General features: G+C 40.3%; 2 protein-coding genes across 3 annotated transcripts in view; both read left to right on the top strand.

The window, feature by feature from the left end:
* Positions 1-27,152: 27,152 nt before the first annotated feature.
* Positions 27,153-115,467, top strand: DAPK1 (death associated protein kinase 1). 2 transcript variants are annotated; one of them, XM_039566852.1, is made up of 25 exons: positions 27,153-27,311; positions 69,379-69,600; positions 80,102-80,240; positions 82,075-82,204; positions 82,490-82,538; positions 82,683-82,709; positions 83,133-83,285; positions 83,426-83,471; positions 86,456-86,545; positions 86,953-87,045; positions 88,616-88,735; positions 89,650-89,748; positions 90,551-90,649; positions 91,813-91,911; positions 93,284-93,481; positions 94,467-94,664; positions 97,990-98,088; positions 100,831-100,908; positions 102,933-103,155; positions 105,522-105,710; positions 107,509-107,706; positions 109,836-109,974; positions 110,873-110,993; positions 112,292-112,480; positions 113,080-115,467. In XM_039566852.1, exons 1-25 carry the CDS (start codon positions 27,250-27,252, stop codon positions 114,310-114,312), a joined length of 4,293 nt encoding a protein of 1,430 aa, XP_039422786.1. In that variant the 5' UTR covers positions 27,153-27,249; the 3' UTR covers positions 114,313-115,467. The 2 variants fall into 2 exon arrangements, with proteins under 2 accessions (XP_039422786.1, XP_039422787.1); XM_039566853.1 differs by lacking the exon at positions 82,683-82,709.
* Positions 115,468-141,938: 26,471 nt separating this feature from the next.
* Positions 141,939-144,179, top strand: part of CTSL (cathepsin L) — a 5,049-nt gene continuing 2,808 nt past the window's right edge. The window contains exons 1-5 of the mRNA XM_039567523.1: positions 141,939-142,043; positions 142,357-142,492; positions 142,845-142,967; positions 143,048-143,203; positions 143,378-143,602. Coding sequence (XP_039423457.1) covers positions 142,367-142,492; positions 142,845-142,967; positions 143,048-143,203; positions 143,378-143,602 — 630 coding nt within the window. The 5' untranslated portion in view covers positions 141,939-142,043; positions 142,357-142,366. The remainder of the gene's footprint in view (positions 142,044-142,356; positions 142,493-142,844; positions 142,968-143,047; positions 143,204-143,377; positions 143,603-144,179) is intronic.

Here is a 144,179-nt window from a genome sequence, read left to right as displayed (position 1 = left end):
GCTTCAAAGTATAAATAGAAGCTTTTTTTATGTTACTCTGACCAACACACTAGAAACTTCTGGCAATATACATTTCAATAACATACCATAGCATCTGGTATATTCCTTTATATTTAAAGGAGCCATCATTCTCCACATGAAGCAGTCATATGAAAATTTGTGTCAGAAAATAAATTCAAGGCATTTTTCAATGCTTTTGGGATCTGCTCCAGAGCCCTGTTGCAAGGATTATGCTAAATAGGCCCAATAAAATGCTGAGAAAGAGAATCCAAGATCTAGAAGTATTGATACAGAGTGTAATAGCAGCCCTGTATCAGTGATAAAAGAAACTATGCATGCAGTTGAAACAAGACATTCCTTAACATTGTTCTGTTGCTGATGTGTTTTCCACCTTTGCTAGGCCTTGTCTAACAAAAAATGGTGAATGCTTGAAATACTGCTCTTTTACTAAGCTCTCCCCAGCTTTCTCTTTTTAACCTAGGTTCTTCTGATATCTAGATCCTCTCTCATGAGATACACCACATGCCTGGAGAGGAAAAGCTACATAACAGCTCTGGCCCAGCACTTTCTAGTGGAGTCCGTGTGACACAGACTTTTCATGGCTGCAAGGCAGTGTGTTGCAGTTCTCTGTTGCTCTGGGTAGCCAAGCTGCCATATCGATATCTACTGCATTTGGCATTATCCACAGTACGGAAAAGAGGATGCGACCCTGCAAGTACCAGGATGACTCTGATAAAGGCCACCAATATTTCTATCTATCTGCAGCTTTCAAGAAATTAGATTGTATTCATGTGGGGTACAAGGAACCTTGTCAATCAAAAAGGCGAGGTTCTGAAGTGAGGTCAGAATGTATGATGGACGATGGCTCTATATTCAGAAGTACAGGAGATTGAACAGGAAATACAGAAAATTGAGAAACATGCTATATTGGAGTACTTGTTTAGAGCAAGACAAAGGACTGTGGGTAAAGGGTATGGGGTCTGAGAGTAAAGTCTTATTTTGGGAAGATGCTGCATACATAGCTAGGGCTGATAAGGTAGTGTTTGCTTTTTTTCACAAGTATTTGTGCAAGTTACATGGCTTAGCAGTGAGGTTTGCTTGTCAGCAAGGAGGTAGCTCTTGAAAGGATTTTTCTTCTGTGAGGTTTTGTCTAACCTTCTTCCTATTGTTGTAATGCAAATCAGGAGGAGAGATGATGAGCCCTGCAGCCTGAAGCCCTGTAAAATCACAGCTGCTTTGTGAGAAAGTTATTTATGAAAAAGTTGTTTATGAAATGCAAAAATGGAACAGGGACAGTACAAATAGAAAGTAATGCTGTGTCCTTTAATTTCTATGAATATGCCTTCATGCTCAAGCTACATTTTCAACAGAAAGAGCAATTTGTACCATGTAGAGCAGAAGCACTTGTAATGAAAGCAAATTATTTGTATGGCTTTCATGTCTCTACAACATTAGACCTTTCTTCAACTTACATAACCTTACTCTTCCGAATTGCTTTCTGTCCAGGAGGGTTTTTCTGTAGCAGATCTGCCATGATAACAGTTTCTATTTATGTGTACAAATAATTTAGTTTTTGTGATAATATCTCTTGAAGGCAAAGCACACACAGTGCTGGGGTATTTTTTTTCCATTTGCCTGTGTTTTTTAGCAATTAATAAGGTGCAGAGGGAAGTATGAGACTGGTAAGTCTTTAAGGAAGAAATCCCTCACCCAGTGAACATCTTAGTCTTTGCATATGTCTAGTAAATAACTAATTACAATATGAGTGGTAAGTTATGGTTGCAATTATATGTAGAAGAAAACTCCTTGTAGAATATTACAGAGAAACATCCAGGTAAAACAGGAACCTGTAACTCCATAAATAATTTTTTTTAAGCAATCAAGCCAAAATACCTAGCTAAGAGATGAGCAAATACGTGCCCGTGCCATGTGGTCACTCTAGACTTGGAAAAGTTAAAATTGGGCAAGAATACAAAGTTAAATGTTAATAAGGCACAACCGTAGTTACTGTTGCCGTGGTTTCTGCTCAAGTCTCACGGCAAAGGCTTACAAGGCTTTCTCACCTCAAGGCATGCTGTGTCAGGATGGTCAGAGAACTGCTACTCTGGGATGCTGCCAGCCAGAAGCCTCTGCCACTTTGGTCTGTGTCACCCATCTTGTGAAATGACGCATTTCCATAAGGCCTGCTACTGGTGTTGATATTGTTAGGGCAAAAAACCCACTATCTTCAGAAGTTCCGCGTGATGGTTGACAATGTGATTCACCTTCTGTCATTGTTTTTTGTGCATCTTCTGTGCTTTACAAAACCAAATGTTTTCAACAGCAGTTTGCCATTTACCCATGCCAGTGTACAATAGCCTCTAAAGTAAGGACAGGATTAAAAAACAAGAGCAGACCTCATCTAGTCTTTCAGGATGAAAAGACACAGATCAGGCAGTAATTACCAAGGTAATTACTTAACCCCTGCTTTGTGAGCTGGGTGAATGGGGACAGAGCCTAGTGTGCTAGCAGAGATCCATGCAAGGACACCCACCTAGCCAAGAACTTTTAACTGGCTTGAGAAGCACATTGCAGAAGCTGTTATGTCTGCCAATGTTTCCAGCATGACACACTGAAAGCTGGACGTCCAGCCTAGTTTGTAGACAGTCTGCTCAGATCTCTGCACTGCCCTTCCCATGGCTTCTCATGGGGAGATGGAGGCAGGTTGTGGCTTCTCTGTGGTACTCCCCCACAACCTGATACATGCACAAACTTTTTCTTACTGGGCTGTATTCTAACTTTGTGTCTTTGTAATTTTGGCTTTCTGGCCTTCCAGAAAAAAAAAAAGGCTGGAAGGTCTAAGGTGTTACAAAGTTATTTAATCCATTTGTGTTTTTAAAAGAGTTTTCTTACCTGCTAGTAGTTTTGTTGGGGTCTTCTTTGTGGAGTCAGTACTCTCTGTCAATATTAGTAAAGTGAATATGCTCCTCCTCCCTCATGTTACCAAGGTCTGACTTTGAAATACAACCTTGCTATAGGCAGGTGCACATTAATCAATCAGGCCAGTTTTTAGAACCAGTACTTCCAGACTTTGATTTGTGTGGGACTGCTTCCTGGCTACTCTGGAGACTGGGCACTACGTAACAGAACTAATTTGTAGCACAGCACCTTTTATTTAATGTTACACCTCAACGAAAATGTTCATGAGCAAGCCACATATAAGTGTTTATTTGGATGCAAGTGAAAAGCTGAGAATTTTATGAGGAGAATTCAGGTGTGTAGGATGATGGAGTTTCCCTATTTAGATCATGGAATCATAGAATACCAGGTTTGGAAGGGACCTCAAGGTCCAACTTTTGGCAAATGCACAGTCTAGACAAGAGAGCCCAGCCACTTGCCCAGCTGAACACTGTTCAGTGTTGGGGAATCCAACGCTTCCCTGGGAAGATTTTGTCAATGGCTGACCATTGTCATTGTGAAATTTTTTCCTCTTGTGTCATGTGTTGAAATCTCCCCCGGAGTAACTTGTACCTATTACGCCTTGCCTGTTCTGTGTGACTCCTTGTAAAAAGGAAGTCTCCATTTTCTTTGTAGCCAGTCCTTGAAATATTGGAACATTCCCTAATGCTGATGCATCTCTGGGAACAGATAGAACTGCAGCGCCTCTCTCACGACTAATTATAAAGCATGTCAGGAAACAAGGGATCTTCTTCTCTTGCGATATTAGCATGTGAGATTAAATAGGCACATTGCAAGGCAACTTTGGTTTTTGTAATCACATCACACTTTCTTACAATTTTCCAGAGGTTTTTTTATTTTTTTTTTACTCAGCATCCTGGGTGTAAAATAAATATACCCAGCATCTTGTGTGACAAAACAGATACTCCATTATAAGTTGAGATATGGAAAGGAAGTGTTCCTCTACGTTCTTGTTGCCACAAATACTGTTCTCAGTATGGTGGTTACTATGGTCACCATCTTCTCTCTTAAAGAAAAGGAAAGTTAGTTAAAGAATACATTACTCAATATCCTCTGATAACTCTGCAGGCTGCAGGACAATGGCTGAGGAAGCAAGACATGGGACAGTGACAAATACAGCAAGAATTCTTAGAAGAGAAGGATTGCAAAGGCAGGAGTTCTGGTTCTGTCCTATGCAATAACATGCTACATTTGTCAGCACTCATGCTGAACCACTGCTGTCTGCATAGCTGCTGACATACTTCTTGTCATGAGCTTGCATAGAGAGCAAACTTGCCTCTTGAACTTCTCTGGGAGTAAGAAAATTGTCTCTGCATTAACTGTGTATCTCAAAACAAGCTGATAAGCCCTTTGATGATGGTACAGGATATTGTTTCCAGGAGGAAGAAAATACAGTGTCTTGCCTACTTAAAAACTGAAGATCTGTGGTAATAAGGAAATACAAATAACTCTAAATCAGCCCTAATGTACTATCACTTTTCTGAAAAAACAATATTATAGGAAATTCACCATCATTCTAATTGAGGGAGACTGTTTTTCCTGAGAGCAGCTGCACTATGTGCACTTACAGACCAAAAGTACCCATATTCTATAGTTAAAAGATGCTACCAGCTTCATTCTTCATGAAAAGTGAACTTAACTGAACAGAAAAAAAAAGTATCTTTTCTCTCAAATATTTCCCTTTTTGCTATCAAAGAGTGCTGAAAAATCTCAGTGAACAATACTTGAACCTATGTAAAATGCCCCTACTAACAAATTTTTTAAAACTGTAGCTTGTGTTTTCCTGTATTTATGTGTGTAGTGGTTTGGCCCAAAATACTCCTTACGTTTATCTTCTGTGAGATAAGAATTAGGAGAAACGCAAAGCAGGCACCAAACTTGAAAGAATATGAAGAAGTTTATTAACAGACATAAAAGAAAGAAAAGGGAAAAAAAAATTATACCACCTTCAGAACTCTCCTCCTCCCCCCACCTTCCTCCCTTCTCCCACTGACAATGTGAAAAGACAACCCTTCAGATGTTCAGTCTGTTTACCACTTCCATAATAACCTTGTTCAGTCCGTTTAGAAAGAGAAGTCTCTTCTTGCTCATGCTATGAAAACATTATCACAACGAGCCAGCCGCCCACTTCCAAATATTGTTCAGTCCATTCAGGAAGAGGAGTCTCTCTGCTCGCGTGTGAGTCCTTTCCCCCAACTTGCAGCTTTTCCCTTAACTGCTTTCGAGGGTCCACTCTTGAAATTTTTTGGGGTACAATTTTAAGGTTGAGCCGTTCAGAAACAAGAACAGAGGCCTTTCTCCTTCCCTGGGAGCAAAGGGTCTTCCTCATCTTCATCTTTAGGACTATCTCTGGGAGCATCTCTAGGAACTGAGGTTTTCTCCTTTCCCATTTGGAGCAAAAGCCCTCATCTGGTCCATCTCTCCCTGTCCAAACTTCTCATGAAATTACAGCTGCGTCAGCATCTGCCTATCTCAGCGCAGGTGCTTTTGCTCACGGGTTGAACACTCCACCCCCCATATCTTCATGAAATTACAGCGGGATACTCTGATATATCATAGCTTCACAACGGACTTTCAGCTTTGCGCATCTCCTCTTTCTCTTCCCTCAGGATTTCAGCTCTTCACAGCACTAAAAGGGTTAATCTCACCTCGGCCTTGCAGCTGGAATGTCGCTTATCGCAGTGGAGAGGGGGGAGAGCCGAGCCGCTCCGGCTGCCCACGGCAAGGCAGTGGGGGGGGGGTTCCACGGCTGGAACAGGGCCCATCAGCTCCAGGATGGCCGTGGCCCGGCCCGGCCTGGCCCAAGCAGGGCCTGGCTGGGCCCGCTGGCCCCACACGGGCCCCGCAGCCACCTGTGCCAGCGCCGGAAACGAGAGAGAGCTGGGGGGGAGTTTGTCTATTCTTAAGTGTGGATCACAGAGGCGGCCACAACTTTAAGTGGCTCAAAGAATTGTCCATATTCAAACTGGCCAGCTGATAGGTCCTGTCAGGTCATAGAGGAAGCTGTAAGAAGAACATCACTTCCGAGACTCTGCTTGCTAACCTATGACACTTGTGAACAATTTTCCTGAGACCACCAGTGTTTTACCTTGATTCCTTATAACTTGAGCAAACTGCAGGATTAGGAGTTGTCTGTCCATCTGAAAGCTATATCTACATCAAAGCAGATGTGCACTGCTTCAGAAGTGACTGTAGCATACTGAAAAAAACAAACAAACAAACAAAAAAACCCAAAGGGTAAAAGCTGCTAGACTCTGCATTCTACAGTTTATTTGGGTTTTGGTTTCATGTTTTGGAAAGATCTAAACTTAGGAATATACATATAACTGTGTGGCCCAATACTCAGATCTTTTCAGACTTCCATTCCCAACTATTAGAGTTATACACCTGAAATGCATTGGAATGGGAATCTCGAACCCATAAGAGTAGAATAGGTCTAAAGAGAAGTAAATGGTATTTGGTAAGAAGTAAATGCTACTCCATGGGAAGTTTGGAGGGAAGTAAGAATAAGCAATTTTTTGCCATTTGCCTACCACCAAAACGTTCTCTCTCAGAATCTTACACTTGTCATTGGAGAACAGGATGAGCTCAATTGACATGGCTCTTCTCCTTATTTCTTACCCACTAAGGCAGAAAATGTGTTTCATTCTTTTATAGCATTAAGTTTCCTTGCAAGTAATCTCCACGAGGATGGTATACAATGGTGAAGGAGAGTAAAATGGATCCTTTGATTCAGAAAGCAAAATCTCTTAATAAGACAGCCTGAGCAAGTTTCAAGGCCAGGTTGTGCCTTTCCCACTGCTAGCAATTGTCTCTCTTTTTATAAAAAATGCAGAACAACTGCAGGATTCCATCTCGTGTCAATAGGTAATGGTGAAGACAGAATATGATAAATATTTTCTTTAACAAGCTGTTGTCCTGGACCACATAAATGACTCTGATACTGTAATGCTAGGACTGCCTCAAAAGCAAGAAATGCGAGCAGGATGAGAGTTTCTGGAGAAGCAACCATCCTCCTTATATTGCACAATCTCAGCAAGCTGTATCTGGGGTATAGTTTCTTGGAAGTCAAACCGACTCATGCTAGTCCCATGACAGGATGGGGGTCAAGTGCCCCAAGCCAGCACTGGTAAACCTTTGTTAGCCTGGATGCCAGTTAATAAACACATTAATTGGAGATCTCTCCTTTCTCTGCTCTTAGGTCTTCAAACTGCATTGCCACTTTGCTGCATTTAACCTGGAAAAACATAAATAACACTTTGAAACACAGTAGCATCTAGCAGTACCCAAACCCCTGGAAGTGTTCAAGGCCAGGTTGGACGCAGCTTTGAGCAACCTGGTCTAGTGGGAGGTGTCCCTGCCCATGTCAGGGGTTGAAAATAGATGATCTTTAAGGTCCCTTTCAACCCAAACCATTCATGATTCTACTATATGAAGAGACATGCAGCTCCTGGAGAGAATCCAGTGGAAGAACACAAAGATAATTGTGGGGCTGGAACATCTCTATTCAGAGGGAAGGCTGAGGGAGCTGAGCCTGTTCAGCCTCGAGAAGAGATGACTGAGAGGGGACCTTACTAATTCCTATCAGTATCTGAAGGGGGGGTGTCAAGAGGATGGATCCAGGCTCTCCTTGGCGGTGCCGAGCAATAGGACAAGAGGCAACAGGCACAAACTGATGCACAGGAAGTTCCAACTGGACATGAGGAAGGATTTCTTTACTGTGCAGGTGACCAAGCACTGGAGCAGATTGTCCAGAGAGGTTGTGGAATTTCCCCCACTGGAGATATTCAAGAACTGTCTGAATACAATCCTGTGCCATGTGCTCTGGAATGAGCCTGCTTGAGCAGGGAGGTTGGACCAGATGGTCCATTGTGGTCCACTCCAAACTTGCCCATTCTGTGATTCTGGGGCACACAGAGGGTTAACAAACCTGTAAATTAGGTTGATAGATTGCACTATCACTACAGCCTGGACAGCTGATTGTTTTCTGGTTCTCAGTCTTTTCCACTACACACATTTAAATAGGTGTTACACTTCCCTGTAACAGAGGTGGAGGCACTTTTTGATCACTGATAATTTCCCCAGGAGGAAGCAGAACATTTTTGGCATACAGAGTTATCTGTTTTTACACAGTTATGCAATTTAATTATTGACCATGACAGCATTTCTTTCAAGACCTTACCTTTCTTAGGTGGATTCACCTTCTCCAGCAGGATGATGTTTTGCTGTTTATTAAGAGGTGTTCTGCTAATCTGGGACAGAGGACTTCTTGAGTTTGGGCAGTGAGAGGCTAATGAGTGGCCCATTGTTTCTTATGGCTTCGGCTTCCTTTTCACCTCCTAAGAAACAAATGTATGTTTCAAAACATCTCCATGGACAAGTGTTCTATTGCCCTTTACCACTTTTCTGCTTCCTGTGTCACACAGTTTTTTCTTGAGCTCTTTTCAGTGCAGAAGGGTATGGTGACATCCCTTGTGATTCTCTTAAGTTCAGATCTATCACAAGATGATGGAGTGTAGAAATTTTGCTGTAAATAGAAAGGCACTGAGTTCACTGCTGGTGAATAACTTCGCAGTTGTTATCCCAAAACAACAACTAAGATTAGCTTTCACAGGAGGAAAGAACAGGCAGACTCACCACTAAAAAGCAAAGCTACTAATCAAAGGCAACTTTAGCAGCTTCCTCAGTGAGAAATGTTCTCTCCTGCTGGGACAGAATTACAGAACCTAACATAACCTACCTCATGTGGAAGTGAGCTCAATCTTACAGTCTGAACTGCACAGAAAGTAGAAGAAAATGTAGTGTAGAAAGTGTAGTCTAACTGAAGAGAGAAGGAAGCAGGAGTTCTGTGTTGGACTAAAGGATCTAAACTGTATAACTGAGCTACCTGTGGTGGTGGTTCCCCATAACTTCTAAGTACCCAGAATCAAATGATGAAAAGATTCAAGCCTAACTACAAGGAGAGGTGCTGTCTTAATAAAGCTCTGTTCTTGGGAGGAAAGGGTTAAAAGGGGAAGAATGGTGATGAGAATGGTGGATTCATTCAAGTGACCTCCAGCTGGGAATGCCATGAGAATAACTGTGGGAAACCATATGTTTAACCTACTGCTGTTTATCCTCTATCTGGATGATAGATAGTTTGAAGAAGTAGAATTTCTGTGTAGAGATAACATAGGTGTTTACAGAGACCTGTAGGCCCTATCCCAGACATGCTTGAGCTCCCTGTTGGGAGAGAGATCAAAGCAGAGACCATAAAAAGCACAGGGAGATCACAGCATGGTGCTGAACTCCGCATGCGCAGGCCCTGGATAAACGGACACAGCAGCAGCCCTGCCGCCCTCTAGGATTGGACTGAGCCTGACAGTGCCGGTGCCCTCATTCTGTGTGTCTCTGCTGCCCAGCCTTGTTTCAGGATCCTCCAGTCAGCGAGGTAATGGAGTAAATCTATTCTTTGCATTTCAGCTGTGGTGGTTTTGGTTGCCCTGTCACTCGTGTGTGTTGATTCACACACCTGCGAACAGGTGTCAGGGGTCTGTTATCAGCAAATTTTCTCTAACAGACAGGACTCATGAACTCCCAGGTCTGGAAACAGGCAACAAACATAGTCTCGTTCTGGACAAGAAAGACTTTTCCAGCTCCATCCTTTCCACTCCTTCTCCCTACCTAACGAATGAAAGTAAGACAGCTGTTTTGATGCGGCAAGGCTTTTTAGCTCTTTTCATAAGTTTTGAAATAAGAGTATTTCTGTTATTGCAGGCATTAGCTACACTATATCCACTAACAGCCACTCACAACAATCAAGAATAGGAAAGAACTGGAAATGGACATTACTGTCCCTCTTTCCTTATACAAGGTCCACTGGGGCCTTTTAAAACCAGTGGAGGAGTCTTTGTTGAGGATCTCAATGGCTAAAGTAGTCGAGAGGTAAATCCCGGCAACTATAGGTATGACTTCTGTTATCTTGTTCTTTTATCCAGGAACTATATGGGAAGGCCTTCTCTCTCTTATGGCCTGCAAACTGGGAACATACAGGAGAAACACCAGAAGTAATCTCTTATGTAGAGATCATGGTGTTAGCCATTGATCTTTTCTCTTCTGTTGGAGGTGCCAACTTCATCGGTATATGAACAATTACATGAAAACCTGATGCTCCAATGTTTTTACTAATCTTCAAACGCTTAACTGAGGTTGCTCTTTGTGTCCTTTACAACTATATCTGAGGCAAGAGATTCCCCAAAAACTCTTTTGCTGTCAAAACATATATAACCACTGTGGAAGTCTGCTTCATTTGATGGATATGTTTTTGTTACCAACTTCCTGGGTACTATCTACTTTATTCAAGAGGCAACACTTTTTTTCCATGGTCCCATCACCATTACAAGCACCTGTTGGTCTCATTTCCATTTATCTGTCAGCTCCTGGGTTTCCTGTTAGAGTCATAAAGAGACAGGTTCTACAGTGTTCCCTCATTTTGTGATCAAGGACAGCAGCTTCATATAAGGCAAATAGGTTTTCACGACGTGTAAACAGATTACAACCTCAGAGTAACTGATAAATGTCAGGAAGAAACAAGGTCAGGTGTCTGATACTGCCAAGCACTGCAGGGTCACACTAATGAGTCCAGTTAACAGAGGAAATCAGAGGCCAGGAATTCATCATTGTCTTCTAGAAATAATGACTGGAAAGTAGAATTAAAATAGGAAAGGTCTCAACATCCTTTTTACTAGGATTTTCACAGAAAATGCAGACAGGTGCTTGTCAGTGTTCTTTCTAATTCCTAGAATCACTGAAAAGAGGGAGAGGATCGCAGGCCAAGACTCAAAGTTCCTTGGTCCCAGATTTGATAGACCAAGAACAGTTCATAACTGATGGTCTAAGGCTAGAGGAAGGAAGCACAGGGCTGTACTAGGCTGCAGCTTTGGACCTGATCTGTGGGATCAGGCAGTGCACTGAGTCTCAGCTGCCTGAGACAGGGCCCAGGGGCTGGGAAGTGTTCAAGGCAGAAAGAGACTCTAACAACCAAAAATAGCAACCAAAGTAAAGGACAGGAAACCAAGCCAGATGAATAGATACAAGGGAAATAAACTGGGTGAGATGGAGATAAGAACAAATGTACTATAGAAATAAGAGAATAAATTTCAAAATAAAGGAGGGTTACACAGTGTTAGGCTCCTCTAGATAGTCCACCAATAATTCCAGAGAGAAGTCCCAGGAGAGTCAGCAAGGGCACCCTGTTCCTCCCTGGAAGACTTCTATCGTCTCTACCATTTCCTCACAATGCCCCTACCTTGTTGAGAAACAATACTGATAGTTCAGACTGTAAGGAACTGCAGCTTACCTGCCACAGCTCTCTACAATATTTAATAAATATAACTGATGCAGCAGATATAATAGGCACCTCCCACTCCATGTAGGTAAAATCACATGAAAAAAATTTTCTTTTACCAGTTTCACATCAGGGTGAAGGAGAAAGAACTGCTAAAAAGTCTAGAGCTTTGACCATACCAGAGTGCTCAGCAGTAAAGTATGTTAGCATTTCCATGGAAGAAAAATAGTTGGTTCAGGCACAAGCACAGCATCACTCACATCTTTTACCTCTCTGTTAACTACACAAATGAAAGTGTGAGTACTGTAGAATGACAGGACTAATTTTTAACTACCCATAGCCCAACTCCTGAAATTCTGGAATTGAGGTTAATGTGTGCACATGCGGAGCCACCACCTATCTCTGCACAAGAATGCATGGACATTCTTTCTTGTAGCACTTACAAGAAGTTACATTTCTTCCCAGGTTCTGTAGTTATGATCTGAAATATTTTTTTCCCCTGGAATGATATTTTATGTCTGATCTTCATCTTTACTGTTAATTTCTGTTCCCCTGTAGTTTAGCTCTACTGTCTGTAGTATCAAAATTAGTTTATTGTCAAAGGCCATATTTTGAATTAGGATCAAAAATGTTCTGGTTCCCAGTAAAAGCAATTTTCATCTGGAGGATGAAGAACCCTGAGACTTTTTTGTGTCTACAGCACTCTTTGTCTGCAAAGTTATGAGCTTTTAAGTTAGCACTAGCTTTGTCTTTGCTGTAATATCTATGTTGCCATATGCCAGAATCAGTAATTTAAATTTTAAAAGTCTCTTCCATCTTATGAAAATATATAAGGTATTTAATGTAATATTCTCTCTGTTTTATTTCACAAAGTCAGTATGTTTTTGTTGCCCTACAGATAACCTGAAGATTTTAGTATGTGTTCTTCCTTCTCAGGCCAATACCATCTAAATGCAGTGGCTTTAAGAACTGGTGTTCTGGCTCCCGTCCAGAGCAGTGACAGCAGGTGTGACCAAGATGTCATACTATTAGATACCATCTTACATCATTGCTGGGGCAGAAGGAAAGGCACTCTCGCTCCTCTGAGAGAAACGGTGGCCCTTTCTGATCAGGAGAGCAAGCATGGCCATGGTTGTGGCAAGGGTCCTTCCATCATTGTTTTTCATTTTCCTGGGCTTGGTGAGCACTTTCCATTTATATCAGCCTTTCTTTGTACACTTTTGCTATTAATATTGTTGCTGTAACTGTTCATTTTCTTATCCCATTGCTGTTTCCAGTATATTGTTCCTATCTCAACCTGTGATTTTCACATTTTTGTGCCTCCAGTTCTCAATTCTGTACCCCAGAGGGAGAGGGGGAAGGGGAAGTGTGGGGAGCAAATGAATAGCGTCTCGTTTTGGGAGAATCTCGGTGGGGGATGCTGAATTGAGGAGTTCTATTCGTAAACCATGACAACTGGTTATTTTACACTTTGAACAAATGTATGAACTAATACCAATGACAGAAGAGAAAATGAAATAAACAGAAATTTTTGGTTACCCTGTCTTGTCCTGCTTGGTCTCTCTGTGCATAGTTGGCATTGTGGTAGATTATAATTTCATAGGAAAACCGTTAATGAAAGCATTTTCTCTTGCACAGAAGTTTCAGGGCCAAATGGAAATGGTATCTTGACCAAAAGTTTTAAGACCTAGGAGTCATGCTGCCATTATTCTCCTACATAGACAGCATTGTCTTCCTGTGTTGCTATGTAAAAGCAAATTTCAACACCACCTTCTATGTGTTTACCTGCCAAAGCAGAGGGTAGAAAAAGCCTCACTGCATCAATTTCACCCCTTTGCTTGCTTGGTAGGCCCGATTTAAAGCAAAATCTCTGTTCCCTAATCCTACTGCACTTGTGAGGGAGGAAGTAGAGATTGGTGAGGGGTGTGTAGACCTGAGGTTCCCTTCTCCAACCTGAGAAGCTCATAAGCAAAGCAAATCGCTTACTGTCAAGTGCTACAGGAATTTTCCTTCTCTTGACTTATGTTCTCCAGAGCAGTACTCACACTCCTGACCTGGTGAGCACAAAGAAGAAGGCTAGCCATATGGCTTTACACCGTGCAGGCACAATAACTCCTTAAATTCCTTCTTATTCTTAGGAAAGCACATTTGGAAAGCATTGTTAGAAGTGTTATATCTTTATTTTCTGTGCCATTGCAAAACCAAGCCTTTTCATTATTAAAGCTCAGTGTGCGCTAATGTCTGTACAGGCACTGCGCACAAAGTGGTTCCCACCACAGCGGACTCCCCGTGACTCACACTGAAGCTGGTAGGACCACTTTGCAGTCCTTCTTTTCACTGCAGTGAGGAGTAGAAGGGCAGGACTCACATTGACAGTGGTTTTTATATAAACAAGTCTCAGAAACAAAGATCATCACTCATGGATGTTGCTATGATACCAGAATCATGTAGGCTCAGTGTCATTCAAGGGAGGGCAATCCCTGAATGTACTCTAGGGTTTCCTGCAGACAAAATTCCAGCGTTCATGCCGCAGTATTTATTAAAACCTACCAATCTAACAACATGTTCATTTACTGAACGCTAAACAATACTCAATGCTGAAATAGAGTAGCTGCACTATATAATGTGGGTTATACCATTGTTTTGGAGTTAAAGACAAGAACGAGCATCCTATTTATCTTCTTTCTACCATGTTAAAGCTGTGATGACACCCCACTCATTCCACCTTTTTTCCCCTGTTATAGTGGTGCTGTTGGGTAAGTGCACCACTATAATGGGATTTAAGTTTTGGATTGTCTTGTGGTCCTAGAAGAATTACACCTTTGTAAGGCAGACTAAATAATAGCTTTTAGTAGTCCAATAAAATGATGGTGCTTGCTAATCCTTAGCATCTACTCCCAATCCCAATAGCTCAAAAACCAGCATTTAGGGGCAATTCCTATGGTGTTTAATAGGGAATGACAAGCTTTTGATGGAATGCTTAGAACAATCCAGAGAACACTATAACAGGGTAATGTAATTCTCCATTCACAGCTATTAGCGGCACTAAATTTCTGTGGAATCGTACTGGTTTCTTCCTTATTCAGTAAGACTTTTCCATGGAAAAAACCTGCACTTACTGCAGCCTACACAGATACAAGGCAGAGTATATCGGTATTGTTTAATAGGAGGTAAAATTGCTACTGTTCTGTTACATACAAGGTGGGAGGTCTCTGCTGCATAAATTCTGAGCTTTTGATATTCAACAAAAATCAGTTCATACTAAACACAATTTGTTTCAAAAAAAATTATAAGTTAGGCTTAACTAACAGCAACATAAAACTACTCCACAGTATTCACAGAGGTCTCTAATGATTATCAGCCTTAGAAGCACACAAAGAGTGGATTTATGCCTGCCATATATTATTGCTTAGGGCATAATAATAGCACAGGTGAATTTAGGTGCTTGTGGTTAGTACTTAAAAAAAAAAAGACAAGTACAACTCTGAAAAAAACAGCGTGAAGTTCTGTACAAACACATAGGAAAGCCATGCTCATTTTAAGCTCCATTAGCAACACAAAGGGATAGAGGAAGCTGATACTCCACTTGACAGTAGCAGCAGTGCCAAGGCTCGCTCACATCAGAGGGTCTGGGGTTCCTGCCAGAGGGCTTGCCAGCAGGAAAACTGGTAGTGGTGTTGTGAGAACAAGAAGAGCAAATAAATATTAAAAGCAGATACCAGGCCAAAAAAGCACATGAGGTTGTCCCTGTTCTTTATGCAATAAGAACTCTGAGACCAATTTTTCCTTCTTCAGTGTCATGGACGTATAATTCAGTGCCTTTCCATCCAGATAAGAGTGTTCCAGTTTCTGTGAGCAGTAATTATGTGGCAGAATCTTTGTCTGCTGGACAGAATCCTTTGATTGCAAATTCATAATTTTTAGGCGAGACACTTGAGGAGAGAGTAAAAATTGGTCTCAGAAAATTTCTCAGCAGCACTGGTCCTTGAAGATGTTTTTTCTGGACAAAGGTTGACAGATAGCAATTTGCCCTAAAAGGACTTCCCTCTTTGCTCTATATTTTCATCTCAGGACACCTAACACATGCTAAGGTTTGTTTGCGGCCTTGTTTGCCAACAAAGATGAGGAAGTGGATGTTCCAGAGCTGTCTGAGTAAGGTCAATGCCAACCACAGGTTTCTGTATTCAACAACCACAGATCCCTTTATGCAACTCAGGTCCCCAACAGCTTTCTGAAATGGTCCAAAGGTGAGCAGTGCCTACCAATCTAATCTGCTATAGATGTATGCTAAATATAGTGAAAATGTGGTACCTCGGTATTTCCACACCTCCCAGCCTCATAGGTGCTTCTAAACCAAGTTTTTAACAGAACAGCATCTTTGTCTCATCCTATTGGCACATTGGAGGGGAAAACCCCTTAGGGTCCTATCTCTGTGTTTAGCTTTGTATTCTGTCAAATTGAGTCCCTGATTCTTATTTGCTCTTCTCTGTTCTTGTTTTAATTTTGGATTTGATTTGTTTGTGTTTTGTACAAACTAGTCATACAGAGAGAAATTGCTTTGTTTGAATCAGTGTCTCTTGCTGTAGGTGTGCTTCTTTTCTTCACTAAATTTGTATTTTAACTATCAGTATTATTGTAGCTTGCAGAGGTTTTTGTTCACGGAGCTCAGAGTATCTCACAGCAGCAGCTACCTCTTTTGGAAGATCTGTGTCAGAAAAAAGGTGTGGAAAAAGATTGTTTTAATATTCTACAAAAAGCTTGCTGGTATTTCAAAATACGTGATCAATCTAATGAAAAAAAATTACACCTGATGTAGAGCGAAAATAGCGTCAAAATGAGTGTGCAATTGAAATTAACATAGTATCTGAGCAAAGAAACAGCAAATGTGATTTCCGTAGTGCAGGCATTAGGAAAATAGAGTGAGATGAGGCCTAAAGTCATGAAATGAAGACGTCTCAAAGGGAAAACAGTGGAGCAGATCTCCAGTACAGGCTAATCCTTAGCTCATCTAGCTAGGAGATCACAATGCTCATTTAAACCCTGAAGAGGGAAAGAAACCCAGAACTAGCCACTCGTCCCTGTATCATCAGCTTGTCTCCAGCAGGCAGAGTGGTGAACCCAGGGCTTTGGCAGACACTGAGACACTGCTGGCACAAAGCCATGCAGTATTAATCTGGCCTTCTGACAAAAGGCTTTACTTCTTCTTTTAGAGGGGTGATTAGCACTGTTCCTTTATTTAATGTTACTGCAAAGCTTTGACCTTTCTCACACAGAAAATGTAGAAAATTGTCTCCCCAAGCTCCTATTCACCATCTCAAGGTGCTGCAGTTCCTGAAGTGAAATGCTGCTGCCAGGGTGTCTTGTAATGGCTGTCAAAACCTACTTCAGTAGCTTTAACCAAAAGTAATTATTTTCATTAATTTTTTATCTGTATAGAATAGAAAATGGTGCCAGCCAAATCCTGACCTCAGTTACATCTTGTTATATCTGGAGGAACGCTTCAATTGCTGTAAGAGGAATGTATACTCTAAGTGGTCTATAGCCTGAACATCGAGAACATAAACAGGAATTTTGCTGTCACTTCACACCAAGTCAATAAAGCTAACACAACCATACTTTATTTCTTTTAAGAGAAATGTTAGTGGCCACAAACATTCATTTTTCATACTTACAAATATTCCTGTAACAATACAAATGAACAAAATACAAGCAAAGAGGGGAAAAGGGTTGTCAGAAATGTGATGTCTGCTTTTTTGATACTTTTGTATTGAATCCTATTTAAAAAAAAGAAAAAAGAAAAAAGAAAAAAAAATCTGTTCTTTGTTGCCATAGCAATAGATTCCCAGGGTGAAATTATATCATACTGCCTTTCTTGTAGGTTTCTGCTATGTGTTATCACCACCCACTCTCCTTCATTACAGTCAATAATCAGCAAAACCTCCCCACCCCCAGCCTTTATTCATCTGCATGTTTTGGGGTGGAGGATGTACTAGTTATTGTTTTGGCAGGTGTAGAGAAGCCAAGTGAATTCTCAGTGTGCTGAGGAAGCACAGGATGTGCTGTCTGAAATGTTTCCAGTCCAGTCCCCTTTGACAACGCCTGTGAGCAGCCGTCCATCCGCAGTCTCATATCTCTTCTGCACATGCACTAACTGCCAGTGTCAGCTCTACAGCACTGTACTGTGTCTCTTGGGAGGGATGGGAACAAGCACCTACGCTAGCCTGGCACTGCCAAAACAATGTCAAATGTGAAGTAGAGCCCCAATTTTCTTAGGTAAAGTGCTGTTGCATTAACTCAGTGTGTCACCTTTCCCTTGCACCACAGCAACTTCAAAATTAACACCTCCATAGCAGACCAACCGGCCAAGAGGAGCTTGCAGAACACACTCCAAAGTCTGAACACTGGAACACAATGTAATCTAATTTTAACAGGCTTGTACTGGGAAAGAAAAAAAAAAGCATCCTGGCTTCCATGTACTTATTCTGAAACAATGTACAATTTCCACTCTCACGCTCAGTATCTAGCCCTGCATTTAACTGTATGGATATTTCTCCAAGACTGGATTCACACACGCCTTTTCTTTAGCACTAAATCCCCCCAAGTCAAAGTAAGTGGTTAAGTTAAACAGTTGATTCATGTTACATACTGACCTTGTTTAAATTTTCCTGGTTCCATTACTTTAGAGGACCAAACCAATTTATCATACTAATTAACAGCAGATGAAGACCTAGCCCTGCATGACTTTCTGACATTTAATATTACAGAATAATTTTCACTTCATTTGAAATAGAGGTTACTGTTCTCTGGTGTTTCTTCATGTTCTCACTACTCGCAAAAGGCAATGCAGCTGCAGATTTACTAAGGCCATTGAAGAGACACAAGCTTCCTCCTTCCTCCTCCTCTGGTCCCAATCCTTTTCCATTACCGCTCCTTTTGCTCCAGAGTCAGAGGTCCTGGTTGTACAGCTGAGTCACCAACCCACCCACGTCCCTCACTTGGATTCAATGCGGTCTCTCCCCTTGAGCAATATTCATCATGTTTTAAATAGTAATTTCTAGTATTTAATCTGAATTTCTTCATATGTCTTTGTTGTTCTTTCATGTACCCTCACTAGATTTTTCTCTCATTCACAGACTGTACAATACCTTTGTTTTTTAAATACTGGTATGTAATGTTAAAAAAAAAAAGAGAAAGAGAAAGAAAAAGAGAAAGAAAGAAAAAGAGAAAGAGAAAGAGAAAGAAAAAGAGAAAGAGAAAGAAAAAGAGAAAGAAAAAGAAATAGAAAAAGAAAAAGAAAAAGAAAAAGAAAAGAAAAAGAAAAAGAAAAAGAAAAAAAGAAAAAGAAAAAGAAAAAGGTGCTTTGAAAGTGCTTTGCACAGTATTATGCATTAGGCCTTTGCAACGGCCTGATAGCTGAAGGTCATGTCTGCATGACAGAACTATTTCTCCTTGCCTGTCAGTTAAATTAGTTGCTAAATATGGTTTCAGGTACAGGACACATCATTGTTAATGCATGTCTCTGTTAATTCAAGAATAAGATGTTTTGAATGCTTACTTCCCATTTAGTAATTCTTTGTGGATACAATGGTATCTATTTGACCATATGAATAGTGTATAATTTTTGTAATGTGATTAGGAATTAATCGTGACGCTACTTTTCTTCTGAGAATACTAGAATGACATTCTGTATTTTAATGGTGGACCCAATCTACTCCCTATGTCTTGAAGTTGGGGTGAGATTGTGGATTTGAAAAGCAGTCCCTTTATTTAAGCATGTAAGTTTGACTTTCACCCTTCATTCTACAGGATGCTGCACACTCAGGCGCTCTCCCAGCAGAATAATAAGAAACTCTCCAACCTGTACCTATGTAAGCGGTGTTTTACTCCACCAGATTAAGAGTTCTTGTTGTTATGTCTAGCATCTAGACCTCCAGACCTGCTTTGGTGAATCTGAGCTTCAGATTCCTGCAAGAAGTTTCCATGTTAATGGGGGACTCTGACAATCACTAATAAATAATAAAAAATATATTGGTTTTTGCAATACAGCAGTACCCCCACTTGTCAGACCTGTTCTGTTTGTAGTGGACAAGCCTCTAGGGTACATGGAGAAGGAAAATCCTGGACTCAGGATATAAAATCCTACTGGCACTGTTGAATACGTAGGTGTATGGCTGCTGCTTTTCCTTTGAAAATTGTACAGAAAGAAAATAATCACTAAAATATAGAACAATATATTGAACCCATCCATCCTAGTACTGGAACTCATTAAGTCACTTGTTCAGCTTTATTTGTGATACAATAATAAATCAATTTAAGGGATAAAATACTAAATTAATTGAAGTCATACTGGAAAGGATTAATTCAGCTGAGTAAAATGGTTTTGACCCTCCTTTTAACACATTCTGAACTACACAACATGTGAAGTGCTCATTACTGGCCCTCAACATCACACATACAGACTGTCTTAATTTGGAAATTATTGTTTTGTCTCAGAGTCCTTCCTCCACCATTTTTACTCCCATCTTACCACCAGCAAAGAGGTGCTATGAGGTAAACTGCCAGACTCCCTGATCCTCAGCTGGCTATTGTAACCATCCATAGCAAGGTAGGACATACTTACGTTGTGTTACTTTGAACTAACAATGCAACGAGGGGAAATAAAGTGGAGGGGGAGGGTCTGGGGAAACAAAATTCTGCAGGCAATGGCTGAGCATCACAGCCAGTACCACTTATACCAGGTAAACTTCAAAATCAACCTCAGAAACCAGAATTTCATCAGGACAGACTTTTTCCTATACCACAGGAAACTTCAACTGACTTGATTAGAGTATTTGAACAACATACAGCATCTCTTCATCAGCTCTCCAAGGTTATGTGTCGTTTACATAACGGAAGCCTCTTGCAGTTTTTTTCCATATCCTTTGGTTTGATGAGTCTGCCAATTTGCAGAAGTTTAGTTGTGCTTCTGCCTAGCTCTCTGCATGGCATACACACACAGACAAAAGCACTTGGCACAATCAGAGTGTGTTGTGGGCAGTACCTGGGCAAAGGAATCACACACAGCGGAAACTGAGCACAAACTTCCAATTTCTCTCTTCAGAAATTAAGCACAATTGTTTTGTTGTCTGCTGTACACGTAAGCAAGATAGGCAGATGGAATGTATGAGCATGAAACATGCCAAACATGATTACTTTATCTCCCTAACATCCAGATGACAATTCTATACAACTCCTGTTTGTTGTAGATTCATGCTTAGGGTTGTTTTGTTTTCAGAAATGCCCAAATACACAGTGCAAATGCTGCAAAGCAGTCAAGCAGACAGCTTTTTTTTCATATGCCAATGATTGCACACATAGGCATTTCACAAATAGCTGGAGAGTGCTACTCCTTTAACACTCCACGTATAGCTTGTCAGGTTGCCAGGTAGCTGATGCATTCATCCCAGTTCATGATCTTCAAACTGCTGCCCCTGATTCCCCAGTATTTTGAGGAACCTGGATCATGTACTAATCCCACAAAAGAAGTCTCCCACACTTCTACCTTTAAATATCACCTGCTATATCTGTTCTGGTTTAGCACAATTCAAGTCTTGTGTTAGGATCTTTTCTCTAACAAAAATTCTGACAGGCACATGCAAGCACCAGTGTGAAGACTGAGTTTTGGATGAGTGTAGAGATTTTGAGATTCCCTTGGTAAATGTGCTTTCAAAACAGAAGACATAATAATGTTTCCTGTAGTAACAAGGTATTTAATGTGGACTCCACGGTGGCATATCTGTTATGCCAGACCTGCTGAGACAGGAAAAATCTCGGGCAGCAGTTAAAAGCATTAATGACTTTAAATCCAGATTTTCACAGTGCATCCTCAAAGGAAACACTATCATGTAGGTGTCTTGTCTCACAGTATCTGACAGAGACAGAGTCTAACTGGAACAAGGAGTTAAGTGTTAGGATAACATCTTTTTTCAGTCATCATCACCTACTTCAAGTCTGATACCATGCAATTCACACAGATCGTACAGACATTCTTCATGTATAGTTTAGTCATGTTTAGCTAAAAAAGAAAAAATATTTTCAGCAGCTAAATATGCATCCATGGTTTGGGGATTAAGCCCTATATCCAGCCTGCAGTTCCAATGCCTTATCTGTGAAATGATTACATTAAACACTACTCAGCATTTATTTCTAAGGATAAGGTTATGACCACCACATTACAGTACTGTGCCAAAGGAATTTGAACCACAGGTGGCTTTGGCAGGCAACGAGCTAAGGCCACGTGTCAGCAAGCACATTTACCTTCTAACACCTGACATCAGCAGGAAAGTGGTGTGGGAAGTTTGGTGGATTATAGCACCAAAATAAGCTGCCACAGGCACTATCCCACCAATCTCTTCTGCCCTTCACCTGGCTTTCTCTAAAGCTGGTTCTCATCTATGGTGAGTACATGGAGTACCTGTTCCACATCTACAAGCGTAATTACTTTACCCCTAGTTGTTACAGAAGTGTAGGAAAGGATAATTAAAGGACCCAATGTTTGCAAGTTATTTGGGGGGCATTGAATGAAAGTCATTATATAAATTTAAGTTCCCTTATTTACTTTTTTTTTTACGTATATGTGTACTTTGATTTCTTTGTTTCTGTACTGACTGGAATTGTAGAGCCTCTCTTACAAAAGGAAAAGAGAATAAATAGACAGAAAGATAGGACAGGAAATGCTGCCTCATCCTGTCATCCATTACCCCATGAAACTTACTGATCCGAGTAAATATGTTTTTGTTGTATCATATATTACTGATCGGTCTGATGAACTTTTATATTTCAAAGCTGAGTGGCAGGAAACCCAGTGCATATTGCGTAAAAGTTGTTGCAAAGCTCATTGTTTTATCACAGCAAGTGTTATAAAATTTATTATTAAACAAGCATATCACAATACTGAGATGCCAATCAAGTTCAAGGTTTATAGTGCAATATACTGTACAAATAAGTCCCTCAATGTCCCTGTAAATTTCTTGAAGTAGCATGGGAATTAAAAAGGATTTCCAGCAAGTGCTTTCTTGACTTCTTTCAAATGTAAGTTTAGAATATTTTTTGGCCTGATTGAAGAAAATTTATGAAACATGCAGTTACATATTTGATTGGTGTCGTTTTTGTAGTAAATCAGACTCTTTGAGCTCAGAATTAAAAACTCAAAAAAACAAAGGATTTAGTCATGCTACTTTAGTACATATATATTTTTGTGTTCCAGAATATGTAATCCTATATGCAACAAAAAGATGTACTATTAAAAGTTATATTTTAACTAAAGGTAAGAAAATACACATCTACCTTACTGAAATTATACATTAACACAATCTTTGTCACAATGTTTTGACTTGGAGTAAACATTCTTTTCAGAAAGAAACAGTTCTGCCAAAAAAATTTAAAATCAATCACTTGCAGATTATTTTCTCTTAAATAAACATACAATAACATAGAGACCAAACCTACATGTGAGAATTATTGTAACTCAAAGGAATATAATTGCTATTTAGTCCTGATTTTGGTTAGTGATTATTCTTGGGTCATTTGTCAAAGGCTTTCATGGTCATAGTTCAGCTTCAGGGAAAAAGATACATCCACCGCAAATGTGAGCCTTCCTGTTTCCATCAACAGCTTGAGTTTTCAGTGGAGAAGAGCATGTGTTGGAGTATGTACATGATATGGGTCCCTGATGAATAAACACAAGTTGACAGATCCTAGGTTAGCTGTAAGTCTCTTGGGAGATGAAAAAGTTCTTTTATCTTTTTTTTTTTTTTCCTGAGGAACCAACGTAAATACCTAGACAATAAAAGAGGCACTAATCATTCTGAGATGCTTTCAGACCAGTGACGATGATAATTTTCTATGAACTTTGCTTCTATGTGTCTTCCAAAATACATCAATTAAATGAATTTTTGCAATTTTAAACAATGTAGTGTTTTGTTTACTGATTGAAATGCTAAGGATTTCTTTTTCCACCTAGAAAAACTTACTCTGCACCACTTAGCTGAGTCTAGTTATTGCACTAAAAGTACTGCCTTGTGAGGCTAGAGGTCCTAATTGTCAGCAGGACAATTTCAGGCCTTTGTGAGTCAGTGTTTTCAGTCCACTTTCTGAGAGATGCAAGACCTAATCACAAAAGTCACTGGCACATCTGGAGCAAAATTTCTAGGAAAAATGCTTTGAATTTACTAAAACTGAGTGGCTCTGTGACACCAACTGCCACCTTCCAATTATGGTATCATCCCTGATGTCTATGATGGATAAGGAAGGGCAATTTTCGAGGGCAGTAACTAGACTGCTTAGTGAGAAACTAAAACAGGGATGAAAAAACTATGAATCAGCAGAGAGGATATCACACATAACCCAGGAAATTGCTTCTATAGTCATGTTGGAAACAAATGCTGATCTCTTAAAAAGAAAACTATACATGGAAGAAATAATAGCCAGCCTAAGTAATTTATGTTCTTTGCCATAATTAGGGTCTTACGTTATTAGGATGGACGTATTACCCGGATGTCAGAAAATAATCTGACAGTGATTTAAAAAAGATTTATCCTGAAACAATACACTTAATATGCCTCCTTGTCTGTTAACTTAGTGTAGAAAAGGCTGTGTAGGCTCAGGAGCCAAGTGGCTGAAGAGTGCAATAAATCACTTGACTTGCAGAAACAATGTAGCTTTCTTTTCACTTAACATTGCTTGGGGATACACACACTCTGCAAATTTGATTCTTTGTAATATTTACTGAGAAACAGAACACTTGCTTTTCAGCGCAACAAAATGGACATGAGACACTTTACGTAGTAACCTGGTAGGCACAAATCACTCCTTTGATAACACATTTGTTGCTACTAATCTTGCTCCTGAGCCTCTTTGACACTGAAATAATCACTGTCACTCCTGATTTACAATGGTGTAAGTAAGGAGTTAATCTCACTTTAGTATTTCTGTTATATTACAATAAGTGAAAAAACCACACTGGCTTGAAATCATGGAACCATGAAATCATGAAGATTCTGATACCAAGTTTATTAGGGCTGGATTTCATCCAATGTGCTATTAAACCTGTAAGCATAAACCACAATCACAATTGGTGAATTATATTTGAGAGCAGTTTAAAATTATTTATTCCATTTACTGTATGTACAATCCAATACAATTCTCATGAAAGTCAATGACCATTTTGAGGGCACAGAAATGGGACTGGGTTTTCAACTAGACTAACTGTTACCAGACTGCAAGATGAGTGCCACCAGGAATGGGCAAGCCCTTAAAAAGTGGACTGCATCAGACAAAACCAGATGACTACTTCTCTGAAGAAACAGGAAGAGTGCTTCTGTTGGCAAAGCTCTTCTTTTGTGCCTGTTTATACCACGGCATGGATGTGCCATTGTGGCTGTCTTCACTCAAGTAGCACGACTCCGCCTCATGCATACAACATGGTGAGCTGTGCTGCTGCTGCTGCCACAAGAGTATTCAAACACAACTCTCAGGTCACTGAGGGGCCTGGACAACAGAATTCAGGCATCCCAGACCTAGATGGGCAGGTGACCGTTGCAAGATTTCCACCTTCTAATACAGTTTTTTAATGAAAGGGAAAAGAGAAATGTTCAAGCAATTCCTTTTTCTGTTGTTCCTTTGTGTCTTGGTAATTATCTCAGTCATTATGTATTTATTCCAATGTGCATCTGCTTTATTTGAATCAATAGCAAAATTTCATTTGCTTCAAATGAAGCAGGGCTGGGACATAAAAGGTAACACTGAATTGCATGTTTGAGCACTGCTTGCAATATAAAGTACATAAAAGGTACAAAAACCATTACTCTTGTATGAGCTCAGGGCCCCCATAAAATATATCAAAATAAAGAAGTGAAAAACCTCTGAAGATTGAGTAGGGCTGGAGTGCTGGAATTTTCATGGGCTGGCTACACTGGTCATCCTCATTTTCAGCAAAGGAACAATCTCCAAAACCAAAAGGAACTTTTGAACCTGTACCCAGTGTTTGTTAAAAGCCTGGAGCTCTGTTGACAGCCTAAGCTGCGTGAGTCATGACTTTGAAAACCTGTTAAACATGTAGAAGATGGGCTGAAGAAAAGGCAGAGCATCCATACTCCTGCATCTTTGGCTATATATGAAAGAGGGGTGCATGGCTCTTAGTCTAAACTCAGGCTGAGATGCCACCATGCTGGCCTATTAGCAGGTTGCCTCATGTAACTTCACATCCAGCAAGCCATCCAAATACCATCCCTTCAATTTACAGATGACCTCAGTGGAGGTGAAAAACCATTTTTGACACCTGCCCAAGGTCATGCTGTAACTCACTCAGAAAATATCAGAGATTCTGTACTGTACTTGTTGACCTGTACCTGAATGCTAGGCTCTTTCAAGTGCTAAATCAAGTAGGTGTGAAATCCTATGAGTGCATTGAACTTCCTTTTACTTTGATGAGCAATTCTCCCTCTGAACACCTAAAACTTCAGATGGAACTTAAAAGTTGCTCAGTTACCTGATATCATGCACCCTTTCAAGGCTGAACAAAATGGATGGGAGGAAAATAGAACTACTAGGAAAAACACTTGCCTCCAGAATATAATCAGTACTCAACTTGGCATGGGACCAATACACTACAGAAAACATAAAGCGCTGGGGAAGCTGAGCCGGAGAAGCAGCAGCAGCACTTAAGAGGACAGGAAACATCAAATATAAGGTGCAACACTCTGTAGAGAGAGTAGACTGTATCTTGTATTTTAAAAATAAGATAATACCTCCAAACAGCACGTAAGCATTTGCTTTCTGAGGTGCCTGAGAGCGCTGCCAGCGGCAGAGGCTCCCTTCTCCGTGCGGCCCGGGAACACTCGGTGTGCCCGGGGTGGGCGCGTGTGCCAGGCTACAGCTGCCCTTCTGAGATCGGAGCTGCTGGCGCGGCCCGGGGCTCCGCACGGGGCGAGCGCCGGGGTGGGGACCGCTTTTTTGGTAGAGCAGGTGCCAGCAGCGGGTGGCAGCAGCCGCCAGCCTCTCAGCTAGCCCGGCCCCAGCTCACCCTGCCCGGGGCGCGGGGCGGGCGGAGGCGCGGGCTGCGGGAGGGCGCGGCCGCGGGCGCGCACACAATGGCCGTGCCGGCAGCCGCCCGCAGAGCCGCGCCTGGGCGGGTCCCGCCACCGCGGCTCGCCCGTGCGAGCCGGTGCGGGCCGTGCCGAGCGGGGAGGGGTGGGGCGGGCGCACCTGGCCGGGGCGAGCGGCGGCGGCGGCGGCGGCGGGGCAGGGGCGGGAGGCCGCGGCGAGGGGCGGAGGGGCGGCGCGCGGGGCGGGCCGCTGCTCGAATGTGGCCGCGCGGCGACACATCGAGTGCCTGCGCGCCGGCCGGGAGCGCCGCGGCGCTGTCGCCGCTTCCCAGGGCGCGGAGCGGCGGGAGCCGCGGCAGCCGCAGGAGCGGCGGAGGGTGAGCAGTAAGCGGGTGGCGCCGCGCGAGGGGGAGAAACCGGTGCTGCTGAGCCCCGGCCCGGCGGCGCGGAGGGGATCCCCCCGCCTCGCCCGGCGTCGGGTTGCGGGGATGTCCGGGGGGGGCTCCTGCCGCAGGCCTGGAGGCACGTCCCGGTTGACAGGGCAACGGAGCCACTGAGGAATGCAGCGGGCGGGCGGCTGGGCTCCGGTGGCCGCCAGGGCAGCTGGGGGCTGCCGCTGCCGGGGAGGGGCGGGGGCGCCGGGAGCCGCTTTCTTCTCCCGGCGCTCGGGCAGGGGCAGGGGAGGTGCCCTTCGGCCCGCGGGTGCCGCTTCCTTCGCGGGTGAGGAGGGCGGGGAGCGCCCCCGGCGCCGGGAGGGACCGCGGGCAGGGGCGGTTCACCTCCGCGCTCCTCCGCAGGGCGCGCAGCCCGAGCGCGGGGCGGCTCCGGGGCGCTGGTGATGAGGGGCCGAGCAGGGGCTGAAGCCGGCGGCGGGCGGCGACCATGACGGTGTTCCGGCAGGAGAACCTGGAGGAGCACTACGAGACGGGCGACGACCTCGGCAGGTGGGGTGCGGGCGGATGGAGCCGTGGCTGCTGAGCTCGGCGGGGCAAGGGGTGAGGACAGGCTCGCACCCGCGTTGCCATTCCACTTTGTCTGAGATGCCCGAAGATGGAAAAGGGCGTTGGATTTGAAGTTAGCGTGTCTTTGCCTTTTTAATACGGGTTTGATGAGATTTTTGGACAGGGACAGTTCCTAAGTGGTGCCTGCTCAGCTCGACGCCCTCCCGGGTGCTGTGTGGCGCGTAGGGGCGAAGCTGCTGCCGGCGGCGCAGCTGTGGCACTGCGAGGCTCGCTGCTGTTCGCCGGGCGGGGAACTGGAAACGGGCTGGGCTGAAAGGAGAGAAGTTTGCATTGTTCATAGTGTGAAGGACTACGTTTGTAGTGCGTGTTGGATTTTTCTTTAAGAACGGGATTAGAGAAGTGAGAGTAGTATTTTATCGATACTATTGTGGTGAAGATCACTGTCTGAGCATCGCTGTTGGAGATGGAAGTCGGATTAAGGGATGTGAGCAGAGTGCTGCAGATGCAGAGCTGCCTGCTTGAACCTTGATTCTTGAACGCTGTGTAGTTGTGAGCTCCTCCGAGCTCACACTATTAATCGTGCCTTGTTTTTTCAGTGCTTTCCGTGTTTTAAAACTGTTTAAACACTGGATTGTGTTACATGAGAGTCCTTTTCCTCTTCTTTGCCCCTTCTAGAAGTCAATGGCATTCTAGCAAACCAACATGGCAGAATCCTTTTCAAGTGTTCATCTTGGTGATTTCAAAGCATAGGATCAGTGTTCAATTAACACAGGGCATTCAGTATATATGGAGCAGATGCTCCCATATCTACCTGTGCATACCTTTCCAGTGAAGGGTCCAGTCATAGCAAATGTTGTGAACGAGGTGCTTGAATAGGCAGGAACTTAGAAATATTTCATGATTTCTTAAAATCAAAAAGTAACCAAAACACCCAACCCACAACTAACCAACCAACCAAGAAGCCCCCCACATTATAAGAAAGTTAATTGCACTGTATTTCCAATAAACTTCATCCCTTTTATATACAAGTTTGTTGATGTGACTTTGGCAATAAATATGTACTTCTGTGTCCACATAGTGTTCTGGGTTGGCATTTTCATACATCCAGAATGTGAAGTAATACTAATTTGCTGGATAACTTGATAGGAAGAAGTGTCATCATGCTAAAGCATAAGTTTGGATTTTGTGGTCTGAACCTTTTTTTTTTTTTTTTTTTTTTTTTTTTTTTTTGGCATGTAATATTGTTTTATTTGATTTCCATTCTTTGTGACAAGAATACATAGTGTTCCAAAATCAGGTTTAGGTTTCTGGACTATTAAAAATAAAACCATTGTTGTACTTACAGGTACTGATAAATGATTGACTTTATAGAAGAAAATGAAGACACAGATATATTGTGGGGTTTTAAGGTTCATCAGAGAGAAGACAATGTCAATATGCAAATTTAGAAAGTGTTAAGGTTTATGTAACTTCTCTTGTATTTTTTTTAAAGAGGGAGTGTCAGTGCAATGTTTGGTCCCTAATACATATTTATGAAATAGAGCAATTGCCCTTAGGCCAATTACATAAGAAATGTTTAAATATGTAGAGTTCTTTTCCAAATAAATGTTCTTTGCAAGTCACAAGCTCCAGAACACAGCAGTGGAGAGCAGGCATTTCATTTTTACAGTATGGGAAGTGCAAACACTTAAAACATTAGGTAGTAAAACAACAACCAAAAAACCCAGAACAAATGGAGGGTTTCAAATTCGCAGAGTGTTAGGTAATGGCATTCAGTTTAAAAATGGTATCTTCATTTGATCACTTACCAACAGGGTATTACAACACTGAGGGGTTGATCCATCCAATGGCTATATAAGCTTGGCATGAAGTCTAAACTTGCCGTGTTTTATGAATTTTAAAGAATGTTAGAATCTACTCTAGTTTTCACTTGAAAAAGGGTAAAGGCATCTAAGAACCTCATCAATTTTATCTACATATGTGAGAAAATACCAGTGGATGGTAAAACATTGTGAAATGTTTGACAGGGCTTTTGCTTTAAAAATGGAATATAGTTACTTAAAAGGGCCAAAGCTTTCACTTCAGCATCACTTTAAGAAACCAGGATTATCCCAGTGTGAAATGTTGGCATAAAACCGTAAGAGTAAGCAAACCTCAAGAGGGTTGTTGTATGGTTTATTTCAGTGGTGTTTTAAACTTGTTTTTGAACTTCAATTTCTAGGGTTACACAAACTACTTTTTTGTAAATCTGTCACTTTCCATTCGTCACTACCCCTTAGCATGTTTCTGACGGTTAGGTTTACATATAAATGTAGTTACCCTGAGGCTCAAAACTCAAAAACCAGTGAATATTAAAAACACCTTTGACTTTAAAATTTCCTGTATTCATTTGGGCACGCAAATTGTGAATTAATACTTCAAGCAATGATGAAAGTTTCCATTTTGCAAAATCAACTGATTTTTCTCCTTCTCTTGGAAGAATGCTTTTATTTCCTCTTAGTTAGCTGCAGGCATGAAGCAAACAAGGTGAATTAATTAACAGGTGAGTTTTCATTGACAGCGTTGTGTTTGAATGAAAAGTTCCTAGGCCAACCTGCCTTTTGAGAGAGCTCAGTGAAGATGCAAATACTCAGGTATTTTAATAATCTGCACTGTTTTCCCTTGTAAATTATTTAAGTCTTTGTTACATTACAATACTTCTGACAGTCACTAGAATAAAAAGTCATTTGAATAAGAAAGGTGTGTTGAAGAAAGCAAATGGGCTGTGTAAATTAAATTTTTGATGGAAAGCAGTAAAGGAGGTTTAAGTATTGCTTAGCGTAAAACCTAGGGTTGTTGGAAATAAGGAGAAGGGGATGATGGTGTTCCTGGACCAAAAAAAAAAAAGTGTTCTCTAGTTTTCTGATATTTTACCATGCTTTTGCAGAAAAAGTAATAAACAATCACAGTCCTGTTACCGACATGTCTGAGTTTTGTTCTGGTCATTAGTTCGTTTTCATTTATGCCTAGGGAGAATTAGAAAAAAGAAATTTGGGATTGTGAATATGGATAGAATCACCCTTATTTATTTTTCTTGCCTGTACGTGATTTCCTCTGACAAGTTCATGGCTGTTCAGGTTGGTTTATCTTGAGATTTTGTACCAAAGCAGTCTTGTGAGACTTATGGATCTAATGCTATCTTTAGAACATATAAGAAGATTTCTCTTGATTAATGTATGCTGCATTGCATACACTTTTTTTTGTTTTCCATCTTAGAGATTTGAAATTACATGTGTTACTTGTTCAGATGCAGGCTACTTGCAGATGCGTTAAATAATCATCTAACCATGAAGTTTCAAGGGGTGGTAAACATTATCATGGAAGAGCAACAAATTTGCTAAAAGCTATTTTGTCATTTTAATTCTGCCTGCAGTTGCAGGTGGTGTGACTGCGCATTTTAAATACCCTGCTGCAGTGCTTTTACTTCAGTCTGCCCAAAAGTCAGGAATTCAAGTTCAGCAGTATTAAAAACCATACTATGGTGAGCAAGCAAGTAAAGACCTTCAAAGCACATGAAAGTTTTCAAAGTATGTTTTTACCTCCCATGACTGGCCTTGCTTGGGAATTCATACAGTATTGCTAGAAATGTGATGTTGCTTAAAAAATTTTAGGGAGAAGTAACTAAAGCTGTGTTATAAATACACACTGTGTTTGTCTGAGAGTTCCTGATTGTATAGACAGCTCCTTCTTCCTTCATCACCAACACCCACATTTGGTTTTTTTGGTTGTTTTATTTTCTTTCAAGCTTTCATGTGCTTTCTAAAAGAGATGCAGACTGCTATGGTAAAGTTTTGGAATTGAAGAATGGTATTTGCATTGCACTGTGGTTCACAATTTTTAGATTCTTCTTGATTCAGAAAGTAGGAAGAGGTATCTAACAATTTTGAATGTTAAGCTTATTTGGACCTGTTGGACTCACTAGGGGAACCCTTGTAACTTGTTGAAGGAAAGCTACACTGAATCTTGCGAGTTTCAGAGACTGCTCTGTCTCTGCTTGGTAGCTCACTAAGCAGAGGTTCTAAGAGTAGAAAGCAGCAAGCTAACCCTGCTACCTAATGTACCCAATCTCTTAATCAGTTGTGAGAGAAAAATGCCTAGGATAACATGCTGAAGATGTTGATAACAGAGAATAGAGAGCTGTGCAAGTATGTATTTACATTCTGTAAAACGTTCCTCTACCTTTCAGAGTTGAGTGAAAAAAGATTATTTTTAATTTTTCCCTGGAAAATTATCTCCATAGTAAGCAAGGAGTATGTAGGCTGAATATATAAATATATATATGTGCATGAATGTATGTGTTTTTCGTTATTCAGATACCAGTTTTTGGTAGCACTGCTTTCTACGGCTGTGGAGGCTGCTTGTCATCTATCCAAACACCGTAACTGTAACTACATTGCACCTCTGTATTGGGAGAAAAGTAAAACCTCTGAAAAAAACCCAAATAAACTTGGATGGCAACTAGAATTTGACCTTTATGGCACTTTTCGGGCTTGACAACCTCAGCTAACCTTGCTGGCTATCTCATGTACTAAAATTGTGTCAGTATTATCAGGCTCTGTTGTGAGATTTATAGGATGTGAAACTCATTTCAGGTGATACTTCCTTTCAAAACAGTCACATTTAAAACCCATGACAACCATCTTTAATGATGTTATAGTGTAACATTTTTTCCTATGAATTATCAGAAAGTCGTGTGGGGGAGGGGAAGGAGCAATGTGAAAGATGGTGTCATAAGGCTAAAATTGTTGCATGTAAGCTATAAAATTTTTAACTGTGGTACATTGAAATTTCCAGTTTCTGTTTCCTTGGGTTTTCTTGCTGTAAGTTCATCTCCATTGCTCCATTTTAAGCCATTGTTAACCTTCCTTCTCATACAGCAGTTAAGTGGTTAAACTCTGAAGAAGCAGAAGGTGCAGACCTCTGCGGTGCCATTTCCTGTGTTATTCATACAGGCACGGTGATAAATACTGCAAGTATGTAATTCACTGTTTTTATAACTACTTTATTCAGATTTTAGTAGTACATGATAATTAATTAAATTGAGTGGACTATGTAAGTTTTTCAGGGAAAAGGACCTCACCTCAGAAGGAACTCTCAAAATGTTCACAACAAAGCCCCTATTTGACCAGGAAACCTATTTGATTGACGCCTTTGTATGCTCTTTTGTTTTTATTTGAAGAATTGAAAGTTGTAGAATTCAAATTACATCAAATAACCCTTTCTGTGCTGGTTGTGAACCATGTACATGTTTTATCAGTCTTGTCAGTCCTCAGAGGAGAAGTTGGTTGTTCCATGCTTTTCTGTAAGTCCTGGCTTTGGTGGCTGCATGGATATTGAAAAGGAAGGTTTCTTAACTGGAAAGCATGGTTGCAAAAATGATGCATCTCAAGTCACTTTGCCTTCCAGACATGCCTCAAAATGTTTCTTTTTCACAAATGCACAATAACCTGCAAGCTGCTGATGACGCAGGGTGCAAGAGCTGTCACCATACAGTGCCACTGGTGACAATTACTGCCGTATAAAATGTGCTGAGAGGTTTGCTTCATGAAAAGCACAAGAAATGCTGATGCTTTTTTGGGCATAAGTTGGTCCTGCTTACTTTATTTCTCTCTCTGGGGGAAAAGAAGGACTGCTTTGTGTGTCTTTTAAAATACAGTGTAATAAAAACTACAGCTTGCTGATTATTCTGTGCTTTCAGTTTAAATGCACAAATCTTTGTAAATCTAAACTCATCAGGAAGCAGATAAAAATGCTTGTCTGATTTTTCTTCTAGCCAGGCTCAGTGAGGCATGATCAGTACCAGAGCAGGCATGTTAGGGGCGTGCTGAAACTTCAATCTGTCCTTCTGGGCTTTCCTTCTGTGCTTATGGGGTTTTTTTGGTGTTTGTTTTTTTTCCTCCCTCTTTTCTCCCTTTACAGGTGTTTGAGTATGTCAGTTTCTCTGCTGGAATTATGTGTACTGAACAGAAGTTGGCCCTTTTAGCCTAGGAAGGGGAGGCTGACACTGCCTTTTCATGAGAGCTTTGTTCAAAGCTCAGGCTGCAGAGTTGGTGGTTGAAAGGATCAGTATCTCTTTCCTCTGCTGTGTGTTTCTGTGTAGGTTGTTTTGTTTCAGGTTGGGTTCCTTTTATTAATGTAGTGCTGCTGTCAAAGGGGAAAAATACCCCACCTTATATCTAATTTATGGCAGATGAATACTCTCAGATCAGCTGAAAGCACTGAACATAAACCAACAACAAGGATGTTTAAGCTGGAAATTAGGAGAACTGTGGGTGGTGCAACAGTTCTGGAGTAATCGTCACGAACGGTTGTTGCAGTTTGTCAGAGGTATTCAAAGCTGTACAAGGAGGAGATTGCGTGTTTCTTGTGAGACCCTGGCTTAATGTCCACATGTCTTTCTGTTTTTAAATGGCTCGGTTAAAACAAACAAATTGTGCAACTTGTTGATACAACTTTATATTATGAAGAAATTATGCTGGTTAAAGCAGAGGCTCAGCAGCTTGTTTCCTGGATGGTAGTGGCTTTGTAGGAGCTCTGTCTCAAATAAAACTTGTTTCTCAAACTGTGTTTTGACCCCCTTGCAGGAAGATACGTGACACAAAGGAAGATTATACACTAAACCTGAACAGCATTCATTGACTTGCCACGCAGTATAGTAGGTCATACTTAACTGTGATGAGTTCATGGCTGAGATGGGTGAAGCTGAGAAAAGTGTAGACAAAGCCTAAAGATCTTCAGGCCTTTACTATTTTGTTGCATGTCTACCTTATGCAGTGAATTTTGGCATAACGTGTGAAATTTTGCAGAACTGGGTACAAAGTCCGGTGCCAAGCAGTCTAATATAGGTGATGTTGCTAAACTCTCAGATCTTGTCTAGGCGGTGATACAGGAGGAGTGGAGCCTGCACATTTTGGTCAGTTGTTGGGTGACATTCCTCTTGCTTTTGGTCCAGTTATGGACCAGACTAATGACAGAGATGAGTTGTAGGGGCAGGTATGTCTCCATATCCTTGCAAACCTTGCTACATCCTCCTTCACATGTTACTTGTGGGTCTTGTCCCTTCATTTCAAAGAGATTGCTGCTGTCTTTTTCTAAAGTGAAGAACAGATGCTAAGCTAAGGTGGTGAAGCTGTGGAAAGAAGCTTCTTAAGAAAGAAGACTTAAGGCTTCAGTACATTTAGCTTGCGCCACTATGCTTGGAGTGGTATGATATTCTTAATATGCTGGAAAAATTAAAATGATGGGTGAAACAAAGGAACTTTGGAAACTACATTTACATTCACAGATGATTCTGCAGGCTGGAATTGAAAGGCTGCTTGCCTCAAGGAAAATGACCTTATGGGACCTGTTGAAATGAGACCAGTCTGAACAGGGAATCTAAATTGTATCAAGATTTAGCTTGTAACATTAAAGGAAAGAATTGCATGATACTGTTCTGGAAAAGGAGAAAGTTGATAAGGATACAGTCATTGTTGATATCTTAGATCAGTTTTAACACTCTCTTTCAAAGTTTCCAGGCATATTGCAGTCCTTGAAGATGTTGTCCTATGGTACTAAAAGTGCAGTATTATTGGCACGTCAGAGTTTTGTGGGTTTTTTTTGGTTGTGGCACACGTCCATGTTGGAGGGAATATCTTGTAATAGATGCATTTCACCCAGTCCCAGAATCGCTCACAGGGTTTAGGATTGCTGCAAAACACTACACTGAGTAATCCACATGGTGGTCTGCAGCCTTGTTTTCTTGATTTTAGAAGTTTAATTTCCTTCCCCTTATTCCCTCCTGTTTGTGCAAGCTGATGTGCCAAACCATTTCTGCTTCCAGAGGCAGTAGTGTTGAGGAGGAAGCATGGTTGTGTGGCTGCCCAGCCAATGTGAGTGCCTTGACCACCAGCAGCAGGGACCCTGTGCAGTGGTGTGCCACTCTACTAGAGCAGGTCTTCCCCAGTACTGTCTGCTTGCAGGTGCATGTCTCCATTTGTTATGAAGCTCAGATGGTCCTGCCTGTATTTAACAGAAAGAAAAATACCTTACTGGGTGGTTATGAACTTGTGGGGAAATGTCCAAAGCTTTGGAAATTTCATAGTCAGTGTAAATTATAACTGTCTTTACATACTGATTGAAAGGTGTAGTTTGAGATTTTTGTTTTGAATTATGCAGAGGAGTGAGGTTTTGGAAAGAATAAAAATTACTTGGGGCAATAGCATTTGTCTGTTCACTTCTTGCCTAAACAGGATGCTAAGAGCCTGTAACTGAACCTGTGTACTGGAAATATTTTATTTCCACTATGACTTTATTTGTCAGCAATTAATGGTGTGCTTCCAAATTTTCATAAGTTACTTGGAGTCCTGCTTTCTGCCTGGTATGTAAATTGGCTTCTGGGCTCTTGTACCTTTTCCTCAGTCTTCTCTCAAGTGTCAGTGGTTGTCCTAGCTTTAAGGTACTGGCTAGGTGTGCCTGTAGAAGTATGCACTTAGAGTACCTGCTTTCATGCCATGGGAACTGATAGCAGAGGGACATTTTCCCCAGATCACAGTCTGTTGGACCTGTAGTGTTCTGAAGTTGTTATTCTTATGGGACAGAGAAAGGCTGTTCATTTTCTGGAGTCTGGTGAGTTTTAACTGTCTGGTGCTTATAGAGAAATGGTATGGAGACACTCATCTCTTCTCCCCTGTTGTCTCTGCTGAAGTTTTTAGAGAAGAGGACTGAACTGCACTGCTGATATGGTATTTCGTAATCCTGTATTTCTAAAGGAGACTAAGAAAGACAATTCATAAAACTTCAAATCATGTGTGTCCTTTGTGGTGTGTGTTATTTGGCACTGTGCTTACTTTGCCTGGCTGTGTAGGTATAACTGAGTGCAGCTAACTTCTGTGTTAAGGGATAATGTTGTATTCTGATGTGGTTTACAATTAAGTTATTCTGCCAGGTTAAATTATTCTGCCAAGTTTAGTGGGTGACAAGGTGTGGGTTTTTCCCCCTTGTGTTGGTTTTGCACAGCCTGGTTTTTGGTAGCAGGGGGCCACAGAGGTGGCTTCTGTGAGAAGCTGCTGGAAGCTTCCACCATGTCCAGCAGAGCCAATCTCTGACGGCTTTGAAGATGGACAAGCTGCTGGCCAAAGCTGGGCCAATTAGAGAGATTGGTAACACCTCTGTGATAATGCATTTAAGAAGAAAATCAAAACAAAGTGCACAAGAGGAAGAGGTGAGAACATGTGAGGGAAACAAGGTCAGAGGAGAAGGAGGGGGAGGAGGTGCTCCAGGTGCTGGAGCCGAGATTCTTCTGTGGGCTGTGGTGAAGACCATGGTGAAGCAGCTGGGCCCCTGCAGCCCATGGGGATCCACAGGGAATGCAGAGATCCATCCACAGCCTGTGGGGGAGGTGCCTGTGCTGGAGAGGGTGGATGCCTGGAGGGGGCTGTGATCCAGTGGAAGACCCGGTGGAGAGAGGGGGTCCCTGCTTCCAGGCTGGAGCAGCCTGTCCTTGGAGGACTGCACCTCGTGGAAAGAGAGACCCACGGTGCAGCAGTTTTGGGAGGACTGTTTGCCCATGGGGGGAGTTCACACTGCAGCAGTTTTGGGAGAACTGTTGCTTGTAAGATTGGAGCCACACTGGAGAAGTTCACAGAGAACTGTCTCCTGTGGGAGGGACTCCATGACGCAGCAGGGGAAGGATTTCTCTCCCTGCACAGCGGAAGAAAACCTTGGGTGACAAACTGACCAAACCCCCCTGCCCTGTACCCTATGCTGTCAGTGGGAAGGAGAGAGGGGCTGGGGGAAAAAGGTGTTTTAAGGGCTTATTTTACTTCTCATTATTCTCCTCTGATTCTGTTAGCAATAAATTCACTTTGTATCTCCATGTTGAGCCTGTTTTGCCCTTGAAGTGTTTTCTCCCAGTCCTTATCTCAACTCATGAATCCTTCATTAATTTTTCTCTCCTTTGCCCAGCTGTGGCAGAGGAGGGTGAGTGAGTGACTTTCATGGGTGCCTGGTGTTTGGCCAGTGTCAAACCACAACACCTCTTTGTCCACAGGGGAAAATAATACGTGTGTGTGTGTCTTACTTGGGTCCTACAGCTTTGAGGCCAAGAACTCAACATTGAATAACTCCGTCAACAAGACTGGGAGTTTATTATTGTATAAGAAGAAAACAGTATATGAGAATCTTGAATGGTAACAAATTTTATCTTTCGATACCTCTCTTCTTGCTAACTCAGACTGCTTTGTTGGGACACTTGGCTCCTGTTACCTTTAAGGAAGCTGATGCAGATGTAATCCTAGAGATAGATATTTCAACTTCTCTCCTTCAGCTTCCTTTTTCTATTAGGGATTTTGTTTTGTTTGCTTTGGGTTTGTGTGCATGTGTTTGTGTTTTGTTGTGGTTTTTATTCCTTGCAAATACAGGCTTCAAACATTTTGGTATGGAAGTGCTGACTTTGTTGGTATATTATCTGTCTGGCAGTATTTTCTTATCTCCATGAGCAGGGCCATCTGCGTAGAATTGCCATTGATTCCCTGGGAAAGGAAAGCACATCAGGGAATGGCTCAGTTCCTTATGTCTCATCTTTTCTCATGGCTTTTTATTTGAAAGGGCCTTCTGATACTATTTACTTCACATTCTTGCCTAAAAGAAGGATATCTCTTTTCCTGGTTTTGCTGCCAGGTCTAACATTAGGTGAAGAACAAACCATTCCAGATTCTATCTTGCAAAGCTGGTCTTCTTCTGCTGCCTCTTTTGTTCCTTGAGAAAGAAACTTTTACATTATTGTTCCTCCTAAGTGTGTGTTAGTTCCTGGTCAGTGCGGCCCTGCCTGACTGCAAGCCCACCCGGGGAGGCTAAGCCAGCCTAGTGCAAGGGTCAGAGAATGGGATGGTCCTGTTCCTCACCCACTGAGCGGCATTCTCCTGTGCTAGCACTGGCACCATCATGAGCACAGCCTGGAAACGGGAGGGAATTACAGACTGAGCTCCCCAAACTGGGTCAACGTGGGCATGTCAGACAAGGATCAGTGCCAGCCGCCAGCACAGCATGGGAATGCATGGCCAGTGGGATGGGGAAGTCTCTGTTTGTGACAGTTACTGGCTCAGCCTACTAAAGCACGCTGTAAAGCCTGAACCCTCTGTGCTCTGCATCAGCACCGTGCAGGTCTGGCCAGCTAAGACCTCGTGGAAGAGCTGCTCTGAACTGGGAAGCAAAACCTGACTGTGATTAACCCTGGACAATGAGACTGGTGACAGCACAGTCTGAGTATGTTTTCCTGTGGCAGCAGCCATAGGGCAGCCAGACAGGCCCTCCTTTGCTCAGGGGTCAGAGGGGACAACTAGGATTTTTTTTTTTTTTTTTTTTTTTTGGATGCTCTAAATTCTGAGGTGCCCATGCTTGTCTTTGAGAGTGAATAGCTGTGAATAAAAGCTGAAGATGTGGGGAAGCAGACAATTACTTGGCTGTAAATAGTGGCTCATAAAACCATAATGTACATGGAAGTTACTAAGGCACTTAGCATGAGATTTGTGCTTGTGACACAAACTGCTTTTTTTGTAATGCTATATCATCTTAAAAATCTGCCTTTAAGTCACGGAAAAGCAGTATTTTCATCACTGGCTTAAGTGATGTGTTTACAGCTCGGTGAGTTTCTTATATATTTAGCTAGCATCAAGTTAATAATTGGAGGAGAAAATCCAGAACTTTTCTACAGAAAAAATTACTCTGACATCCTCTGTGGAGCATAAGGAGGTTGTTTCTCCTTATGCTCTAATACTAAAAGGTTAGTGACACACCTGTGGGTTTTACTGATTCTTCATACCTGGAAGAAATAGAAAGTAACCAAACTTTAAATCCTTTCCACACCTTTAATATGTATAATTTCTAAGGAAAACTGATGTATAACCTGTTGGGAGCTTTGCAGTCCATCCTCACTCCTGCTCTTAGTGATTAGATTTCATCCTTTTTCTAGCAAGTGTTTGACTGATCCATACTCCATGACTGTATTCAATTATTTTTTTCAAGTATACTGAAAAAAACATTTTCTTACACTAGCACTGTTTAATGTATTTAGCAGGTGCAGCTGAGCTGTAAAGGTGAGGAATTTCTGTGGTTTTATTTGTGGCCATTCAACACAGATACTTTCCAGAGTCAAAATCTGCATAGGAATGCTGCTTATAGGCACAGTGTTATTGCTCATTAAGATGATAGGTCATACACTACTAAACAGAGAATTTCTGAAAAGGTGAAATGAAGAAAGGCTGTTCGTTGTGATGAAAGAGTGGATGAGACAAGTGAGGTCTGATAAGCATTATCACTAGACTTTTCTTCCCTAAGCTGAAGGACAAACAGCCCCTTAGGAATGTTTCAGAACCCGTTGCTGAAAAGAGAAGTGTGTAACTCAAAACACTAGTTATGAAACAGCAGGAAGAACAGTCTTTAGCATCACCAAAATCAAATGTTTGTTCTGCTCTTATGTTTTAATATTCACACCAGTCTCCTGGTTTAAGATTTTATGAGCTAGTGATAACTGAGCTTTTATAATCAGTTCTGAGTCAGAGTTACGTCACATGTGTCTTTAAACATTTAGCTAGATTAACTTATGATTTAATGTTAATTGCTGAGTTGGTTTACAAATTTCATGAAAAGCCCAAAAGAAGGCGAAAATGAAGTACTAAATAACAGTAGAAGCATTAAGACTCTACTTAAGTGCTTGCAAGGTATAGTAAGTTCTGTATTTATATGGCTATGGTCAGGCATTGATTCTTAAAGTACCTGTATGTGTACATGTACTTTTTAATACCATGAATGGCAGTTGCTTGAAAATCTGTGGCTTTCTTTGCCTTATCTCCCTTTTTTTTTTTTTTTTTTTTTTTTTGCGTTTTCCTTTATGTTATAGATGTAGTTATTACTTCAACTGCTTCCAAGTGTGAGTACTCAGCTTTTCATAGTATAAGGTGTTTTCTGAAAAGGCTTTAGCAGATGTACATGTACTCAGACCAAATGGGTTTCTACAAGCTCTAGCCCAGGCATCATTAATAGGAAATGGCTGACATACAGCTGCCTTGGAAGTTTTGCAGCCATACACATTCCTCCAGCTTATACATTAAATACCACTACGTTTTGACATGGACTTCATATCAGTATTTTAAACTTCTGTGTCTATGAGTAGACTTTGGTTGGAAGTATTTTCTTGAGTGCTGTCCAGCTCTTCATGTTTTGTAGTTTGATAATCTCTGAAGTACTTTTGTTAAGGCATTTGACGCACAGAAACATCTCCGTTTTCACTTTCATGTTGTTTTTACCATCCCCAAGTTTTACCCAGAATCATACATTAAGACTACTGCTGTTCAGACTGAGTTCACTCTCACACTGATTGTGTTCATCTTACATTTGTCATGTCACCACATTCAGTGAGTTATTATTGTTCCCACTGTTACTGCAAAGGAGCAGCTCCAAATTCCTCTAGAAGGGGTCAGTACTTTTTGCCTTTTAGCAATGCACATGTCAAGATTAGTGACTCAGAAGTGTCCCTTGAGAGAGAACCAAGAATACCAAGATTCACTCAATCTAACACTACATTTCCTTTTGTGAAAGTGGGAGAGACAGTGTGGTTGTGAAAGTGTGGTGTAGCACTGCTTTTCTCTTTATGCTGGAAAGCTAAGAGCTCTTGAGCTTTGCAGTATTGCTTAGTGTCATGTTAAAAAGAAAAATTAAAAAAAAAAATTAAACATACCATGGAGAAGACTGTAAAAATGACTCTCAGCTTCTCAAACTCTGTGTAGCGCCTGTGTGTCACATTGAACTATATTAGATAAACTTTAAAGTGAAATTTAATCCTATGGTAAAATGAATTCTCAACAAGGAATGATGGAAAAATGTTTATCTCCTGAGCGGTGAAAAGTATTACTGCACAGCCTTTAGATATTATGCTTTTGCTTACAAAAGAATAGCCAACAACTTTTTTTTTGCACCTTCCTTCCCCCCGATAATGTAATTGCTGTTCCTACTAGGCAGTAACTGGATTGGACAGCATAAAAATAGTGTCTGACCATTACTCACTGTTTTGTGTAAAGTTTCAGCAACGTTGATAACTTGCATTTCTTGTCTTGTCTACTGGCACAGTGACAAGTATGCATGTTTGGTGTTACCCAGACTGTACAAGTGACTGCTGGATAGATAATATTAAACTGGAGACAGAGCTGAATTGTTTATATACATACAGGAAGCAGGGAAGGTTTTGTCTCTGCCTGTCTAGTGTTTGCCTCTCACCCACCTATTCAACCGTTCAAAGCACTAGAAAAAGCATGAAAGAGAATTTAGTCTTTGGCTACTTCCAGAAAAATAATTCTGTCAATTTCTTACAGCCATGTGTAAAGCTGATAGTATGTCTCTGTTTTGTATCTGCAGTAATCCATGGGTTTCCAGGAGAACAGAGTTATCAAACCTTCAGTAATGCTTCCAGCTTTTTCAGTGTGCCTCTTCATCTGAACATCTGCTGTCAACATAGACCCAGAGTACTTTACTCATTCAAATTTGCATTCCAAAACCCAAATGTGAATATAAGAAAAAGAATCTGACGTCAGAATTCCTGCTTACACAAAAGAATCTGTTTTTTAAAAAGAATTACAGAACTCTGTAAAAGCATGTAATATCTCTTTGTTCTAGTTAAAAGTAACAAAAATCTACTTATTTGCCTGACAACTAAGCCACATCAATCCATTGACAAAACAGTAATTTAGAATGAATAAGACAGTACTGGTGAGCACATGGATATGAAGAAGTTCCTTTTTGTTTCTGTGTACAGCTTGTAACTTGGAACACTTTTTCTATTTGTACACAAGATGCCAGTTTTTCAGTGCCAAGAATGTTCCTTTCATACACTATAAAGTTCTAGCAACAGTGCAACTCCTCTTTCTGGCAAGGGCTTTGCATGTGCTTGAGAGTTAAATCCTTCTACTTCTTTTCTGCTTCATCTCCCCCGCATGCTTTCATTCCTAGACCTTCAGTTGCACTAAACTCATTTTCAAGAGCACAGTTTGACCTAATTGCTTAGCAGAGTATGATCATGGAGAAACCCATATATTGTCTGATAACCCTGTAGTCATTACTTCTTTAAAGTCATGTGCTCCTTTGAAAGAAGACCGCTTTGACTGGAAGGAGGGCTGTGTGCTGGTGCTCTCTGTGGAGGATTTAGCACCTGCAAGATCTTTCCTTTCTCATTCTTTCATAGTCTGAAATACCATTGCCATGCCACCTTTTCTTCTTGAAAAACCCTATCCTTCTTGCTGCATAGCACTTCAGAAAGACAAACTCCTGAATCTCTGCCTGTGTTTCTGCGCATTGTTTTTTATAAGGCTTATGTGCAGGCATCATGTAAATTTGAAATGCTCTCATGATTTGGACGTGGGTAACTGATAAGATACCAGAAGTCAAAGTAAAGCAAGAGATGCAATAGCACCTATTAACCCCCTTGTTCTGAAAAGTTTCAAAGCACAGCAGCAAGCAAATGTAGGAGGAAGAGGGAGCATGATTGCCTCATGCCAGCAGTGCCTTCCTTAGCTGCACCTTGTTTCAAACCTTCAGGTCCCTTTTCAATACTAGTGGTACTTTCTGTCTAGCCTATCAGGGCGATGTCTAAAAAAACTTGAAGCTGTGTGCTGCTGTAGAGTGAAGCTTTCATCTGTTGAAACCAGTGTTACCTGCCCTTGTTCACTGCATTGATGACTGTGGGGCTACACTGTGAAGAGTCTCTTAGCGCACTTCTGGTTTAAGCTGTGTGTAATGGTAACATAAATGAGAGAGTCAAGTGAAGGAATGTTTTCTCTGCCTCCTTTGTAAGGCAGATGGAGATTGCTTTCAAGTTCCTTGTGTATGTCTATCTGTACTAAAACGAGCCACAAATTAAGTGGAGGCACAGGAGTTTTTCAATCTTATGGAGTAGCCTAGTGACAGGAAAATTCACTTGCTAAAATAAGACTTTCACTGTCAAGTGGGAAGTGTTTTAGAATTATTGAAGTTGATGATCTGCAAAGCATTGTGCAAGGAAGAACATCATTGTTTCCTAGCTGCTATTGGATTCATTTGCTAAATAAAATAATTGTGAGATACTAATTTGTATCTTTCCTTGGAGGATTGATTGTGCCTCTGTAGGAGATTTCGTTGTGTGAATCCTGCAGAATTCAAAGCAGGAGCTTTGACTGGTAGCACTTAATAGTATCTTTTATGCTGTCATCAGGGCTGCTTTTTGCAGGGAAAAAGAAAGCTGAGGTGGGAGAGCTCTTCTGACTGTCACTTTCAGTTGAAATCTAGTAAGCAAATGATATATATTTTTTTTAATGTGTTCCAGTATTAGACAGTTTTTCTGTCTTTTTTGTAACTTCTTTTTAAAAAAGTTAGGGACAATGACTGCATTGTAAGTGTCATGTGTGTATTGCATGCCATATCTCTTCAAATTAATATTATTCATTTTATACAATTCTGTTGGTCTGTAATTGATGCTATAAAGTTTACAGCCCATGGCCCTTGAGCATACAACGTTAAGTACTCTTGTAGCAGGCCTTTTAGAAGTAATGAGAGGTAGAGGCAAGTGAGAATATGTATGTGAGGGAGATGTGTTGCTGTTATCCCCAGAGAGACAGCGAAAATCACAACATAAGTCCAGGTTGTAAGGTATGGCCGAAGTGACCTCATTTAATCACCCGTAACCTTTACAGCATGGTCTGCAAAAGAGAAATTACATGATTGGCCTATTGACCCATCACCTCTCAAGGTGATAGGTTGAGCAGTTAAGACACCCATTTCCAAATATTATTCTCACAAGACTGAAAACAATTCTACTGTTCTCACAACAACCTGCAGGTGCAGAAATGGTTTACAGTCTCTCAAACTGTTGTCCATCCAGTTCTCATGAGAACGAAAGCTTTCACAGAGAAGCTGTGAGAAGCTGGATTTCTCTAGCTTCTCTCTTATGACAAAGAATAGTTTCACAGGAAAATTCCTCTGCTCCTGCCTTTTAGCATCCACAGTGATGACTCCCTTTTTTACTTAAAAATAAAGGTGGAGGGGAAGAGGACTGTGTGCCTGTTTCTAGAGACATGCAGGATGTATGGCAGTTGTGTTTCTGTGCTTAGTTTTTCTTCCATTTTTACCCCACGTGTAAATTGTACTGTTATTGGCATGTTTTGAGATGTCTAGTGTTTAGTCAGCTGCACAAAATTACTTAATAATGAAGTTCTGCTCCTTCGCTCAACTCTCCTGTTCATTTGGGAGGACTATGAATTTTTAAATGACTTTTAACATGTTTCATTTGAGCACAACTTTATCTGCTAAGTAATGTTATCTTTAATACTGTTTATGGCTGGCAGTTTTTTCATAGATTCTCAAGCATGACCAGTAGCTGCCATAGAGAAAAAGAAGGCTCTTTGGAAACTGTTTTCCAGCTCAGTTAGACCTGGAACACTTGAAAAAGCAAGATAACATAATGTGATGTTTATTGGACTGAGAATTGAATCGACCCTGTAGGGAAGGGGATAAGGTTTATGGATATGGTTACTGTCACCTTGTTGGTAGTTATGAAATGTGCATGAGAGTGTTTAGGTTGTGGGTACCTGCATGGAGGTGGTTACTGCACATTTCTCAGATAGATGATGTAGCCTTATGCTGGCAGGAGAGCAGGTTTGCTCTAGTTTTACTATAGGTATTTGTAATGGCTTGTCCTGTGTGGTGAGGAATAGGGTGCTTGCTTTAACAAAAGCAAAGAGCTGCAAGTTTCAGGTACTGCCTGGAGTGCTGGTCTTCACCTTAATTTTTCAGTAGCTTCCCTGTATTTCAAGATTGCACAGGGAAGAAACTGGTTAATCTTTGTAAAGCTCAGACTAGGTTGTTCAGTGCATTTGACAGCTTGTTTGAATGCGTAGCTTTTTTAAAATCAATTGTGTTCTACCCATTGTTCTTCCTTCTCTTTCTTCCTCCTTGAATTAAGGTTCAGTTGTTTCTGTACACCATCAGAAGCAACACATCACTGCCTTCTGGTCTGTGTTGGATGTTATCTTTGCTTACATTTGCTTTTTGCCCTCTGCACTTTGGCAGCTATCCAAACTCAACATGATATTCACTTCCTGCTGCCTGTTGGATGTTTTTCTTGACTTTAACTCCAAGTGTCAAAATGCACCATGCTGTCCTTAATCACTCAATAAACACACAGGAGCTGAGATTTTCCAGGATGTTGAAAGGTTGAAAACATCTTCAGGTTTAGTCTGAAAGTATCTTCTTTGCCTGTGCTGTGCTATTAGCCTATTACTATCGTAACAAGCTCACCTTGGTACACGGTGAATTCTTGTCAGTTGACTTTTGTGGTTGCCTTTTTTTCTTAAAGTTATTATATCTGTTTTAACCAAAAGTTATTGGAATATAAAAAAAAAAAATTTAAAAAATCCAAGCCCCTCCCCCAAAACCTCAACTTAAAAATCAGTCACAAAACAATAATGAAGCTGGGATCATTATCATCAGAAGACATCTTACAGTGAATTTTTATGTCTATATTAATTTTTAAATTGCTAATTATTAATATTTATCTTGGTTATGCATATCTAACTGATGGAAAATTTCATTTCTCTGTAAACATTTAGAATTTTTATTCTGAAAATTTGACAGTAACTTTTTTTATAGGGTAGGAAGATGCTGAGAAAAGAATTTGTGTAAATATCTTAAAATTTTTCATATTCATATGCATTTCATATTTTTTACATGCTTTTGAGAGGTCTCTAAAGGTCCATTTACAATCTCTTCTTTGCCATTTGCAGTAGCTGCATTGCTTTTAAGCAATGTTTGGGATGAGCATTTCATTGTGGTTTTGGTTAGAGGAGGTTACTCTGAATCTGACTGAAGAACTATTTCAGAGATTGAGCTATAAAGTGGCCTTTGGATCTGCTCATAATGAAGCAAATCTTGAATTAATCACTTTTTTCCTTTGGAGACACCAAAGTCGGTCCTGCATACGACATCACTATTGTCTGTACAAGCTTTCCTGCTGAAGTTCCCAAGCATTCAAGCTGCACATCAATACTTCTATGAGATGAGAAGATGACATAGTAAAGGGGTATCTTTATTATATTTTGTATTTCTATTGGATTTCATGTTACAGGGACAGTTGTGGGGTTTGACTATTCTGCTCACTTGAAAAGGCCTCCACAGCCATTGCAAGGTGGCCCCTTTGTTTGTTTTCTGTGGAATTTGGGTATAACTTGTCAATAATGAAAGTTGATGAAAATATGTGGAGTTGACTTTGTACTTTTTAACATAGGTGGTTTGATGCTACTGCTGTAAAATTAGTGTAACAAAGTGTAGTGTTTCCAGTTCTGTCCTCTCAGCTTCATAGTTCAGGGAGAAAATCATCTACAGGGAAAATTTTCTGACCTGTTTTGCATATTCTGTCAGTCTTAATTTAAAACCATGAGCTGATATTTGATTTTAGGTGATCCATCTCTGTAACTCTCCTATATAAAAAATCAAATGTAATGTTTCCATAATGGTATCCCAAATGTAGTGAACTAGCTATAATTCATTTCACTTTTGTTTCTTGACCTGAGAGTAATTAATTTTCTGTGGTTGGAAGAAACTGAGCAGCCTGGGCTGCAGTGACCATGCACTGGTGGAGTTTGCAGTTCTAAGGGATACAGGTCAAGTAAAGGAGCCAAGTGAACCTCCTGAACTTCAGGAAAGCAGACTTCCAGCTCTTTAGGGAGATAGTCAGTGGACACTTCTGGGAGACTGCCCAGATGAACAAGGGAGTGGAACAGAGCTGGCAGATCTCTAAGGAAGTCTTCCACAGAGCACAAGAGCTGGCTAATCCCCAGGAGCAAGAAATAGGGCAAGGAAGGCAAGAGATCAGCATGGCTGAGTAGGGAACTAGTGGTCAAACTAAAGGGAATGAATCAAATGCAGAGGCAGTAGAAACAAGGACAGGTGAGCTGGAAAGAGCACAGCAATGAAGGGGTGAGGGATGGGGGTGGGGATGGGGTGAGAAAGGCTGAGGCGTACTGTCCCTGATAAACAATGCTGGCAAACTGGTGAGAAAGGATGAGGAGAAGGCTGAGGTACTCAACAATTTTTTTGCCTCAATATTCAATGGCAACCTTCCTTCCTTCACCTCTTGAGTGTGTGGATAGCAGGACAGGGACTGAGGGAACAAAGTTGCTCCCACTATAAATAAAGATCTGGTTCTGGACCATCTGAGGAACCTAAACATACATAAATCCATGGGACCTGATGAGATGCACTCCAGAGTCCTGAGGGAATTGGCTGATGTAGTTGCAAAGCCACTCTTCATGATATTTGAAAAGTCATGGCAGTCAGGGGAAATCCAAGATGAGTGGAAAAGGGGAAGCATTGCACTCATCTTTAAAACGGGTAGAAAGGAGGACCCTAGGAACTACTGACCTGTTAGCATCATCTCTGTGCCTGGAAAGATCATGGAACAGATCCTCCTGGAAGCTGTGCTAAGGTACATGGAGGACAGGGAAGTGACTCAAGCCAGCATGACTTTACCAAGGGCAGGTTCTGCCTGACCAACCCAGTGGTGTTCTGTGATGGAGTGACTACATCAGTGGACAAGGGAAAGCCTACAGATATAATTTATCTGGACTTCTGTAAAGCCTTTGACCCCACAACATCCTTCTCTAAATTGGAGAGAAATGGATAAAAAACTGGTTGGAGGTGCTAATCCAGAGGATAGTGGTCAACGGGTCAGAGTCCCAATGGATATCATTGACAAGTGGTGTCTCTGGGGGTCCGTACTGGGACCAGCTGTTATTTAACATCTTCATTAATGACACAAAGGAATCAAGAGCACCCTCAGCAAATTTGCAGGTGTCATCAAGCTGAGTGGTGCTGTTGACACACCTGAAGAACAGGAGGCCATCCAGAGGCACATGGACAAGCTCAAGATCCGGGCCCATGGGAATCTCGTGAGATTTAACAAGACCAAGTGCAAGGTGCTGCACCTAGATCAGGGCAACCTCTGGTACCAACACAGGCTGGGGGATAAACAGATGGAGAGCAGCCCTGGGGAGAAGGACTTGGGGGTGTGTGGGCAGCAGGGCCAGGGAGGGGATTCTGCCCCTCTGCTCTGCTCTGCTCTGGTGAGACCCCACCTGGAACAATGCATCCATCTCTGGGGTCCCAGCATGAAAAGCACTTCAATCTTTTGGAGTCCAGAGGAGAGGAAAAGCAAGAATTAGGATTGTTCAGCCTGGAGAAGGCTTTGGGGTGACCTAATTTCAGTCTTCCTGTACCTGAAGGGAGTCTACAAGAAAGATGGAGTGAGACTTTTTACAAAATCGTGTAGTGACAGGACAAGGGAGAATGGCTTCAAACTAAGAGAAGGTTTAGATTAGGTACTAGGCACAAACTCTTTGCTGTGAGGGTGGTGAGGTGCTGGAATAGGTTGCCCAGAGAAGTTGTGGACACCCCATCCCTGGAAGTGTTCAAGGCCAGGCTGGATAAGGCTCTGAGCAAGCTGGTCTAGTGGGAGTTGTTCCTGCCAATTTTAGGGGGCTTGGAGCTAAATGATCTTTAAAGTCCCTTCCAACTGAGGCCATTCTATGATTCTGTGACTTTTAGGAAGAGTACAAAGCAACATTGGCATGAAGAACTTTAGCTCATTTTTATTTCATCCTAGGACATGTGGTAGCACTTCCTGCCATGCCTTGTGTGAACAGGGTTTGGGGTTTTCTTAATTATCTTTTAAGGTGAATCATTGAGCCTTAATGGTTAGAAGTAAACCTTATTTTGTGAGATCAGTTTAAGAAGAGATATGACAACAGGAAGAAGTAGCTGGGCATGCAGGGGTTAAATAGGGTATGCACCGATATTTTTGTACCAGCTTCACTTCTAGACAGAGAAGGAACATGTTAGAGGCCCTTTCCACAATGCCATATGCTGCAGAATTGTCACTGTGCTAGCAATCTAGCCCTACAAATGTTGATGATGCTAATACGAAAATTAATTCAACTGCATTGTGGAAAAATACTATTTTGGGAGGACTATGAGTGTAAAAATTATAAATTGATAATAAATTGCATAGAGAAGCCTCATATTGTTCTCAACAGTACTACTTTTTACACTAATTTTATGCACTCTCCTGATTTACTTTAGATATTTGTTTAATGTATGGCCTACATAGGCTTTAACTTTGGAGCAGATCTTTAAAATGCAAAAGAGCTACAATCAACCTATTTTTTGAAGTTCTGGTGGTACTACTCTGGTGGTGTTGACTGAAGTTTATTCCTTCTGCTAGTCATGTGGCAGGTGGGGAAAAGAGTCTCAGCATTGTAGCATGCAAAATCATGTGAGGCCAGAAAAAGTGACTGTGTCATGGTGACTGCCTGGTTTCCATGTGATTGTCAGTTTCCTGTAGCATTTGCAGAAGAGGGCAGTGACCCTGTTCTTGCAGTTGTGAGAACACTGTGTCTGTGCTTAGGTAATGCTAGTGGTTCACATCTGCAGCCTGCTCAGCATGTTATCTTTCATGTGGGTGCTGCTTCAAGCCCTTCTGTCATCTAGTTTAATCTTACTATGTTCCCATCTCTGATAAGCTGTCTTCTTTTAGCCCCATGCTGAAATGGTTGTGTGCAGGGGTGTCTTACAGCTGGCTGGTACCTTTCCCCATGCAGCGGCTACTGCATTACATCTTCCAAAGGGACCTGGATTTTTGAGGAACCTTTGTTGGGAGGTGCTTATACTCATTGTTAAGTCAATTTATATTTGCATCTGTGACAAAGGTTGTGTCTGGCTGTTTGCAGCAATGCCTGTGCTTACCCTGTTCACTCTCAGGGGGAAGCCTAGACTCACACATGTATTGGGATTTCAGCTTGTTTACTCAAATGTTCTTTGCCTCACAGTTTGAGATAAACTTTCTCTGATGCTGAAGTTTGGTTTGGTTTGTTTTTGGTGTTTTTTATATCCATGCTTTGACAAAACTTTCAAAAAGAGCAATAAATATCTGCAGTTGTACATAGTGAATGCATTGAGAATGGCAGTGAATTTAAGCCTAAAGGCTGTTTATAAAACAGCTGAGACTCACTGGTGGTGTTGCCAAGACAATGAAAATTAATTCAGAAGCTTTTCTGACTCTTTGTGTGATTGTACAGTTTCAGAAAGGAAGGTGTTGGAGGATTCCCTATTCCATTTGACTGATTTTCATGTCAAGCCTACAAGTTGATTTTTGACTGCCAACTCTGCAGTAGTGTACTTGCAGCAGCTGAGCTGTACACTTGCAGCAGCTGAGCTCAGCTCTCTGCCTGTCACCACCAACACAGTATCACTTCTGCCAGCTAGACAGTCTTATGGTTACACTTGGAGTAACACCTGTGCAAACCCATTAATTGCTAGAAAAATTTCACTGCTGTCACTCTAGGAAACAGGAAGAGAGCAGTCTGTATTTTCTGGCAGTCTTTTTTTGTTTTGCCTCTGAAAACTCGTTTTCCTTCCGGCACATTGTTGGCGTTCAGCCACAACAAAGCTGTGAGGCCAAAGCAGCTCTTGCTGTGAGAGAAACACCTGACCTGTGAGGAGAAGGAAGAATTTGACATGCAATTGTTGCTCTGCAGATGCAAACTTAGGTGCCAGCAGGTTTTCTGGGCAGTCTACCAAGATCATGAGTGTCTTCCATTAGTTTTTTTGTGGCTACCAAGGAGTAGCCACATGGCTGCTTTTACAGCTGGTCAGAGTAAATGTACTGCACAGGTTGCCATAACAGTGACAGACAGTCCATCCTGAATCATGAATTGCACGCCAGCACACTTGCCTTCCTGACATGTTGTGAGGCACTTTACTTCCAAGCACAAGACAGTCAAGGGCACTTAAGAAACCAAGACATTCTGGGAGCCTAGTCTTGCTTTCTTTGGGCAAATGGGGAATGTCTTTTTGGCTCCAGACTCCCAAACTACGTAACAACAAAGCTGATCCCCTGTTGTGGGAGGTGTGTGCCACCTGGCATCGAGGGCCGTGGTCTCAGTGGCCTGCTGCACCCTGGGCTCTTGCCAGCCAAATTCTTCTTTGCATTCTGTGGTGCATGCTGGGCTCTCAGCAGTTGTCCCAGCAGGAGGGAGTGATCCAGAGGTGATACTGACCTCATCTGCGCATTGTCTCCCATCCACCGGTAGCTGGGCCTGCCTCAGGACCCCCAGCTCCGCCAGAGGGATGCTGCTTCATCAGCTCCTTATCACTGCGGGGAAGAAGCAACAATTTCTGGCATCTAGCATCTTGGAACTTTGTGAAATTGACTGAGCAGCCAAAGTAGTTTCAGAAACATGGTGTTGTAGAAGGATAGCAGGATTCTGGTTTGAGTTTTGCATGCTGAATAGCTGAGAAGTCCAAAGTGGCGTTCAGGCAGGTTACTGAGACACTGTTAATAGGAAGGGAGCCATCCTGCAAAATACTGGGCTGTCTCCTGGCTTCATGAAGCTACGTTTGAGTGCTGACTTCCTGACAAGTAGCTACTGCTGCCTTCTCCAGCTGGGCAGGAGAACCTTATGGGAGGTGAAACAAGGAGATGCTACTTGCCACGCTCTGTCTTCAGCAGCACAGGTTTTCTTACCCAGTATAATAAATCCTTCTTAAAAGACCTCTTTCCCTAGAATAAAAATGACTATTAAAATTTGTTGTTCTTCATCAAATTATTTTGCAAGGTCATTTGTGGCAGAGGTACTACCACACTGGTCTCTTTCTGGTAGTTCCTCATTAACATTTCCCTGTGTAAAGAGCTAAGAGAAACCTCCCAACAGAGCGATTTTTTTTTTTTTTTGACATTTTAACATGAAAAAGAACAAAATGAAGCTTGTCACCAGGGGAGAGCACATTGTACTGGCCTCCCTGAGGCAATTTGTATTGGACTGGAAAGCTGATGGCTGGCAGTAGGAAAGGCAGGCTGCTTACAGTAGTGGCACAGGGGGTCTGTGCAGAAAGCAGTCCAGAGGCACATGGTCGTCTGACTTAGTGTTTTTATTAGGGAGTTGGGCTTCTGTGAAAGAAGCAATAGCAGTCCCTGCTAAGGGAAACCTTGCTGCAGGTAGTGTTTCAAGTAGATGAAACTTACACAGATAAACGTTGCTTAATGACAGAAAAAGGAAGGAAATGCATAAATGGGATTTGTGTTCTCAAGGCCAAAATAAAATGCCTTTGTGAACTGGGTTTGTAACAAAAAATTCAGCAAAATTAATTACATCTTTGTTGGCACTAGTGGAGCTTGTGTAATTTCTATGTGTTTCCTTTGTTAAGGAGGCAACAGATAAAAGAAAATTTCGGGAATATGTGCTGTTTAATTTTGAAACTCTTAAGCTTAAAAGTCTGTGTCTAGAAAATCAAAGATCGAAGTAGGCTGTGGTTTGGGAAATGAAATATTTCAGGATTGTTTGTCTCTTATTTGCATGTGCACAACTATGTAGTAACTACAACAAATATCTTCCATAAAGCAGACTGTCAATTGTGGGCAACTTTTTTTTAGTTGGAATACCATATACTACAGGAACATCTGACCAAAGCTTTCCAAAGACAGCTTCAATGCAGAGCTAAAATCAACTAAAACTCCTTTATACCCTTCCAGCATGTCAAGCATACTCATCTCTAAGCCTCTGAAATATGTTACATAAAAAATTAATGCTTTCAGGAAGTGGATTAGTAGTTAATTTTTGAGGAAGTCATGACAGCAGAGGGTGCAGTGAAATATCTCTGGAAGGATGGAGAGGGAACTGATATGCAGAGGAAGTTCGTTGGAAGTGCTGAAATGCCACTGGGTGACTGGTTCTGCTTTTTTTCCAGGGCCTTGCTTATCTTCAGTCTGCATGCAGGGGGTTCCTGAGTAGAAGCAAGATGAGGAACTGAATCTAGGGACTCACTGCTGGTGGTAGCAATAGGAAAGAAGCTCACATCTCCTTGCTGATACCTAACTCTCAGGAGTGATGGACTTGGATACTGCTCTCTACAAGGGTGCCTTTTGTTTGAAAGCTGTAATGAAAAGACCAGGTTTCTGGAAAAACACACTCATTGAAGCTCCATTTACAAAGTAATTTATGAATTCAAAAATCATTGCTTTGTTTTGGAGCTGTATTAGCAGACTCTACCTCTCCCCCAAATGTCCCCAGGTTACTGCACTTGCTTTCTATCTGGTGCAGAATTGCTTGGCCGTAAAATATGAAGCACAAGGGTGGAGGGTGGAAAAGCCAGGTTATGTAGGTCACTTACAATTGTACAGTGCAGAATTCTACAGAAGTACATCTTGATTAAGGCCATAATTTCTAAAGTGCTTCCTGTAGTTTGTGCAGTCCTTTTCTTTCAGCCTTTGAAACGTGAAGAAAGGCTTTCAACTGCACCCTGCAGTGACTGTTAAGCTGAAGTCCATGAGAATGTGTTTTTATTCTGATGCCTAACTCTTCACCTGAGTAGGAAGAGCTGAACCACTGAGAGCTGGAATTGATGCATTAGAATCTCTTGGAGACTGACTAAATTACTACAGAGAGTGAAACTTACCAGTGATATTAGTGATTCTAAGTACACAACTGTTTGGATGACAAGTCTCCTTAGTCAAAACCAAACATAGAAAAAATATCTCTATTTTGACAAAGAAGCTGAATTTTAGAAAACCACTTATTTTTAGTAATGCTGATATGGACTTGCAACTTTTTTTCCCCCTTTCTTTCCAGTTGTATTAATTATCACTGCTAATATTCATTGAGCATACTCCTTGCATTAATAAAAGTGTCTGCATTGGTTACAACAGTCTCCAGCCTTTCCTTCAATGTACTAGTTTTCCTAACTTTCATAAAGATCATCAAAGTAGGCATGTGAATTTCTGACTTCTTCAAAACACTGACTGCTGAAGTCAGAAGTCGAGGTGGTGTTTCGTCAGAGCTTACACAAAGGGGAGAGCTTCTGTGCACAGCATCCAGTTGCAAAGTGGGATGTCTTCATGCTCTAGCTTTATACTTTATATAAACTATCTCTAGAAATCACTTAATCCATTTCTCTGCTTCAAAAGAAGATCAGCTCAGCTGCCTGTAAATATAAAGAAAGGTTAATGCATAGCAGCACTAACACTGAAAAATGAAACATTCAATGCTCTTTTCTTAACTAAATGCATACTGGTAGCTTTTTTATGATGAGTCAAAGTAAGTGCTTGTAGGCAGAAAACATGTTAAAAACCAAGCAAGGAATATTTGATGTATTTTGAGAGAAAGTGTAGACTACTAAGAATCTGGAACACAAATGGATGGAATCCCAAAGCATGGTGGTAGTGTTGAGATTTTATTTCATGCAACAGAGAAGTTCAAATAGATGAATAAGGTGATGATGCATCTACTTCTCATATTAATTTGATGCAAGCTTTTTAATCTTCAGTGATCTGTTCTTATTTCTCATTTAAGTTCTGATAAAGTTAGATAATCAAACCTCCAAAAACTTGATGTTTTCCTGTCTTCTCAAATTCCATCTAGAAGTCTAACTGGAAACCTCGTTCTTGTTTCACAAGGAGCACTTACGCAAATAAAATGTGTTCTTAACCTGAGCCCGTGTAATTATTCAGCAGTCATGCTCGAGATTTGCTGTCTCTCTAGCGCTGTACAACATCACTTCCAAATCCTACCAAAGGAAGAGAACACTGTGTTTTTAATGAAGTGATCTGGTTTGGGCACCAATGATTTTCATCCATTAGTTTGAAAAGTATGCTGTGATTGTTGCTGTAGCACAAAGTTCTAATAGAGTGTATTTCCACTTTAAACAAAACCAATATCAAAGTAATAGCAAGCAGCAATCTTCAGTTCAGCTTGTTTTAACATAAAGCCACGTAGATTGACTTGCTAGGTCATAAGCTCTATTTTTTCTTTAAGGAAAGGGGTTGGAGAGAGTTACACGGATTTGGCTAGAAGTTGGCTATATAAAAAGAAAAATAAAATTCTTGTCACTGTCTTTTCTCCCCCCTCCAGCTATTGCATCTGTACTATGCTCTCAGATTGGACAGCATACAAGTGCTGCAGTCTTCTCTGTCTTCAGAGTTCGATCTCGATGCATGCAATAAACCAAAGAAAAATTATTTTAGTGTGTTTTTGGATAATTGTGCCATTTAGTTCAGTTGTGGTGAGACTGTTGATAAAGAGAGGAAGTAAAAAAACCTAAAGCTAACCTAAAGGAGTTATATGTACCTCTTCAGAAGACTAGTGGATTGAAATTAGAAAAGAAATGTGAAACTTCAGACATAATAGAATTTCAGTGAGTGAAATATCTTGGCAAATACAGGAGCTTCAGATGGTTTGTACTTTAAATCGGGCAGTACTTAAAATGAACTGACTTGGACCCAAAAGCAAATGGGTAGCTAAATGTCCAAGAATTTCCCACTGAAATACTGTTGCTTAAGGAACAGAATTTTTTTTTTTGTACATGTGAGATGGGGAGGATGGGGGGTGGGGAGGCAGATAGTTTCTATATTGACACTAGTTATACAGCAAGATTTGTAGATTAATCCTTTTGTCCATGCTGCAGATTGATGCTGCATGTAACTGCATGATGTGCCGTCTGCCGCTTAACTGTTAAGTTAAACTTAGTCTTTCTGCATATATGCTTTTAAATTTATTTCATTAAACGACTTCTAACAAGTGCAATTAAGCTATCTAAATAAAAGGGAGTAAATAACCTTGAAAGCAGCAGAATTGTATTTTTAATGAGGTATGTAGAAGCTTCAAATTAATAACTCAAATTACTGTTTATTCCTTTTTTTGTAGATTAAAGGCTTTGTTTAAAGCTGTGTGTGTTAACTTGAACATGCAATGAGTCCATCCATTTCATACATCCATAGCTGAGAACTTAATAGGTTCTGAAGAGCTGTTTCTGTCCAAATACTGAATAAGCCCTACTGAGCATTAAAAGTGTGTGAACATCATGTTTGGGATGCAGCACTCTGTTTAATCCAGAACAGAAGCATAATTGTCAGGGTGGTTTGGGTTTGGTTGGGTTTTTTTCAGTTATGTTTTTGGCATGCTTTGCCATTTTATTGCGAAGGTGAGCTAGGTAAATTGGAAGGAAAGCAAGTGTCAAGCAGAGAACATAGTATAGGTAGCAAGCGGGTGATTTGAAGAAGGGCATCTCTCCTGGAAGAGACTTTGTGGGGGGGTACTGATTCATTTATTTAACTGAGCTTCAAGATCTGAGTACCTGGCACCCTGCTGGAGTCAGGTGAACGTGTAAGGACAGGAGGAGCAGTAAAGATGAGAGCAGAGGTGGAAGGAATGAGGAGAAATTTGTAATTTTTCCAAGCTTTGGACAACAATGGCTTGAAGACCAAGATTTAGTGAGGTACAAGAGAAGATGGACTTACTTGCAAGTGCTGAAGCTGCAGGTGAAGGTGGAGGTTATAAAAATCTGGAACTGAGACAACTGAGTGAGGAAAATAAATACAGGGAGCTGACACTGGTGAAAATCATGCGAAGGAAAGCTTTGTGTTGTATTAAAAGAGCACAGTGAATGGGATGAAGAGGACCGAAGGTGGTAAACACCAGAGATAAACAGCCAATGAAACCATACAGCTTTTATTCAAAAGTTAGTTTTAAGAAAAAGTGAAAGGCAAACAAGCGGTGTTTCATTTGTATTGCAGAATTTTGACCAAGAAAGGCTATAAACCATACAGCAAAAGAAATGGAGCACATTACACAGTGTCGGGTCAGTTGCCACAGCAGCCAGAGAGAACAAGTCTAGTGTATCCTATGGATTGTAACCAGGAAACCCAGTCACTACCACGGGGGGAGAAAGGACAAGAGAGTGAATACTAGAGGTGCTATGCTCCAAACTCTTCTGAATCTTGGACTTGTCAGGTTTTAGTTTTATTGATCCCTCTTTTATTGAATATGAAAATTATAAAGTTATTTTTAATGTGATAAGAAATTTGAAGACAATTTGGGAAAACAGAAATTAAATTAATTTTACAATTATCTAAATGGAGGGAAATTGATTCATTGGAAGTTTTTCATGAAAAATCAATAAAAATGTTAACCTGAATTTAAGACTAAATAATAAAGTATATAGGAACACAACATTTAGGCAGCAATAAAGGTTAAGCTTAAGGACTGATGAGAGGATTAAAGATGCATCTTTCTTGCACAGCATTTTCTTCTGAGCAGGTGGTCTCCAAAGGATTTAGTGAAATTTCTGTTACATTATTAAATTATTACCTGCCAATTTGAGTTTATGGATGTTAACTCTTATTTAAAGTCCTGGTAAACTTTATTGTCTAATATTTTTAAACAATTACGAAATGCCTTTATAAGCCTTGACTGTCTCACAATTACTGCTTTGTGTGGCAGTTCAGTTTAGATAGTAAATATTTGTTGAAATATGCATATATTGGAAAACAGAGCTTTCCATTCTTTGCTGTAACTCCCATATTCTTCTTCCTCATTCTTTTGAACAATAGTATCTTTAGAGATAAATTTGAGTTCAATGCAAATAAAGTCTTCAGAGGTGATGTTTTTATGATTTGTTTATATTAAATTTCCAATACATGTTTCTGTTTTAATGCTTTGTTGTAATTTAATATATTTGCCTTTATTTTGGCAATTGAAAGGGTCTTAAACATTAATAATGTTCATAGAATCATGCAATATGCTGAGTTGGAAATGACCTATCAGGATCATTGAATCATACTCCCGGGCCTGCACAAGACATCTGCAAGAAACACACCATATGCCTGAGGGTTGTCCAAATGCTTCTGGAACTCTGTCAGGCTGGTGCTGTGACCACTGCCCTGGGGAGCCTGTTCCAGTGCCCAACCACCCTCCTGATACCCGACCTAAACCTCCCCTGATACAACTTCAGGCCATTCCGTTGGGTTCTGTCACTGGTCACCACAGAGAAGAGATCAGTGTCTGCCCCATCTCTTCTCCTCATGAGGAAGTTGAAGACTGCAATAAGGTCTGTCCTTAATCTTCTCCAGGCTGAACAGACCAAGTGACCTCAGCTCCTCATCATTCAGCTCCCCCTCAAGGCCCTTCACCATCATCATAGCCCACATTTGGACACTCTCTAATAGCTGAATGTCTTTCTTATATTGTGGTTGAACATTATTTACTTGTTCCCGTTCTGTAATGCCAGGCTGTATACTGACAGAGAGAGTTGCAGCTGTTCAGCTTCAAAAAGAGAAGGTTCTGAGGGGACCTTACAGCAGCCTTTCAATACCTGAAGGGGGCCTAGAGGAAGGCTGGAGAGGGATTTTTCACAAGGGCATGTAGTGACAAAACAAGAGGAATGGCTTTGAACTGACAGAAAGAATGCTTAAAAGTAGATATTAGGAAGAAATTCTTTCCTGTGAGGGTGATGAGGCACTGGAACTGGTTGCCCAGAGAAGTTGTGAATGCCCTATCCATGGAAGTGCTCAATGCCAATTTGCATGGAGCTTTGTGCAGTTGGGTTTAGTGGGAGGTGTCCCTGCCTATTGCAGGTCAGTTGGAACTCAATCTTTAAGGTCCCTTCTAACCCAACTGTTCTGTGGTTCTATTAATGTGTGATGCATCATGACTCAAATACTTACCTAAACATTCCTTTAAAGTGGTGAAGCAAACCACAATTCAGCCACAATTAAATACCAAGGAGGTGGACTACATAAGGAAAATACAAATAGCTTCTGTATTGAGCTGTGAATCAACACAGACAGGTGACGGGGCAACCAAAACCACCACAGCTGAAATGCAAAGAATAGATTTACTCCATTACCTCGCTGACTGGAGGATCCTGAAACAAGGCTGGGCAGCAGAGACACACAGAATGAGGGCACCGGCACTGTCAGGCTCAGTCCAATCCTAGAGGGCGGCAGGGCTGCTGCTGTGTCCGTTTATCCAGGGCCTGCGCATGCGGAGTTCAGCACCATGCTGTGATCTCCCTGTGCTTTTTATGGTCTCTGCTTTGATCTCTCTCCCAACAGGGAGCTCAAGCATGTCTGGGATAGGGCCTACAGGTCTCTGTAAACACCTATGTTATCTCTACACAGAAATTCTACTTCCCCAGACAGATAGAGGATAAACAGCAGTAGGTTAAACATATGGTTTCCCACACCGTTATTCTCCAGGCCTTGAGCAAGTCCACCGTCTTCCTTGCCATTCTTTCTCTTTTAACCCCTTCCTCTGAACACAAGCAGAACTTATATCACTGTTTGTTCAAGTGTTTTCATAACTTCTTTCACATTGAATCACACATCTCTGAATTTACTTTTCATAATTCCTTCCACTCTTCTCCCCATCCCAAGGTCCCATGCCAACGCTTGGGAATCACACTGAGCAGATATACATGCAGCTACATGGGGAGAATTGGTGTAACGCAGTCAGAACACCGAATTTCACTGAAATCCTGTTCAGTTTCAAGCTGTGAATTGAAACAGAGCCATTTTTGAAAGGAAAAAAATGTGAAGGCACTCTCCTTGGGTAAAAGAGAGGACTGCATTCTTATCTGGTTACATAGCAGCCATACTTGGCAAGGGCTTTGCATTAGCCTTCAGACAAACTACACCAGCAGGATGCAAATATTACAGGCATTTTGACTTTTAATTTCTTTTTCATGATGCTATGTTTCTAATTAAAACCCTTTTCAAGGACAGAAACTCATTTACTTCTTATGATAAAATATATCAAATATCTGTTCACTTCACAATATAGTGTGTATAAAACAAAACATCATCCATTCATATTTTAATCGTGTTTTTAAAATCCTCATAGTAATATATATAGAGATACTGTGCATATTTATATGTACGCAGAGAGTGGCTGAAACTTACGCTTGGTTCTACTTCATGAAATTCAGCCTAATCATCGCGAGACTGCATTTTTTTCTAAGCTTCTTATTTCTAAATGCAAAGAATTATTCAGTCATCTGCAGTTGATGTTTACTGCCAAATTGCTGATACACAGGAACCACTTTCCCTCATCTCTGCGTGATGGACTGTACTAGTTAATAACTGCTTTTCAGCTCAAAAACAGGTGTGTGCATGCATTCACGCTCCAACAGTTTAGCTTGTTTGACATTAAGTATGTTGGAAAAACTTTATTGTGGTTCTCTTAGTAGAATAAGAAAATCCCAAGCAGATCAGCCCCTTTCCTTTGGGTTGGAAAGTTGTACAGGCATGTTTGGTCTTACTCTCAACATAGAGGCACGGTACATAGCCGTCTTTCTTCATCCTCTCTTCTCTGAGTCACCAGAGCCATCTGATTAATCTGCTCCTGCTTAACTAATTACTGTACTGAGGAGCTGTGTTCAGTGAGATGTGATCTTGACCAAATCCATAAATGGATAGACAGTCTCCATAGGGAGCTTTGGCAATGACAGGCACTTGCCTTTTTAGAGCTGTGGCACAGAAAGCAGTTTAATTCTATGATAAACCATCCTCACAGTACGGAATTAAAACACTTTGTAGAAGTCAGTACTGCATACACATGCATAACTGTACACAGACAAAGTAATAGTCTTCTGTCTTTTCATCTCTTTCTCTCTCCCTCCCCACCTCCAATATAACTATTCTTCTAAAATTTTCCATACACTACTTGGAACAATACAATGCATTTAAGAATTAATAATAAACAACAGTAAAAAATGTGTATTTTTCTGAGATACCTTATTTAGATCTGTCATACATTTTTTTATCATGCTGTTATGTCCTCCCTTAGGACTACTGGCTCTTCTGGGTATCTGAGAAAACAGTGAAGAAAATCACTTTTCTGTAGGCTTACCAAACATCTAGAGAAGTCTGTTAGCAACATAATGAAATTACAGAAATCGGCAGAGCAACAGAAACCTACAATTTCATCAGTGTTATGTGCTGAGGTTGACAGCACAAGAGGATTTCTGCAGGAGATAAATACATAGCTAAAAGGCACGATGATGTGTTTTTAAATTAACCAAACCACAAAAATATGAGGCACAAGCTTTAAAATGCTGGAGAAAAGAATAGATTGGACAAATGCTCTACTTCTCCGTGTCTGTTTTCAGCTGTAATAGAGTTAGTTTTCTTCTTAGAAACTTAGTAGCTCGCACAGTGCTGTGGTTTGGATTTAGCCTGAGGATAATGTTGGTAACACACTGAGGTTTCAGTTGCTGCTCAGTAGTGACTACCCTAAGGCAAGGACTTTTCAGCTTCCCATGCTCTGCTAGCCAGCAGGTGCACAAGAAGCTGGGAGGGTCTGCTCAGCCACGACAGCTGACCCAAACTGGCCAAAGGAATATTCCATACAATGAGAATCATACCCAGTATATAATCCAGGGGGAGTTTTTCCGTAAGAGAGGGGCAGTCATTGCTGGGGGACAGATTTGGGCATTGGTGAGTGTGTGCTGAGCAGCTGTATTGTGCACTGCTTCCCTCTCTTGGGTTTTATTCCTCTCTCTCTCTCTCACCCTCTCCTTTCCATTGCTATTGTTATAGTGATTGGTATTATTAGTTTGTTGGTTTTTTTTTTTTTATGTCATTGCAGCTATTAAACTGTTCTTATCTTAACCCTTGAGTTTTAAATTTTTTTCCTGATTCTCCTCCCCTTCACACCATGGAGGGGCTGGGAAGTGGTACTTGATTTCCAGCTGGGGTTGAATCATAGCACCATAATTCTTTATTTTCTGGTCCATCATGCAATCTGACTTCAGTTACACAAAGTTGTGGTAGGTAGTTCAGTCTATAAATACTCTTAAAAACTGAACTTACCCCACTGCTTCTTACACTGCTTTGAAAACTCAAATTCTGACTGCTTCATGTTGTCATCTGTTATGGATACTATCAAAGTGCTTCTACAAATTTAATTAAAAAGATAACAGTTACACTGTTCCAACTGTCTTTGAATAGGTAGTACAACAGAAGTTCCAATTGATCTGTAGAGATAAGAAAAGTATCTAAATAAATTATACAGTAATAATAGAGTTCATTTTGAAAGTTGGGGGTTTTTTTTGCTTAAAATATTATGTAAAGGAAGAAATTTTTTTTATACTTCATGTATTTTGGTAAAACAACTTTAAATGAAATATTTGATGTATTCATAGTGAAGGATAATCAAACTTAGCATCACATACATTGAGTCACTATGGTTGGAATCACAGTACTTTTGGAACTTTTGGGAAAAAATAATTCTAAGTCAAAAATAAAGAAAAATCATTTAAAAGAGGTGGAGTTTATAAGTGTGTAAATTCATCTGTGCATAACAAGGAATTTGGAAATTGGGAATTATCAGAACTCAGAAATACCAGGTGTCAGTACATTTGCGTTTTTTATAAATCTGATTTTCCCCTTTGCTTCCCCTTCCATGCTGTTGTTCTTTTTGTCTTTGCTGCTTTTCCAAAATAATTCTAAGTAAAGTGTATCAGCATGCATTATATTGATGGGTGTAAATTGCAACTTTGTTTTAACCCCGCATCTGTTGGAAATGTACTGCACAATTGCCCAACACAATTACTTTCCTGCCTGTATAGTTGCAGCACTCAACTTTTTATAGTTTTTACAGTCAAGTCTAGTTTTCTACACTAGTAGTACTTGAAAAAGCCAGTTCTTAACAGTGATCTCTGTGGTCCACCATCAGATTCCAGCTGGTTTATTCTTCTGCTTAGTCACTCACATATAATTTGAGGAGTATTTTCTCTTTAGCTTAAATGCTGTATCATGTTTAACTCCTCTTTTTTTGCTTTAATACTGCATTTTTCATTTGACTCCCAAAAATACTACTTCTGTTACGCTATGACCACCATGCCGGTTCCTGTAACAAGTGTTTATGTGCAGCCTGAAACAAGTTTATGGTGATCAATAGGCTTCAGGTGCTTCCAGCTCCTTCTCCTACCAGGTATATAGATGCTGTTCCTTCATATTACCAAGTAGTCAAGTACTTTGAGTGCTGCCACTTGGACTCAGTGTGGACTGTGAAAATGCATTTGCTCACCACGACCACAAAGCAGACAGCTCCACTACCAACTGAAAGGTGTGTGTCTGTGTCAGCACTGGAAGTGCAAACTTGTTACTTATATTGAAAACTGCTTTTTCAGAGCTGTTAAAATTGAAAAATATAGATATAAATAGACTAATAATCTGTTCCGTTTCCATGTATCTTTCCTGGATCTTTCAGCTGTCCTGTGATGTTCTCATCTTCATATTCTTTGTTATTTCTTTTCAGAGCTCTCCAGTACTTGGAGAGCTGGCAGATAAATAGCATTTCTAGCATTCTCTCAGCTTCTGTGCTAGAGAATTAAACACTGTGGGGCAAGAGAAGGAGCACAAATATGGTGAGCACTGTACTCTGACTTTCCTACTTTCAGAGTCTAAACAAATATGGTAGGACCTCATCAGTCAGTCCTGCAGCCATTCCTTACCTGCCTGTACTGTTTAGTTTTCTGCAAAATTAAAAATGTGATTTGGGAAAAGAGCCTTTATGTTCTACAACATTCCCTCTGTGGGAAAAAGAAGATAAGTGCATGCATACTTAGAGAAACTGCCTGAAAAGAAGCCTTGTTTTAGACTATCCCAATTTCTTTATCTGTCAAGATAAATGAAGATTTTTTTTCTTGCATGCAGAATGCTGGTAGCTGACACTAAAGCTGCTATTCCATACAACAGTATTCCAAGACAACAGGTTGTCTTTTTAGTGTGCTACTAATGAAAGACAACTGCTCCCCAGTCGCATTTTCATGTAGTACTCTATTATCATGTCAACCAAGACTTACCCCGATTTTGCAAGACCATAAAGAAGAGAGAGGAAGGCAGAGAAAAAGTTTGTGTCCAAACTGTCTTTGCAGCTAAGCTGAAAATATTATTTTTCTTTCTTTGGAAGGTAGAGAGGGACTTAATGTAGCTATAGCCCTTCACAGTTTATGGACAAGTCTTCCTCTTCTTTGGAAAAACTTGGATACTGCTGCCTCACCAGCAAGTCTCGGGAGAACTAACCTTATTAGCAGAAGCAGGTCAGATGCCTTTGGTGACAGACAGGGCTAACGGATAGCTGTGGTTACTGACGGAGCTGACTGATGCTGGGATGCTGCTGGGGCTGCACATCCCCTGCTCCACTGGTCTTCCCTGCAGCAGATCTCTGAGGAAAGACAGAAGTGTGTACAGTATGCTAGTAGGTGTTCTGTTAGAGAAAACAAGTAGTTCTCTCATTAAGTTGCAGTTTCTTTCACAGGCTAATCTAATAGTATTATGTAAATCTCTTTCTGTTGGATTAGTATAATTTTAAAAAGGGAAGTAGTCAAACAAATAGTAGAAGTAGTTGAATCTCAGTACATTGTGTTTTCAGAGTTCTGTACTGAACACCAAATTTTTAAATAGGAAAAAAGTGCCTGCATGTCAGAAACATGCTCAAGCATCCTATTCCTCTGATGGCAATTTAATGCCTTTTCCTTACTCCTATTTCCCACTCCCATTAAACTTTGGAATGCAGAAGATGGCATGAAAAATTGCCCCATTCTTGACCTGTTGTGGCAATAACTACTAGAAAATTGGTCCCTGGCAGTTACTGGGACAGTTGACCAACTCTGTGTCCAGCTTAGAACTCTTTCAATGGTTTCTTGGGGCAAGAATTTTACTCCTCACAGAAGAAACTAGCCAGGAAGGGCTGGAGCAGACTGCTGGGAGTGGGAGGGAATACAGAGTGTCAGCCACTCCTAATCACTGTCATCATCCTTGTGGAAAAAATGAAAGGACTTTTTTGTGGTTTCCCTTTGATTCTAAACCAGCTGTCTCTGTATTTAAAACATTCCTTAATTCATGCTAATGAGTAGTTGTTTTGTGATCCCATTAAGCCAGGACCAATAAAGGTTGACATATAGGTGTTTTATTGGTGCTTCCATCCCATATCTGCATAACTTTTGCTTATACATATATTTATTTTAAAGGGCAGTGTGTCTCATGATGTAAAAAGGATGCAGAAATGTCATGATTAGGTAATGGGTAAGTACTTGTTCTGAAGTGAGTCTGAAAAATCACTGGATGTGGAGGTATGCCAAGTGTCCCAAAAAGAGCAGGTTTAGGGTAGTAATTAAGTGCTGGTTGAGTAAGAATTACAAGATCACAAAACAAATTACTATTATTAGCAGAAGTATTTGTTCTTACATCAAGCTGTCATCCTGCCTTACTGTTTAACCTGATTCTGCCACGTGGAAAAAAATGATGTCAGATACTTTATTAAATGTGAATTTGTGATTTACTTAGGGGAGAGAGCACAGGGTGGTAGGTGTAATTTTCTCCTAAAATGGCAGTGATTTTTTGACTCCATGCACTTTAAATCTAACCTACAAAAGCAAGAGATCTTAAAAAACTAAAGGGCTTTTCTGGCTTTGAAGATGCTGTATGAATGAATGCTGAATCTGAAAATTTGGGATCTGTGGGAGGATATTACTGGATATTCTATGAATGTTCTATGCCTGTTCAAAGCTCGTTTATACCAGCTTGTTGCTGCAGTTCTACAAGGGGAAGCCCAGTAAATACCCTTTGATTTATACATTTCCTCTGCTTTTAAAAGAGGAGTTTAGAGAGAGTTGTAAAATGGTGTGGCTTAGGGATCCCAGGCATGAAACAGCCCCTTTGATTGCAGCTTAAGTGTGATCTGCGTGTAGAGTGTTTAATAATAAACAGCTAATTGTGCAGTTATGTGCTGAATAAATACCACAACAGCAACAATAAGAAGGTTATTTGGTGTATAACTGACACTTACTCAAGATACTTGTTAGTTGATAACTTTCTTGCAATCTTAAGCAGTGTCACAGATTTTTGGAGCCTCACATCCTATTAACTGTGGATGAGACCAGTCTTTAAAGTTATGTGGTTTTAAACAATGTAGTGGACTTCTGCTAACACTTTTATATTGAATAGTGATAGATCAGGGCATCCTTCCAACAGGTTGTTGTGGACAGAAAATAGTGAAAGACTGAAAAAACAAATTGTATATCTCAGAAGAGAAAGAGAGAGGAGATCTACTTGTCTTACGCAGCCCCCTTTGTTCCAGTAGGTCAACCTCATGCTGTAACATCATAGTTGATTCATTGCCAAAATAAGATTAAACAGTCTTAGCCTTAAAGGCATCAGAAGCATGAAATGGCTTTGGGGAATAATGTAATTCAGATATGAATAATACCATGGAAAAATCATCAACACAGACAACTCTTAATCCCCACCAACTTTTATAATTAAATCTTCTCAGATATCAGAATATATTGTATGTCTGTGTAGTTCAGATTTATGTTTTTGCTTTTTTACTCCAGAGCTGATGTTAGATGTAGTTTTGGTTTTAATATTATATTTTGGGGTTTGTTGTTTCTGGGTTTGTTTAATTTGTACTGTAGGGCCTGGGGGTGGGACAGGGGTGTTAGGGGTTGGGTAGGGGGGAGAGTAGTTTCTTTTTTGTTTTGTTTTGTAGATTTTCTATAATGCAGTAGCTTTTTCTAAACTTACAGACTGAGCATTGGTAAGAAAGTGGTTAGCCATGCAGCATTCAAGCCTATGGATGAATCATAAGCAGAAATATTTTTCTTCCTATATCAGGCATCTAGACTTCTAGCCTGAAAGCCAGCCAGGTGGTCAAAAGACAACAGCAGCTTTTGACTTCCTTGTAGTCCATGAGCTTGAGTTTGGAGTTGTGATGGTGTGTACATCTGTCTACTGCTCCACTTTGTAGTGTCTCTGAAGCTGTGAATTTTCTGGGAAACTGACTGCTTTTTAAATAAAGCTTTGTATCTCTGTGGAGATGTGCATGCTGTGGGGGAGAGTGTGAGACAATCACTTGCTTTTCCCCCTGGAAGCAAGAGCCACAAAGGCTGTGTTTTCAATTCAGCTGTGAAAATACCTCTACTCTGGCAGTCCAAAATTGCTCATACCTTGGAGATCAAACTCAGAGGCACTGTTGCAGGAAACGTTTTTGCAAAATTGGACTGAATCAGGCAGAGAAGGCTGGTGAACCTTAGGACATCTTGTCTAGCTCTCTGCTGCCAGTTTAGGCTGACACAGGTATTCCAGTGGTCTTTCCCTTTCAGTCACATATGATTGTCTTACATGTTAAAGAGCATCTCTGATTACACTAGCAGACTGAGTCCAGGCAAGTGAAGCAGGTCTTCAAGCCTGTGTGTGATAGAGGATATGGTGTGATCTGAAGCACTGCTCTGTCCACTGCAGTTTGTAATAATATTGTGGGGGTCCCCATACGGTAAATCCGATCCTTGAAAACTTTGTGCGGAATTGGGAGCAGGTGGAATTTAAGGCAAAGTTATTTTTCACACAACATAACATCTTCTCACAAGTTCATGAACTGATTTCATTAAACAGTGAAGAATGAAACTTGAATGGTGATCATAATACTGGAATAAATATAAACCTCAGCTTAAGACTGTTGACTTAAGACTTCTCTCAAAGCTTACTTCTCTCACTACCCATGGCTGTATTCAAAGGTTTCCCAGCTGGTGGTGCCTACTCTAGAGTGTCTTTCTAGGAGTTCATAGGAGAGGTCCTGTCTTTGCCCTGCCTTCTATGAGTGACAGTCATTTAGTCTTGACCAACTGCATGTCCCAGTTCAAGACAAGTTTGTCACTCAGGATACTGTGTAGGGTCAGAGTAGTAATGGTGGCATGAAATGAGTAGATCTGAATGTTATACAGCTGTTTGAGTAGTCAAATCTACTAGGGCTAGCTCTGTTCTAAGTCTGGTTTAAAGAACAGCTTTTCTTCAGTTAACAGAGTGGGCTAGCTTTGAAAACTGTTCTCATTAGTATCATTCTGTAATTCTATGATTCCTTCATATGGTGAAAAAAGCAGGAACAGAATTTCTAGAGAATCCTCAGCGAGAGATTAGGGAAACTTAAAAGAAAAACCAATTTTAGAAATCCTGTTCTTGCTTTAACTCAACATTGGACTCCCGGAGATATCTGATCTAGATCAGCATGTACATCTAGCAATAGCAGGCTTGTACATCAGTGATAGTGTGCTGGAGTCAGCAGCTTCCTGGAGTTTCTTCTGGTTTGTAAGACAAACACAGGTTTTTGTTTCTCAATGCCTCAGTACTCTTCTCATCTTCAAACTTGTATTTAACAGGATGATACAGTAACAGTTGATGCTTTGAGAGGCTACCTAAATACAGACTAGACAAGAATAAGGGAATAAATGTAGGTATTTATTTGAAGGGCCTTCAAAGGTACCCCCTGGGGAGCCAGAGGCTACTGCCAAAATGGACCCCAATGTGGACGACAGGTCACGAGCTCTTCACACTTTTATAGGTTTGCTTCATTTGCATATCAGGGTTAATTCTCCAATTAAAGCTTCAGTTTAATGATGTAATTTCCCCTCAGCTTGCCCCGCCCTTTAGAGGCTTTTGGTTTATGTATATTGGGCCTAGGACAGTCTGAGTGTCCTTGGAGAGCAGGCCTGGAGAGGCTTTGTTATGTCTACCTGGCATGAGAGAACAGCAGCTAACAGGCCACAAGAAACTTCAGAGTTACACACTAAGCAGTACAGGATTTGAAAGATATGAAAGTTAAAACCTAAGGCATCGCAATAATTCTTGATACTACTGTATTTAGTCAGTGCTTTAAAAATCTAAAGCAGTGTCATGAAACTGTTTTGTTTTAAAAACTTTTTAAAAAACAAACTTGAGGATAGAATAAAGTGAATATTGACAAATCATATAGATTGTAAGAAACTACAAATTCTCCCACCTGCAGAAGAAAAAATGCTCAACATGCATATGGAAGGAGAAATCCAGAAACCATTACTTTTGTCCAGGAATCCCCAGTAATCAAAAATCCAGTGGTCCTCACTGATAAGGTGTTACCTTTTACTTACAGACATGGTGAAATGTGTACATTTGTGTGATACAAAAGCCATATATTAAATTACCTTTCCTGTCTCTTCTAGGTTTTTTTCAGATATTGTTCTAGATGGCATAAAAAGGGGCAATATACTTTAGTCAAGCAGAGTTAAAAGCTGATTTCCCCCACCACAGTAAACAGGCTTCTCTTAACTCTGAATTTTCTTGAACTGAACACTCATCATCTATTTTTTTTAGTGGGCAGTTTGCCGTAGTGAAAAAATGCCGGGAGAAAAGCACCGGTCAGCAGTTTGCAGCAAAATTCATCAAGAAAAGGAGAACGAAATCCAGCCGCCGTGGAGTGAGCCGGGAAGACATCGAGCGAGAAGTTGGCATACTAAAAGAGATTCGACATCCTAATGTGATTACGCTTCATGATGTCTATGAGAACAAAACAGATGTCATTCTTATTCTGGAACTGTAAGTAACTCTAGAGACCCATGAAGGAGTAGCAGAATATTTGTTTCTTTGTTTTTCAAAAGCAGACACTTTCAGAATTGCAGTGATTTAATGGAAGTTCCTTATCACCCCAAAAGAAAATAGACAATAGCCTTAGAAATCTTCATTTCTAAGTCAGTGTTGTAGCTTCCTGATTTCTACATATATTTTTCACTCTGAATGCACTACAAAGTTTTTAAAAAAAAATCAGCATCTTTAGGATTTTTTTTTTCTGATTGTTACTTTAATCACTGTTGGTGTTACAGATCCAGAAGAATAGCCTGGAACTAAATAAATTAATTTGAAGATAAGAGCAGAGAAAAATAGAGATTCCAAGTGAAGATTAATTTAGCAAATTTTACTGTGTTCTATATTGGTGTAAAGTAGCCTCAGTGAATGCTTTTTCTCTTTTTCTAATGCACGTAGAACAGAATCTTCCCAGTTCTCTCTTGCTGAAATGAGAACTGAACTTTAACATTGTTTCATACTGGTTTAGTTCCCAATTTTTCATCCAATGTCATTGCTAATAGAGTGAAGTAAATATGTCAGCAGAGACTACTTCTGCATTTTTTCAAGTCTGGTTTCCAGTTCCTCAAAGACTGCAATTGTAGGAGCTAAGCGTTACTCACTTGTTAAGAGTTTGTCAGTGCCTTCTGCTGGAATGTGCATGTCTTTACATAGATTGCATGCCTGGCACTTTATTATTGCCATACTTGTTCTGTATTGGTTAACCATGCTTTACAGTTAGTATTTCATGCCAGCAGAAGTCTTGGTACCAGAATCATTGTGCCTTTTTCATGGCTGTTCATGTGTTTTTTCTTGTGTAGGTTATGTCTTTCTGTTTACTAGCTTTGGTAAATGGTATTTCCACTTACCTTATAAAGATACTTCAGTTTTGCATGGTTTCAGTAACCTGTAGGTTTACAGTATAGATTTGAAAAGAAACCTGGGAAGTAACTTTTGGAGTTACTTATTTTCTATGGTCTATATATGCATGATAATACTTTGTTATGTTTATGCAAACATATTTTTACACTTCTAGTCCAGCATATGATGGTTTATTGTAATAGTTGTGGTCTGGCTTGGTTTTTTAGTTCCAGTTGTACACACTTGCATTAATTTGCCAGATTTGGATAATTTAAACAAGTCTTTTTTTCCAAACTAAATTATCATCCTGTATAACATAGAAGTTCTTTATATTCTTACTGCTTCTGGGTTTTGCTCAGAATTCTTTGAAGTGTGACGTGAATACATGGCAAAATTAGTGTGATGCTTCTTCCTCTCCCCACTTGATACTAAGTCTCACGTTCTCTTGCCCTATAACCTTACTGTCAGAGTATTGCTGCTTCTGCAGCTCTTCTGCTCTGTAATCTGTCCAGATGAAATCAGGCCAGTGTCTGTACTTGAAAGCTGTGAGGGAGACTTGGTAATCAAAACAGTGGTAGGAGGAATGGGACTATTCCACCCACCCCCACTTTGCACATGGAATGGGAGCCCTTTTGGCAGAAGGGTTGCTGTGTGTGTCAGTATGTCCCCACTACTGTCCATTGAGCAGAAGAATGACAATCTGCATATTTCATAAACTTGATGGCATGAAGCTCAGCAAATTATTTGCATTGCAATTTAGGTAATTGTTTTAAGAGGCCAGCAATCCATATGTTGTTTCAATCAGAGATTTTTTTTTTTCACTTTTCCAAACTGCTTTATGAGCCTTTCAAGTTGAAGAAGTGCTATTTTGGATATGACAAAGGTAATGCATTTATTTATTTAGACAGTTGAAGAGGAAAAGATGACATTAGCAATCGCTTTGTAAACTTGAATATGCTAACTGCTACAAAGTTTTGTAGTTCTCAAAATCACCATGATGTTACATAAAGCTATTGAAAAGACAGGATTGTCATTTTAATCGCATGCTTAGGCATTAAATATGTAATCCTTTTTCTCTAATGTTCTAATATTCACATTTTGCCTAGGGACCTACCCTCCTGACAGTCTTTGTTCTTACAGAACTATTTCATACGAACAGAGGTAAAGCTGCGATCTCATTAAATAACCTGTTTTGCTATCCTCAGAATCGATCCTAAGTGTCCATTTTCCATTCTGATTAGAACATAGTATATCTCCTGGCACTTGTGTTCTGTTCTGACTACAATAATGAGGCAGTATACCACACAGAGACACAATTTTGTATAACTGAGCAATTGCAGCTGCCCTTTTGTTGCCATGTGTCAACATGCACAGTCCCAGGGCAACAGGGTCTATGGCCTGTTCACTACTGATTTTTATTTTCTGCTTCAGCAAGAGCTTTGCCATATTGCGTACAGCCTCCTAGACATTTTTCTGCCATACTAAATGGCAGTTTCTTAGAGGTAAGCAATTGACTGGAGAAGGGGGAATGGCATCAAACTGAAAGATGGTAGACTCGGATTGGATATTAAGAAATTCTTTACAGTGAGTGTGGTGAGGCACTGGAGCAGGTTGCCCAGAGAAGTTCTGGATCTCCATTCCTGGAAGTGCTCAAGTCCAGGTTGGATGGAGCTCTGAGCCATGTGTTCTAGTGGGAGGTGACCCTGCCCATGGCAGGGGAATTGGAACTTGATGATCTTTAAGGTCCCTTCCAACACAAACCATTCTATGATTCTATTCAAGGTCATGATTTATATGCAGTAATAGGTGGGCAGTTGGTTAATTATTGCAATGGCAAGGTAGGTCCTCACAGCACGGAATACAAAACAGAGTGGCTATATCCACATAGGTGTTTGGAATTTTTTCTTTCAACTACCTTATATCAGGAAACTGATCTACCAAAAAACCCAAGTTCTATGAAACATTTAATTTATGTAACTTTTAAAACCAAACCCTTCCTTAAAAGATTCAGCAGCCATGCACAAGCGTGAGATGTCCTTGAAGAGCCTTACTTAATTACAGTCTTTTGGTATATTTAGAGCATTCAGACATATTTTCATAACTCTAGGTCTTAGGTGTCTCCTTTCTTGACTTGGAAATTACCTTTTAAATTCCCACTCTGTGGACTCTGTCATCGTCTTGAAAGGAGTCTTATGCATATTACATACAAACTGGAAACCACTGTCTTTTCCTCATCTAACTTAAAACCTTAATAGTTTTCTTATTTTTCCTTTTATCACACAAATAATGGAATTAGTCAAAATTTCACAGTACTTTTTTCTATCCAGCTGCAGCAATTAGAGTCTGTTATAAGTTAGCAGTACTAAGATATTTCTAGTGAGCTCTGCTGAAGCCATCATTTTTTCAGGCTTCGCAGGCTAGAAAACACAGATGTCTCTGCACAGTGATAATTATTTTCTTTCCTCAAGCATGTTTTGCACCTACTTGGTTCCCCTTTTTCTGGCCTTGGAAGCACAATTTCTGTCTTCCATTTTATTTTCTCTTTCACTTTATTATGTCTTTATTTAGACTGCAGACATAAACTATACTAATTTTTTGGTTCTTTGTGGTGCCTTGGTTACGGTTTATTGCTGCAACACAAAGAATAAATATTTTCATCCTATATTCTATAGTATTTTCTTAGAATTCACAAAAACAATGCAGGTAGTCTCTCTTTTAAAAATCTCTTGATAGCAATACCTGACTCCTTTCACTTGGAAGCTGTGGATGGAGTTAGGTTTTCATACTTTTCTCTGCAAAGAACATAACTTCATTTCTGAATTTGAAAGCTTAAGATGGTTAGCTCTTGTCACATGGTTCTGAGTGATGATTATCTGTTTTACATATTTTTAATAAATAGAAAGCTTTGAAAGTACTAGAGTGAAATGACATTAACTTAGAAGCATTTGTACGTTAAATACTAGGATTTATGCTTCATTTGAAAGCATAAACTTTCTTTTAAACTTAGTCCTATGCACCCCATTGTCTCCAAGTTTCTACTTTGTTGGTAGCTTCATATTACTAACCAAAACAGAACAGTGCAAGGAGAGGATGATACATCCCTGTATAAAAAATTATGACCATTTCATTAGTTGATCATTGAAGAGTAAATAAGGGCAAATAATTATGAACTCTTTAAATTCGTCTTCTATCTTATTGGGGCTTTAATTTAACGGTTTACAGTTATGCTCTGGAAGAGAGTTATAGCCTGTTTTCCAGAGAAGCTTGAAGTCATCACAGGGTTTCTTTATTTTTCAGTTGTCTTTTGGTTGACATACCTCTGAGATTTTTGTTAACTTTACCTGTAAGTAAATAAGAAAGTTATTCTCCAGTAGCTTTGCACCAAAATTTGAAAGGAGGATTAAATGTTTTGTGCTTCTGGGGTGTAACAAGAGGTTAGAAAACCCTGTGACACTAATTTGTAGATCTTGTGCCCCCTTTGGATTTCAAAATCCTAGATTCCAGGCCCACCGATAGATGCACAGAGAATACGTAGCCAGGTTAGAACAAAGGCTTGACAGGGCTGAAAGAACAGGCTCAGAGCCTATGTGACTCTGCCACACACTGAGCACATCTTGAAGGGAGAGTTGGTTTCTATGTGCTGCAGTCCCTGAGCAAAATGCTTGTCCCTCTTGTTTGCTAAACCTGAATGCTCCTCATACATTAAATCTGAATGTTGTGGATGAGATCAAAATACTAAGGCACTTTGCTGGGCCAAAGTAACCAGCTGCTGTATCCAGACGCCGGGCACTTAAGGAACTTCAGTGATGGAAACCTATATACCAGCAGTGTTTGCGTGCAGGAAAGATTCACAGGAGTGTTCAGGCTTCCCCCTTAGTGGGACTTAACTGCTTAAGTTATAGTCCAGGTTTTGATATGTGTGTTCTGGCTGGGCAATGAGGCCAATGCTTCTTGTTCGGTATAATTGAAGAATTTAGGCACACTAAAGAGAGGATTTCATGACAGTTAGTGTCTCTAATAGAAGCTGGACAAATGAAAATGAAAAGGCATGGTGATGCTGTAACATGTCTAGCTGATAGCTAGATAAAGAAAAATTGAAGTGCAGTGTTGTTCAGCCAGTCAGTAATTTAATGAGCTAGCAGCCCTGTTCTGCTCTTTCAAAATGTTTGGTACACTTTGTACTTCTGAGGAGTGGGTTGGTAACTGCACAATTCATAAAGGCAGTGAAATGAAGTCAAATGTAAACCCCCTTATTCTTACATAAGAAGAAGTAATAATATATGAATCTAGTCTTGGGCTGACAACTGCATAACTGGCTGTCATACAATACACATTTGACCACAGAACAGGGAAAACATTTCTTTTACAAGCTGACAGAATAAATGTTTGGACTAGAGAAGAATTTAGATAATTTATCAAATTGATTCTGTTTTAAAACTGGAATAAATTGATAGCGTGCTTCTTTAACTTAGTTTATGTTGTTTTGAAATCTAAGCAAGATAAATGTTTCTTCAAGGGGCTTGGGCCTAGATTTTGGGGTTTGTTTTTAGATTTTTAAATCCATTAGGAATCCTTAGATAATAATTAATTATCATTTAGGTGCTATTGCATAATAAGCAGTGTGATCATAGCATATGACTGAGTCATTAAGAGGTGACCACGCTGACTTTGAAGGTTAATTGATTCTAAGTTCCCTGGGTAGGTTCCCATAATGACTTCCTCTGAGATCTGGCGATAGTTCTGTTTCATGGTTAAGAAAGCCTGGCAATTTGCAAAAGCACTATCCAGAAATCTTTTTTCCATGGGCGTGATGTATTTTCTTTCCCAGAGGGAGGTGTGTGGGTTGCAATCACATCTGTCAGCCTTCCTTTGGGAAGGCTGGGAAATGCTTTTACCACTATTGCATTTTATAAGAAAGAATGAAGTCAACTGAAAGCTTTAATTTACTTCTCTCATTTCAGGAAAGCTAGCACTTCTGCCTAGAAATATCAGTGAAATAACACATACCAGATTTGCTCTTAGTGAAAATGTTTATACAAAATACTTCTAAAAACATGTGCTCTGCTACTTTAAAACAATATAAAAGGTCATGTTATAACAATTAAAATAGATTTACTCAGCGCTTATGACTTTCTGTGTTATACATGGTCAATACTACATTAGAATTAGGTAGGACTAAGATGTGACTGCCGTAAAGCACAATTTTATTGAACATGATATTTGAGCAACATATTATGACTGCAAAATTATTACTTCATTTAATGTAAACAGAAAGTTTTTATACAGCAACGCTAAAAAATGAATGCTTTAAAGGAAAACAGTATGTGAAGATGAACATGGAGGCTTTGCAGTCATGAAGGAATTTAGCTGTGACTTAACTTGTAATCAAGTTTCTCTGTCAATCTGAATGGGTATAGGTTGCTGTCCATCCTTTACTTACTAGTATTTTGGCAGTTAGAGTTGTCTTAGGGCACAGAGGAACGGGTCAGGAAGATGTCTGGTAATTCCTCCCAGCAAACAGAGGAATGGAACAGAACGAAGCTCTGTGCTTCCTGGGGATACCGGGTAGAGATACTTCAAAATCCTGTACAGGAAGAAGCACTGGTGCTTGGTGAACCTCTAGCCTCCACTCCCCTCAGGAAGCATCTTTCTCCATCTGGTGGTTGGGGGCAGCAGTCTTTTAGATGTTGGCTGTGTGGGCTGCTCTGTAGAGGACCAAAGGTGGGCTGGGAGCAAGTTTGTGTGGCTTGGGAAACCCATGCAATGGTCTGGTTTCAGTCAGGTTTCAGCAGAGAGTTTGTGCATCAGCAACCCCAAAGCCAATTTAGAAACAAGGGCCCGTTGTAATGGAGGTGGAAACAGTGTACTTGGTAGAAGATGATGTTCAAAAAGACCAGCCAAAAGGGCTGATGTATGGAATTACCTGTGCTTTCTTCTTTAGATTAACACTGGTTCTGTGTGTGAGATGGGATGTACACAGGTTCCTTGGTGGTATGGGGCTCTCTGCTTGCCTTCTGGTTCCACTCTTAAAGGTGACTCTGGGTTACTAAAATGTGCAGTGTTTGTGTATTGTGGGACTGTGTTACACTGGCTGAGGCACAGGACTAGACTTGAAAACTCAACAGCATTTTAGGACGCTTGTGAAGGCTGCAGTAGCTTACACAGCCAGTGTCTTTACTGGCTTCTTCTAACCCATTTCATCATCTGTAATATCTGGAAGTCTAGTCAAGATCATCTAGTTATTCTACATATATAATCCAATTATGAAATCTGTGAAACCATGCTCTGCTGATAAATCTGAGGACATTGTAATTCAGTCAATTAATTGTGGAAGTCAAACTTATAAAGGATGTTGAGTGTGGACCTGTATTAACCCTCCATGACTCACTTGAAGATTGCCTTGCAGTGATACAATGGATTTTTGTGTGCCCATGGTAGTATAGCTTAATATCAGACCTTCCTGAGTCAGCAAAATGGTAAGGAATAAGTAGTCTCCTGAAGAGCATGAAGAGGAAGCTAAAAAACACAACCTCCCATGGGAACATGGGTCACTGCCTTACATGTGTGAGAAGGGCCTCCCTGGAGGTTGCTGGGTGCAGAGGGACCTTTCTGGGAAGCCAGGTGTTTCTGAGCTTCCAGGTGAAGCTTTCTATGCATGCTAGTATAACCTTTTACTCATCATTGCTATAAAAACCCTTTTCTCTCATGCCTTATGTCCCTACCAGTAGAAGTAAACAGCAGGAGCAGCTAGAGGGGCACTGTGCTTGCCAGCTATGGCAGCACACCAGGGGAGAACACGGGTTTCTGAGCTCGCCCCCACAGCTGAGGAGTTACCAGCAGGAGAATTCACAGTGGCCCCCTCTCTGAGGTGAACCCACGCAGGATCTCCTCCTAGACAACAAGAGTGAGATGTGTAATATGAGGGGGCACACCAAAGTCCCACAGACCAGAGGTACAGCTGCTTCTGGAACAACACTTTGAGTGCATTACAGCCCATCCCTCCTCACTCGCCTACTCATTCAGCAAGAGCTGCCAAGTCACTTAGGGTGGCAGTACTTAAGAATCACACAAAGAAGCACACAACAGATTGGAAAAATCTACCACTTTTTCTAATGAACTTCCAGTTTTAAAAAAGAAAAAAACATTTCAAGCTTCTTTGACCCTCAGTTTCGAGATTTGCAAGCACTAGGTATATTACCTGTGAAATACAGATAACATTTTATTGCACACAATTACAAGGCTTATGATATGTCATTAAAGAAAGGTCACTACAATTAACCTGTAGCAAAGACAGAAGAGTAGTACTCAGCAGTACAGAATCTGAATAATTCCAGATAAAAAGAAGCTGAAGAAGCTCTTTCCATTTTACAAATGCAGATATCTCTAAAAGTTGCAAACCTTGGGAATTAAATATTTCTTTTGGGTCTATAAGGAATGTGTACAATCAGTGATAATCATAGATGACTATTAAGTTTCACAGACTGCATATCTTTAAAATGCCAACAGGAGTAAGAGCGAGCTTTACCGGCCATAAAGCATGACACCACCTGTGTGACACTGTCTCAGTCTGAGACTGCAGGGCGGGCAGCACAGTACTTGGAGAGGGCATTGCTGCAAATGCCTGCCTGAGTACTTCTCCTGTATTTGTGATTGCTGATGACTGACTTAAGCACCAGCAGGAGCTTTTGCTGTTTCACAGGGTTTTGAGCTGGGTGAAAAGCAGGACCAGATGCAGTCTTTTGGTGCAGTCTTACAGGCTCTTCCTCAGCTGAGGATCCATCTTCTCTGGTTCCCCAAACTGCGATAGCTAGCCCAGTGCCAAACCATGCTGAAGGCATTCAGGTGATGGGTTTTGCTGTGGCTGCTGTAGCCACAGTGAGTCTGCCTGCTCCATGTGGCATGGCTGTGCTCCAGTTTACAGCCTCTCAACAACTGCAGCCAAAATCCACTTGTAAACACATGGAAGCAAGCTTCACGTGATGCTAAGGCCTTTAGTCCAATAACTGGAAATGAATGTCACCGTTCAGTGCAGTGCTGCAGAGATACAGACATTAGCCTGAAAATATTTTCTTTTTTTTTTAATTCAGAAGCAAACAATGAGAGAATATGCATGTGTGTCCATTTGTAAGATGCTTCTGACCAGTCTCTGTAAAATAACAAGTTGGATTTAATCATTAGGAACTCCATCTTAATGTCTCTACAACCACAAAAATTTATTAAAATGGCCTCGTCCTTCCAGTCTATAATTCTTATATTTTAATGGCACTTTGTTTCAATAATTGCTTTCATGCAGAAAATATTACAAGACAAATAATACCCAAAACAATACTCTCATTATTGTCTAGGCAGCTCAATGAAAGCTTCAAGAACTCATTAAAATACACTTTTCATGCAATTTGCATTACAATAATGCAGATCAAGTCTCTTAAAAAGTAGACATGATAAAGAAGTCAAATGTATTTCCAGAAATTTGCCCAAACTATTTGCCTATTGTTATATGTTAATTGCTGCCTCATGTTTCATAATCAGAACTTTAAATTGTGAACAGATTTTTTTTTATCCCCTGCAGAAAAGCAATAAAAATTAGGGTCCACTTTCTGAATTTGTTTAATATCATTACAATGCAAATTACAGGGGGTATTATGACCATTTTTGCAATCTGTAAGGCATTTCTAAGTAATACCTCTGCTTTCACAGATGGGAAAAGTATTTTGCCACAGTGAGCAGTCATCTCCTTATATGTCCTTCAGCTGAAAGGTGTTTTTCTGTTATTTAGGAATAGCTGTAGTTCTGTTTCTTATCACTTCAGGATTTCTTTATGCTGTTGACTGAGTCAAGAGCTGCTTGACGGAGCTGAGAAGAGGGTCATCTTTTCTTTATTCTTCTCTGTCTCTCAAATGGAAAAATCCAGATGTGCTTATGTACCCTCTCATACCTCTTTTCTTTCTGCTGTGCAGCTGGAACACTTACTAGAAACAGTCTTAAGGGCTTTTCATTGTAGAAAAAGTTAGAGTACAAATACATGTTAGAGTACAAATACAATATAGGTGCTGCTTGTAATACAGTATTCAAAGAACAGAAAATATTTTTGAATAGTTGAATGCTCTGAGGAGTTTAGAAACTAAATAGTAGGACAGCTGCCAATAGATATTTCAAAATAAGCTTTAAATTTTGTATTTTTAATGAGGGTGTAGAAATCTAATGTTTTACTGATATGAGCCAATTCATGTTTTATTTTCTAGCTAATGTAATGTGTTATTAAAACATTAGTATGTTTTGAGTCTCGTTACTTCATATTTAATTTTATTCTTTTAAATGTGCATAGAGAGTAGGAGGCCTTCATTTAAATTCGGATACTGTCAAACATGTTTGTTTGGGTTTTCTAAACTTTTTTTGGTCTAAAAGTAAGACTCTTTTTACCATATTCTTTTCAGGGGGAGGGAGGGAATAACTAACTCTTTTGGGTGTTGAATTAAGTAATTTTCATCATCTTTTCTGATATTTGCAACCTTTGAAGCATCTGGATCCTTGTCAAGGCTGGTTAGAGGACAGCTATGCTAAAAGGAACCCACTGGTTAAAACAAGCTTGTCAATAACTCTGCTTCTGTTCTCCAAGTGTTGCAGGTGGGGAGCTCTTCGACTTCTTAGCTGAAAAAGAATCTCTCACAGAGGAGGAAGCTACAGAATTTCTCAAGCAGATACTTAATGGTGTTCAGTATCTCCACTCTCTGCAAATTGCCCACTTTGATCTTAAGGTGTGTTGAACAGATGAAAACAGCTGTAAGCAATATCCATTAAAGCCCTCTGTAATTCTGGCCACAAATCAGTCATCATGCAGATCTTGGCCACAGTTTTGTTTTGCTAGCTTATGTAGATAGGGGAAAGCTCAGCCATTGGAAAGAAGTTACTGAACTGTAAATAGTTCCCGTCTGTTCCCAACGTAAGATTCTTCCGGGGAAATGGCAACTTCTGACAAAACTAAACCATTCTGAGAAAACAAACCTGAAATAAAAATGAGGATTGTGATTTTTTTTTTTTTTTTTTTTAATGTGAATGGGATCTGGGCGAAACATTCTTTTTTAATTGGGGGGAGCGTTTTTGGCACTTAATTGAAACTGCACTAAGTACAAGGATTGTTGTGGAGCAGGCAGCAGATTCTTTCCTCTTCTGTCTTTTTCCCTTTTGTGGCTTTTTTGTTCGTTTTCAGAAAAGCTGTTAATTGCATCCTTTTGGTAATGAAAGCAGAGCTTTTTGTATTTAAACTCAGCAACTGCTTTTTAATGCTTCAATTTCAGGATCTTCCCCCCCCCGTAAGATTTTTTTTCAAAGGTAGACAACTAAACATTCCCTGAAGCCTGCTGAAATGGGCAGCTATGTCTATAAGAGAAAAAGGAGGCATGATTATTTCATTACAATTGAAATATGGTTCAGAAAGGGGGATGAGGTAGGGAAGGGAATGGATTTCAGGGTAAGCATACCTTTTCCAGTTTCATCCTTATCAGCTCAGTAATATATTTGGTCTTCGTATGACAGTCAGCAAGAAAAAAAATTGTAAAGCTAGAAAGGAATGTATTTTTTAGAGTATGAAATGTGAATTTTTGCCAATGTGTTTGTAATTGAACAAGTCATCCTTGGATACACCTAGATACCAAAAACTTGTGTGTTAAAGTGGGCAGCAATGTGCAGACCAATAAATATGCACTAGAAATGCAGGAAGGAAATAAAGAAAATTACATTTGCACGTATCAGGTCCTGTGACTGGGAAAGAAAGGTGAAAGAAGGGTGATAATGAAGAGCTGTCCTTAATGACTCCAGAAGCCCTTAACACTCTGAATAGGATGGATGTAGGTACAGGACCTCTTCAGAGCACACCAGCTTATGGACGACAGGATATGGAGTCTAAGTAGCTGGTTCTGTGTGCTCGCAAAGTGATGCAGTGTAGAAACAGGACCCTTTGCTGATAATCCTGGCATTTCATCTTCTTTGTTCTGGTTTTGCAGAGCTTTGGTGTAAAGTAATATAAAGTCCATATTTCAAAATAAGCTAGAAAAGATGGAGAACCTTCTCTTTTTCCCCTTTTTTTAAGTGTGTTGAGCCTTAAAATCTGGGAGCTGGACCACTCCAGAAGTTTCCCTGGAACATCCAAAAGCAAGAAGATACACCTCCCTGATTGCTTACGTGGTGTGAAAGAAACCTCTTTCAGGGACTATAGTTTATAGCGGTTTGTTTCCTGCAAGCTCCCAGCAGTGCTGGAATGGCTGTAGCACAGGGCGTGTCACCTTTACTGGGGACAGTGTGTTTCTCTTAGGGTCAGTCCACATGAAAACTGCAATTGTGATATCTACAAGAAGTAAAATCTTGGCCTTGTGGAAATCACAGCGCTTCCATATGAACATGAAATCCTAATTTACGGTAGTGAACTTCTAGCATATAATGGATCATAATAGGAAAAGACAGGATTTTTCCACCTAAAACACAATTCAGGGGTCTAAAGGAGGTAAAGAGAAATGTTCAGTGCTGAAGAATACTGGTCCACAGTTTGTACCTATGTGTAATCTCTCTTTCTTTCGCCCTTCCTCCTTCTCAAAGCCTGAAAACATAATGTTGTTGGACAGGAATGTACCGAAGCCTCGAATCAAGATTATTGACTTTGGTTTAGCACACAAAATTGACTTTGGAAATGAATTCAAAAACATCTTCGGAACGCCAGAGTTTGTTGGTAAGAAAACTGTTGTTTCTTCAAACTATTCTTTTTCAGTCTGTGAAACAGTGTTAGTGGCTTATCTTGGCTTGGCTGATTTACAGATTTTGAAATTTTTTATGTAATTTGTGACATTTTGAAATTTAAATAAGCAATTTGTAGTGTTTGATTTCAAATTAGACTTGCATTAAGGTGTTTTTATCTATCAGCATCTTAGCTTATTATCTCTGACATACATAGACTCAGAGTGAGACTTCCATCTGTTCTTTGACTAGGTACTTATCTTGCTGCTTTTTCCTTTAGCTCCTGAAATAGTAAATTATGAGCCTCTTGGTCTTGAAGCAGATATGTGGTAAGTTATTGGATCTTACTTGAAATAAGTCTCTCATGATTATGCTTATGTTCTAACCTTTTTTTTCTCTCCTCTCTCTCTCTTTCCATCTATTTTCCTCTCCTCTCCCTCATCCTTTTTCTGTTTGTTTTACCTTCAATCCAGGAGCATTGGTGTAATAACTTATATTCTGTAAGTACCAAAATCTATGGGTGTTTCTTGAAAATGCTGTTGTTTTTTAATTCTGATTCTATCCTCTGGGGTTTTGGTCATATCTGTACAAATAATACCATTCTGATTGCACATCATGATTCAAGTTGTATGATCATGAAAGCGTAGTTTAATTATTGAAAGAATTGCCATTAATCAGCATTGATGAAGCATGGGAAACTGTCTTCAAATCTGTAGGTGATGTTCCTACAACTATATCTTAACCAGTATTCTTTGAAATTACAGCCCAGTTTTTTGCCCTGCTACATCACATCTTCGTGAAAGTACATTTGCAGCATTAAAACAGAAAAGAAAAATGTTATTTCCTACTGTTATTTGATCTTAGAGGGTTGAAGCAGCAGTGCTACAACATGTAATAAGAGGAATGTACTATCTTTCTTGCAGTCTAAGTGGTGCATCTCCATTTCTTGGAGAAACCAAACAGGAAACGTTGGCAAATGTGTCTGCTGTGAATTATGAATTTGAAGAAGAATTCTTTAGTAATACCAGTGCCCTAGCTAAAGACTTTATACGAAGACTTCTAGTCAAGGATCCAAAGTGAGTTGTTTTTCTTGTGTGTGGCAGTTACATCTCTAATATTTCAAATTACATTATATTTTGAGATGTTAGCTTAATAAACATAAAACAGTATGTATTTTTTAATATCTGAAACAGTTCTATTTTTCATTCTCTTAAAGGAAAAGAATGACTATTCAAGACAGTTTGCTGCATCCTTGGATCAAGGTTAGCATGCCATTCATTCTCTGTTGTCCTGCTTCTAATCGTTCTTCATTTCATACTTTTCAAGTTTCCTTAACGTGGAAAATTGTCATAATTGTTTAATGTAACTTACTGTTTTGGAAAGCTGTCTGTATGAAAGCTAACATATGCAGAATGTGGGCTTCATTAATATCCACTCCGTGTGAGTTAGCAGTTGGGAAGTAGCCCACTATGGGAATTAAACTCATGCTCAGACAGAGAAGCTAATCTTCAGAGAGCATTGCCCTGACAAAGATACAGTCTCTGAAACCAGTCCAATTCCCACTAAGTTTTCTTCTTCTAATGCCCTTATTTAGACTGGGAAAAAAGAGTAATCTCTCTTCTGTCCTTTCCTTTTAGACTGAAGAGAGCAGTTGATGTGGGTTGGTGGTCCACTTCCTTCTTCAGTGTTTCAGTGTTTGGTTTGGATTGACCCGTTGTGAAGCTGCTAGGTTGAGAGGGAGAAAATGGCACCTATCATTCTTCTTAATGTGTGTAGTAGTACCTGGCAGTTAATTTTTTAAATTCCATATCACATTCTGATTATGAGCAGTAAACCCATTCAGTGCCATTGATTTCCCAGTATGTGGGGATGCTCAGTGGGTATCTGATCCCATTCCACTTCCCAGAGAATCAGTTAGCAGAATATTTATCTGTGCCACAACTGCTTCAGTTCACAGTACAACATCTGAGGGCAGGCATTTCTACATCAATTTGCCAAACTACAAACTTGACCATGCTTTGCTGACTTTTTGCTGAGGTAATCTGAAATAGTTGAAATGTGTGGAACATACTGACATGATATTTTAAACCACTAAAGCAAGCAAGGTTGTCTCTCTTGGACCAAGGTCCACACTCATGCAAAGTGACAGGTTGTTTTGTATCCTATTATTTTGTTTTATACCTTAATTTCCAGGCATTTGATTCCCACTTCACTGGTCATATCCTCTTTTCCCCTTTTCCACCACTATCTTCACCTGCATTTCCGTGTCAGGGAAGGTTGAAACTATTTCCTTTCTAACTCAAGCCTTTCCATGATCTGTGATATATATATATATCTCCATAAAAATTATTTTAAGAATGGGATCATAAGATGCTGTCGCGGGTTTGGTTTGTAACCGGGCGGAAACACCAATTTAGTGTAGTGGTTTGGTCCAAAATACTTATTACTGTTTATCTGCTGTGAGATAAGAATTAGGAGAAATGCAAAACAGGCACCAAACTTGAAAGAATATAAAGAAGTTCATTAACAGACCTAAAAGAAGAAAAAAAAAATTATACCACCTTCAGAACTCTCCTCCTCCCCCCACCTTCCTCCCTTCTCCCACTGACAATGTAAAAAGACAACCCTTCAGATGTTCAGTCTGTTTACCACTTCCATATTAACCTTGTTCAGTCCCTTTAGAAAGAGAAGTCTCTTCTTGCTCATGCTATGAAAACATTATCACAACGAGCCAGCCGCCCACTTCCAAATATTGTTCAGTCCATTTAGGAAGAGGAGTCTCTCTGCCTGCGTGTGAGTCCTTTCCCCTGACTTGCAGCTTTTCCCGCAACTGCTTTCGAGGGTCCACTCTTGAAGATTTTTGGGGTACAATTTTAAGGTTGAGCCGTTCAGAAACAAAAACAGAGGCCCTTCTCCTTCCCTGGGAGCAAAGGTTTTTCCTCATCTTCATCTTTAGGACTATCTCTGGGAGCATCTCTAGGGACTGAGGTTTTCTCCTTTCCCGTTCGGAGCAAAAGTCCTCATCTGGTTCATCTCTCCCTGTCCAAACTTCTCATGAAATTACAGCTGCGTCAGCATCTGCCTATCTCAGCGCAGGTGCTTCTGCTCACGAGTTGAACACTCCACCCCCCATATCTTCATGAAATTACAATAGGATACTCTGATATATCATAGCTTCACAACAGAATTTCAGCTTTAAGCATCTCCTCTCTCTCTTCCCTCAGGTTTTCAGCTCTTCACAGCAATAAAAGGGTTAATCTCACCTCGGCCTTGCAGCTTTGCAGCTGGAATGTTGAATTTTCTTATCGAAGTGGAGAGGGGAGAGAGCCAAGCCGCTCCGGCTGCCCACGGCAAGGCAGTGGGGGGGGTTCCACGGCTGGAACAGGTCCATGGCTTCAGGATGGCCGTGGCCCGGCCTGGCCTGGCCCAAGCAGGGCCTGGCCAGGCCCGCTGGCCCCCACACGGGGCCCGCAGCCACCTGTGCCAGCGCCGGAAACGAGAGAGAGCTTGGAGGGGGAGTTTGCCTATTCTTAAATGTGGATCACAGAGGTGATCACAACTTTAAGTGGCTTAGAGAATTGTCCATATTCAAACTGGCCAGCTGATAGGTTCTATCAGTTCCCAGAGGAAACTGTAAGCACCCCTTAGCAAGGACGTCCCTTCCGGGACAATGCTTGCTAACCTATGACAGATGCAAAATTTGGTATGCTTCACTAGTCATTAGTACTTAGTTTTAGCCTATGAAAAATTTGAAAGGATGCAGGCTTAGAGCTTGCTGCACTGGTAGGTGGGATGTGATTTTGTTTGGGGAGGGGGTAATTGTTCAGCAGCATCCAGGTAAATACACTGAGACTATAACAAAGATTGTCTGCATTTAAAATCAGTCAGGAAATTTTCCCAGAAGACAGGATTTACTTGGAAATCAAATGCCTCTATCAGGGAGGGAGGTGGAGGACAAGGCTGAATGTTCTGATGTTTGAAGGGGTATTTTGTTTAAAATGTAGAAGCACATTTTGGTATTGCTTGCTTAGGTCTGGATTTCCCTTATGGCATTTTCTTAAGAAATTTCATCTCTATGCCACACTAGACTGTGAATATTAAAATTATGTGCTTACAATTACTTTATTATTACAGTATGATTGCAGTACTATTATTATGTAAGTGGAAGTCATCGCTGAGGGACAGAGTCTTACCTGCAGAAATCGTGGGATTTTTTAGAATGGCTTTATTTTCTTTTTGCTTATAGCCGAAAGACACCCAGCAAGCACTCAGCAGAAAAGCTTCTGCAGTGAATATGGAGAAATTCAAAAAGTTTGCAGCACGACGAAAATGGAAAGTAAGTCATTCAATGACACATCAAAATGTTGGTGACATACAAATGAAGTAGCATTGCCTGTTCCAGGGAAAGGTCAGTGCATTTAAGAGTGGAAAAGAAGAAAGAAGAAACAAAATCTTCCATCGCTGGGAATAAATTAAGTGCTTGAGTATGGTAGTATGGGAGAGGACTTCTTTGTTAATGATATGCATACAAATGCTTGTGTGTGGATGGTTTGCTTTGTGCTTCTGCTGGATTATAAATAACAAAAGAAGTTGAAGATTCAAATTCAATATAAAAAGGAGATGGGGGTGTTGAAGTCAAAATTCACACTGTTTTGCCAAGTCCTTTAAAATCTCTGCAATAACATCCTATCAGAATTTTCTAATTTTTTTACATATAGCTTTTTTCTTATTATTTTTATAAAGCAATCAGTGCGCTTAATTTCCTTGTGCCAAAGATTATCAAGATCTTTCTTGTCCAGAAGTAGCATGAGTGTCGCTAGAAGTGATGATACTCTGGTAAGTGTATATATATTTAGAATGCTTGATCATATATGAACTTCGCCAGTTTCTAACTAACAGAAATATTAGGCTCTTGAAAATTTGCATAATTAACTAATCTCATAAGTAGATTTTAAGACTGCAGAGGGCAGTTATCCATAGTTTGATCTTCTGCATCTTGAAACTTTGAAATTGAACTTATCATGCTGAGGCTGATAGCTGGTGTCAAAAATTTGTTTCTTGATTTTGAAGTTTGACTCATGAGGATTTTTTTGTACTGTAACAATTATATGGTGAAAAAGTGTCATCTGAATTTTACTCATCATTTACATCATCATTGTGTAGACTAAAATAATATTCCTTATATTCCACTTTTTTCCACCGAACATTCAAAATCATTGAGACCCTCTTAGATCCAGTGAATGCTAGACAGCAGTGTCTCAACAAGCAGTTATTTAAGGAGGAGACTTTAGAGTTGGCCAGTATTCAGTTTGTGGTGTTAGATACGACTAGAGTTGAGTAGTTAGGAGTAATTGCTCTATTTTTTGTAATTGCAAATGCTTGTAAATCCAAAAGCATTCTTCTTAGCTTACTCTACAATTTTTAATACATGCTTCACAAATTCCCTGTGATCAGCAAGGAATGTGTGTTAATATGTTTAGAGCTGGGGAATATCATCTTTTCTGTGCATTAATAGGATCAAACTTCAAAAATTCTGCAAAGCCCTTTTTATGCATTCAGTCTTCCCTCCTGTGCAACTCCATGCTCATGTTTCCACTTATTCTCCTCTTATCTTTTGGCTTCTGTGCTCTTTGTTCTCCTCCTCTTGTTCTCCTTTCCCTACCCACCACCCCCCCCACCTCAGCTATCTGTATGCCTTTTAACACTGGATCAGCATTTCACACCTGTGTTCCAGCAGAAAGGATTATTGCCCACTGTTAGTGTCCTAAAAAAATCTGAAACCTCAGAAGAGAGGAGTTAAGAGCAAACCAAATAATGGGCTCTGTGAATTTCAGTTCTTTGAAATTCTAGTGCATAGGAGAAAAATAAAGTTACACTTGCAGAGGTATCTAGGCTCATTACTTGCGTTCTAGATTTTTAACTGATCTATTTGAATAGATGAAAGCTTGGGCCAAAGTACCTCTCCTGTGCCATATTTCTGGATGGCACAAAACCTGATACTTCAGTTGGTATTAGTGCGCCTCTTCACATAGAATTAATTTCATTTTAGGCAAGTATTGCTTCAATTGAAACCTATCATCTATTTTTCCTATGAGGAAAAAAAAATACACCTAACAAAAGAATTCTATGTGGAATCTCAGTGAGTAATAGGTTTATGTGTGAAGAAGAGGGAAGCACATTTTACTAGGAAAAGTGGGGGGGGGGGTTGGTGTGGGTTTTCAAATAACATACATACATGCTAGCTATATGCTTCATGGAGGATTACAACTTGCAGCTGAAGCACTCTTTTACAAAAATTATATTTCAAAAAAATTAGGTTTTCTTTTTTTTTGATGTCTTGGCAGCTGTTTAGATAGGGATTTTTCTTAAAGCTAACAATTTTTCTTCTTTCGCATTTAATTGCAAGGACGAGGAAGATTCTTTTGTGATGAAAGCTATTATTCATGCCATCAATGATGACAATGTTCCTGGATTACAGCACCTTCTGGGATCTCTGACAAATTATGATGTCAATCAACCCAACAAGGTAGTGTGGGTCTGTGTTGAGGTGTGAGGTGTGTGGGGGACTAGCTATCACCCTGTTGGGGAGAGCAGTGTGGCTGTAAAATAGAAATGTAACACCTGAAATGAAGACAAGGGAATGGGAAGTAGTTCTGCCTTTTTTCTAGGAGAAATTTTAATGTGCTTTGTGTTCAGTCTTCTCAAGATACATTAAAATGGAGCCCAAAATGGGATTTTTTGCCTAGGCCTTTCAAATGTATAGCTCAAATGTATTGTCAGGAACAGTGATGTATGAAATATCAGCCTTTGCTCTCAGTTGCAGTTGCTATTTCTTGTGGCAGATGAGGATGGCAGAATACCTAGGAATAACCAGACTGCCAAATCTGACTTTACAAAGCATTGTTAGAAACAGAAGTTGCAAACTGCAGAGTTGCAAGTTGTCACACTTTTTTGCATGGTTATAGTGACCTTCATTACCAAGTACTTTCAGAAATATTCATGAAAAGCAGTAGAGAAGTGAAATGTATGTTATTTTACTGTGATGGGGTCTTGAACCATTTAAGAAATCACTGTATTTTTTGTTTTAATGGGCAGTCCAATTTAACTTTCCAAAATGTTGCTGATGGCTTGTGTCTGAGCTGCAAAGAGATTTCAAAGGGGGACGTTCTTGTCAAATGAGGCTAATGAGAGCCTAACAATATTCCTGATTTTAAAAGCATAAATTTACTGTGTGATATATCATAAATTCATCTCAAAAATACAGAAAATGGCAATAAATTTTTTTGAATAAAGGGATAAATTATTTTCATACAATATTTCCTGAAGACTTAATTTGAAAGTGGAAATCCAGAAATGCTATTTGATACCTGCCTTCTATTCCACTGTTTTCTTAATCCTTCAAAAATTAATTTATCATTCTTGCTTGTATTTCATTGTTAGCATGGAACACCTCCACTACTGATTGCTGCCGGCTGTGGAAACATTCAGATGCTTCAGTTGCTTTTAAAGCGTGGATCTCGTATTGATGTTCAAGATAAGGTTGGGTTTCTGCTTTGTCAACTGCTCTTTTTAAGTTTTTTTTGTACAGTTAGCAGGAGACAAGTAGTTCAGACCAAGCGGTATTGGAAATTAAAAACTACTCTGAGCTGTAGATCCTGTTTTCTGTCTTCACAGCAAAAACATAAAAGCAAGTCTTTAGCAATTTCCTTTGTTATTAATACATATCCTCTGATTTTCATCACTTTATTAGCTGAAATAATTTGAATGATACTAATCTTAAAATGTAGTTCACGCTTACAAAACCACATCAATTAGTTCAAATTAGTGATTGCCCTAAAACACAATGGTGAACTTTATTTAATATAGAATATTAATAGATAAATGAATATTTTAGCCATGGGGAATATTGCAACTAAAATTCATATTTGATGGAGGATGTGCTTTGCAACAAGCTTTTTTTCCAAATGTGCTGTAACAATTAATTTATAACGAGCTTGAAGAACTGTCTGCTTCTCCATCTAATATATGGTAAAGTAAGCAGAAGAAAGGTTTTTATCTCATGATGTTCTTTCCAAAGAACTCCCTAACAAGGGAGAAGAGGATTAATCTTGCAAAGAGTTAGTAATCCTGTTAATCATCCTTGCATAGAGAGGTTTTTGTTGTCACTGTCGGTATGTGGGGTTGTTCAACCAATTTTAATTTTTTTTTTAAGTGTTCATATAAGTTTGAGTACCTTGTCAGTGTGTCTGTGTACAGCTAAGTGCACATATACCTCAGCTGAAAATCTGGAATCAGGATTTTAACTTGGTCAATAACATCTGAAATGAAGTATTTTTGACAGGCTGGATCTAATGCAATCTATTGGGCTTCACGACATGGTCATGTAGAAACGCTGAAATTTCTCAGTGATAATGAATGTCCTTTGGATATTAAGGATAAGGTAAGAAAATAACTCCTTTTTCACACAGAGGGCCTTTTCCTATAACTTTATCTTAGCAAAGAGAGGGTATTTCAATTGGAATAGTTTTCAGCTGTGCCATAATTCCAAAATTTGACTGGCTTTTTTAGTGTGGTTTTCTAAGTTGACACATAGGGCCGTGATAACAGAGCTTTGAAGTAGCTGGATGTACTGATTATTTTCTTGACAAATGTTAGCCAAGTGTGCATGTTAAATGTGGTGAGTACATGGTGGGTAGGTGGGGAAGTACAAACCTAAATTAATTTTCACTTGAAGACTTGATTTCTCATTGGAACTCAGGATGAAATCGTGATTTGGTTTTTCATTCCTCTTGATTGAAAATCACATTCGTCTGACAAGTAAATTTGACTGTTATTAAGTTGAGTATAAGGAAGCCTAACAATTTATAGCTGATGAGCACTTACCTTGTCTTCAGCAATGTTATTTGAGCAACATATGCCCTAGAAACTAGTTGCTGTTAAATTTTTATACTGTAGCAATGATTTTATACTGGCCAAAGCTCCAGTACAGAAGCAATTATACTTGTGAAACACAGTTTGCTTTGTTGAGGAAACTAATGCAAGGCAAGGTACAGTAGGAAAATTGTTGTTTGACTCCTGATAAGGCTACTAGGTAAGAGGTTACTCCCTTAATAAAAATACCGTTTCTGCTTTATGTAATTTCAAAGCAGAAAGTGTTGCAAATAGTTAGACATAGTAACCAAAATGTGCCAGGGTACACAAAGGTGTTAGGCCAGCTCTTCATACTTGAATATATAGGGCGGGGAGGGGTGCGTATGGAACTATTAGGAATAGAAATGGGTCATCTGTTTCAACACAATGCACACACAGCTTCCTCCTCATATTGCTCAGAAATCCCATTTTGGCTGTGATCTGGAACAAATAAAGCAGGAAAATAAGTTCTGGAAAGAGAAAGCCTTTGAAGAAATAACCTACCTGGCAGGTGTTGGTGTGTCTGACACGTACAACCAGTTTGTAAGCTCTGCTGACGGAGCTGTGTGGCTGGGCTATGGAGAGGGAGGAGTATCCTGTGCAGGATTCAAGGCATTCAGGCTATACATGGTGTACAGGCAGTGTATATCAGGGGGTGACACATTACATTGGCATGTTCTCCTGTAATTGCAGGCCGGGGAGACCGCTCTCCACGTGGCAGCTCGGTATGGGCATGTGGATGTGGTTCAGTTTCTCTGTAGCATTGGCTCCAATCCAAACTTTCAAGACAAGGTGAGTCATGAGCACTGTCTGCATTTTTTCAACAAATAAGGCTTTATATAAGTGGTCAGAACTTCAAGTCTTCCCTTTAGCCTCTAGCATGTTTGCAAACGAGAATTACTGAGGTTTTGATAGCTCTTAACAGATAAAGACTCTGAAAAACTGCGAGAACCAGCCTGTGCTATAAAACACAGGTTCTCTCAAAAATGAAAGCTTAAAGGTGGAGAAACAACTCCATGAAGCTGTGGATGGTGGCGTGTGCTCTGTGAGTTCAGCTAAAGATTTTTATTAGTTTTTGCCTTGAATTCTGCTTGGTTTTAGCAGTCACAGAACTTTTCTGCAGTGTCAAGGACTCATTTTTGAAAATGAGAGGGCTCAGGAGGGTTTCTTTAAAGGTCTGAACTCTTGTAAGAAAACAAGGAAGAGAAGGCTTAATAGAAAAAGAAAAGCCATTATTTGACTCTGTATTTGACTCTGTATGCGAGTTCCACAAGCCTCCCCAAGTGCTGCGTCCTCTAGGACTTCCATTTTATTGTTTGAGCAGCCCTAGTCTGAGGGAGGACAGAACATGCTCAGATTTTTACAGAAACTGTGAATACAGTCCAAGTCCTCTACTACTATCAGCCTCAATTGTCTCCTTTTTGATATTTGCCAGGTACAGAAAGGATATCCTATTTCTTAGAATTTGATAGAGCTGGTTCTTTAGTGGGTTTTAATTCTCTCTGCTTTTTCAGTGGGCTACTTTCAGCATGTTTTTATGAAACATTTGAGGTTTTTAATGGTGTTCCACATAACTGCTCTGACATACAGTGAATTGAAGTTGAATGTTTTGAAGTTTCCTGGGTTCAAGCAAAAAGCAAATTAGTACTTCAGTCGCAACTGAACTCCAAATGCAAACAGTTTCAAAGGCTTGTTGTGATGTGTCTTTAAAGGACTCAGGTTTCTGAGTACCTTCATTCCTAGAACACTGGGATATGCTTCTGAACACGGTAAGCAGAGTGACCTGCCTCAACTTGCAAGTCTAGTGGGATTTGCATCTCTGTGGTGATCGATCTGTTTTAAACACTGGATTAGTCTCAGCACACAGGATATAGAAGGTGTTTGTGAACAAGGGTCTGTTTTCAAGTGAGAGAGCCTCAGGAGCACAGATAGATCTAAAGTAGGATTGCTGACACACAAGGTACCATAACCACTTGTATGTCAGCTGAAGTTATTCTTGCTTTTAGAATGTCAGCATTAGAAATTACAACATCTTTTTATAGGACTTACTTAGTAGACTGTCTTTTTTTTTTTTTTCCATACCATCTTTTTGTCTTTTTAAGTGGGGGAATTGTTCTTCCTTGAGTTTGGTTCAGTATTATTTTTTGATTTTCCATGTCAATAGGAAGAAGAAACCCCACTGCATTGCGCTGCTTGGCACGGCTACTACTCTGTTGCCAAAGCACTCTGTGAAGCAGGCTGCAATGTGAACATTAAAAACAAAGAAGGGGAGACCCCACTCCTGACGGCATCTGCTAGGGGTTACCATGATATTGTGGAATGCTTGGCAGAACACAGGGCTGACCTTCATGCAACAGACAAGGTTAGTTATGTCCGGAGACCACAGGGACGTATCTCTCAATTGCTTCATTTGAGTGCTGCAAGTCAGCATTGTTTCCACAATGCAAATTTTCATAGCAGTTTGCACAGAGCCCATTGATGGCTGCAATAGTCTTTAAAGTTGTCCACTGATGGTTATTATTCCATGATTGGGTTTTTGCTGATCCATTGTTTCCTTCTCAGTTATCATCTCATGAGTAACACTCTTTGAAAAATGGCAGGAACATCAGGTTCTGTAATTTGCAACAAGCTGTTAACTTCAGAGAAAAAGATGGATTTGCTGTTGGTCTTTGATTCCTATGGGTTGGATAAATCACACCCATTTCCAATAAGAACTATTTAAAAATATTACTCTAGTTGATTCAGAATCAGTTTTTGTCTTTCATGATGTAATCCAAATAAATAAATTTAGAATTTCATTGCTTGTATTTTTGGCGTGGCTGGCCTTTTCACTACCTTTATTGCTAATATTAACAAAATAGTTATTAAAGTAAGTTCAGAAAAAGGTTTTCTAAAATAATTAAATTGTTTTTTCCAGTTACATTGTCTCTTTAAGTTGTTCCACAGAGAGAAAGCTCTATCTTTAAAGTTACTGATCACAAAGCAGATTGCATGACTTTTGCATAACTAACTTCTGTCTAGTAAACACTAGAGTTTGCACTATTCAGCTGGTTGTTACAGTTGATCACTGTCCTGCCTCCTAGGAAAGCTGTTAGAAGAGAATGTGTATTTGTATTTCATCTGTTCCACTGCAAAGACCAGTGGCTTAATAGAAATTTGCTTTCATCTCATGGATTATTTGTTTTGACAGATATGGTGCATCTCCCTACCTCCACCTTCAAATTAAAAACTATTGTGATTCTTGAAGCAAGGAGATGCACCCTGTTACTTGAGATGATTGTGACTTTGCTAAATGTTTTGATTTTTAGCATTATTGATCTCACTTACAAGCTGTCTTTTGATTTCAGGATGGTCATATAGCCCTGCACCTTGCTGTAAGAAGATGTCAAATAGAAGTAGTTAAAACTCTCATCAGTCAAGGATGTTTTGTAGATTTCCAAGACAGACATGGCAACACTCCCTTACATGTGGCCTGCAAAGATGGGAATGTGCCGATTGTGATGGCTCTCTGTGAAGCAAGTTGTAGTTTGGATGTCACTAATAAGGTAAATGGAATATGGATGCTGAACTACATTGTTTATTAGCTCACCTGTTGCATTCGATGACCTTTTCAAATTCTCTAATATGAAAAAGTCTTTTCTTTGATTCTTCTATCTCTTAAAGTGGCCAAAAGCAAAGTATTAAATTACTCACCTCGCAGAATTACCACAGTTTGTTTCAGTTGAATAGATTATTAAAGATGCATGAAGGAAGAACCCAGATGAATTATCACAGTATATTTTGCCAACCTTCTTCCCTAGCCATATAGCTTTGCTTTATGCAGATTACATCTAGGTGCAAAAGAATAGATGAAATGCATTGCAGCTGGCTTTGATTTCATATGTAACATTAATTCATATGTTATACACAGAATTGAAGACTGGTACATTTTCTGCTACAATGTCGTAACGCTAAAAGTATTGATTGCAATGATTATTGGTAGATGAATGGCAGCTAAAAATGCAAATAATCTGTAGTTGGTATAAGCACTTTCCAAAAAGAATATTTCATTACCTGTCCCTTAATTTCGAGACACTAGTTCCTTTTTTTTTGCTTCTGTTGTGCTCATGCTGCAGTGTATGAGATAAATAAACATAATGCCCTATGGGCTTATGTTATGGCTTTTCTCCTAAAGATCTTTAAGAGAAGAGTGAGCTGTTTCAGGAAACTTTCTTTGGATAGTTTGAATACGTCAAGATCAGCCACTGAACTCTGCTGACAGACTGTGGTGCTTAGGGTTTGATATTTAGCTCTGATTGTCGTCCTCTGCCCTATTTAAGTTTTATATATGCCACAAAGTTTGAAAGTTACTTATAGGAATCTTTATGTCACTATCTGCAATTTATTTGATTCAGGTATTTTAGCTTCTTCATGTTTTTTTCTGGTAAAGTACATATTCTCATATTCTAGCAATAATACTTTGCTAGTTAGCACTTCTATTTATTACCAAAGCACTTACATTGTATTAGCCAGGTAAAGAAAATGATTATGTTTTTTGGCATGAGGATTGTCCAGTGCAATAACTTTTGGTTTCAACAATAAAATCATCAACTGTCAAATGAAAAAAATTAAAACAATGAGCTCCTCTGCTTCTCATTTTAAATCTGATTGACCAGGCAATGAAATCCAGATCCAAAGATAAGAGCACATTTTAGTGGAGTTAATGGACTACGAGGCTGTCACCCTCTTTCCTAATGGAGAATGCTGAACTGGGATCACCACCAGCATGCTGTAGAAAAAATAATCAGCCTTCAAATATTCAGTGGCTGTGAGAACATGGTTACAGAAGCTATGGTTGTAGTTATTGTTTTGTTAATCTTTTAGGAGTAATGTATCCTGCGGAGATTTTTAGAGTGCCCTTTATTTGAATGGTGACCTTGAGTGTTATCAAATAGAGAATCTTAATTTCTACCTCTCATCTTCAGAAGCAAACCCTGTATTAACAGAGCATTAACAAAATTACCTGCTGTCCTTCGTCCAAACATCTGGCTTTGTTCCACATACGTGTAATACTGATTGAAAGCACTGTTTGTTTCTTTCACAGATTCAGTGCAGTAGAACATCACATGCATTTATTTAGAATCATAGAATCACAGAAGCATTTAGGTTGAAAAATAACTACAATATCAGAGTCCAGCCATTCACCCAGCACTGTGAAGTCTACCACTAAACCATGTCCCTAAGTGCCACATCTATATGACTTAAGTACCTCCAGAAATGGTCACTCCACCACTTCCCTGAGGAGCCCATTCCAGTGCTTGACAACCCTTTTTGTGAAGAAATTTTTCCTGATAGCCAATCTAAATCTCCTCTGGCACAACTTGAGGCCATTTCCTGTAGTCCTATCACTTGTTTCATGGCAGAATAAACCAGCCCCCAGCTCACTACACCCTCCTTTTAGGCAGTTGTAGAGATTGACTAGGCCTCTCCCAAGCCTCCTTTTCTCCAGGCTAAACACCCCCAGCTCCCTCAGCTGCTCCTGATAGGATTTGTGCTCCAGACCCTTCACCATCTCCATTCCCTTTTTCTGGCCATGCTTCAGCACCTCAATGTCCTTCTTGTCATGAGGAGCCAAAAACTGGAGGTGTGGCCTGACCAGTGCCGAGTACAGGGGGACAATCGCTGCCCTGGACCTGCTGGCCACACTGTAATACAAGCAGGATGCTACTTGAGTTGAGGTGTTGGGTATGGAGGAGCCTGAGCATCTTTTCACCTTCCAGTTGTCAGAAATTTAGTTGGCTTTGCTCTCAAATGCTCTTTCAAGAAGTAGTTTTATGAGTTTGTTTCTGACTGTAGACAGGAAGAACAGTATTGAAAGCCTAAAAATGTGAAGTAATAGCAGCAGAGATAATACCAGAAGAGAATAAATTGTAATTTTTTTAACAGTAGCTCTGAACATGAAAACAGAAGAGAATGTCATGAGGACCTGTTGTCAGTGAAGAGACTCATGGAAAAAAGAAAAAATTGGGAAAGCAATACTGTACAGCCCTTCCCTCTTCACTGAAAAAATATAATACTTCATGCTGACTTCTTTCATTCATTCCTTTTATTTCTTTGGATGAAAGGGGGAGACTGCAGATATGTAATCTTCAGTAGTACTTGGATTGAAATAGAACCCAGAGTTCTAAAGGTTAAGGAATTAGTGTTGTTCATATTTAATTAAGTAAAAAGGCAATTAAATTTTCTGGAATTAAAAAGACATTCTCAAATATAGCCAAAAAAACTAAAGAATTCCTCCACAGTTGTGAAGGATTTGGCTATAAAATTGTTTCCCCATTTTTTAAATAGTTGTCTAGCCTTTGTTTTTAATTGCACTTTCAGCAGTTGTACTTAAGCTGCTATCAAAAGTACTTTTTCTTGCAGTTTTTGTATCACAGTGTCCCTCAGTGGTAGGGAGGAGAAGAGAGATCCAATGGGCAGGAATTGTGCAGCAAGATTCCTTTATTTAATTATTTTACAAACTCCTTTATAGACTTTTTTCTTCATAGTCTAATTGGACAAAGGATCAGCCACCCCTTGGGGTGATTGGCTAAAATCCTAAAACATCCATTGTCAAAATATTTTTCTACTGTACCATAAACAAAGCTTAGCAAGGTCGCGGTGTTCATAGCTTATAGAACTCTGCTAATATCTTCCGTGAGAGAGAAAAGTATCTCACGGGAGTGGAAAGAAGCAAGAGAAATTCTTGCTAGCTGCATATGGTATCCACATTTTTGCAAAACCTTTTCTGTGTATCAGTATGTATAATTGTGTAATACGTTTGATTATTAGTCATAAAATTTGAAGTGAAGTTCTTTGACTAATGTAATGACACTTCTTTCCTCATGTTAGTATGGAAGAACACCTTTACACCTGGCAGCAAACAATGGCATTCTTGACATTGTCCGGTTCCTGTGTCTTACCGGTGCCAATGTAGAAGCATTAACCTCTGTAAGTATTGAGAGATGCTGTTCTTCTTCTTTTATGCATGACAGTAGAAAACAAACTCAGAGACAGGTGTAGGAAAAGGACATTACGTTTTGAAATTAGAAAAAAAAGGCTGTTGTATGTTATACAATGGGAGTGGTATTTGTTATATCTCTCTTGTCTACTTGTTCCCTTCTTGCAACTGAATTTGGAGCTGATTACGGTACAGTACAGCTACCACTTCATCTAACCTAATAATTTCTTCACCTAAGAATTACTTGTATCATTATGCTTTCTATAAGCACAATGAGTCACTGTCATTAAGATTTATGTCATTTCACATCACATTTGAGAAAAGTACAAATACATTGTATGTATCTTAAATATTTTTCTTGCATTAAGGGGTTAAAAATTTCTGGTTTTATGGTGGGAGTTGTGTGGTTTAATGGATGAGTGAACTAGCATGCGAATATCCTTGTAAACTAAATCATTCATGTCAGATCAGCCAGCACCACTGCTTCCAGTTAGTAACACTGAAGGCATTTTCATTCTCAGTAAGGTGAGAAGCATCCTCCTAATGACATATCCACAGCAGGACTGAAGTGTCCTTCGTCATACACACGATAAATTATAGACATCATACACACAATTACATGTGTTTTGAACAAACTAACCATGTTTTATATTCAGATCCAGTGGATCGTTTTACATTGCTACTCATTGTAACCAATGTATTCTGCTTAGAAATAACTATTGCTCTGTATGAGGAAGACATGTTGTATTAGATTTTAGTTGAGTCCTCAATTTTCAGAGTTCTTTCCCTAAGCAATTTTTCCTGAGATGGCTGAAATGGAGAGGAAAAAGGAGAAAACTTCTGTATTGTTTGCTTTACCCATTTGGTAGAAAATACAAAACTTTATGTTGTTTTCCTCAGATTTAGTACTGCAGTTTTTTCTTTTAAGCACAGATCTTATGTAGCAGGAGAATGCCAATAAACTTGGAGTTGTGGCTTAAACAAGTTTAGCACCTAATTGCTTTTTGATAGCTATTGGATTGTATATTGCCATGTCCCCTATTAATAATAATGAAATGTGCATGCAGTGGACTCGGTAGGATGCTCTACAGATTTCCTTTGTTGCCTGTTTTTTGTCTTTTTTGTCTGTTCATTACATCCCACTGTGTATATGTACTTGCACTACTATGTACTGTAGAGATGAGATAAAATGAAAGGGTGGTGGGGGAATTCTTGAGCTGTTGCTCTTCGTTTATGTCAAGACAGCTGTGTTGGTATAATTGCCCATGTGGACACTGTCCTTCCAAGATAAAGGTACATTTTGTCTCTTTAGTTTAGGTCAGTTTGAAGGACATAGCAAAATAAATAGTGCTGATACTAAATCTAGCAGGAGTAGTAGACTGAATATATGGAACCATCCATTATTCCAACAGCGTGGTGGCAGAGGGAAGGAAAAGGAGGAGGGGACCAGAGGAACTTGCATGTTGTGATTTTAATATTTCAGTTTTGCATTGGTTTGCTAGAGGGATATTAAACTGTTCTGAAAACTTTATTAACAGCTCTTTCTGAGCCAGTGCAGTAGAATTAATAGCCTTTTTCTTCTTTCACTGGGCATTTCTGAGGAGCTAACTTTTCCAACCCCATTAAGTAACTGGGCTGTATTATGAAGTCCTTGCTTCCTTTCTGGGATAAAGCCCATTTTTTGACTAGTTTGATTTTTAATTTGATTGCATGGATGGTGTTAAGTGACCTTAGAAAACCTTCCACTCCTGGAGTATACAATCATTTCAAATGTTTGAAAATTGCCCCAAAAAATCTGTTGTGCTTACATGCTAACTGGCACCATGTTGTTGGATTCTCCTCATGGAAGTTTCTAAACCAACTTTAAAATTGTCAGATAGAGTAAAAATTTTGGATGTAGATACTTGCAAATGCCACTTGAACTCAGGATCAGCTCTTGCAGGCTTTCTGATCTGCAACACAGGGAGCCAGTCAGCAATTTTGATGAAATATTACCAGTAGGTGTAAAATACGCTTTCATGGATCCTGTAACCAAGCCCTTTTCATATGTCAGTTTTGCTTACATATTACTATACCAGTGTGTAGATACTCTGTACTTTTCAGGAAAGCTTGAATAGGAAAATAACTTGCTATTTTGCTTGTGGATGTATTTTCTAATTCTCTTATCTGAGATAGTGAAATAAGCTAAGTACTCCTTAATTAGTTACCTCTTACCAAAATTTAAAGCAACACAATAGCATAATGTAGCTGTAAGAGTCAAAGTAGTGGGCAATTTTTCTTTTAGTGTTTTTAATATTAAACTGCTGATCTGTAAAACATAGATAACTAAATGACAAGACCATAATGCTGAAGGCAGCTTTGCTTCTCCTTTTTAACTCGCTGATGCAATTTAAACGGCATCCCTTAAAAATTTCTTGCTTTCTGGAATCCTCCAGTGGCTGATATGCCACTGTCAGTCTTTATCCATTGGTAAATAACCACTCACTTGCTATTCATGTGAGTCAATATGCTGATGTGTCCCTTCTTTGTGAACTTTTAAATCTATTCAGTGGACAATATCTAGAAATCACTATCATCCTCTAATTGGTGAGAAGAGAAATTGAATTCAGGGGGAGGAGTGTTGATTTTGCTCTCAGACTCTGAATTCAAAGTATCTTGCTACAGTGGCATCCAGATGCCCATCTGTAAAAGAAAAAGGAAGGAACTGCTGCTAATAATTTGTGTTTTAACAGGATGGGAAAACAGCAGAAGATCTCGCCAGAGCAGAGCAGCATGAGCATGTAGCCAGTCTGCTTGCAAGACTTAAAAAGGTTGGGAATGCATGAATTTTAACTGTGGTTTTCATCAAAGCTATTCTAAAAGCTGTTGCAAAATTCCTTACTGCAATGGTGTCTTTTTTTTCTTTTTCCTTTTTATATTTTTAATTTTAAATTATGCCAGCAATTAAAGCAAATATGTACATATTAAAGAAGCTGGCTAAGCTAGTCTGCACCACTGATTTATATCTATCAGTCTCTGACAGTGCCTAGCAAAGCATCTAAGGTGTTTATTTAAAAAAAACCTATTAAGAATTAGCACATCCCCCAAGATGACTTATTTCCTCACCATCACCATTTCACATAGATTAAGGTTACGAAGGATGGGGGGTTTGTGCCCCTTATGAAAATGTTAATACCGTATGGAAAAGTTGCATAAGTTCTCAATGTCATCTTTTAATTCTGCAGTTTCAGTATATCCAAATGTCTTGCCAACTAGAACAAAAAGCTGACCTGGGCTTGTGAGGCGGTGTGTCTGACACATTTGATACAGACTGATTAGTCAGATAGGCAGCATCACTCATGCTGGGAAGGTTGAGTGGCTACTTGCCTGGAGATTACAGGCAAGAGCCAGACCAATTAAACTAATCCTGTTACAATTATAATGTTGAGTCTATGATTGGAGAAACTGAAATAAATTACCATTTCTGTTGCTAGTAGAAGATGGTGCACACCATGTATTGCCAAGGTGGAAGTAGAATCATGTCCTTTAGGCCTGCCAACAGGATTGTAAACTACATATGTGTGAAGATGTGAGAAAGCGTAAAGTTCAGACATCCTTTGCAATGACAGCTTTTGTAAATGTTTGTCATAATAGGCTCCATTTTGCATAGTTACATCCCCACACCAAACTCTTATCTCTTGTGTCTGCATGCAAGCAGGTAAATTTGTGATTCAGTCATGATGTAAATATGAAAATAATACAAATTGACCTAGAACAGAAGAAGAAGGTCAGATAGATGTATTTTGAAAGAAATATTAGTAAACTGTAGTTCACTTCTTGATAGTGGAATATACATTGCTGAAGGTCTGTCTCTATATATGTGGGGAAAATGCATGGTGATCATAAACTTCATTAGACTATACTTTGTGACAGAGAATCTGATCAATTGAAATTTTAAAATTTTATCTAACCACTGAAAGTATTCTAGTACTACTTAAAATGGTCAGTATAATCTAGTACAGAACATACCTTACACTTATTTTTGGTGCTTGTGAAGTATTTTGCCTCTAATACAGACAGATGAAGAACCTACTATCATAGTGGCTCTTGTGGAGGATTCAGTATTAGCTGTAACAGTGAAGTGTTACTAAATAAATGCTTGCTGGTGAGGAAGGAACTAAATTGTATGCACAGCTGTTTCTGTCAAACTTCTCAGCTCAGTTGCTGCATGCTTATAATTCGGGGGGCTCATCCTATGTGTAAATTAGGTGCAAATGCAGAACAACAGAGCCTCTCTCTCAGCTCCAAACGGGGAAATGAAGAAAGGGAAGATGAATCAACTAGTTACTTTGCTCTCCCACTTTTCTGCTTTCTCCTTGTTTCCTTAAAATTCACCCAACCATGAGAAGCACAGAAAAAGTTTATGTAAAGAAGAGAAGAAATGCACACTGAATTGTTGTATTGCTCAGGTGATAGGTGTCACAGCAAAATTCTTCAGTGCTGCATGTATACTCTGTAAGCGTATATTGATTAACCTTCTGAGACTGCTGGGTTAGGAGAATGGGTACTGAAAGAGGCTAGTTTTGATGCCTTTGCCCTCTCCACTGGGGGTCAGAAGAATTCCATTCTGATTCCATCACTGATGTTGAGCCTGAAGATGTGCAGTTTTCATGAAATACCAAGGTGGCTCCTGAGAGTGAGCACAAAACCATCCTGTCTGCCAGTCCAGTAACTGATGGCTTGCATGATGAACACCAGTCTGGCAAGAAAGTGTATCTAAACCCCATGCTGAATGTGTTGGGAGGCAGACGTTCCCTGCCACATGTTGTGATTTCTTCTTCATGTTGAATTTTAGGATACGCACCGGGGGCTTTTTATCCAGCAGCTGAGGCACACACAGAATCCACAGCCCCGGATCAAACTGAAGTTGTTTGGACACTCTGGTGCTGGGAAAACCACCCTTGTGGAGTCTCTGAAGTGTGGCCTGTTACGAAGCTTTTTCCGAAGACGTAGGCCTAGGCTCTCCTCCACAAACTCCAGCAGATTCCCCCCATCCCCTTTGTCTTCCAAACCTTCAGGTATGGTTTTGAGCCATAATGTTCATATGAGAAAAGATTTTCCTCTTAATCTCTAAGCTCCTAAGAAAAAGCTGTTGGCTGCACTGCAAAAGACAGGACAGCCTTAGCATGTAAGAAACAAAAGAAAAGGGGAGAGGGATTGATTTCTCTGTGCATAGGCTTGTACCTAAAGTAGAAGAAGAGGACCAGCACGTGTGAAGAATATATGAGTAGTTAAGGTTTTGTTTGCTTACACGCTGCATAAGTGAACTTGCAGAGTGGAGGACAGGACTTGTAAACACTGCTTTTTATTTTTCACAAAAAGTCCTAGGCTGCAAACATCAGTGTCATTAATAGCTTCTTTTTTGCTGGAGGAACTGCAAAATTGAAACAGTTGCTGCATCTTTATGTGATTTTGAAGTAATAGCAGGATTCAGAGCTGCTTCTGATGCCTTGGAGTGCTTTTCCTTAAGGTACAGGATGAATTAGCCCAGTTAGAGGTGTCTAAAATTGTCTCCAAACACGGTGAAAATAAATGAAAGCTTTCTAAACTGAAGTAAATATTTGCAAATATTAGGGAATAGATTGCTCATGTAGAACCAGTTGGCGTGTGCAAAGTGGGAAGAGCTACAAGGTGTGGAGAAACTAGCTAGGTTTACACCTGAGCATGTGCCCACTTTTGGAAGGACCCACAGGGGTACAGTGGAAAGACCAGTGAACTGTTTGTCCAGGTCCCTTTTCTAATGCTGGGAGCCTACACAATGTACACAAGCTAAGCATGTTGAGGAGCTCAAGTTTAAATTGATGTTTAGAAGTCGTGTTACTCTGTAAGTTTTAGATGGGGCCAGGCTTGCCTTTTTTAAAAAAAAAAGCCTTTTGGATAATACTTGCAGGTTTGGATTTTGTTCATAATTTTTATGTAATGTTAGAACAGTGCTAGTAGTAGTTTTGATCTCTGCTTTCTCTCTACTCACCTGAGGAAGCTCTAGAGCATTCAAAGAGTGGCTTGGCAAGGCAAGATCCATGCCACAGAGATTGTTATTGCATTTGATGTTTACTTAACACAAGGGCCTCACATCTGTGATAACAGAAAGAAGAACTTGATTAAATTAACCAATTAAAAGTTCTTGATTTATTTATCTTAATTTATTGTGTCATACAAAGGGGGATAAGTCACTCAGGGAATATAAGTTCCTGGAGGCAGTACAGGAAGGTTTTGACTGAAAAAGATTTTTTTGTGATAGTTTGTAACAGAACCAAAGGAGAGGTGTTATGTGCTCACACCATCATAAAATCAGAAAGACTGCCAGTCACATAGGCAAATCAGTGTAGAAATAAAGATGAATTTGAAGCATGCCCTTGAAAAGAGCTTACCGAGATATAAAGCCAGAAAGTTGTGCAGTCCTATACATACAAAGCTACTATGGTGTTATTTTAACATTTGGAGGTTTGGTTTTTGCTTCTTTCAGTATATGTTCTTTTGGGATGTAAATCATTATATAGCATGTAAATTATGTTATGGGTTGAGTGACATAATCAGAAAAATATTTAAATCAGCGCAATTTGATCTATACTTGATGACATGATTTGTTTGTTTATGTGTTTGTTTAAATTCTGTAAAAATAGGTGTGCGAATTTACCAAATATTTATTTACAAGAGCCCAAAGATTTAAAATATTACATTAGGAGATCAAACATGAAACTATAATTTTACAGCTAACAGGTAATATCTTTGTATTGTAAAACCCAAATATTAGAATTTGCTAACTAGTGGAGGAACGAAATTTTTATCCACTAGATGGTGCAAGTCAGTTTAAAAGCCCTTTTGTTTCTCATTTGCACTCTGGGAATCTGAATAAACATGAAATTTAAAAATTGCTTATTAGTAAAATAGTTTTGGTTAAGGGTCTGCTTTTCTCCCCCACCACCCCAGAGACACTTGTTACACAGTGATACTTTCTGATACTTTTACAGGAATCAATAATATGAATATGTGACATTTCCATGCCAATAATAATAGGTCATGCAATGAAATTGTAGCCCTTAGCTAAAAAAAAAAAAAAAAAAGGCAATATAGCTTTGCAACATAGAACTTTAATTATTGAAACCTTTCATACCCATAAAATTCAGTCTTTCTCTATGCTTCCCACTCAGAGGTATATCTGTTAATGGACATAAGTGCTTTATAGGATCATTCTAATATTTTCCTTTTAATCATTCAGAATAAGGATGTAGTTGTGTATGCCCACAGCTTCATAGACATCTCCTTTCTTTGAAGAGCACTTTGGGTTTTTTAATCTGCTTTTATGGCTTGCATACTTGTTTTGAAGTGATCTGGTTGTGATTTTCACATGGTTTGTAATCTCATTTTCCTTTCCCTGACCCAGTTTCAGTAAGTATTACGAATCTTTATCCCGGTTGTGAAAATGTCAGTGTGAGAAGCCGTAGTATGATGTTTGAGCCAGGCCTGACCAAAGGCATGTTAGAAACTTTCGTATCACCTGCTCATCATTCTCACTTCTCTTCTGATGACCAGTCCACCAAGGCCATTGACATCCAGAATGCCTGCTTGCATGGTAAGAAGAGCCCTGGGCTGGGATGCTTTAGTGCTGCAGGAGAGTTAATGCCATTTTACTTGTTTTTTAAAATAAAAATGGGGGGAAAAGTCTGACTTGGTATAGTAGTGACTGTGTTTGACAATTCAATGCTGGTGGGATATAATTTGTTTAAGGAGAAAGTAAATCTGCCTGAAGTTCTGTAGCTGCTGTAATATACATTTTAATCACTCATGTCACATCTTTATAGTATTACGTAGAAACTTTTTTGAGGTAAGTAGAAGAGTAGAAAAGAGGGATTGGTATGACAGGAGCAGGTTGGCAAAGTAGCCAACCATACTACTAGTATGAAGGCTTCTTCACTTATACTATATGTCATCTGGAGATTTTATCAGATTTAGTCTGGCCCATTTAGTCCTCACCATTTAACTATATTCCCAGCTATGCAAAGGACATACTGTTTTCACCCCATGACATGGCTGGAGCATATTTGGTGAGCCCTGGAGCTCATCAGTTATTGTGAGTGGAGCTTCTGATTTCATTTCTTTTTTTGCAAGGAAGCTAACTGCTCTGCAGTTGAAGCCAGTTAGCAGTAAGAGGGGTCAATCACAGAAGGTGTTGTAAGTACACACATGGCTTTTGACTCTGAGATCACACAAGTGGTGCTTATACTCCACCAGCCATACTAACCATCATTTATATAGGTGGTCAAATCTCTTCTTCATAAGGAAAATGTTTTGCGTGCCTTAGCAGCTGCAATTTTGAAGCTGAGTTAGTATTAATCAAGAGTTTATTTTGGAGACAGAAACCTGCTTATGAGTGCACAGTAATGAAATGAAATGACAGAACAATTATCCTAGATGCTGAAGAGTTTGCCAAGTAGCTAAAGCTTGTTCTTTGTGCAGGCTAATTTCTTCCTTCAGTATAATTTGAAACCCAGTCAAATTTTGCAGTGAAACAGAGTTGTGCCACGGACTCTCAGAAGGACTTTCTTTTCTTTCTCTGTGCTGTCTTGATACAGAATAAAGTGTACACACAGGTGACCTCTGAATATCTGTACTCATAACAGCAGGTTGGAGTTTTCTGACTTCTCTCCTTCTAGAATTTTGAGGTGCATCTTAATCACAATCTGTTTAATCAGAGGCAGTACAAGTGTGGCAGACATCAGTCACCCTAATCAGATGGTGCATCTGGGAACTGCAGCATACTAACACTTTTCTCACCCAAAGCTAAAGGAGGTGGCAAAAAGAAGCATGGAGCTCTTGGAATCCTTACCATGGCGATTGTTCAGCCCTGATTTACCAACACAATGCGAATAGTAAAATTCGGCAAAGCAAAGTGGCTTCTTTGAGAATGTGCTTCAGCAGTTTCTAAAATTAGTGGTGGCACGTTAAGAAGAAAAATTAATAAAAATATTAAGCTTTTTTGAGGTGAACAGGAAAAGAATGGGAGCCATTATTTTTAATTTTCAAGGCAATTACAAGATCTGCTGCTGTTGTTCAAGGCAAAGCTCAATGTAATTGCATAAGACTGCATGCATTTAACACAGTTGCTTACATATGGCATCCAGCTAAATGTCCTAGAGAAGGAATGTGAGAGAGGAGCAGATTTTGAGGGTCCAACTGCTAAGCCTCTGAAACTGACTGAAACTTGTTCCCTTTGATCATGATTGCATTTTCAGTCTTGCTTTCTCACATGCATACAGTTTATCTTTGCAAAAGTTTAAATCAGATTAACTGTTTTGTTTGTCTTTCCATGGCCAGATGTTTCATGCTTACTGGTGAAGTGTGATCTCTTCATCTGTTTGTCTGTTTTTCAGGAGTTGGTGATTTCAGCATCTGGGAATTCTCTGGGAACCCTGTGTACTTCTGCTGTTACGATTATTTTGCTGCCAATGATCACACTGCAATTCACATAGTGCTTTTTAGTCTTGAGGAGCCTTATGAAATCCAATTAAACCAAGTGACCTTTTGGCTCAATTTCCTGAAATCATTGGTCCCAGTTGAGGAGCCAATAGGTATGTTCCTCTGCCTGTTAATGAAGTATTGAGGTCTGTAGAATAAAGCTTCTGTGCAACTGTGTACATCGTCTGTGTTGGGTGTCTTCATCCCCACGTATTCAAACAAACTTTACATAAGGTTTCTTGGAAAAAGGGAATTTAACTGTGGAAGAAGCTGGAAGAGTTGCATACACCACTTAGTTCAATTAAAAAGGGTCACAAAGTACAGTGAATATCTTGTGGCACTGGGGATTTACATTTGTACATGGCAGATGAAGTTTTATGTCAGATAAGCTGCCAAGAGAGGGCTGGAACCATTCAAAACACAAAAAAAAAAAAAACCAAAAGTTTAGACACACTGCTTAAATTCCTCTTATATCTAGCCCCCAATTAGCAGTGTTTTCAGCATAAATTAGTCTTGTCAGTGACAACAGAACAGGAACAGTATTATGAAACAGCATTACCCTTCAGTATGTGCAACTTTCATGTGTTTAACTAGAGTTGTATTTGGACTTCAAATATGATAACTTTCTGGTGCTGATGCACAGAAATCAATATTTCTTGTAAATTTCACATATTCTTCAATTTTGCACCGGTTTTAAGTAATTTTACTTGTTTTATATTCAGGCTTACTGAAAGTTACTTGGCGGGCAAACAAATTAACATTTAGTAACATTTTTCTTAAAAGGTCTGGTAATTCAGGTGTATATACAGTAACTTGTAACTTGTTTGCATTTGTATCTGAGTATTGGTCTGCAGACTGTGACAGTTTCTTGGACTAACACACTTCTGACACATGTCTTGGTTCCATGATCTGAAAGATTATTCCAGCCAGTGGATCTAACTCAGCACTAAAGGACATTTGTAACAACGCTAGAGATTCACCAGACAAATGTATTAAATACTTAACATTGTGCAAAGAGTTGTTTTGTCTCTCTTTCTGTGTTCTGCTTGTTTCTGTACGCATTATCTCAGGCACACAATGAGCCAAGGCCAACCCTTGGTTTTCAGTTCAGGCATCGGCATGCTTTTATTTTCTATTTTAGATTAAATTACAAGGTTACTAATATCAGCATTTGGATCTAACCAACAATAAATTACCTGTGAAAGTTAAAGCTCAGAAATTTGCAAAAAGGTATCAAAGCTGCAAATACAGCTAATTTGCAATTGCTGAAAGCTTTTCACAGCTCCTCACTCTAGCAAGGAAACATAGTTCTTGGTTCAACAGAGTCAGAAATCTCAGTTAATTTTTTCTTCTTGCTTATCTGATTATCAGCATTATTCAGCTACTTCACTTAAAAAAAATAAGATAATTACAAAACACTTGCTATGCAGAGATTTGGGGAATTGTGGCTTTTTATGAATTAAAAGATTGTGTGAGCTCTTAGTTGATGAGAACGGAGCAGTGTTGTAAGCATATTTCTCACATGTGAAGATTTTTTAAGGCTAGAAGAGCAGGATTAGGTGTACTGGCTCTTAAAATTAGTCTAATGATGTCTTTCCTTTTCTGGAATATGAGTTTAAGAAAAGATTGAAAACTCTGTGTTCCGTACTGTCACCTCATTCATGCCATTTGTATCTTTCTTTCTTTCTCATTCTTTTTCATGGTTTCTGCCAGGCTTTCCTACTTAACTCTCACTTAAGTGAGAGGTCATTGTTTGTGTAAGTACTGCAAAATAGCATTCATATCAACATATGAATATTGTAGACATTTTGTGTTCTTACAATCCTCTTTTCTGCACCTGTAGTATAAAGGACCATCCAAAGATTATGCAAAACCCTTTCAAGAAGCTGTTGTTTCTAATTATTTTTTCCTCATGCTGTCATAGTTTGTAGTTAGTAGCAATATCATTAGTGCTATTGATTATTGTTTTTATTAAACCAATAAAGTACCACAATATAAATGTATCTGATGTTATTCAAGTAGTCTAGCTATTAAAATTGGGCCTTATATAGACAGTCCTATAAGCAGATAACTGCCAGAGCACCGGCAGCTACACTGTTAATGGCTATGCTTAGAGTTGGTAAATCACTACAAAAGTGATTGGTATGAAAAATGTAAAATGCATTTCTGCTTTCCTGGCTCAGTATCAGCCATCTCCGTAGGCATGCCTCATAGTGAGGGAGTCCTCTTGCTTCTCTTCTAGCATTTGGTGGGAAGCTGAAGAGTCCCCTGCGTGTTGTTTTGGTTGCCACACATGCTGACATAGTGAATCTGCCTCGGCCTGTTGGGGGAGAGTTCTGGTATGACAAAGACATCTCCTTGTTGAAGGAAATTAGGAACAGGTAAGTGGGAAGTATATTTATACATAGCACTTAAACATGCTAATTGGAAAGAAAAAATACTAAAATGCATTGGAATATGTAAAAGGTTTTCATACGGCTTTATGATATTATGGTATTTTGAATAACTTCAGGAAGCCTATATTGTGCTAAAATTGAAACATACACCAATAGTACAGTGAGTAAGCTGCCCTGAGCTAAAATGAGCCCAGTGGTGTCAAAATTAATTGTAGCATAGGCAGTCTCACCCTGTAAACACTGGGCTACATCCAAAGACCCATTCCAGCTTTCCATCTAACATCTTGGTGCTCAGGTTTTGCCCTGGTCTCAGAAAAGTAGACAGTTTGCAGCTAAAAACTCTGGATGCAAAAGAGGAAACTTTATCAGAGAACTACCCTTAGCTCTGAACTGATGTAGGATAGGTATGAAAAAAACTTAAATGAGGCCTGGAAGTACTCTACAAACCCTACATGGTTTGCAAAAAGCTGGACTTTATGGAGTCACACAAGGTGACAAGGTCATCCAAGAGGTATCGAGAGGTTAGGGAAACTTCTAGAATTCTTCAGCAAATGTCTGGAGCATTTGCTAATGGTAGATGGAAATAGGGAATTTTTCATGAACATACTATTGTTTAAAGTAACAATACCTTATATGCAGAGTGGAAAATGCAGAGCATTTAAGTGGGAACACTGGGTGTGAGAAACCATCCAAACCTGTGAGTATAGACACTTTTCTGGGTTGTACAAGAAACAGATGTAGGAATTCCAGCACAGTGGGGGGGGGGGAGGGGGGAGGAAGGCAGGAGGGGCAGTATCTTAATCAATTGAAAAGACTGAAGTACAATTGTATTAAGAAATAAACTGGATTTGGGGCTAAGTTAGTAAGAATTTTTTTCTTTTAGATTTGGAAATGATTTGCAAATTTCAGAAAAGTTATTTGTCCTGGATGCTGGAGCATCTGGGTCTAAAGATATGAAGCTTCTTCGAAATCATTTGCAAGAAACAAGAAGCCAGATAATTTCTGTAAGTAGTGCCCTATGGTATGGGTTGGATCAGCCAAAATGTGAACATCTTGTGTAATAATCTTCTGTAAATTTCAAACTTGGAACAATGAAGCATACAGAAACCACTGTTGTTCCAATTTTCTATCAGCATACTTGACAGGTCTTGTGATAAACAAACCCTTGAAATCAAAGATTCAGTCAGTATTTAGAAAATAGTAGCTGTTTTGACCAGGTGACCAAAATACTCTCTGTTGAAAGGAAACAATTTGAGATTTCAGTTCAAAGTCATAATTTTCTTTTTTGATTGGCAGCTATTGGATTCCAGCATAGTATTATAGAGAAACAGAGAAACATATAATAAATATATTTCAAGAAAGTAAGTTTTTCATTAAAAACCCACCAGACTAGAACAGTTTTCTCAGCTGTTAGAAAGACAATTCCAAATATAGATATGTAAACTGAATCTGTATTAACTTTTGACTGCATTTTTAAATTGAAAAATACTGCTTCAGTTGTATCTGTATGTGTAGGTATATGCATGTGAGACTAAAGGTAAAGTGTAGCCATGGTTTGATATTATCACCATGAATCCATGGAGCCTTCCATACTAAGAACTAAGAAAGTTTTGTAGCCTGTGCTAAATGGATTAATATTATGTTACACACCAACAAGATTTTCTGCAGCTACTTTGGAAATGCATTTTTTTGTAATTGATTAAGAGTGTATGTATTACTGAGTTAATTCTGTGGGTTGAGGAAAATACTTGGATTTATGCAAAATTCAGCCTATTTTACATTCCTGATGGTCTCTTGATTTTATAAGCTTTTCTTCTCTATGAAAACTTTATTTTAGCTATGGTCACTAGCTTGAAATCTGAATGGGTTTACTGCATAAGAAGTGGAGGCTGTGGCTTGAGAATGTGGGAAGAAGGCATCATGTCTAAGGCAATCAATACATCAAAGTACCATTTTTGCTTCTTATTTAGTACTCCTCCGTCTCATCTTTTAAGTAAATTGGTACTGTACAGATATTGATGAGCACAGATTCTAAATAAATCCTGATAATTTAAGAAATAAACATTAATTTACAGATCTATGAGGGCAACTCATGGTGATATTTGGAAAATTTGCTTATTTCAGTGAAAAACTGGTTTCTGCAATTCACTTTTTTAAGGAAAGGTAGATAGACTTTATGGCAAGAGAATGCCAGATGAAAGACTAAGGGTCTAGCACAAAGGAACTCTTTAGATCCATTAGACCTCCATTAAAAAAAAATAGTACACTATTCTCAAATGGATGTTTTCTGTGCTTTTCTAAGACTTGCCCACCTATGACTCACCTGTGTGAAAAAATAATCTCCACACTGCCTTCATGGAGAAAAATTAATGGACCCAACCAGCTGATGTCCTTGCAGCAGTTTGTTTATGATGTACAGGAACACCTTAATCCCCTAGCAAACGAAAATGACCTACGGCATATTGCACAGCAGTTGCATAGCATAGGAGAAGTAAGTATTTTTATGTAAATTCCATCTCTTTGTTTGCAAGATATTGTTCTGGTAGAATATTGCTTTATGAGTTTAAGCAGATGTCTAAAGTTGTTTGGTTTTTTTCTCTTCCTCTTAAGACATAAGTAGAGACTGCTTATTAACGCTTTCTGTTATCATTATGTCTTGTGGCTTCTATTTTGTTCAACATAACCTCTTTGAGACAGGAATAATTAGTTTATTGCTACAGTTGTAAGAATATAAAATACCCAGAAAGGATCACTATGTTATCACCTTCAATGAAGTGTTCACTGCATATGAGAGATTTATATGTGTCCATTAGAAATTGAATAGTAGGATAACAGCTTTGCATAAACAGCTTGCAAGGCATGACTAGGCTTTCCAGCTGTTAGGCTCTAATGGTTTCATTACTAGTGGAAAACAACAGCAAGATCTGGTTTTTGTTCTGAGTACTTGCCATATATTTAAATGCACTGTTTGCTTTTTCCTGTGAGCAGTGTTAATCAAGTTATGGGGTCAGTCTGTTAGGAAGGCAAGAACTTCGGCTATTATTTTGTACTTCACAGGATATAAACAGTAACTTTCATATTTATAAACAGATTAACATTATGCAGAGTGAAACTGTCCAAGATGTTGTGCTTCTGGATCCTCGCTGGCTCTGTTCTAATGTTCTTGGAAAAATCCTGTCAGTGGAGAACCCAAAAGCCCTCCATCACTATAGAGGTCGGTACACTATAGAGGACATCCAGCGTCTGGTGACAGATAGTGACGTGGAAGAACTGATACAGATTTTGGATGCCATGGATATTTGTGCAAGGGACCTTAGCAGTGGAGCAATGGTGGATATTCCTGCTCTCATAAAGACTGACAATCTCCACAGGTCTTGGACAGATGAGGAGGATGAAGTGCTGATTTATGGTGGTGTTCGAATAGTTCCTGTGGAACATCTTACCCCATTTCCTTGTGGAATTTTTCATAAAGTTCAGGTGAATCTCTGCAGGTGGATTCATCAGCAGAGCACAGAGGGGGATGCTGATATACGTTTGTGGGTAAACGGATCAAAGATTATGAATCGTGGAGCTGAGCTTTTAGTGCTGCTGGTCAACCATGGGCAGGGTATAGAGGTTCAAGTTAGAGGACTGGAAACAGAGAAGATCAAGTGCTGTTTACTTCTGGATTCTGTGTGCAGCACCATTGATAACTTAATAGCCACAACCTTACCAGGTCTTCTGACTGGGAAATATTACCTTAGTCCTCAGCAGCTGAGGGAACATCATGAGCCAGTAATGGTCTACCAGCCTAGAGACTTTTTCCGTGCACAGAGTCAAAAGGAGACATCATTAACTAACACTATGGGGGGATATAAAGAGAGCTTTAGCAGTATACTTTGTTTTGGGTGTCTCGATGTTTACTCCCAGGGAAGCCTAGGAATGGATATCCATGTTTCTGATCTGAATCTACTCACCAGGAGAAAACTAAGCCGACTTTTGGATCCACCTGATCCAATGGGCAAAGATTGGTGCCTTCTGGCCATGAACCTGGGCCTCCCTGATCTTGTTGCAAAGTACAATACAAATAATGGAACACAAAATTACTTTCTCTCAAGCCCAGTCCATGCCCTTCTGCAGGAATGGAGTAATGCACCTGACAGCACTGTAGGCATACTAATGTCTAAACTGAGGGAATTAGGTCGCAGAGATGCAGCAGATTTCTTACTGAAGGCATCTTCTGTATTCAAAATAAATTTAGATGCTAATGGTCAAGAGGCTTATGCTTCCAGTTGCAACAGTGGCACATCTTATAACTCGATTAGTTCTGTAGTGTCACGGTAAGAGGAGGTGTTTTGCATGGGCATCCTTTCAAAGCGCAGAAAGGATAAAAGATACTGCATAAAAGTTACAGTGCATACTAATTTACGAGATTTTGGATCAAAGGATCCTTCTCTGGCACCACCTTTTTTGTTCATAAACTTTCTACTCCTAACTGTGAATTGTTGCTCTTTATTAAAAAGACTGCTGTACTTCTGGTGGTTTAAAACTATTTCTGATAGAGAATGTGCTGCTTAATACTGCCATTTCAACTGGAAAGTCTTAACTTTTGGATTATGTACTGCAACTGTTTTATATAATTCTCCCCATAAAAGGTAGGGAGAGGAATAGCACATAGTACCTTTTATGTGTGTTTCTTACATTTGTTTTTTTCCCTTCCACTGTGTCCTCTGCTTAACATTTTTTTATATTTGTAAGGAGAGAAATCCACCATTTGTGGTCAATATGACCAAATTTAAGCGCATTGTTTTTAGCTGAAAAAGTGAGTGCCTTTTGCAGAAGGGAGAGTGCAGTTCATTTGAATGACCCTGCTGGAGTTTAAAGAACATGCTACCTCTGTTTCACTTAAATTGTCTGCATGCTTATCATTGCAAGTGGTGCTTGCCTGTTAATTTTTCCTGCACTTCTAAGACATTGGTGATGACTCATGCAGAGCATTCTTGTGCCAGTACTATACATATAGACATGTGATACCTAATCAACTTCAATTACAGTCAAATCATAATGTGAAAATCTCTTAAACTTGCCAATTATCATGCTTCGTTATTTCCATGCACCTCAGGTAAAAGTTCATATCATTATAGAGTTCAAAAACCACAAGTGTTGAATACTGCAGAATAATATTGTCTAGCTGTCAGTTGTAATTTGTGTATAACAAAGGTTTTCTACTATTAGATCCTGCATTACTTACTTCCTGTACTTGAAAACTTTGATGGGGATAAAAAAAAAAGGAAGCAAGGTTTCTTGCAGTGATAACTTTAAAATTGATATGAGGGAATATGACCCATTCTCTGTTATAAAAAGCATGTAATTTTCATGGTGCGATATGTGTTTGTTTATATATATTGTATGTATATATATTAAGACTATTTTTTCCCTAATCTTACAATGTAGTAAATTTTAAAGGATTTTTCTACAAATAAACTGTTGCTTGTTGCATCCTTGTTGATCACATTGTGTTGATGAAGGGTATCAAAACTTCTCTTTTCTTTACAGTCACAATTGTGGAGAGGCAATGCCTGCCATCTGAAGTTCTGGGAACCTCCTGTTTGACTTCAGGGGGATTTCTTAGTAAGCTGCAGGAATGTTTATGTATTTTTTTTTTTTACTGCAGAGGTGGTCCCTGTGCATGCAGAGAGATCTGCATTCGTTTCAGCAAATGGCAAGCCGAAGCAGTTTGCTACATAGCTTTTCCTTTGTGGTTTTTCATAATGGAAACCAACAGAGCAAATGTGAGACTATCATCAGGAATCCTCCAGATAATACTGTGCTGCAGAGGGAGAGGACACTTGTGCTGCAATAATGGTCCTTTACATTAAATATCCCCTCATCACACAAGGGACTGTGCTGATGCTGCTTATTTAAAATCTCAGCATCACTCCCTGTTAGCTGCACAGTCTTGGTATGGCACTCTATGCAGGCAGCTTAGCACAATACCTCTGCCCTGTGTATGCTGCAAAGGATTTAAGCAAGGTCTTCTTAAAATGCTAGTTGCTGTTTCCCCCTGCCTTTCCTTGCCTATTTTACTCTTACTTCATTAAATCTTTCCCCAGGTCCCGGCTATTGCTGGGCTCTATAGTTAACCATTCTTTTAAAGTCTAGTCCTCAGTAAGAAGTATAGTTTATGAGCAGTCCTACCCTGAGCTGTCTGTGTTTTGATATTCTGCCACTGACAAACTGTGTTCAGAATCTCCCACCGCTGCTCAAAGCAGCTCAGTGCAGAGCCCAGCTCCATGCAGCCTGTGTGTACCTCTGTCAATTAATGGCCACTATCATTCTTCACCTTCCAGCTGTAGACATTTTTAGTACTTTTGTCAGATTCTGATAAGTGGAGGGGTCTTTCTCATGTCAAAAAACTTACTGGGTTTCTACCCGAAAAGGTTCCTCCCCTGCCCGCCTCCCCAGATGCTTTATGCACACTTGAGATGCGTGGTCAACTTACCAACACTCATTAACTACTCCTTTTGCTTTCTTTTTGTTTTTCCCTTCCCAACAGCATGTTCCTCACGGTTTCTTGCTTCCATTTACTCTAAAATGCAGCCCTGGGAGTATAAATTACTTAGTGGACTCTATGATGAACCTTTGACTAGCAGTCACAGCCTATTGCATCATTTACAGGTTTTGTGGTAAATAGTCTCAGGAAAGTGAATCACAGTCATAGGATAGCTTTGGATTCTTTTCTTATAAATCCTGTGCTACTGACCAAGAAAAGACAAATTTTTTTCCTAGATGACAATTTCGGGATTAAAAAAAAGGCTAACCAAGTGTTACAATCCCTTCTGTCGCTTCACTTTTATTAATTCCACGTTTTATTTTGTGAATGCAACTAGAAGGAGAACTTCATTCTACAGTTTTAAGAAATGTGTTTAAAAAATGCACAGATCCTGCCCTGACTCACTCCAAAAATGGAGAAAATGCAGGTCTTTGAAAGGTCAAAAAAGTTCAGTCATATGTGTACAGAGTGTATAGTTTATGCAAGGAACATGGTAAGCTTAGCTCCTGACAGTGAAATAACTGAAGCTGGATACTAACCATCTTTGTAGCTTCAGACAAGAGCTGCAGAAACATAACACTGAGGATAAAGCAATGAGTGACAATTTTAATTTTGTCTTCAAAATCCGTAATATAGACAAACTCTCAAGTTTGCTGCTCAAGGCCAAGATGCATTACAGATTACCTTGCAGTTTAGAAAAGTGTTCTACTGACACCCAGATTCAAATTTTGAAGAAATTTTCAGAAGAAGATAAGGTAGAAGCAAACACTTTGGTGCAGGCCATTTTTCCAATGATTTCTCCCCAGCATGCAGCAGCATGCATCGAATAAAAGAAGTGCTTCACGTTGCTATTTTTATTGCGCGTTACTGGTTGTACTGTCTTTGTAAGTTTTGTTGCTGACCTGACTGGTGAGTTTGGAAAGTAACAAGAGATCAGTGGCTACATGCAAGTGATTTGCTAACCTGAATAGTGAGTTTGGAAAGCCACAAGAGATCAGTGGTTACATGCAAATGATTTTAAGGTGGGCCAAGGGCATCCAGACGTGGCCTCGAGTGGAGGTGGATATATATGACTTCTCACCTTAAAAGGGTGAGGAGACAAGGGTAAGATGGAGACAGCCACAGGTTTTAGGATCTTTGGAATTCAAGTGATTGAGAAAGACTTATGAAACTACAAGAGTTTAGAAACTCCCGAATGTCACATGCTTGACAGAGCCAGGAGGTTCAGAAAGGAGCCAGTTTCCTAAATAGTCAGGTCTTTACAGAGAGCAACAGTGAAGTTGTTAGAGCTGGCTGTGCTGCAAGCCAATTCCAGGTCCTAAACCTCTGTTGGCTGTGTTCCTCCCTCAAAGGAGAAATTACCTCCTTAATTAATTGCAACCTTTTTATTGCAGAGATGCTGTGTTGCAGCACTGTTGTTTAAAACAGGTGCCTCGATTTGAGTTGCATCACTATTTCAGCTTTGCCAATGAAATGGGGAGTAATGCCCAAGTTGTAACTCTAAAGAACGTAAATGAAGCATGCTGTTGGCTAAGTCTGAGGAGATGGAGCAGTACATCTTTGAAGGTGGCCTGAAAGCACTCTGCAAAATATTAAAATTTATTTCCATTTGATTTTTTATTTGTTAAACTCAGTCCACTGGGTCACACACACACACAAAAAGACATCGAAAGTTCATTCCTGTTTCTTTTCAGGCACTGTCTGACTAGAAGACAAGGTAATGGGTGGAAAAGAGAAAGAAAATCAGTTTTCAACAGTTCCTAAGGTACTTGCTTTCCAAAAGGGTTACAGCCAACCCACTCAGACTTTGCAGGTTAAAGTATTTGGGTCTTCAGAAGTCAGATGAGCGGTATATAGAAGGGAACTGATGGTATTCCTCTGTATGGAACAGTGGGACCATCAGCTATGCTGCCTCAAAGCCAGATGAGGATCTCAGTGGAGCTGGTTCGGTTTTGCATTAAAGAAGCTGACCTAGCATTTTTGCACTACCCAGACTACTTTGGGTGAGGTCCAGATCCAGCACATGCATATTTAAAGATCATTTTTCAGAAAGCAATTATGTTGCTGCGTCAGTTGGATGTATCTTAAAATTCACTGGCCTTTCCCAAGAGAAGGCAAACCTGGACCATCTTGCCCAAACTCCGGCTCCTGCTGACACCAAGCCTAGGACACCTACACTGCCAATATGCACTCACATACCCTAGGCAGAGAGGAAAACTAAGAAGAATTTAGAGCAGGGTGATAAGGGGTCTCACACAGGAGCAAATGCTTGAACATGCTGCACATCTCATATGGATTTCTTGGCAAAGAGATGCTGACAGCCTGAGCCCACACATACTCCTCCTGCAGAAATGTAGCACCTGCTGCAATGGTGCAATGCATTTCTGGTGGCTCTGTGTCCAGGCTCATGAATCCACACTCTGTTGGATCTGCAGGATTCAGAGTGCAGCTCGGTGAGGTCTCTTCCCTATGGATTCAGGCATGGTCACAGTTGAGTGTAATGCACCTGGAGAAGCTCTGGGCTACGCGTTGGAAATATTGTCAGGATGCTTCTGCTGCACCTCAGCAATTGAAGCTGGAGGGCTGTGGGAGAGGGTTGGAATTTGCATGAGTAAGGACTAAGTGAGACACCAGCATGTGGTGCACAGGGAGGGGAGGCTGAAGTTGTACTTTTCAAAACTGCTGCCAGAGAAACATGGGAGAGAGGGAAGGGCTTCTTGCATTAGAGGGGTTAGACTGCTGATGTTAAAAGACGGCATGCATATGACTCTTTGAGTCATCTTGTGCTTCACTTTTTGTGCTGCTCATTGCATTGCAAAATCTACTTTTTTAGCCTGGCCACTAAGAAGTATAGTTTGACTTGTCTATTACCCATGAAAGATGAATCAGCCTCAATTTCAGACCCCCTACACAAGACTGCTTACAAGTCAAAATAGATGTAGCAATCAGCTAAGCAAAAGGAGCGCAAAGAGAAGGTCAGCAGTGAATCCTGCTATCACTAAATTTACCTACAAAGCACTATAACTTTGCATCATTTTTAGGTCTTTCTATTGGTTGCAAGTGTGAGGAAAAAAATACTCTGCAGAGTGCTGACTGTACTCAATTACTGCTAAGCCAAAACTTTTATTACTGGAAAAATAAAGGGTACAAGTCTGGAATTTCGTGCCAAAGGCAATGTGTCAGTGTGTATGAAAGCCAGGGTCAGGTCCAGGTGAGTTGGTTTGGAAAGTCCTACTTTCCTAAGCCTATAGTATGGATTATTTCATCATTCCTAAGGTATATATCTGCAGAAGAAGCAGGAAAGATATTTCTTTAGAGGTGTTTCCCAATAACGCCTGATAGCTAGGACTAGACTCAGATTTGGTTATACTTAAGAAATTTACCACCATCCTCTACAACTAGAACACTTCAAATGAAAATTTTCTACAGACCCCTGCATTTTATGTTGGCAGCTGGAGAATGTTGTAACAATTAACCTGGAAAACATTGAAGGATGTGGGTCACCATAACCAAATTAGCATCAGATAGGATGGGCTAAATTTCCTCATTTGCTCAGTCAGAAGGAAATATCACTTGCAGTTGCTAGACCTGGTAGTCAAGTACCAGTACTGGTTTCAGAGGAAACTTAAGGCCTCACCTGAAGTATCAATCTGCTTACAGAGGTTCAGAAAGGAGCTGCATGAATGTTTAAACTGATGGATTAACACAGTTTCCATGTAGGCTTCAAGAACTGAATCAAGGTCCAAAGCTTGCAAGTGCTACTGGGAAGAGGAGGATCTCCAGGCCTTTTTATCCCAGGTAATAACACCTGGATAAGAAGTGTTTTGCAAAGCACTTACTGCTACCATCCCAGGAAAATACAGAAAGGAACCTAATCTACTGGTGTGAATTTGGGTCTACAGGACAGATATTAATGGATGAATACAAAGGTACCATGTGACTTCCCATTTGCCATTCATTCTCCAAGACATACTGTTGGTTTGTACTTAGCAAAACAGGGAGAATATTTTTCAGCAGAAGGTGAAGCAGAGTTACAGGAAGAACCACTTTCCCAGCTGTGACTTAGCACCATGCAGTTGTCCTATTTCTTACTATCATGGCTAGGAAAGCGCTACAGAACTCCCACAGCCACCAAAGAAAAGCATGCCAGGGAGAAATTCTGGCTTTTTTTATACATTCTTCTTCAGTAAGGATGTTCAGTTATTTAAACATTCAGTCTTCCGTGCTAGCATAGTATTTTCACAATTCCCTTACCAGACCCACCTTTCTGCTTTAAATTACTCACTGCAGGGAAGAATGCTACATCACTCGTGAAAGGCTGTCTGTGGCACCAGGTGAGCCAGGCGTTGCACGGAAGGAGAGCACAGGTCAACGCGAATGCATGGGGTGGTTGTTAGATAAACATGATGGTCCCAGGGCCTCTTTCTACCATCACTTCAACCAGGTACCCAACTCCAGCAAAATTCAGCTGTGCAGTGTGGATATGATCTCTGAATTTCCCATGGATATACCTGTAAATACCAAAAATGGCATCTGGTGAAGAGAATAGAGGTGCAACTGTTTTATGTTTTTCTTTATGGTGTGCTAGACTTAAAGCATTTTTCACATTCCACCAGGGAGCTCAAGAGCAGACTTCATAATCACAAAGGGATCTCACTAAACTCAAGTTTGATGTTCATCTGTACTTGTACAACTGCATTAAGCACTAAGGGGAGCATTTCTGACTCTTTCAGTGTTCATTGGACTATACCTTTTCATTTCCAGAAGTGAAGCCAATTTATATAAAATTGCTAGAAGCCACTTTTCAGCAAATATTTATCATCGTCATCTCTGATGCACATTGTTTTTAGGATGTTGTTTCAATGAAATCTCCAAAAGAAAAGTTTTCTCCAATGGAAAAACATAATCTTTGGCAGAAATTTTCCATAATCTCCTAAGAGAAACTTCTGCCAACTGTTACTTTGACTGGTAAGTGAAGTAATATCCAAATTGTTTCTGTTGTTAGAAGAATTAATTTCAAAATCTGGTAGAAAAAACTCCTGTAATCCACTATCAATCTGGAACCACAACTCCTTTTTACACATCTACATAGCAATACCACAGCGTAGTCCTGACTTCAGTGTGCCTTTGCATTACAGACAGAAGTTGTTGTGGTTTAACACCAACAGGAAATTAAACCCAAATAAACCACTCCCTTATCCCCAAAACTTCCAGTAAGGGAGGGACAAAAGCAGAGGCTATGGGCTGAGATAACAATTTTCTCAATGCAAAAAGCAATGGAATAAGAAATGCACAATAACAACAAAATGAATACAAAAAGTATACAAAGAGAGAGGGTGTTTTACCCACAAAAATGTATTCACCCTCAGGAACACAAACAAGATGGCGGACCCCAGACAAAGGCAATATGGCAACCTTCCCCCGCCCTGCACCTGCCAAGAACAAGGGCCAAGAGGATGGCGGGGCTCCCACAGGCAGTGTTTCCCAACACCTTCCCTCTGGAGAGGGGGAGGCAAAATGACACCCTTCTGCTAGGGTGCCTGGGTTTTCCTGCCGAAGCCACGATGTGGGAGGTGTAGAGGAACAACCTGGCCAGGCCCCCTGCAGCGCTCTGTCAGGCCCCTCCCTGCCACCAGGGCAGGGTGAAGGAAGGCTATTACCGAAGGCCTGGGCCCTAGGGGATATCACCGTGTCCCGCAGCCATAGGGAGGAGGAGGAGAGAAGATCCAGCAGGCAGGAATTGTGCAGCAAGATTGATTGATTTAATTATTTTACAAACCCTTTTATAGACTTTTTTCTTCATAGTCTAATTGGACAAAGGATCAGCCACCCCTTGGGGTGATTGGCTAAAATCCTAAAACATCCGTTGTCAAAATATTTTTCTACTATACCATAAACAAGACTTTTCAAGGTTGCAGGTGGCTTGGTTGTTTACATACCCTGCTACCTCTTCTGTAAGAGAGAAAAGTCTCTCACGGACTTAGAAAATAGCAAGAAAATCCTTGCTAGCAGCATTTTTGTATCTACAGAAGGCCACCTTCCCTAACAGGAATTTACAGCCCTGCATCCACGCGTACACAGCACGTACGAAGACTGTTATGCCACTGCAACCTTATTATTAACATCCACCAGGCCCAGAGCCACATTTTGCATGAACTAAAGCCAATTTCCATTTGTAGCTTGGAGAAACTGATCTGCAGACCTAATCACAGCCAACTCGGGCTTACATTTCTCTGCCTGTGCTGAGGTTAACCTCAAAAAGTAAAGTGTGCAAACAGTGCTAATGACAATTTTGGGAAGCAGTAGGATCAGGTGCAAATACAGTAATTTCAGTTGTAACAAGGAGCTGTTTGTATTCTTTTTCTGCAACTACCAGTTTTAAAATTTATCTGCCAAGTCAATTCATTTGTCTTTTTCAAATCTAGGAAATGAAATGAAGTATGGAAATCTTGTAGTGTAAGTGATTTTGGCTATATTGTGAAACAAGACAACTAAGAAACTGGGCTGGAATTGCTCAATGTAAACATTGTCCAAGAGCAGTCTTTCACACCAAGAGAGAAACTGATTTCTGCCTCCTCTGCTTGGTACAAGTGTTTCCTGTGTATGCCCAAGCAAAAGACTTCCTACTGTGGACCAGAGGGTGCTCCCCAACACTTAAAAATCCCAGCTGGAGACACACTGTGTCATGTTCGTAATTCAGACAAGGCCTTCATTACCACTGCCAACAACAGGGATTTCTTGAGTGCTCTGTTGCCGTCAGGCAGGGTGTGGTGCAAGGTTATTAAGCATCCTCTGCCACTTAGTTTTCATCTGACACATGCTTAATTGTGAGGATGTCCTTCCTCTTATTAGTGTTTGAATCAGTCCCACGGTTGATGAGAAATGTTGGCTAAATCATGTTATACAGTAAAAAGTATTTAAAGCCACAGCCATAGTATTATGGTAAAGGCAAGTTCAGATGACATGTTATCTCCTCACATTTCCCAGCATTAGCCAGGAAGAGCACTGTCGTATTTCTGATGGGCAGAGATGCAGTATTTGACATGACAAAGGGACTGGCCTGGATGCCCCTGTGGAGGGAGGAGGGCTGCAGCGTAAGCCATAAGTAAGGGAGACTTTATTCAATGTTCTCTGTCATCTCCTGCTATTTCTATTAATTATATGGAAGGAGACTGGTGATAAAGGTAGAATTGGAATGTGAAAAAGAAGGAAATGTGTGAAATGAGTGGGTTTTGACCTTGTCGAATGGTTGGGAATATTATTTACTAGTAGATGTTGATCGAAGGTGCAGTGTTCAGATGCCAAGGACTGAAATTAGAGTCTAGGGTCAAAAAAAGGATGATGTTCTTGCACAAGGAACAAGTTCCACAAGCTGTATCATAAATAGCATAGTCCTTCCTTCCAGCTTTTAGTCCACCAAATTACAGAGACAGTTTCAAATCTGAGAAGCCAAATGTGCTCCTCCTAACCTCTGCTCCCTGAAGCCTACCTGTGATTGCCAGCTCCAACAAACCAAGTAATAAAACACTTTGGGGAGTGGGAATGGAATAATTAAGTGTTGAAACAATCAGACTAGAAAACAGCATTCACCTTTGCGACACATCTACGCTGCTTTCTGCAGGGAGCAGAGACAGTTTTAAATGGCAGCTAGAGGCAATGACAAGTCCTCTTCGTTACTCACCATGATGCAGAGAGTCTTGGGAATGGGAGGCCCTCGTTTATCTGTAGTCAAGGTAAACAAGGCACCTGGAAAATAAGCCACTCTTTCTAAAGCCAGCCCATGTTCTGGTATGGTTTCCTGGAGAGCCCTGTACGTCCAGTTCTGACAGAGTCCCTTTAGATTGATTGCAAGAGGGAGTCTAATTCTGCCAGCTTAGTAAATGCTCTGTTCAGCTTACCTAAGCTGGCTTGTAAAAGAAGCATGGTTAGACGTTAGTGGGAAACTGTAAACAAAACTAAGCATGTAGCAGCTAACATAACTACAGGGTTGAGGCAGAGAGGAGCAGGTGCTCTTCTGGATGATAGCCACAGTTCAAAGCCTTAGTCCATGTGTTTTGATCGGGAGACTGCTGGCAACTGATCAACAAATGTGACCAAGGCTGACGTCTCCTGTTTGGAGGGTAGTTGGTGTGTGAGAGTGCATGTGTGTTTACAGCTAGAGTCAGGACAGATGACAGGGGTTAGGTACTCTGTTGCAGCAACTTTCTGTACTTCTCATGTTTTGCTTTTATTTACTTTTTAGTTTTACTTTAGTCCAGAATATTTTGGCAAAAATGGAGAGAGAGTAATAGAGAGTTTATATCTGATATGTACATGCTAGGCTAGGTGTATTAGATTCTGGTTGGTGTGAATCTCTGCCTAGCTTGCCACAGAAGAGATTTTAACCAAGTTCTGCCATTAGTCAGCCCTCTAGTCTCAACACTGTAAATTTTGATGGTCCATTTTTCCTGAGCTTCTTAAACTAATCTAAAGCCGTGTTTCACTAAAAGGGAAAGACCTGTCCTGTCCACCCTTGCTTTTCAGTCTTTCACACTAGTACCTGGCATGCTCAGCCAGTTCAGCTCACTCATCCAGCAGGAAGCTGTCACTTGGCTTTTGAGGGCATTGTTTGCAGCCCAATGAACTTGCTGCTACAGCTTAGAGCAGAAATGAGAATTGACAGAAGAGGGAGGGGCCAGAATGTCTCTTTTTCAGCGCTAATCCTGGTTCAAATCAGCCTGAATTGCTTGATAAACCACATCCATAAATAGTTTCAAACTCTGTTAAGGTGTGACTCCAGTATTTGTTTTAGCTAAAAGTATTTCCATAAGCTCTGGTTAAACTGTCTAGATGACAGCGGCCCTTGGCAGAAACTAAAACAGCCCTCTACTCACCACTTCCAGGGAAACAGCAACTATCCCAAATGCAGAAACACTAGCAGATGTGAGCTGGGAGAGTTTGTACTATGGAGAATGTTTAACCAGAAAGGCAAGCCCTGAGACCAACAGCACCTGTTCTGGAGAGGACAGCACAGTAAATGCAGCACTGTGGGATTGACCTTTCCTGACTCAGTGCCCTCCCTTCAGTACTAGGTTACTCCTGTTAGCAAATATAGAGTGACATCCACAGCCCTTTCCTTCTCTCCTCAGGCTGTCTGGGTACAGCTAATTCTGGTTCATCTGGTGATGAAGGCACGGTTAGTACTGAAGAAAGGAAAAGGAAGTTTGCTGTGCTCCTGCCTGTGCCACAGTGGCACTGCTGAAGTCACAGAGTCCATCCTTGACCCAGCCCTCTGTGGTGTGCTGACAGTTTATAGTCCTGCCCTGCCTGCAAGGGCTGGGATGCAGTTCAGCTCAGGCAATGTTTCTAAAACTAATTCAAGTCTCAGTGCTGCAAAAGCTCTTGAGCTTTCAAAAGACCATTACTTTTGCTAAGTTCCTAAGAGCTGTATAGGGTATGCTGGTCCTCCAGCCCTGTCACAGAGGTGCAGATGTAAGCCATTACCCATCTCAACAGGACCTGGGCTTTACATGCTGCAACAAAACAAGAACTGGGAGGAGAGAGGCTAGATAGAGGTGTGGATGGAAAGGCACAGAACATGAAGAAGAAATGTGGTACTACTCACCATTAAACATTTTTGAGCAAAACTCAAACATTAGTGTGTCATCTGTCCCACTTCATCTCTTTCATCATACCCATCAGATATTTTCAGTCTATTGGTTTTTGGATTTGTTGCTTTCCTTTCAGTCTGAAAAGAAAGGGGAAAAAATGCATGCTTTTATAGATAGGCAGCAGCTGCTGCAAATGTTGCTTCCTAAACCAATATAATGAGCAAGGTTAATTTTAAATTCAAAGTACTATTACAAAGCAAGACTCAATTTTCCATTTCTTGCACACCCAATACCACTGATGGTTTCAAGACCTGAGTCTACATGACTCTGGGAAAACATTAATAAAACAAACCAACAAATCATGCCAGTTCTGTCAGTGAGTCAGAAAGCATTTTCCTGTATTTGAAAAAACCCTGATGAATTTAAGGGCTGTTCTGTGATCCTGGTTCTGAAGAACGGTCTTCATTTAATCTGTTCGCTCTTCACTCTCAAAGAAGCAGGGCTTGCCATGCTGTGGCTGGCACATGGCCCCAGTTGTCTGCAGGGGCCATGCTCCAGAAACAGCCTTGCAAGAAAGGCACCACTCTGAAGCTAGAGCAGCGGTATCAGCTTGGACCCGGATACCAGGTCAAGTGTGACCAAGGATTAAGGCATTGCTTTTGGATGGTGGGTTTCCCAGGTATTGCAGCTGGATACCAGACTGTGGACAATATCGCAGCTAAACTGTTTCTGTAGATCAGGGTGAACTCTGAGTGGTCCACATTTTCTCAATGAAGAAGTTACAGCACCCCTCACCATTTGACCCTGCTAGCTGGGAAGCGGGTGTTTTTTGTGTAACAGTATCAGCTGCAGACTTATCAATGATGCAGCCTCCTCACAATTCTCCCTGTCCCAGGATGTTTTCTGCACCGTGGGGAAGATGTGCAGATTGGGAAAGTCACACTTCATGTGAATGGAGGATGGTATTAATTTTTACAACTTCCAGAGTCTTTGAGTCTCTAAGTAGTACATGTATTAAAAAGGAGTACAGAAAGCTATTTATAATTCTATTTCCCTGTATGTTTTGTCTTTTATTTACTGTGTATGGAAACTGCATTAATTTATCAGGGCTTTGGAAATATGTATTTTTGAATTATTTCCTCTTCATGTATAAAGCAAATGTACAGACTCATCAAAATAAGTAAGTACAAAGGACTGGGCTGTGCTATGGAGAAAAGCTGTACAGTTCTGGACAGGCAAAAGATCTGTCATTGCTTCAGATGTGGGTAACAGTGGCCTTTACACCTGCTTCCAAAGTGCAGAGGTATTACCGCAGGCCTGGTTCCTACGGTATATCACCGTGTCCCGCAGCTATAGGGAGGAGGAGGAGAGAAGATCCAGCAGGCAGGAATTGTGCAGCAAGATTGATTGATTTAATTATTTTACAAACCCTTTTATAGACTTTTTTCTTCATAGTCTAATTGGACAAAGGATCAGCCACCCCTTGGGGTGATTGGCTAAAATCCTAAAACATCCGTTGTCAAAATATTTTTCTACTATACCATAAACAAGACTTTTCAAGGTTGCAGGTGGCTTGGTTGTTTACATACCCTGCTACCTCTTCTGTAAGAGAGAAAAGTCTCTCACGGACTTAGAAAATAGCAAGAAAATCCTTGCTAGCAGCATTTTTGTATCTACACAGAGGTACAACTTTTACCTCTCCAGCAATTAAAAAAATACACTAGCTAGGATATGAGATGCATGTGCATTGACTTAAAAGACAGAAACCTGAAATGGAAATGAAGAGAAACAAAAATTCCTTCAAGTGGAAAATTAGAGACAGGTGAGAAGGGCAAAATGTAAGCAAGCAGGTTTCCCACAGTCAGCAATTCTTCCAGGCTTTATATTAGTCATTCTTCTGTTTAAAAAACTGGTGGTTTTTTCTTATTTTTTCCTGCTTAAATGTTTAAGGGTGTTTTCTTTAAACTGTTCAAAACTAACTTCAATAGTTGAGTACAGGGAAAAACCAAGAGAATGTGTAGTGCTAAGCAGAGGAGTCACCCAACCAGCCTGTGTGAAGATACTTCCCTGCACAAGTATTTTATGTAGGAAAAACCACTAAGTACCTTTGAGGACTAAAATGAGAAGTCCAAATGTTGAAGATTTTGATGGAAGCAAAGATCTTCTTGGAGGAAATAATCTGTAGACTCTCCCTTTCCTGATCTCATTTTCCCCTGCTAAGACAGCCAGTACGTTTTCACTAACTAGGTTTTTATCAATATTATTAGGGCAGGAGAGGGAGTACAGTCCCAAATTCTGAAGCTGAGTTTCTGTAAAGAAATAGGAACCTGGCTTTTTGACTCCCTCAAAAGAGCTGTTTTTGCAGTGTTACAACATGCAACTCTCGCTGGTGTCCACTGGAATTTGATGAGTTTCTAAAAGCTGCCTTTCAACAATAACCAGGCATACAAAGCATCTGTGATGTCCTCCTGGCTGTAGCAGTTTGTTTATCAGTAGTACAGAGAGAATAACATGCCTGTATCTCTCTGTAAGGAGGCTTCCAGGAGCTGCCTGCAGCTTACAGACACAGACAGACACTGTTGCTGGCTCTCTAGCATAGACAGAGGTAAGAAAGTTCAGTCATGTCATCAAGGAAGAGTGGGAGGCATTGTAAGGGACTTTCTGAGAGCATTCTCAAAGGGCTCTAATGTGGTATATGCCAGCTAAGAGTTTCTTGCAATTGCAAGTGTCACATAAAAGAGAAGAGAGACTGCAACTGAATAGAGACAGGCAACTGTGCAAACCCTAGTCTGTTGTGAGTCAGTTACAAGCAGCATGCATCTGGCAGTGTAAAGATGCTTCCAGCCACCTCTTACACAAGTCCTGCTCTAAGTAAATGCAGTCCTAGAGCCAAGAGCAGCTTTGACGCTTGCTTGCTTGCTCATTATTAAACATTAGAATAGTATTTGCTGCTGCTTCTATCCTAAAAGTCATCCAGACTAGAACTGCAGGTGCTGCACTTTGGTATGAATCATAGCGTAAATATTGCCACAGTCACTGCTTGTCACAAACAGGTTTATTTCAAAATGACCATTGCCACATTCCTCCTTTGTCTGGCTGTTCTACAATTCTTCCTCGATTCCTGTCAGCACACTTGCCTTTGGGAGGTGAGAGAGATGGTCTTTTTTTGTCTCTCATCACCCTTGGAGGCACAATCTGTACAATTCACCCGTGAAAGAAGGTGAGGGCTCTCTCATCTGACCATTCCATAAGATAAACAAATATGCTGATTTCACACAGTCTTTTTTTTTTTTTTTTTTTTTTGGCAATATAACCACAAATCTATTACATCCGATTTCCTGCATAGCCTGTGTGCAATGCATTCTGGTAAAATAAGGGGAGGTGTCTGGTGCAGGGAGATCCTGGAGTGCACTGCTGCACTGACTCAAGTCTGCCTGGGGACACAGCATTGCACAATCGTCAAACTGCATAGCACAACTTGCCCTGACCCCATCTCCTCCCCTCTCTCACCTCCAGTCTGTCTGTACAGGGGCTTCTGGGGAGATAGAGAGGGCATTGCAGCAGGAGGGACACATCTCTCATCAGTCCTTCAGCCATGTGCTTTTGCAACATCGTGCCTTCAGGCTATCTGTCAGCCTGAGGGTAAGAATTCAGTAAACAAGAGCACAAATCAAAAACCAACATTGTGACCTATTTAATGGGAAAAAGACTATGTCAACCCAAGCTACTGGCAAAACTTGTTTCATTGCTATAGCTGCTAGCCAAGTAAGTCATGTGTGGGCACATGCATTTGAAGTCACCATGCTAGCAGGGCTCCTGCTCCACACTTTTAAATGTCCTTGTAAAGGCTTGGTTGGATGGGAATGTATCTAGGCACATGCTATTTCTGCAGCAGCAAGAAGAGACTGGGAGTTGTTTCTCAAAGGGAAAGCATAATGCCTTTCTTGATCAAGCAGTCTGGGTACTGTATGGGTACCATGTGAGTGGTGTGTGGTTGTCCCAAAGAAGGCACTATGGAGGACACTGTTCTCCACTCTATCTTCTGCTGCATGCTTTCAGTTACCTCCTTCATGTAGATAGATAGCTGGGCAACAACTTGAGAAGAAGCCAAGCAAAGGTTTGCAGGGATGTTTACAGCACAGGGGATGACTTTTTAGTCAAAGAGAAGGGGGACAGGCAACAAACCAAACACATCTATTCCAGTCTGAGGAAGCTCCAAAGAAATCAAATTGTTCCAGTGACAAAAAAAAACTCTACAGAGATGGTAAGACAAGAAAGCATAAAGCAAGGCTCAAGGACAAGTGGGGAAAAAAAGAAAAAAGAGCCATAACAAGGCCTCTGTAATACAGCAGCTTTGATCTTCTGCCCTAACCCTGCTAGTTTCCATGTACAAGTAATGTGACTGCTAATCTTCTGCTAATCTTATCTCTGAGTAGCATAGCTTCATCAACTCTGCCTGAAGAAAATGCTCAGCTTGTGATGCTTAGAACATTCTCCTCCACACATCAACAAGCACACATATTTCTCTCCACAGTGCAAATAACTTTTAACAGAAGAAACCAGGAGGGATTGGAGGAGATTCCTTCTGTCATGAAACACGTGGTATACAAACAGCAACACCACCACCATAGATTCACTGTATTCAAGCCCTCAGTTTGGACCCTTTGGACACTGGAGATACATATATATAAATATAACTATGAAATATTGCTGTAACACTTGTACAGGTGTGAAACAAAACACTAATGATCCTTATATACTTCATTGCAGAAAGTAACCCTGGAAAAAACTGCTGTGTGGTCTTCACAGTAGCTTTGGGGAAGGAAGAAAATTTCTTAACAGTTCCACTTGGCCTCCATAGCATAACATTCACTTACACAACTCTGAGAAATTTGTTAATTTCTCAAGTCAGGTGTCAAAAAATGTCAAGTTACTCTCCATTTAGTCCTCTGAGAAATACTGTCTTAAATTATACACTCTTCAAAAGACACTTCATTCAGTAGAGTGCATTTATGTGCCCTATAATTAGTTTTTTATTTTAGTCTTCCTGAAATTTAGTGCTACAGTGCTGGGAAAAAAAATGATGCAGTGCATTACAAGTGCATAAAAGACTTAGTGTTATCAGCTATTCCCTGAGCAGAAAAAATTAATTCTTCCATCCCACTGAAGCAGACAACTTAGGTGTTAAGGGCTTAGTCCTGCAAACATTTTAAAGTGTGTGTGTGTAGTTTATTCATGTGAGTGAATTGACAGAATTATATGAGACCACCTCTGTGGATAATAATACAAGGCATGGTTTTTCTTCAGAACTGGCATGACTGGAGGTTCCAGCCATTTGTTGAAGAAATGCCATCTATAGAAATGGGATAGTGTTCTATTTTTAAAATGTGTACTGAATAATGGACTACTCAGGCAATGTATTGACCTTTTGTGATGATTCTTTCATCCTAACTGCTTTTCTAAGATGCTTTCTTAGGAAAACAATTGATGTTTATTATCATTGTTGGTTCCTGTTACTGATGAGAAGCACATTGTCACACCTTACTTGGCAGTGACAGGATGCTCAATTTTTAGTGATTTCACTTACCCCAGAAGACTTCACCTAATTAGAAATAGTCAAACGGAAAAGCAAAACTCATCCTGCCTTTGCCTCCTCCTTTGTCTGTAGGATGCCTGCTTGCAGTACAAAGTCTTGAGTTCTGTAGACAAGGATATTGCACTGCCTGTTTGCTTCAACACACTTCACTTTCTTTACAAAAGAAGCACAGGTAGGAATTGCTCTTCTTAGCTACAATTCATCATTCCAAGAATCTACCAGGCTTCGGTAATAACACGGAGGTAGCTGTGGGATCTTCCACAAGTAAATGAGACAGAAGCTGTGGAGATAGATGTCAACATGGATGGCAGAAGAAGTAGTGTGAGGGCAGAACCAATGAATTTTCATTATTGTTGGGGCTCTCTTTTGTCTCCTGTTCATTCTTTTCTCTCTGTATCTCTTCCCATCCTCACTGAGCAAGTGAAAACTGTGCCACAGATTGAAGCTGTAGATGCTCAGATTGGGGAACACTGCAGTGCAGCTGCCAAGCACTGGTTTATAGCAGCTGTAGTCTCCCTGGCTTTCCCCCAGCAGAGGCTCTGGTTTGGTTTTCTTCTCTCCTATCAGAAAGCTGCCTTCCAGGAAAGTTGGAGATTCCTCCCTTTCACATCTGACTTGTGATGGCTAATGTCTTCAAAAGATATAGAAGGGAAATAGACACATGGATGACGTGGTGCCCTAGGTCTGATATTCTCTAGGGGGAAAAAACAAACAGAAGGTACTGATGGTCTGACTAAGGGAGTGGGAGCAGGACAAGTGTGAATCTCACCATTTATTCTGCATTGCCTACCTAATGGAACTCTTACTCGCACACTTTCAGCTCAGCCTACGTAAGGATGCATGGTAAGGCACTGTGTGCTTCACTATGATTCATGTGAAACTTGAATATTTTCTTGAATTCAAAAGCTGTTTGAGAAATGTGAGGTAACCCTAGTGGTTCCCAGAACCGGTGGGAGAGAGGAACAAAATGGAAACATGGGGAAAACAGGCAACAAGCAAGTGAATTATGCATATACACAACTGCAAGTACATAACTGAAGGTAAGGATAAGGTTGTCCAGGGACCTGAGGATAAAACTGTTCCTTCATGATATTTCTCCCTTGCTTAGGATTCATAAAGAGCCACTCACAGCCCTACTATCTGCAGTCTTATAAAAAAAACACTCACTGCACCCTGCAGCTGAGCATCTGTGAATTATGCTCTAGTATGTGAGAACAAGTAAGAAGTATCCTCTTAGACTTCTCTGCATGAGGAGGAGAACAGCAAAAAGTCAGCCAAGACCTCACCAGTCCATGATATTTCTAGACTGCTATTTTCTCCTTCAAGCCTGTAGTTAATTCAGGATGCAGAACTACATCTGAGCTGAATTGAATTACAAATCATTGATGAATTCTTGTTGTCTTTCCAGTGTTTTGCGTAAAACAAATGGTTCAGGCCCTTTTCAAAGAACATACTAGCAATTTATCATTAAAAAAAAAAAATCAGTTTGAGAATTGGCTTTCATCTTCTGCCAGTAAAGTTTGGGCAGTGCTGCAGTGACATATATGCTGATTTGTAATCCCAAAAAATTTGTTTCTGCAACCAGGCTCTAGCTAGGAAAACATGTAGAAACAAGTCTTGACAGCTGTGTGAAGGTTTTACAGAGACACTGGTCCTGAATTATTTTCAGCCTTGATCCCTTATTCCCTCACAGGTCTTGGTTAACAAAGCATTGTTAGTTAATGTTTGTGGAAGAGGAAGGTATTTAAACAATGCAAAATAGTGCCTTTAGTAGTGATATCATTACAGTGAGGTATTTTATTATCTCTTTTTTATTTTGTTTTGATTATCTTCAGTCAAGATCTAGCCAAAACCGTACAATGTGCATTAACACAATATCTAGGGTGGCTGCTGACCTCTGCTTCTCTCAAAGGATAGTGATAAGGTAAGGCTAACACTTAATGAAATCAAATTTTACAGAGTGAATGGTCTTGGTGATAAAGCTTAGGGGCGGGGGGAGGAAGAACTTATTTTTTGCTGGTTTTATTTTGAAGAATTTGAGGCATAAAAGAGCATATAAAGGACTATGAACTGACTTGATGGGTGTAAGAGAAAAGTTGTGGGAAACGTTAAAAAATCCCATATATTCTGCTTAGCAACTCTGTCCTTTGTCTGTCTTAATTTTCACTCTGCATGAGGAGCCATCAGTACACAACCTTAGTCATCTGAGGGAAGATTAGGAGAAGGACTACTGGCAGCAGAGGGGCCCACGTCTGAGGAGATGAACTTCTATCTCACTGAGGTTACCACAGGAGGAGCAAATAACCTCAGTGGCACTGGATTTGTACAGGATCATCAGACAGGCACAAAACTTGCCTCGAGTCCAGGTGAAAAGGACATGTTACAGAGCTAGAACATGAAGACACATCCATGCTAGACATTCTGGTACCATTTAAAACATGTTTATATCAATTGCAGTTTGAAAGCTAACATGAAAAGCCAGACAGTTGTCTAAGTCAGAATTTTCTAAACTATTTCTTAAAGACTTTTTTTGATGACTCTTTGATTTAATGTTTCCAGTCCCCTTCAGACAACCAAGGCAACTGAAGACTTGCAAACTGGGCAATAGGCAGTGTAGTTCTTAAATGTGGCCAAATACAGAAAGAAAATTTGCACTGAAACCTGCAGCAAGGAAAGCCTTTGTTAACAGACACGGTAGCTGGAGCAGACTGCATTCACCCTGGCAAAGCCCTTAAACACAGCCTCTGTTTTGAGCAGTTATTTGTTTAGCCAAAAAACAAAGTCCTTAAAAAAAAAGTCAGCTGGGGGAGAGGAAACAGCCGGCAGTCTGTTTCGATTGCAGTGTATGCTCAAGTGTCTGCCCTTCATGCTAATGGGATGGCTTGGGACCACTATCAGGGGGCAGTAGAGCAGAAGGCAGCCCAGGTACACAGCATCGGGAAAGCTGCTGAACAAAGGGGTTTCACCACATTTCCAGCCATGGGCAAAGGCCAAATTTTTGCATTAAATCATGGATATGGTCAGTAATGAGTTGTTTGCAGGCCGGTGTGTAAAATAGCTTACTTAGCTAATATCCAAGTCTGACTTTGAGCGATAGAGCTCAGGGAGGGAGGAATCTACAGGTAGAGGACACTGACATGTGAATGGTGAGGCTTGGCTTGAGCAGGTCCCAATATTAGGCAGCTGGGCCACAGTCCAGCACAGCTGTAAGCTACTGTAGGCTGGTGCCACGACCACTCCAGGTCAGCCCACTTTTCTGGTAATGCACACACACCAAGGGATAGCCTGCTACAAGAGCAGAGGAAAACTCTGGTGACAAGGATGAGAACTGTTTGTATGAATATTGTGTCAGTCATTCACTGTGCTCTTCTTCAAGCCCAAGGGCAAGGTCTAGTAAAATCCCTGTGGATGTTTCCATATGGAGCAAGAGGAAATTGCACAAGCTTATATATAGCTGCTCATGAGACAAGTTTAAGAAGCAGAGTTCAGCCCTCAGCTCTACAGCTGCTGCACTATGTATGGCCTCGTCACGGAGCCATCAAGACACTGCTGTGATGTGAAACAGTTTCCTAAAATATCTTGTTTCATGCTGGCCACTAACTAAATCAGCTTCACCTCCAGCTGAATGTCCTCTTGCACACACTCACTTTCAGTGGCAAATGAACAACCAGTGCAGAAGTCACTTGCCTTCTGCTGTGCTGTCCTGAAGCTTGTGGCATACATTTAGGATGCCTCATGGGCTGAGGCTGATCAAAGGAGAGATCAAAAGAAATTCTGCTCTACTGATAGTGAGAAGATTCCGATCAAGAAGGTCCTTGGTGGCCATAAAAGTTCTATAAAAGACCTGGTGTAGTGTGTCTGCCACAGGGATTAAGCAGTTATTAAAATATTTGAAATTATAATGTAAATCTGACAGCATTTTCCAGCCTCCTGGGGATCAGTGGGCTGAGAATGCTTCAAGTGAATCTCAGAGACAGACACGGCAATGCTCATGTCACTCATTTATATCATATATGTGTTAGTGTTCCCCAAACTAGGTAACCCTTGCATTTATCTAGACTGGTAGAAATAGAAAAAAAGATGTGATGCGTTATGATTTACCATGGCTAATCGTGGCATTGAAGAGCCTACAGTGATTTGTTCATAGTCGTTCATTTGATTGCAGTGGCCACAACTGCACATTACTGCTTCTTCTTTCTTCAGTCTTTCTGTTTGTAAAGCAGGAATAACAGCAGGTCTGAGTCACCACTGCTCTTACCCCAAAAGCACATGCACTTATTTTGATCTTACCTGATTTTCAGGAAAACAAACTTTAGACCCAGACCCGTATTTGATTGTTTCAATAGCCTCTCTCCTCTTCTGCAAGCAGCTTTTGTTTAACCTTCTCTCACATGATCTGTTAATGAAGCCCAGCCTGTAACTTTTAAGTTTAAAAATAATTCCTCACCTCACTCACAGTCTCTAAGCTTATCATGGGAAAAGCTTTCCAGCATGTCAGCTTGCCCTTTAGACACTACTGCTCCAAGAACAACAGGAGACAGACAGATTTGTCTTTCATGCTATGCAACTGTTTACAATGGCTTGCAGAAATACAAACATCTTAGTCAAATACTAAACGATTTATACTTCTCTGAACTTTATTACTGTTTCCCTCTCAAAATAGAAATGTTGGATCATTGTTTAAAACAAAATGTGGTTTCAAATAAAATAGTATGTGAAATCCTCCCCACACCTTCTTTGAAATCTGTTAAAATGCTTTCACTGTGATCTGTAGAGTACAGATGGGCAGTAAGAAAGTGATCTCGGTCAGAGGAACTTTGCAATACAGACTGGTTTTACAACTTCCAGCTTGTTAGAATAAAATTTTAAATTAGGAGAGTCAGGAAATGGTAAGTACTTTTGAGTATTTTTTTTTAATGTCCTTCTTAGTATAAGAAGGAAAAAACACCAATTACGTTAAAATTTTAAAGAAACATCAATAAAATGTGAAAATTATTCTATATTTGTGAACTTCTACATCAACAATTCAAGATGACACTTCCCTGCATACTCCCACTATTTCCCCCAGTTAGCTTTCAAAATCACAAATCTCCCAAAACACAGAAATTACTACCTGTCAGAAATCAGGAGGAGACCCTGAGTAATGAATGAGGAATCAATCAAATTGAAGTTTAAAATTTTAAGTAGGTGAGTTACACCATGGTCAAAGCTTCAAAGCTGACTTCAAACATGACTCAGTATTCAACCTCTATGAAAAAAAAAAATAAGGTAAAAGAAAAAAGAAAACAAAAGAACTCTTTTTTCCCCCACACACATAAAAAAAATACCTTCATCAAAAAGCCTCACAGAAACAGAATACTGCTTTTGAGAAACCCTAGCCCTGAGTAATGGAGGATCCCCACCCAGTCTTTCTTGCAAGGCAAGCAATCCCTTGCATCATTTCCCAACTCCTGTGACTAGGTAAGACATTGAGATGCAAACGAAGTCGTCTCTGCCTTGTGGACCAGCAGAGAAGCTGGAATGCGGTTTCTTATCTAGCACTTGGGTGAGGAAATGGTGATTCTGGAGATCACAAGACCGCTGAAAACAATGAAGTGTTTCAGAAGGATTGTGTCACTGTTCCTCAGCCATCTCCCAGGTCTTCAGAACACTCAGAGAACCCTATCTGGGCTCCCTTGAAGAAAGTGCTGCTTCCTTTTCTAACCAAATAATGATCCAGCTAACCTCATTATGGGTTATGCTCCAGCTGAAGCAGTTTGAATCTTGTATTTTGCTAGAGGGAATCCAAAACAAAGATTCTTAAGAGGTTACTTATGAACGAACATTGTTAATCCCAGAGGGACATTATAAACTCCAGAGCCACCTCAGATCTGTGGAGAGGAATGCCTAGGCCAGGGAGAAAGCTGGTTATTTTCATGGAACTGCATATAAGAAGAGAAACTGCTCGTGTTTATTTGGCATGCTCAAATCAATTTAGGTTAAAAATATCTGCAGTTTCTAAAACTTTTCTGACTGTGCCACTAATAATGAATATTAAAGCAAGCAGCATAGGGATATCCCTACTGCAATTGTCTTCTCACATCCTCCCAGCTTTCTGAAGTAGTCACTCCAGTTTTGGAAATTTACTGTGCTTTTTTCCTTCAAGAAGAATTTCGCCATAAGGTAGAAGAAAATCGTGATTATTTTTTAGAAAAGAAAGTTGGCCTGTATTTTTTAAAGTTTCATTTTCCTAAAGACAAATATGACTGGCATTTCTTACACACAAACCAGACTCTGGGATGAAAATCAGCACAGTGTTCTCTGCAATATAACTGTGATTTTCTAAGCTGGATAAATTTTTGGCTAAACAGAAGTACATATGAGACTTTAATTTTTAAATTTGTTTTTTCTTTTTTTCTTTTTTTTCTTTTTCTTTTTTTTTTTTTTTTTTGGTACCATCTAATAGAAGCTGGTCAGTGAAAGCTTGCTATGAAATACAATAATTTGCACTTTAGGCTATATAACATTTTAAAGTACATCTTGACTGAGACCATGCTCCTTTAGAAGTCTATTCTTATGCCATAGTGTAGTAGGGTGAAATGACAGAAACTAGATTGTAAGCTATACGACTTTAATGTTCATATAAACAAACGTTCACAGTCACGGCTTTTTAAGTAAGCAAGTTCAATATTTTTATTTCAGGAATAAAAATCCTGAGTTTAGTCTCAATAGTAATGCAAAAATCCATCCAACACTTTGACTAAATAAAATAAATGTCCTACCTTTGCTCTTTAGATAACATGGCACACAAACAAACTACTTGTTTTTACTTCAGTTAAGATCATGGCTCATGAGTTACCTTGAGATTGCTGGTCTGGGGGAGCTGCTTGTGCTCACAGCTTGCTTGTCACAGTTGAGTGTGACATAGCTTATTCTGTTTACGTTGCTCAGATGTTTTTCACATATTTCCAGCCTCCTGTAGCTTGGCAAGTCAATTGCCATTACAAAGGAGCTTAGCTTTTCTGATTGCTGGGTTGTCTCCTGGCAGATGCAGATTGGTTCCTTCCTCTGTGTACTTGTACCAGGAGAACAAAGAAGGGCAAGGATTTTGAAGTACCAAAAAAGTTTCAAAATCCTGGATTCAAATAAGTAGATTGGTTCCAAAGGGAGAGCATTGTGCTGCACACTTGCAATGTGATGAGATCTGTCCCTGGAGATTCAATGCTGAATTGACTCATCAGCTTCAGAGGCAACACACTGCTATGCAAGTTCTTGGCACTATTTAGAAATGCATGGCCTGCGTTATCTGGTAACTTGTAGGGCCTAATAGCTACAGTGCAGCTGGCAAACTTTTGGCTGTTGCAATAGTGACATGATTAGTTATTAAAAGGTGGTGTTCCTGCGTCTTGGAAGAGTGGTATGCCTTTGGCAAAAGAGCTGGAGTTTTGCATATGTGGAGTTCCTCAAAAGCTGAGGTTTTTTTCAAAGAAATTTCAAAAGTTACCCTCTGAAATGGGGAGATTTAAAGTAATGGACAAGTATCTTCCTTCAAAGTTTTGATCTTTGGATTATTGCAGACAGAACTCTGACTACTGTGATTAGCATGGCTAGCTAGGTCTCCTCTGAACTGAGGAGGCATCAGCTGAGCTTTTAAGCAGAAGAACTGAAGGAGCTCTTGAATTCACTCCTCTCTGCTAACCTAGGGGTGCATTGCTCAGTCCTCACAGAGATGTTTTCAATTGAGCAAAGGCTACTGTGGCTGGTGTGGCTGCAGCATAAGAGTTTGATGGAAAATTATTTCTATGAGTATCTGCCCAGTTATTAACTGTAACTTCTGCCACTGACCCTCTGTTCACTTTAGCAGACCATCACCGCGCTGGGCTTACAGTTTGGCTTGTGAACATATCGTGGTGCACAGACAGAAGCAGTAGGGACAGTGACAGAGGGATGCCTAGTAGCTGTGTAATATGGTGGTTTTTTTACCTTCCCTGAAATAATGAACAGCTGCTGCAACATGGCTGTGAGTGTTGACATTGGTGCAGTATAATAAAATTCTCAGAGAGGAAATGTGCATCCAGGAGTTGGAGGTAGTTCTAGGCCGGCTTCCTATCACAGGTTTATAAATGGCACTCTTGTGATGACCAAATTCTGACCATGGCTGTTGCGGTGCTGATTTCCCTTGCATATGCTTATGTTTTTCCACCTGGCCTCTCAAACTTCCTTAGCAAAATATCTAAGGAATTGATATATCCACACAACACTTATGACTCAGTACAAGCCTAAATCTACATGCTGAACGTGAAAGTATTCCTGTCTCCTTCAATTATTTCAACAAATTCTCAGCTAAGATTTCCCTATGTACAGTTGTTAAATAAACTTCATAGTAAAAATGGTATCTGACTCCTCTGTGTGTGTGTACATGCACCAAGAGTGTTCAGGAGGAGAGACAGCACAGTAGTATCATATGTTAGCTGACTGCATGGTGACTCCCCCAAAGAGACAGGACCTCATATAATCCAGAAAAGCATCAGTTTGTCTTGGTGCATCTCAGGGCACATTACAGAACAGCAGGCATGTGACTGAGTTATGGTGCAAGACCTTCTGTAATTTAGACATTACCTCCTGTCATGCCAGTTTGTCCTTTAAGAAAAGAACTCCTTGTCCATAGTTCATTGATAATTTACTTTTAGCCTTTCAATGCTCAGTCAATACTAGATACAATTGCACAAACGAAGCTAACTTAAATGAGACCAAGAAATCTGATTGCACAAAAAATGTCAGCAAAAAGCTGTTAAGTATTTTCAAATGCCACACATATCTCAAAAAAACCCATAACCCAAAATTTTTAAAAATCCCTAATTATGAGTTAATCAAACTAGATGATGTAACATCTAACTCTCCTGAGGTATTTGAATGTGTACTGATTATGAAGTGAAAAGTTTCATGCTGGAAACATACAAATGCATAGGGAACTTGCAGAAGTACTTTAAAAAGACAAGACAACCCCTCCAACATATCTTTATGTATTTGGCTCTGTGAGGTTTCCTTGGGCCAAAGAGTGCTCCTGAGATTACGTGGGTAAGGAAACATGTATTGCTTGGTTTAGCAACACACTGTGTGTCTTAAGGCATCAAAAAAGTGAGAAGTACATATCATATGATTTCTTCCTTTTCACTCTTGTGTAACAGTCTGCAAGCCCTGATTTTTATACTAAATACATGCTCTCAAGTTTATAAGCTAAAGCTATCAGCAATACTGTCCCTACAAGGGTTTATGGATGAACCTCACACAACTTGCAGTTATTTTACCACTGTAGACAAGTTCCCTGTTAAAAATCAGTTTGTCTACTACTGCTTACATGAAAACCAAGTCCATGTTATAAACCTTCTAGTATCTCATCTGTGCCGCAACGCTTGGTGTCACAGTGTTTTTCAGCAGGTGTTACTGGATGCTATGCACATAAACACTAGCCACACTGGTGTTAAAACACTTTTTACTGAGCTTGCGTCCAGAGGCAAAAAAAAAAAAAAAAAAAGAGGAAAACAAACGAAAAACCAAACCAAACACAAAAAACCAAACCAACATCCCCAAACAAAGAAAAAAAACAATAAAGAAGTTTTCAGATACTAAAACATGGGGGAATAAAAGGACTTCCCTGGAAATGTTTCTGGCAGCAGTGTCACCGCTGTATCGCTGTGCCCAGTGGGAGATGCTTCCTTACACCTGCCTGGTGCCAGCCTCATGGAAGTGGCCCTGCCGGCCGTGTTCAACAAAACCTCTGGCAGAGACGCAAAGGCAGCAGCTCTCCCAGGCAGGAGGAACGGGCTCGGGCTGCCGGGGGGCACCCAGGGCCAGAGACCACCGGGAGCCGCCTCAACAACCTGACCCGAGCAGGAGCCCACACCGGGAGCACAGAGACAGGGCTAGGGCTGCCAAAACCCGCCATTCGTGTCTCTTTGCCTCCAGACTTAGTTTTTCCTTCGTTCTGCCAGCTGCCTGCTTTAAGTCCCTCCGGGTTAAATTACACCAGGCTCAGCGTGCTGCCACTATCTCCGGCCCGACAGCACTCGGAGTAAATCCTTGGACAAACACTGGCCAACGTAGCGGCTCCGGCAGTGCAGGACGCGCCCAGAGCAGCCCCACAACGCCTCCAGGCGCTGCCGGCCCCGTCCCGGGGGTGATGCGGGGCAGCCCCGGCAGACCCCGCCCCGCCCCGGGCCCGGCGGGAGGCGCGGCCCGGCCCGGCCGCCAATGAGCGCGGCGGGGCGGGCACGGCCGCGGCCGGGATAAGAGGGGCCGCGGAGGCCGAGCGTCGTTGAGTACGGGAGAGAGGAGGTTGCAGCGGTCTTTGAGCGTGGTGAGCGTGGGCTGCGAGGCGGGGACGCGTGGAGAAGGCCGGCCTCGGCCGCGTCCTTGTCCATCCGTGGGGCGGGTCCTGCCGGGAAGGGTCCGCCATTCCAGCTGCTTCTTCGGGAGGCTGCCGACTGTGCTCCCCGCGTCCCGGCCCCGCCGCCCGATCTTGTTTACAGTCACGGCCGAGGGCGGGGCGGGCAGCGCGGGGTGCTCGGCTCCCGCCAGTCGCTGACAGAGGACGCGCGGGCGGTCTCGGGTGTGGCATCCCCCCGCGCTCAGGGCGCCCTGCCTGACCGCTGTTCCTCCGTCCTTGGCAGATCTGCCAGCATGAACCCGTTCCTCACCACGCTTTGCCTCTGCTTGGGCGTGGTTCTCGGCGCGCCGAGGCTGGACCCCGAGCTGGACGGGCACTGGCAGCTGTGGAAGTCGTGGCACAAGAAGGACTATCATGAGGTGAGCCCCCGGGGTACGCGCGCTGCTGGGCGAGCGCTGAGCGCACGGAGCTGGGCCCTGCCAGCTGAGTCATGTCTGCTTTGTTACAACGCCGGCTATGGGCAGCTCTTGGGAAGCATAATCCTTCTCTTCCCTGGTTCCTTTCCTGTGTTTGTGCATTGACTCAGCTGCACTGTACTTGCTGTTTTTGTTATGAGGGCGGCAAAAGACCACCTCCTAAACGCTGTTCAGGCTTCCCATTCGAGTAGTGTACATTTGCCCGAGTATTATGACCCTTAAAAAGCTTGTTGTCGTGCAAGTGAACTTGGTTAGAATGGCTTTCTTGAAATACGCTGTTTTTTTGGCCCCTTAGAGAGAGGAAGGCTGGAGGAGAGTGGTGTGGGAGAAGAATCTGAAAATGATTGAAATCCATAATCTGGATCATGCATTAGGAAAACACAGCTACAAGTTGGGAATGAATCAGTTTGGAGATATGGTATGTATAGAGACATAATATACAGTTCTAAGTAGTGGTATGTAATACATAGTGAGTCTGTATATTGATTTGTTTCTCAGACAACTGAGGAGTTCAGACAGCTGATGAATGGTTATGTACACAAGAAGACAGAAAGAAAATACAGAGGATCCCAGTTTCTTGAGCCCAACTTCTTGGAAGCACCACGATCAGTAGACTGGCGAGAGAAGGGATATGTAACTCCAGTTAAAGACCAGGTACTGTCTCATGGTAGATTTGTAACCGGTTACACGTCCAGTTTCCTGAATGCTGCATCCACTTTCATAGGGGAAAAACACTGTACCTGTTTAATGATGCCTGGTACAAGCTTACTAAACTAAGCACCATTTTGTAACTGGGTTTGTAACTTGTGATTTCAATTTATACTTTAGGGTCAATGTGGCTCTTGCTGGGCTTTCAGCACAACAGGAGCTCTTGAAGGGCAGCACTTCAGAAAAACTGGCAGACTTGTTTCACTGAGTGAACAGAATCTGGTGGACTGCTCTCGCCCTGAAGGGAATCAAGGCTGTAATGGTGGTCTCATGGATCAGGCTTTCCAATACGTGCAGGATAATGGGGGCATTGATTCAGAGGAGTCCTACCCATACACTGCAAAGGTGGGTGTAGTAGCTGACCTTACATTGCAGGTGTCATGTCTTTTGCGTGGAAAAAATTGTGTGTTGGGAAACTCATACCTAGAAAGGCAAATGTATAGAGATCAGTACATCTGTTAGTCCTGTTGCATCTTTTCTAAGAGAACGAGCATGACTGCTAGCCCCAGCAGGAATCACATACTGCACTGGTCTTTGAGGTCAAAATCTTGACAGACCAGTTAGAAAAACTGGAGCAAGTATTCTTTTTCCTCCCCCTCCTTGTTGCCTTTCTATCATGCCTTATCTTGGTTGCCACACCAAACCAAGAACCCAGCCCTTGTCAACAGTGCTACTTAGTGGTAGGAGAGCAATTCACCTTCCCATAATTGACCTATTACAGAGTTGCTACCTATAGAACACCTAATTCTTGTGGCTAGTGTTATTTGGATTTTTAACAACAGTTGCTGTTAATGCCTTGAGTTCTGTTTCTAGATTAAATGTGCATAAATGGAGATAGTGGACAGGCTTTTAAAATCTCTCTAGTGATCTATCAAATGTTAAACAGATAGAAGAGGATGAAAGAGCAGTAGTCAATTGTGGT

The sequence above is a fragment of the Corvus cornix genome, chromosome Z (assembly GCF_000738735.6).
Source record: "Corvus cornix cornix isolate S_Up_H32 chromosome Z, ASM73873v5, whole genome shotgun sequence".
Taxonomy (NCBI): domain Eukaryota; kingdom Metazoa; phylum Chordata; class Aves; order Passeriformes; family Corvidae; genus Corvus; species Corvus cornix.
Note: the sequence above shows the minus strand (reverse complement) of the source record. Positions and strands in the feature narration are given on the sequence as shown.

What these genes read in the sequence shown, in the direction of transcription:
- DAPK1 (XM_039566852.1), top strand. Translation starts at nt 27,250, where the DNA reads ATGACGGTGTTCCGGCAGGAGAACCTGGAGGAGCACTACGAGACGGGC. An exon ending in GGTCTTGAAGCAGATATGTG is followed by an intron (nt 82,539 to 82,682) that starts GTAAGTTATTGG and finishes CCTTCAATCCAG; the next exon opens with GAGCATTGGTGTAATAACTT. An exon ending in ATGTAGAAGCATTAACCTCT is followed by an intron (nt 98,089 to 100,830) that starts GTAAGTATTGAG and finishes GTGTTTTAACAG; the next exon opens with GATGGGAAAACAGCAGAAGA.